This window comes from Emydura macquarii, unplaced genomic scaffold (assembly GCF_026122565.2).
Source record: "Emydura macquarii macquarii isolate MOO-44397 ecotype Brisbane River unplaced genomic scaffold, CSIRO-AGI_Emac_v2 contig_2768, whole genome shotgun sequence".
NCBI classification, from domain to species: domain Eukaryota; kingdom Metazoa; phylum Chordata; order Testudines; family Chelidae; genus Emydura; species Emydura macquarii.
Genome location: NW_027132905.1, coordinates 41,870,553 through 42,012,193, shown reverse-complemented (window position 1 = coordinate 42,012,193; position 141,641 = coordinate 41,870,553). Strand labels below are relative to the sequence as shown.

At 48.6% G+C, this 141,641-nt stretch overlaps 3 protein-coding genes and 1 long non-coding RNA gene across 4 annotated transcripts; 3 read left to right on the top strand and 1 right to left on the bottom strand.

Annotated features, from left to right (window-relative positions):
- The first annotated feature begins 13,663 nt into the window (after positions 1–13,663).
- On the top strand, positions 13,664–15,029 carry LOC137165695 (uncharacterized). The gene is made up of 2 exons (XR_010923460.1): positions 13,664–13,738; positions 14,455–15,029. It is a non-coding gene; the product is annotated as an uncharacterized lncRNA (long non-coding RNA).
- A 23,749-nt stretch (positions 15,030–38,778) lies between these two features.
- VWA1 (von Willebrand factor A domain containing 1) lies at positions 38,779–64,477 on the top strand. The gene is made up of 6 exons (XM_067567234.1): positions 38,779–39,100; positions 49,778–50,341; positions 57,466–57,744; positions 58,654–58,926; positions 60,281–60,550; positions 62,189–64,477. The coding sequence occupies exons 1-6, from the start codon at positions 39,028–39,030 to the stop codon at positions 62,227–62,229; spliced, it is 1,500 nt and encodes a 499-aa protein (XP_067423335.1). The 5' UTR covers positions 38,779–39,027; the 3' UTR covers positions 62,230–64,477.
- A 2,793-nt stretch (positions 64,478–67,270) lies between these two features.
- LOC137165483 (uncharacterized) lies at positions 67,271–76,237 on the bottom strand. Its single transcript, XM_067566773.1, has 5 exons — positions 76,125–76,237; positions 74,390–74,523; positions 72,348–73,248; positions 71,175–71,348; positions 67,271–69,988 (listed from the first exon to the last, which is right to left on the bottom strand). Exons 1-5 carry the CDS (start codon positions 76,169–76,171, stop codon positions 69,823–69,825), a joined length of 1,422 nt encoding a protein of 473 aa, XP_067422874.1. The 5' UTR covers positions 76,172–76,237; the 3' UTR covers positions 67,271–69,822.
- A 278-nt stretch (positions 76,238–76,515) lies between these two features.
- On the top strand, positions 76,516–136,443 carry LOC137165786 (ATPase family AAA domain-containing protein 3-like). The gene is made up of 16 exons (XM_067567233.1): positions 76,516–76,827; positions 78,105–78,181; positions 79,110–79,211; positions 80,192–80,251; positions 80,731–80,800; positions 82,969–83,134; positions 83,947–84,016; positions 99,431–99,586; positions 99,925–99,981; positions 101,005–101,130; positions 104,938–105,062; positions 107,983–108,034; positions 109,001–109,071; positions 112,917–113,084; positions 115,020–115,128; positions 135,155–136,443. The coding sequence occupies exons 1-16, from the start codon at positions 76,620–76,622 to the stop codon at positions 135,332–135,334; spliced, it is 1,797 nt and encodes a 598-aa protein (XP_067423334.1). The 5' UTR covers positions 76,516–76,619; the 3' UTR covers positions 135,335–136,443.
- Positions 136,444–141,641: the final 5,198 nt, after the last annotated feature.

Genomic DNA, 141,641 nt, shown 5'->3' with positions numbered 1-141,641 from the left:
TGGACACTTGGCACTGTTTCTGCTTCCTGATTGGAGAAGGGTGGCTCGTAGAATCAGGTGTCTGGTTATAGTGACAAGCTCTGCATTCTCGGAGAAATTCCCCTCCCCACCTTATGTTCTATTTGTGCCTCGCACAATGGGGTCCTGATCCATGACTGGGACTCCTAGGCGCTATCACAATGTAAAGAAATATTCATATATTTAATAATAATATTCATATATCCCACGTGTCAGCCCTATATTGAGGTTCTAAGAGGCACGAGGGTGAATTTCACCTTGGAAACAAGCACAACAAGGGAACAACAGAAAGCAGAGAGATTTCATTTACAACATGCCCAGTTATTCCTGGAATATATTTTTCAGTGTTCGCCCAACTCTATCCATTACGGGATGTTGGTGAATCCGTGTGAGATCTTGGGCTGGAAGGTGTTATCGAAGTGCAAAGTATAAATATTCTTTCTGTCTCTCTTTTGATCCTGTCTGAACATGACTCCCAGAGTTTCTTAGTCTGTTTTTAACAAGGGAGGAGCAAACATGTTCAGATAAAATAAGAACCAACCTGCAACTTCACCCGAAACTTGATTCCAAATCTGGTTTTGAAATTCAAAAAAGTTTAGTTCATTTTTAACGATTTTTGTGCGTGTGTGTGTGATGATTTTCCATTTTTTTTTACTTTTCTTCCAAACTTCTGAGTTCCAGCCAGAAGCAGAAGTGCTAAACTACATGCAACCGGCATTTTCTGGTTGCATCTGGGTCTCTGTTGCTCAGATACCAAGAAGAGAAAGCTTTTATAATTCAATTAGGTCAGATGGAAACGTGGGAAGGTGGAAGCTGATATGTTGTCAGCAATGTGAACCGCCTAAACTACTGGTGAAATGCCTAACACCTCCATCAGTTTCTGTAATTATGCTGACAGTGCTTTTATCTTGTCTGAACCATCTTCCACGCCTGCTCACAGAGACCCATTGTCAGCAGTGGGTCAGGTTCCTAGCGTCTGGGGGACTAAACGCCGAGTTTGGCTGGTCGACGAGAAAGCGGGAAGTGCAGAAGTTATTCTGAAAATGTCACATGGCCTTTTTTTGTATCCCCAGAAAGAGGGTTCGTATGTCAAATTGGCACCCACCCCCCAAGCTCAGGTGTAGATGGGGATAGTCGGGGGCAGCTGGAAGTGGATCCTGTAGTATCATCATTAAAAGCTGGAGAAACCAAACCAGTAACTGGTGCTGACAATGAAAATGAAACCTCCTTCCCAGCTGACAGATGAGATTTGACTTCATTCACCTGAGCCGTTGTCACGCCACCGTCTCCTCCTGCCAGTTAATCCCGGGAGCCTGCTGAAACTCTGCTAAGGTTCTAGACAAGCCCTGGCAACACTTTATCGCAAATGCAGCTTGTCTCTCTGCCTCCTGTGATCTGCCTAAGCGTTGACCAATCCCAGCCTCTGTCCTGCTTAAACCCCTGTAGCCATGTGATGGTTCCCGGGCAGGAACGGCCTCGGTTTTTAAAATACTCCTAATAATAATCACAACATGGCTCGTTATCTGCCTTGAAGAGCTGGTGTTCTCCTCCGGGCCCCCTCCTCGTGGGGTTTTGGGGGGCCGATGCTGGGACACCAAGCAGAACTGTGATGTGTTTAGCCCGGCACTAGAGAGCATGTCAGACATTCATCCTGGCTACTGGTGCTGAGCCATGCATAGGATGGCACTGGTGGTGCAGTTAAGGCTGCTCCGAATTAGGTTTAAGGAGAGATCCAGCTAGTCCGCCCAGTTCTATATCCAGCCACAAAGCCGAGTGACTCAGTGGAAGCTGCACTGAGGGGCTGACCTGGCTCAGCTTTAAGTCTGGAGCCTCGGACCAGCTGCCGGGGCTCAGATTCTCTATCAGTGGGGCCTTCAGCTGCACAGGGGAGCGAGGCGAGGGGCCTTGCTGTGGGAATCTTTTTGGCTGCTGTTTTACAGTCATGAAGCCTGAAAGTTAGTTAAAGAACAGTGCTGGGAGAGGCCTGAGCATTACTAGACCTGCGTCATCCCTGCCCTGGCTGCTCGTATGCAAATCAGCCCTCCTCTTGGTTCATCTCATCACCATATTCAGGAGGGACCCTAGGACCTGGCTCTGTTGCTCAGGGGGCTAGAGCAGCTGGCTCAGAAACCAGGGGTCACAGGTTTGAATCTCGCTGCAGCCTGTGTAGCTGCCTTTGCCTCAGACTCTCCTTGCTTGTCACTCCTTCCTCAATTGCTACTAGCCCCATGCCATGCTGACCCTGGTACGTATGGCCCCTCCTGCCATTATACTTCCCTTTCTGGTGGCTTCTCAACAGAAGGTCTATCTCACCCCCTATCACTGAGATGCTCTGAGCCGTGCCCCTCTTGATTCCACATTGCTCGGCTTGAGATCAAAGCATCTGGTTGTAGGGTCGGCTTGGCCAACGTGGTCCTGGTGAGGTGTCAGGGAGGGAGAGTTCGGTGCAGCAGCCTGCAGGCAGGCAGGTTGTCTAGCTTGACAGGCAGTTGGCATGTGTCTCAGGACACACCTTTGCACAGTGTCTTGCACACTGGGGTCCTGGGCCATGACTGCTGGGCCCCGAGGAATCATGAGAGGAGCAGAGGGAGTGAGGGATGCTTCCCTGGCAAAGATGGCAGAGGCTGTGGGGGTTCCCGCTGGGAGAAAGCGGGGTTGAACTCTACTTGGAAAGGCTGGGGTGGCTGTCCTGGTACAAGGAAAGCAAAGGACAGACAGAGCATGGGTGTGGGTGAAGGTACAGACAGAGCATGGGTGCGGGTGAAGGTACCGGTGCATGCCACATGGGGCACTGAGGGATGAGATGTCTTGAGTTTTAATGACTGCTTGCACTGGGGTGAGAAATGGACTCTTTATTATGGAGTGTTTTGAATGTTCTGGTAATGAACCATGGTGGTGGACTAGATGATAAGCCTTTCACAGAGCTATTAGGTTACCTGAAAGGGGAAACTGAGGCAAGCATGCCTGTCCTGCTGCGGCCTGCCTCAGGAGGGTGCTCCAGTGGGGCTGCGCTGTGACAGAGCTCTTGTCCACCAGGAAGTGGCTGGAGATCACAAATTCATTCTGCCTGGTCCACCAACGAGCCAGGCCCGTTGGCCATGACTGACCAAGTGTGGAGCACGGAAGCTCATGGAGAAATGCTCTGTGGCTCCCTGCCAGTCTCAGGAGCCAGACCCATGGAGAAATACTGAGCCCATGTGCTGCACCATCTCATCCTGCAGCCGGATGCGTCGTGTGATGCTACGCTCAGCTCAGAGGCATTGTGTCCTGCAGAGTCTTATTTTGTTTTTCTAAATATCTGCACGCCCGCTGAGCCGCTCAGCAAATCTCCGGCTCCTTCAGGGCAGGAAACGTGTGAGCAGATTACAAGTGAAACCTGTCGAGAATGTCCCACCGGCTCTGGCCGGCCTGTCTCCTACACTGAAGGTGCCTTTTTGTGACAGGCAGCTTAGAGGTTTTTTCTTCGTGTTGTCTCAGCACACACACAGTGACCACGGGGAAGGAAACCTGGGGCTTTCGAACCAGAGCTAACCACGTGCTCTGGTGGCACCAGCTATTTAAAGGGGAATTCAAAAGCTGTGAGATCTGGACCACCTGTATCTGTGTTCAGGCTCCGTCCCAGCAGCCAGCCCTAGCTAGGCACTGGAGATGGTCTACGTATCCCTCATTTGTTCCATTCACTGTGTTAGACCCTTATTTCTAGTCCAGCCCATCCGGACACAGTGCATTGACCGCCACTTTTTGGGTCTGTCTGCTCTGCAAGTGAAGGTGTGACCGTAGCACAGCTAGGCATGCCCGTGAGAGCTGTCAGCTGGCTAGCACTGGTAACCAGGGCAGGGTAGATGTGGTGGTAGGGGCTTTAGCATGGGCTAGCAACCAGCGTACAAGTCGGCTGGGGACACTCAGTACGCACATGGGCTGCTAGCCTGTGTTACCCCTTCCCTTGCCTTGTCGGCACCCCGGAGTGACAACCCAGCACACGCTGCTGGGTCTTTAAGTGTAAAGGGCGAGCCAGACTATACAGTGAGAACAAGAGATGGGTGAAACCAGGAAGTGCTTGCTTGAATCTGCCTGGAGAGCCAGGGTGGGCAGTGTGTATCCGCGGCTCCGCAGACAAGCCGGAGGCAGGATGGGCAGGGTCCGCGGGGGTTTTCAGTGGGCCGCCTAAACCTCAGCGTGAGATGAGAAGCCAAACAACAGCAGAGACTGACTCAGGCCACAGGAAATAGGAATGCTGCCTGGTTGTGCCTTCCAACTGTCAGATGTCGCCACTTACATTGTTTCCCAAGCACATGCTGTCTAGCCAAGGAAATCAAATCCTGGCCACCGAACAAATAAGCCGGGGGTAAAAATAGAAAGGGGGAAATACACACGAGCCTGCTTCTGTTGAAAGCCAAAAACCCCCTTTCCCTGCTGGCTCTCCCATCCTCCCACATCCTCTTCCTTCTCCGTCTGGGTGAGCCAATCCCATCAGGGTGAAGGCGATGTCCTTCCTTTATCCACTTACTCGAACTTTGGCTTTTGTTAATTATATAAGGGAGTTTTCACTCACGTAGTGAAGAGCTCTCGTGCATCGGTTGGTGTGTTACGGTGCCCTGGTATTGTATTACATGCATCCGGTATTCTGGGTGGCATTGGATTCCAGTAATGTCTATAGGTCCCAACTGAGATCAGCGCCCCATTGTGCTAGGTACTGTAAACACACCTAGTAAGAGACAGTCCCTGCCCCAAAGAGCTTACAAGTTAAATAAACAAGACAGACAAAGGATGGGAGGGGGAACAGAGGCAGAAAGTGACATGCCCAAGGTCCCACAGCAATAGCAGAGCCAGGACTAGAACATCAGCCTCCTGGTTCCCAGACTGGTGCCCTATCTGCTAGACAAGGCTGTCTCAAGCTGATGGTGAGGACTCAGGATTAATGCTAAGGCCAGGGGAGGGGAGGCGGAGTGTTCCCTTCAGGGTAGCGCATTTTGCAAGATGTACTGGGCCAAATGCCTTCCCGGTCCATTTCCACTGGCATCAGTGGAGTTCCAGTGGGGAAGATTCTAGCCCATTGTATTATCCAGCTGAGAACTCCTCCGCCCTTTCCTTGCTCTGTTACTTTATTTTACACGCTGTGCCAGATGTCTCGCAGCCACTGAACGGTGCGTCTAGAGGCCCCCTCTCTCACTGCCAGCTGCTCCTGTGGCCGTCTAGTTCTCTCCAAAAGCTTATCCTGGGCTGAATTCACTACCATGCAAAAGAGCCTCTGGGCCCAAAGGAAGCCAAATGACATCAGCTTGTGCTCTGGCCTGCTGGCTCGAAACACAGCTCCCCACCAGTCTGCCGTGTTCAGCCGAACGGACCCTCGCTGGGGCGCTCCTTCTGGCTCCCAATGGCCTGGATCCAGCAGGCAGAGTTTGAAGGAGAAAGCGACTGAGTCACATGCCTCCCGAGGAGCAGCACAACGATGATGCCAGGGTGATCAGGGCTATAGAAAAACCACAGGCAGAGAGAGAGGGGGCTGGGAAACAAAAGGCATCTGTCAGGCGGTCCAATGCGCTGCCATGCCTGCATCTGAAACTGGCTACAACCCTCCTCAGCCTGGGCTAGTGTCTAATTCTGACACCAGTCGCCCCTTAAAAAAGCTGTAGCTGATGTCTGAGGCCTTGTTAGTTGGCTTCCCAGTGGAGGATAAGTCAATGACATGTAGTCTGGGGATATTCTAGGAGTAACTTGATTTAGGCACATGTATGCACCAGCCCTGGAACAGAGGTGGTCAAACAGCATGCAAGGCAATCCCTGCTTCTAGGGATTGCAGCCCGACACCAGTGCCCCATTCCCAGACACTTACTTCGCCTGATGCATTGACTCTACTCAGAGCCCAAGGCAAGGAGCCAGATCACCTACTGCGGCTGCTTGCACAGCTCCCCCTCTCCCCAAGCTTCCCCAGCACTAAAACCTTGCTCACCCCCAAACTAACAGTAACCCAGCATGTCTCCCGCAGATCAAAACATGCTTCCACACTGAGAAAAAGAACTTGAACGACTATGTGCCACAGTGCCTCCTGGTGATGCCCGCCATACCGCAAGCAAGGACCAGGTGATGCACAGGTAAGGGGCTCTGCTCTTTGGATGAGATGGGAGCACTTGGTTTTGCTCTGCAACAACGTAGGCCTGGATACAGCCAGCCCTTAGCCTGATGTTATGACCAGAACATTTAGGGGCAGAGGGGAGACACATCCACATGCCCAATATCCCACTCTGAGGGACCAGGCCCAGCACCGCCATACTGACAGTACAGTACAGGTGTGGCTAGCTAAGGCAAGCACATCGTGGTGAACGATAAGCTTCTCAAGACAGGGGTCATATCTTGCTCTAAGCCTTGGAAAGTGTTTTCTATGTGTACAGTGTAGCCTGCCCGAAGGGCTGCAGGGATGGAGGGGAGAGCTCACACGGGGTCCCTGATGGTGCTTTGCATTTCTCTACCTCCTTTCATCCAAGGATCTCACAGCCGATTGCAAACAGCAATTAACCCACCTGGCACTCCATTTTACTGCTGAGTAAGCTGGGAGCACAGAGAGGTTAAGCTGATTTGCCCAACGTCCATTGCGGGAGGCAGTGGCTGAGCTGGGAATTGTTACGGCTGGTTAGAAAAGGATCCATATTTTCCATGAAAAATTCAGAAGAAACAAAAATCTTTTTTTCCCCCCCCACAGACATTTTCTGAGGTTTTTGTTTTCATTTTGGTTTGTTTTAAGGTTTTTTTTGACTGAAATAATTAAAACGGAAAAAGTTGCTCTTGGTTAAGCTGTTCAGGTTTTTGTTGTTGAAAAATTTCAGACAAAAGTAACGTTTCCAACCCCCAAAAGCAATTTTTCTTCCAAAAAAACCCATTTTTGACTAGTTCTGGTGGGACAAGAACCCAGAAGTTCTGCTCTTAGTCCCTGGACAGTGCTTTCCAGAGACCTGGCTGCTGTTTCTCAGGGAGGCCAGATTTAGCTGTGATCACCTGCAGCATAGTATCTTCCATATTGTCACCTGGAACTTTTCATGGGCAGGTGGTTATATGCAGGAAAATGGGACCAAATCTGCAATTCAAATGCATGTTTGGCGGTGTACTCAGGCTTGTTTGTCTGAGATGTGCGTGAAGGGCAGATGGTAGCAAGCGAGCAGGGGAAAAGGCAGATGATAAGCAGAGTGAGAGAGAAAATGGAGACAGGTGGCTGGAACAGACTCAAGTGTTAAATATCCCGTAGGCCCTGTGTAAAGTCAGGTTTGGCAGCAAATGGGCATTTTTTTCTTTCCAGCAATTCTTGTTCATGGAAAACTTCTTACCCACTTCAGTTTGTCTGGTCTTGGATCCCGTCCCACGTTGCAAGTGTTTGTTCCAGAACTTGCATCAGGGCTCAAATGCCCAGACTGTCCAGCCTCTCTCTGGTGCCCTGGAGGCGCAGCAGGTGGCTCTGTTCTTCCTGGTACACTCGTGTAAGAACACCCCCTGCCACGGTTTGGTTTGGGCCTCTGCTGGTTCCTAGGAGCGCAGAGGAATGAGACTGCATTGGAGGCAGCTATTTCAGGCGATTTTTGATGCCTCCCGATGTGGTGCCCCTGTATCGTGCCCCAGCTGTTTGTCTTTTTCAAATAGGGCAACGTTTCAATGGCGAAATCCTGTGTTTTTCCCCTGCATGGCTTCCCCCAACTCCACTAAGCTCTCAGGCTGTTGGGTTGCCCTTATCTCTTCTTTCCATTCAATTCTGAATGTCACAGAGCCGGATACAGCTCTCATTTACCCCACCGGTCACTGGGAACGACTGGCAAAGCCAGTGGTCTGAAACTGGCATAAGAAAAGAATCAGGCCCCAGATTTTCGATTCACTTTGGCTGCTGAATTCTGCTGGGGCCTTGACACTTTCACTCACATTAGAGTGTGTGGAGCGGATTCTGCTCTCACATATACCAATGTAGATCAGGCGTGAATCCAGTGGCCTCAATGGTGACACATTGCATGACTGTGAAACCAGCGACAGCCCCAGGAAGAGTCTACACCATTCTGTACTAGACATCCACACTGTTCTCCACTACGCAACTAAGGAGATTTCCTCGGCTTGCGTTAGCCAGACAAAGAGATCATTCCACACAACCTTTCAGTCAGTGCACTGCCAGGTTAAGAGCCGTTAACGATTAGCACTTGTTGCTGGCTTACGCACCGTGCTGCCTGTGATTTGGGATCTTCCAATTAGACACTTTCTCTTTGTCTTTCCTTAATAGCAGCCAATAAATACACACACTATGACTGGAGCAACATGGGATGGTGAAGTTAATTGTGAAATGAGAGTTGTCCTTAAGAGAATGCGGAAACCGCGTTCAGCCATTGGGCCAAATGCTCGCCTGGTGTAAATTGGTGCAGGTCCCCTGAAGTCAGTTGAAGAACAGCTGAGTTCATTGGAGCTGTTCCCCACATCAACATTTGGCCCTTTCTATCTGTGCCAATCCCCCACTGGTCCTCCTTAGTTTAAAGCTCTATTTAATTTTGTTTGGCAGCCGGAGATGGGGATCAGCATGTGGTATCAATCAGAGACGATGGGATATATAATTGCAGTGCAGTCTCAGAAGCAACTGCAACCTGTAGAGAACGAATCAATGTCATTAACTCGTGCACGTTCAGGGAGGCATCTTCATCCCTTCAGCACTGGACGTCTTCATGAAACAGGTGACCCCAGCATGACCAGATGGTCCAGCACATCCAGTTGTCCTGTGCAAAACTGTAGGACTAGCCTGTAGAGAAAGGGTTACGGAGGCTAGGAATGCGTTTTTCCTACTGTGGTCATGGAAGATATGGGCAGCAGGAAGGGCTCCAAGAATGACATCATGAAGCGTCTTGTGCCAAGGAAATTCATGGCAGCCATTTGGGAGAATAATAAACCTCCAGAAGAGTTTGGGGTCTTGCTGAAGGACCGTATCCAGCAGCCTTGACGGCACGATGATGCATCTGTCGTGAGCAGCAACTGCTCTGGAGTGCAGTCAATAGTGCATGAGAAAAGCGTCTCTTCTCCATGCACAGTGCTCAGGGCTAATTTCTTTTAACAATCTCCCATTCGCCCGCAAGGGGATGTTTCTGGCACGGCACGAATGATCCTATCAACGTCTGTAGAGCTGGGAAATGTCATGCTACAGACTGGAACAGACAATGGATGGAATGAAGGGGAATCATTTACTGTAGTTGGGCAGCCAGCTTTCAACTGAGCACGTCTCCCACTTCACCTTAATGCTACCCCTCGACCCGCTATTGCAGCACTGAGCTTTTCCTGGGCAGAGACTGCAAACAGGGGAGAATCGTAGGTGATGTCTTCGCAATGTGCACAAGCAGCCCCTAAGGAGCAGGTTGAGGGCACTACGTTCATTTCACTTGTGACCTGACCTTTATCTGGACCCGGATATCAAGAAGCAAAAGGCCTCTTTTGCCACCAAATCTAATGCTTCCACGCCATTTGCAAACACTAGTGCATCATGGCTGACCTCCCACCATCATCCAAGCTGGCTGGCTGGAAGCACTCACTTTAATAGACTCTGGGGTTACTGTCGACCTTTGAAATGTTGTGTGCTCAGAAATTCTGAGCTATGTTCTTCCAGCTACCGAGTAATAACTAGTTCTGTTCACAACTGTTGCCATCTTGGCATAAAATCCCAGATGGCGGCACGGTGAAGACGAGGCGCTGACAAACTCCGTTGTCTCCCTTGTTATTTGAGAGATTGGGATGAATTCCAGCCTGCAGCCCATGCAGGGTCGTAGCTGACATCAGCTGAGCTGTGCATGAAATGCATACGGCTACAGAGCTAAGTATCCATCGTTAGTCTTACTCCACCTTTACCCTTACTTGCCATCGGCTGCAGTGAAATAGAGTGGTGGTGTTTTAAATGCCTACTTACCACTGAGTGGCACTTCACAGAGGGCAAGTTATAGGAGGTAGCACCAGCATTTTACCCTTCGTGCCATGGCACTGAAGTAGTTAAGATGCACAAAGTGTCCCTGAGTTGCAACCCTAGAAGGATGACAAGGAAACAAGAAATCAAGGTACTGGGACCAGCCCCCAAAACCCACCAGCAGATAAACCCAGAAGCTAAACCCAGATAAACCCAGAAGCTAAACAACAACTTGTCCGTGTCATAACTGAAAACCTGCTAACAGCAACCTGCTTGCATGTTTCTCTCAGGTAGCTTGTATAGGCTGAGCTGTGGAGACAGGGATGCTACAGGAATACTATAAAACCACACCTAGCTAGTGGGAATAGTCTAACCACAGGGAAAGAACATGGTTCTCAGAAACAAAAAAATCCCCATTGATCAGTGAAACTGTGTTAGGTTTCTAATACTTGCAACAACTATATATCTGGCTATCCATCTGTCATGGTTGTAGACTGCACATGATTGCTAGGATGAGGCAAACCACGTCAGATACCGTCAGGTGAACTGTTTGCCTATAACTTGAACCAAAACCTTTGACAGGCCTAAAGAAGTCGGATTGCCTGACTTCCCCTCCCCAGTCCCATTATTTCTCATGTCTGTGGATGCGTCTGCACAGCTGGATTCCAGCTGAAACTGGAAATAGAGGTGCCAAAATATCACAAAACAGGATGTTTTCCTGGAGCTTCCAGCTTGAAAGGAAACATCAGGAATCCCAAAAGAGCCTGTCCTACTCATGAGTTCAGGGTCTCTGGGAGGCTCAGATGGCTCTCGGAAGCAGCCGTTGGCTTTTGAGGAGGAACCTGGGCTCCAAACACTTAGAAGTTCCCCCATCACCGATTAAAGATGCCAAGGGGGAAAAAGAAATGAGGAAAGGGGGACCCCATTTTCAAGAGAAATCACAGACACCCAAGACTTGTTTGTGGAAAGCAGCTTGGAGCTTTTCCCCAGCTCCTATGCACTGCTAAGCTGAAATGTGCCCCCTACCTCCTGCACTCTGATTTGGCACGAAGGCGCCTCACTGCACATACAGCCTGTGAAAGCTATTTGTGGGAGATAAGGATGTTTATTTCCCAGCCAGGCTAGACTCGTGCGCTGACTGCCAGTAAGCTGGGAGGATGCAGGACTGCACCATGCGATACCACCAGGCTCCGTGTTTACAGCTCCCGGAGTTTGCAGATGACTCAGCTGGGTCACGGAGAGGAATGCAAGATGCCAGGAGGGTTGCGGGTGTGAGGGAAGGTCTGGCAGCCTTGAGGCGACATGGAAACCCAAGGGACAAAGGTCAAAAGTTCCCAAAAAAGAAACTTGAAGGATGAGCAGCTGTAGCTTCAGATGCTGACTCTGGAGGGGACACTGCAAAGACTCTGACTGCTGGGGAGGCGAGGCTGCAGCAGGCAGCTGGGGAAAGCCCTCTGTGGGGTGTGAATCCTAGAAAATGTTGACATGGGGCGCCACAGAAGAGGGCTTATGAAGGGACCGGACGGCAGGGCAGAGGGCAGGTTTGCTTCAGGCAGAGCTGGTGGGATGAGAGTGGGAGAAGGGGGTGACACAGTAAAGAGAGAAGAAGGCAGGCAGGGAGCTCAGGGGGCAAGATGGGGCGGAGGTGGAAATGAGTGGAGGGCGTGGGCGGGCGTGCGATACCAGGAGAGTCCTGGAATTCCATGATCAAATCCACTTTGACAAAGCCCCGAATAGCGGGACTGTCCCTATAAAATCAGGACATCCGGTCACCCTAAGTCTACCCCTGAGAGCATGCTAGCTGGCCTGGGTGACGTGCTTTCTGCATTGCTTTCCAATTAGCTCTCCTTGGGTTGGAGTGTGCACTCCTGTTAGCCAGAGACAAGCCCCGCTGCAGAGACGCTATGGTCTGCTCCCCAGATGGGAGGAGGCGGCGGCGGGAGCCGGCCCGGAGATCGTTCGCAACACATTTACTCTGCCGGCCGGTGGAAACCTGAGCCTGATTCTCCCTTCGCCCAGCCCAGTGTGCACCGGCCGGCGTAGTTCACTGAATTCAACAGAGAGTGGCCACCCGAATAGAGCTGGGGAAGAGAACCAAGCCCAGTGTCTCTTACAGAGCAGCTACTGACTGGGTACTAATATAAATGTGAGGAACCACTTACGACCCCAGCAACGTAGTTAGTGAGGGAAGAGTGAGTTTGCTGTAACACATCCACTCCTCATGCATTGGCTTGAGGTCAGGGGCTGCCTTGCTGGCCACTTCAACAGCTTTGAGTTTCCCCCGGCTCGGTGATCTATGGCTCAGGGAGTGGAGTTGGCCTAACGCGATCCACGAGGGCTGTAAATGTTTGATCGGGCCTGGATAGGCACCATCCATCAGTGGCCGGGAGGTGCTTTGCACGTCTCCCCCGACGCTTGGCCGAGGCTTTCCTGCTGCCGCGGCCAGATGGAACAGATCCATTCTGGAGACGAGCACTGCACGGAAAGGTCGCCAGGGAGTCTCATTGCGGGCTAGCCAATTGTTCTGATTGCCATGGTTGGTTATTGAACGACGTCGCGTGGCGAGCAATGCGGTCGAATCAGCTGGGGGCTCAGCCAGGCCATAACTTGTTTGTTCTTCTGAGACACCAGCAGCTGTTCATCCAAGGGCCTGGACTCCCCCAGATTTCCTAAAGGTCTGTGTTTGTGATACATATTTTTATCTTTCATAAGGCCCCTTGAAGAACTGAGGTGGGCGAAGGTCAGGGGAGCTTCACTGCAAACACCTGCATTTGCCGGAGCTGAGAACATCACCCCAAATACTAGAGGTGTGCACGGAGCTGTACAGACATAAAGAGGCGAGGTCTGTTTTGTGTATTTGCTCTCAGGGAAAGCCGCGGTACCAATTATTTGTGTTATGGCAGCGGCTAGAGGTCATGTGCAGAGTGAGAGATCAGCCTTGCTCCAAAGAACTTAGTCACACTAGACAAGACAAAGTGCATTTTGGACAGGGAAACTGAGGCACAAAGCAATAACATGGCTTGCCCCAGATCTCAAACAAGCCCAGAATGCTATACAGCCATTTTATAGCCCCCCCCCCCCCCAGCCAAAGTCCTGCAAGCCCGAGTCGTAAGACCTGGGCCAGCCGTGGTTGTTCCAGGGGCCTTTGGTCGTCCCCCGGTAAGATATCTATTCTGCCTCAATGCTGGAGCCTTTCCAGGAAGGAATTTTTGCATCCCTATACACATAACCAGCCTTGCGCTGCTGGCCTGGTGCATGGTGGGTGTGAGCCTTGCTAGTGGCATGTGTTCTGAGTGCTGAGCGTCCTGCATTCGCTTGCCACACTGAGCGGTTCGGATGCCACCAGGGAATGCAGCTTGAACGCGGCGAGGCCTTGCTACCACCCGCCACGCTGTTAGCCATTCGCCCCTTTTATCGCATCCTGCCTCACAGATCACACACGCTGGAGGGTTCAAGTAACTCATTTCTGCCAGGGACTTGAAGCAGAAGAGTGCAAACTGTCATTGTTAACTCTGCAGCATCACAGCTGATGGAATCCGGTTATCATTACCCAGAACTACAGAGCAATTAGCGAGGGCAGGCCCCTGTAATTAACAGTCAATGGGTGTTTCACAGCAATTAGCTCCCTCTGTTATTATGGTGAAGATTTTGTCAGGGCACCTCTCTTTGTGCTGTTCAGGGGGTTAGAGAGAAGCCATCAAAACAACACCAGCTAAGCAGCACGGTCTCTTCTCATTGTACGTGCTGGAGTCCTGTCTGATCTGACCCCAGCTCTGGGCCCAGGAGGGGAAGAACACAGCCCGGGGCCTGGCAGCAAAGGTAGGGTCTGATGCCTCCTGCATTAATCAGTCCCATTTGCTGCAGTAGACCCCCAAGTTGTGACCCAAGGCGACTCAGGCCTTCAGCCCCCTCAGTCCAAGGCCCGAGGTGTGTTCTGTGAAAGAGAGAAGTTTGGGGGGTTACGTTAGAGAAGGACCTGAAGCGCCCCCCCCCCCCCCAATCTAGCCGCCACACAACATTACATCGCATTTGGAAGCCAAACCCAGATCCAGCTCTGAATTTCACAGTTGGTCACTCTCTTTATAAGGGGCTCGACCAAACCCCACCACATCCCTCCTTCCCTCCCCAGACGCTGGGTTGTTTGAAATCCAGACATCCAGCCGAGGCTTCTTGATGTGAGCCCATGCTGGTGGGCACTGAACGAGTTAATGCCCTGAGTCCCAGGGCAGCAGGGACGCTCCATCACTCGCATGGTTAATTGCCAATAAACCTTCACCCCAGGCAAAGCCGTCAAGGATACATGGAGCCTGACCCTCTGGAGATGAGACAATAAACTCCGCCCTTCTAATCTTTGCTGCTTGTTGAAAATATCTCTGCCTGGCCTAGATACGGAAATAAAATCATTTCCCCGGGGGCTGGGGGAGGAAGCAGACATCACTTCTACTACATCACCTGTTCAGTGACCTGCTGCATTCCTTGCGTGCTCGGGGCTGGCTCTGCAGATGCAGGGGTCTGAGCGTCTCTCTTTTACACAGGTGTGACTCCATTAGCATCCACTGCGTCGCCCACTGAGCCTCTGTCCGTGACGCTGGTGAGAGCCTGGCAATTGCTTTTGCCATGAACGCAGGGTCGTGTCCTAAGCGAGACAAGAATCACTGCGTCTCTGAGCCACTTCCCAGGCCAAGGTGCTAATGCAAGCGTCAATAGCGTTCCAGAGGGAGCCATCTCTCTGCCCAGATTCCCCATCCGGAAGCACCTTCGGCTGCTCCATCTGTTCCCTTTGCTGCCACGCGATCAATCAAGGAATGTCTCTTTTTATGGCTCTCTCTCCCGGGGCAGGCTGAGCTGCCCTTTTGTTCCCAATCTTTCTTGCAAGGGGCAGCCAGTGGCCTTGAGTTGTGCACTTGCAGCCGGAGCTACTGTCCATGGGGAGCTGCACCTGGGTGGAGATCTCTGGTCTCACGCTCTCGTGCGTGTCCTTGTGCTGAGCTCTGCGTGCAGGGAGGAGACGCAGAACCCATCTGCTCCTTTGGTCGGCTTTCCGCAGGCTGGGGCCCCATTTAACTATTGCGCTAAACCAGGAAGTGTTTTGAAATGCTACAAAACTTGTCCCGAAACTGATTTTCAAACAGCTTGCCTCTGTCACTGCACCAAGGAGCTGCTGGGAATCTCAGGGTGGGAGGGGATGGAGCAATGAGTATTCAACTGTCTTTTTTTTTTACAAGGTTTCATGCAATCCCCTAAATTGCCCACTCCTCCAACCCCCCAATAGGCAATTTTTGCAGCTAAAAAGGACAACTGGATGGGCAGGAGTTAGAACAAAATAACAGCCAACAGACGAGGCTTAAAAATAAACAATTAGAGTTAATGGTGCAGGTTTAAAAAAGGCAACAGGCAAGACAGGAATCTGCTGTTGCCTCATATGTTTGACCGGGCTTCTGTCTGACGATCGTCTTGGCTCCAAACCCCCTGCATATGCTTGCAGACACGCTATAGCACGTGCAGGATCAGGGCAGACAAGCGCTAATAAGCATGTGAGTTTCCCCATGGATTTTGCCATGACAACTCATGTGCCTAAAGCTAAGCCTGCACGTAACTGTTTGCAGGATCGAAGCCACCAGTGATCAGTTCCTAGGGGCAGGGACATGTCGCCCCCTATGTTTGTACGGTGCCCAGGACAATAAGCCCCGATCCGGGCCTTTCGTGCAGTACCTCCCGCTAAAGAACAATTACAGATTCCCTCTCAAGCTGAACCCGGGTCCCCTGCAAAGACTGATGAATCTTCATGACCCATAGCTGGTCTGAGCAGGGAATGATCCGCTCCTGGCGTTCAGTTGCTTCCAGAGTGAGCTCTCGGGCTTGAGCCGACAGGAACTCGTGAGAGTAAGTTCCATTGCCCAGCACCCCCATCCCTTCCTCTCTACCCAGTGCATGGTGCTGCAGAGCCAGGGAGACCGTCAAAGTCTCCACTCTCTCCGTACCACTCCCCACTGATCGGGAACGCGCGGTCGCTCCTGGCGTGAGCTTGCCTGGAATGGCTCCAAGGCTCCAAGGAGCCAGTTCTGCAGCCAGGCTCCTTGCGCACACGTGCTGCTGCCGGCCTGGGATTCTCTGTCAATGCTACAGGCCAGTGCATGGGTATTGATATCAGGCTTACACAGTCTGAATTCAGGCCCGCTGTGAGATGAGGCTGTTGCTCTGGGAGCCTCTTCCATCCCATTCCAGAGGAAGGGCGGGTTAGGGACTGCAGAGAAGGGGTAAACGCTTACCTACTTCATAAGGACGCATGAGAGAGAATGAACAGAGGTGGGGTTGGGATGGGGGGGCGCGTCTCGTCCTGTGAATGTTTACGAGAGCTTGAAATTTTTCCCACCTCAAATCGAATCGAAAGGAAAAGCTGAATCTCTTTGCGACCTGTCCTGACCTCCTGGTGTTTTATCTATTCCTTGTCATTTGAAGTCAATCGAAACATTTCATTTTGATTCTGGCCTCGTTCTTGTCACCTTTTCTACTCTAAGGAGCTGAAATTTCCAAACGAAAAGTCCCTTTGCACGGGAAAACCAGGATTTTGTTTGCTGTTGAGAAATTTGGAAATGAAACAGCTTGATCATTTCAACCCCTTTTTTTTCTTTTCCCCCTGCGCTCTTTTTTGAACTGGGAGATTGGGGCAAACCCGCCCCGGGAAGTGACGTTTCGGTTGTGACAAATCGGCACTTGACAGCAGTCGTAAAACTCCCACCGCCGTCTCTGGGAGCAGGACTTCGGAAAGTCCCAGCCCGTGGGCCCAGTTCATCATTGTGCGGTGGCCGCTTTGTAGCAGTTTGGCCAGAGGGCAGCCAGAGGCCCTGGCACGGATGCCCCTCCAGCAGGATTACAGTCAGCGCCAACTGCAGCAAGGTCCGGGCCCAGAGGGGAGCCCAGGGCAGGCTGCCTGGAATGGAGAGGTCAGATCTGGCGTTTGAGGCGGTATGGCCAGGCCAGACCTATGCTCTGAGCAAGTCTGCAGCCCTGCAGGGCCCCAGCCTTTGCTCCCAGGGAAAGCTGCAGTACTAATTATTTGTGTTATGGCAGCAGCTAGAGGTCCGACGGGGACTGAGGCCCCTGGGTGTTGCACATGTGCAGCGTGAGAGATGACTCTTGCTCCAAAGAACTTAGTCACACTAAACAAGATGAAGGGCTTGTATCGCCATTTTAGACAGGGAAACTGAGGCACAAAGCAATAACATGACTTGTCCCAGATCTCAAATGAGCCCAGAATGCTTAAAGCCATTTTATAGCTCCCCTCCCCCAGCTGAAGCCCTGCAAGCTTGAGTCATCTGACCTGGGCCAGTTGTGGCACCAAAGCAGGGTCACAACTTATGGCAGCCCTCGGGAAGGGGAGGGCATCAGCTCCGGTAGCGCCTGAATGGGGAAGGCAAAACCAGCCTCTCCTCCACCCTTTCACTGGTGCCTGCACAAGGGTGAATCTGCCCCTGTGTATTATGACCTGACTCGTGACCCTCCTTCATTCCCTCCGCCCCGACCCACCGGCAGGAGGAACGGCTGCCTCCCAGGTAGCTGAAGCGTGATGGACGTCGGCCCCTGCCGGTTTTGGGGAAACGTGGAGCTTTGCAGACGCAGTTTGGGCTTGATACAGAAAATAAACAGGCTTCCAGTCGGTGACCTGCTTGCATCCCCCTTCCCAGGCAGGTCCCTGGGCGTTCATCACCCACGCTTTGCTCCCTTTTTGTTTGACCAAACGGACACAAACCCCCTTTCACTTGCTGGGTCTCCGTGGAAGGAGCACACGTGTCAGGGTGCTCTGCAGTCAGTTTTCTCCCCAGCTGCATCACTTGTTTGCGGGGCATTTTTTTTGTTGTTGTTGTTGTTGCTGGTGCTGTCACTCTTTTCATTTCAGGCCAAACATTACGACACCGAGCTGCAGAACAAACGTCCCTTCTTTTCCGAATAGACGGGAATTGTTCGGCTTTTCTTCTTATGCACCAAGCCTCTTTCTCTCTGTCTGAACCAAAGGAATTGCAACTATTTCCCTACCGCAGCGTGGTGTGTGGGGGGGAATGAAGGTGTCAGGAGCTGAGATGACTGCAGCATAGCCCCCAGCGATAACGCTAGCCCCCAATACCTCCCATACAGTCGGTTTTGTAACAGAATTTCCTAGATGTGATCCTGAATTTCTCAACTTCACCTCCTCCTCTCCGTCAACATCCTCCCCAGCCTAATTTCTGCCCATGCTGGGAAGAATAACTCCTGTGCTATTGACTAGCCCCAGGCCCTTAAGGAAATTTGGATCCACCTCCAGATCTGAGTTGTGCAGCTTGTTCTCATCTGTAGAAAGAACGACCCTTTAATAATAACACTTCGGTCTTGCTGTAGCTCTGACTAGTTTAACAGGCACATCCATACAGCCACCATAGGATCGGTATCAAGCCAGCAGATTACAGCACCAGAACGGCACATCCCACTTGGGCAAAAGGAATAACTCCATTAGCTGTTAGCAAAGTGCAGGTTCTTGTTAACTGTGGGGCCAGCCACTAGAGGGCGACACTACCACATCTCAATGCATTGCACAACAGTTAATGCATCCTTTGTCTCCTAAGCAGCATTGATTATGCCCATTTTACAGGTAGAGACATTCGGCAGCTATGTCATGACTTGCCCAGACTGTGCCAGAGATGAAAATGGCCTCCACATCTCCTAACGCCCAATCCTGACCCTCTCTGTCAACAGTCCCACGCTCTTAGCCGGGTAACGCTCTGCGCTAATGCGGGGTGCCTGGATTAACATGACTCACAGAGCTTTGCCCGCTTCGCTGACCTAGCTCTGAAAGCTTGGCCGTCTCCCCAGCTATAGAGTTTCACTCATCGTGCCAGTTGGGCTGAGCTCCCAGCAGCTCCAGGAGCAACACGATCCCAGTGTGGTGAATTTAGCAGCCACAAGCCAGGCTGGGTCGGCACCGCCAAGACCCAGAGCCAAACGCTCTGGGCGGGGAAGGAGGTGGGCTTGGGTCTAGCAACCTGGTCCAAGCCAATCTCTGCTCATGTTCCGCCTGCCCCAGAGTCTGCTGGGACAAAGAAATTCAAGAGCATTGGCTTAGATCCCATGGCAGATGAAAGTCTGTTCGTTCCAAGTCAGGTTCCCAAAGTCCCCTGCTGCATCCGGGGCTTGCTTGAGATTGACGATTGCCCAGCCTGTCCCGGCCCTGCATGCAGAAGAAGGAGACCACAGTGCTCTAAAGGGGCTTCCCTGATTTTTTTCCCAGGACCAACCTCCCCCATAGATTTTGTTTTCCGTCTGCCCTTTCAGCTCAGGGCCCCAGAGAGCGGTAGGCGAGCCCTGCCTTCTTGATGAGCTAAGGGCATGTTTCACTTTAGCTGCAGCCTGTCCGCGACAGCCAGGCTTTGCCACGGCTCCCCCCCAGGTCACACCCAGAAGCTGCGTCTTCAAAGTGCTGTGCTTCCACCCTCCACTGTGCCCCCATCTGGGGCTTTGACGCTCACCCAGACAGAGCCGTGGGTGGCACGCTGCGGCGTCTCCCTGCACGAACATGGCATGGGGCCAGTGCAAGGAGTGGAGGAGTGATGGAGCAGTGAGTCCCTGGGCCGGGGGAGAAGGGCAGCCCTCCCGACCCCAATCGGCCTGGGAAAAAAGATCAGAAACCTCAGAAATGCTTTCACCGGGGCCTCGGCGACCTTGACTGGATACGGAGCCTGGTGCCAACGCGAGGATTCTTCTCCCCTGTTCCCTCCCACTCGCTGCCCGGAGCCGGCGCCTTGCTGGGATTGAAATCGAATGAGTGCTTTGTTCCTGGTCTGCGGTTTTGTGCCCACTCACGCACGGCACCCTGTAGGGCCTCGTGGGGGTGGGGAGGGATGCCCAGCCGGGGCCTGGGCCACATGCATGTGAACAAACCCCCCAACACAGGTGAAATTCGTTCCAAAGCTAAAACCAGGGCCAGGTTTGCCCCCGGCTTTGTGAGGCTGGACTGAGATTGCCGGCAGATGCGGGCTCAGTTCCAAAGGGACCCTGAGACTGACTTTCCAGGGCCCACGGCAAAACCTGGTGGCTTTGGGCGGAGTTGTGTTTCGAGTTTCTGGGACTGTTCGTGGTGCCCCAATATTCCAGGGGAAGGTTGCAGGGCCGAGGGCCCCGGACAGAGCGAGCAGAGAAAAGGTGAGGAGCAAGGGTTGCCGCCAGGCCAGGTTTCCCCAGGATTGTCCCTTTTTTGAGGTAGCTGCCCCGGGAAATCTGTCCTGGGGGGCTCAGTACAGGCTGCCAGCTCACCAGTTCACGGGCCCCAGGTGTTTGTACCTCGGAGGTGGGAGCCGGCGCTGGTTCTCAGCAGCTGTCAGAACCCCTTCCACCGTGGTACATCTGCTTCAAAGCCATATTCCCATCCCCCGAACCAGGCTGCCTTTATGGCTCCACGAGCACCCCTGGGGAGGGTGAAACCCGTCCGTGATCCCGTGCCGGCCAGGAGAGATGGCGAGCGGAGTGTAGGGCACAGCTGTCCCAGCAGTCACTTGCCTTGCTATGGCTGATCCTGCTCCCAGACTCCCGTCAGCCTTTCCCCTTGGGATTCAAGGCCACGGATGGGGAGTCCAGCTCAGCCAATGCGGCCCAGCTGCTGCCTGTTCTCCCCACCTGTCCAGCACAGGACGGGACCGTGCAGCCTGGCCTGGGGGGAACACGCGAGCTGAATGAGCCATTTGTCCTTCCTGTTTCCACTGGACGGATGTTTGATGATTGTTTCCTCTCCCCCCAGGGCCGGGCCGGTCGGGAGCCCAGCTGAGCAGGGCAGGAGTCATACGAGTGTCTAAAAACACAGCACACCTGGCAAGGCAGGCGCCTTTCCCGCCGGCTCCTTTGTGAGCACGACCGTTCCTGTGTTGTGCAGCATCGCCTGCTTCCTAAGCAGAACGAACCGCAACTCAGCCCCTGGCAGTTTAGACACCAGGCCTGGATGGCAACGGAGCAGGGGAAGAACTAAAAGATATTTAGTAGAGCTGAGCTTCCCAAGGAGCCTAAGGGAGTTAGGCACCTATTGCATTTCACCGGCGTGCACATCCCAGCCTAGAACTCACGTTGTGAGAACAATGCAGCAGCTGAGAACAGCCTATTCCAGCTCCAGGGAGCTCCTTTCTGGTTCGCCTGGTAGGAAGAGGTCTTGAGGCACAGCAGGTTCCCCGGCCATGCTGGAGTGGCCGCCCACCGGTGGACATGGTGGGCCAATTCGCCGGCCTTGTCACCGCAGAAGCTGAGGGCCTGCCAGGCTTCACAAGACCTCTCGGGGGCAGGGGATCGGCCCCAGCTCCCAGCTTGGGGACCAAATCCCCGGGGCAGATGAATTGACTTGCTCAAGGTCGCACAGGCGAGAGTGTGGCTGAGCTGGGACTTTAGACCCAAGTCTGCTGGGTCCAAGACCTGCGTCCTAGCCACTGAACCTGCCCCATGGTGGGGCCCAGGCATGGAAATTGGGCCCCCGCCTCAAAACACGTTGCAGAGCGAAGTAATAGCCACGAGTCAAAGGAATGAGAAGCAACAATGTGCAGGCCAGGGAGAGGAGAGGAGAGGGGATGCCTGCTGGACATTGGGACCCCAGCTGGCATGAGACCAAGGGGTCCTGCCAGGCACCTGCAGACTGCGGGAAGTGCGGAGGAGAAGGGTCTTGCAGGGGCTGTGTGAAAGGAGCGGACCCTCACTAGAGACTCTCACATCTTCTCCCCAAGTGGGAATCCTGGTGGTTCAGGCTCAGGCAGGAGGCGGATGCCCTTTCTCTGATGCTGCACCTCATCTTGCTGCTTCGTATTGTCACATGCCAGGCCAGCCTGGTTGCCCTAGATTGTGCAGCCACCTGGTTGGATCCTGCTTGTGGAAAATGCACGGTGCACTCCAAGCCATTTCCCGTGCGAGTGGCTGCCTGCTTTTCCACTGCAGTCACCTGAACTATTTGATCTCTCCCCTCATTTCTCCACCCCCCCATCTTGCTAGAAAACAAAGAGAGGAACAATAAACACAAAGCCCCAGCATGGGAAGAGCACAATCACCCTGTAGTGCTGCCCAGCCCTTTGGACTCTGCGAAGAATAAAGCAAAATAAAAACCACAAAGGAGCAGGGCTGGGATCAAAGAGACGCACTTGGCTCACCCATCCCCAGCCATGTCCTGCGTTTGTCTCCCAGCCTGGATGTTGCGGGTGGGGGCAGATCGCTGCCTGGGGCTGCTTGCTGTTTTTGCAAAAAGCAAAAGATGCTGGAACGCCTCCTGGGCCGGGAGATTCTAACCTGTGCATCTGGCCCCGTCCTAGCCAGGCGCTGTCTGAGCTCTTGGGCAAATATTGAATTTGGCTGAAGGTTCCAAACATCCAGGGGGAGATTTCAAAGGTATCTTTTGTTGACGTGGTTACACTGGATTAAGGCCATTTGAGAGCAGATTAAGAGCGCTCTAGTTCTCCGCACAGCAAACCGCCTCCAACCCTGCCCCGCCCTGGTGTTGTGCTGCTGCCTTCCCCTGGAGGGACGATTGAATCACGGACCCACGGGGTGAGAAAGGACCACAGGGGTCCTGCCGAGCTGCGACACGTTCTGTTGCTTCTAAAAACCCAGGAGCGCTGCTCCACGGTGCGGGGCGCGGTTTGTCATCAACGATTAACTAACTACTGACATATCCAGGAACGCCAAGGCTCTGTCTCCACTTGGAGCTGCAGGTGTAAATTCCTGCTTGAGGAGACAGCCCCGCATTGGCATGATCAGAGCTGGCGTGCTAAAGAACAGAGTGCAACCACAGCAGCACAGGTGAGCTGCCCCGAGACCCTGCCTAGCATCTCGGATAGGGACCGACTCAGGGCAACTAGCTCCTCCCACCGCAGCGACGCTCTGTTCTTAGTACGCTAACTCTGAGCCAACTCCTCAAGCCGGCCTCCATACCTCTACCTTGAGGTGCGGACATACCCTAGGCATGACAAGCTGGCGCTCTCTCCACGGTCCATGCAGGTTTTGGCCTCTTTCATGAGCCTGCCGGCAAAAGGTGCCAATCTGTGCTCATCGCGATGATCCCAACCACCCACAGCCATGGATTGAAGCCATCAGGCTCCTTCGCCAGGGACTTCCAGACAGCCATCCGGCTGGCGATGACATCCCTTCAGTGCAGGCCAACAACGGGCTTTGAACCAACGACTTAGAGCCAAAGGGCCGCATGGTCCAATTCCAGCCCCCTGAGCCGTGCTCCTTCACCCAAAGCCACCTGCCCGTGCCCGTATCCCCGTGCTGGCCGGGTGTAGAAGAAGGAAATGCGGTGGTAAATAGACCTTCCAACATGTACGGAGATTTTCTTTCCAATGTCCCTCCCGCAGGGCCACGCGGCACACAGGCTCTCTGGCTATGGTGCTACCAAATGGGAGTTTTACACACGATTCAAAGGACAATGTGCAGACCCCAGAATGGGCAAAGTCCATGACAGTCCCTGTGTCCAAGAAAAAAAATCTGCTAATTTCTCCCCTTCCAAACCTCATTTCTCCATGGGTCCCTTCTCAGAGACGCCCCGTCCTTTTATCGAGGCTGGTGGCAAACCAAAGCTCAGATGTCAGTGAAATGACCACAGAATCACAGACGTTAGAGAAAGTGCAGCATGGTTGCTTGTGTGGTAGCCTTTGCTTTGTCCAGTCCAGTTTTAAAGGACCAGAGCAAGGGGTGAAATAGACCAGGGAGAGGGGCTGACTGACTGGCCAGGTGGGTGTGTGGTCGGGCTAGTTTCTCAGTAATTCCAGGACTCAGGAAGCTGACATAAGGCTCTTCCACGTCACTGCACCAGGTGTTTTTGCTGCTGGGCTCATGCATTGTTCTCTTTCATGGACATCACGATAGCAAGTGACTCAGGCGTGTCGGGAAATGACATTGCACCAGATAATAAACAGTTGGGGCCCGAATCTGGTACGTGGCAAAGCAGCCCAGAGAGCAGGTCAGAGTGTGAGTGTGCCAAGGTGGCTCGAAGCTCTTGTCTGCGCCGCACCGGTCAGACTGCTGCGGGCACGGGCCATTCCCCGTGTTGCACTTCACCAAAATGGATGCACCAGACCTGAGAATCGGGCCCTTAATCCTCATCCTTAAGCCTCATCCAGGGCTAGATCCTGCTCCCACTGCCCTCAGTGGTGAAACTGCCACTGTAGTCAGCGGTGTAGGCTTGTGCCACCAGAGATCAAAAACTTCAGCCCACAGGTAACAGGCTGGCACTGGTTCCCTGCAACACACCTTCCTCTGAGCAGCTGTTGAGTGGATTCTCCTGACTTATGGAGGCACCTGGCTCGTTATCCCAACTGAATAGGAGCGGGGGCTCTTGCTGAGAGATGATGCAGGGCGTGGACTGGTCAGTCATGAGCAAGGAGTCCTAGGAACAGCTGAGCCTGGAGAGAAAGTTTGAGATTCATTTTATGGGCCAGAGTCTCATTTGTCCTGCACTTTGTGCAGTTTACACCTGTGCAAAGTGAGTGTGGAACATCACCATTCTGAGCCGGCTGATTTTTGATGCACTTTGCATTGTTGTAAATAGCAGCCCAAGACATAGGGCAACTGCGAGCCAGGCCCTATGTTGTTATAGTGTTAATTTCTGTGTTACTGGAACTAAACCCTAGCAAGGGGGAAAGTTTGGATTCTTCCTAGAATGGGGAATGTGTGTGAGAGCCGATTGGGAATGTCACACAACCGCAGCTCTGCACACCCTACTACACACTGTGTGCACAGTCTGCAAATGTAACACAACTGTATAGATGCACGTCTCTCTCTCAGAGCCAAACAATTGCATATCACACACAAACACACTCACTGTCATGCACGCACGCTGCTCTCTCACCCACTAACAATTGTTTGTCTCACACATGCATTCGCACACACACCCAGTGCTTCCTCTCAGCATGTCATGAGGCAACCAACCTTGAACTGAGCGAGACTTCATTGTTCAAAGGGACATTTCAGTTGCTCCGATAACCGTGACTTGCTCAGGAAATCAAATGCTGATGAGGTTTGTCTTAATCTGGCCTTTCCAAATGGTTACATTCTGTTTTTTTCCCAACAGAGCAGAACAGGGTGATAAGGAGAAGCCAAATTTTCCAAAGAAGAGCTCCCAGCTCTCATTTTACACCATGGAAAGCCAGATTCGGATTGCAGTTAATGTCAGAGCAGCTACTGCAGATTTACACTGTTATAACTAACAAATTTAATTTCTGCAGGCATAAGCTTCCGTGGGCTGTAACCCACTTTGTTACAGCCCACGAAAGCTTATGTCTGCAGAAATTAAATTTGTTAGTCTTTAAAGTGCTACAGGACTCTCTTTGTTTTTGCTGTATACAGACTAACACGGCGACCCCTCTGGAACTGTTATAACTGAGACCCGAATCTGGTCCTACATCAGGAGGCTGTAAAACGGAGGAAATGGGGGCCTAGGTGATCATTTCTGGCACTGATGTTACTGAGGCTTGATTTCACGTGGGAAACACTGCATAGCCACCAGCGACCAGATGCTGCTGTCTGTTATACTGCTGTAAAACCGCGAGATACCAGAGTCAGTCTGGATCTCTGCACATGTGACGATCTAAGTGTAACGAAACCAAATTCTGCACGATGAATTGTAATGGCTGAGATGCTGCGCTGGCCTTCCTCTAAGGCTGCAGCGCAATTTTGCTGGGGAGAAAGCGCATTTCAAGATAAACATGTAGTGCACTGTGTTCTTTCAGAGACCTTTTCCCTTCAACAGCCCCAAATAATTGTTCCCTGGGACCGTGTCCAAATCCTGAAACTGGAACGATGCCTCCCCAGAGCTCCTTGCTGAAACCATGGTACCCAACATGCCTGAAAAGGAATGCTGCTGTTCTTGTGTAGGAGGAGTATTGAAGTTAAAACTGGATTAGATTTACTGAGCAAAAGCCAATCTTCAGTGGAGCAAAGGAAATGCATAGTGCGGGCAGGCTTCGCAGATATCTGGGGAAATCTTTTTGTGAGAGGTGTGTGTGAATCTTTTTGTGAGAGGGTCTGCTAATATCTTTGCTATGGGGCAATTGGGAGACTGAGTAAGAGGGTGGACAAAAGAGAGCCGTGCTGCCTGGTCGATTAGATGAGGGGACAGGGAGTCCTGAGTTCTATTCCCACCTGTGCCCCGGATTAGTTGTGTGATCACCTCCCTCTCTGTGCCTCAGTTTCCCATCTGTCAAATGAGTATAGTAACATTGCCCTGTGTCACTGGGGCTGGAATGAGCCTTTAACGAATGCATATAAAATGCTCTAAGGTCCTTTAAGGATCGCCACTCCAGACGTGTGCGGTGTTCTTCTGAAGGGAGCCCGCCTTGGGGGAAGCCGCACATTAACCATTCCTCTGTGTTTCTGGAGCAGGGGTTTGCTTCCATCTCGGTGACACGGCGAGGTGACGACCCGCAGTGCCGCAGTTCTGCCTGGGGCCTGGCTCAGAACCCAGCTTCGGTTGCGAAATGGTTCTCTCCCCCTCCCGTGTCAGTGCTCTCTGCCCAGACACCAGCCTCAGAGCGTGGAATAACTAGGCAGTTTAGCTTGGGGCGAGGTCACAATCTCTTCCGTGTCCAGCAACGGTTTCTCTGCAAGGATTTCCCGCCTTCTTTCCAACGGTCAAAGTCCCAGGTCCTCCGGGAGAAGAGGAACGGCCCCCATCACTTGGAACTGAGGGTGAAAGATGAGGTGTGCAAAGGGGCCCAGCTCTCATTGACTTCAGAAGCAGCTGGCTGCCCGGCTCCCTGAATAATCCCAGCCTAAATGTGCTGGGTGCATTGTGCCAACACGGGCTAGTTCAGCAAGAGCATCACCTTCTACCCAGTTTGGCTCAGGCCTGCTCTGTGCTACGTGAGCAGCGGTGGCAGCTCTTGAGAGGCGGCCATGACCCTTGCCGTATCTGGCCCCGGTGGAGTCAGTGGGAGACATGTGACTCCCCGATGATCTCTGCTCTCCTGTCAATGAAAAAGTAACTGTCTGGCCCGTGCAGCTGCGGAGATAAGCTGGCGAACGTGATCTCTAAAGGCTCAACACCCAGAATTCAAATAAAAAGAACCCCTCCTCCCATTTATTATTATCATCTCTCGTGAGCTTGGAGCCAGTCTCATGATTTGAGGGGGGGCCTGGCTCACGATTTCCGAATGGTGGGGGGTGGCCAGGTGTCCTGCCCATTAATTCAGGGGGTTGAAACGACTTCCTCATTCCAGGAGAGCGGGGCTGACCCACTGCGGTACTGGCCTCGGTTTCCCTGGCATAAACTAATTTGCAGAGAGAACTGCTAGCATCTCCCCTGGGGAGACGGAGGCTTCAGAGCTGCAGTGACAACTCAGATTAACTCAGTGCGCAGAGGAGAGGCAGTCGTGGCCCTAATGGGAAACGATGGCTGTCAGCCAGGTGGGCCTATGCTTGACCCCCCCCTGAGGAGAGGCAGAAAACAGGCACCCTTTGAAGGCGCGATGACTCCTTGGCGCAGTGTTATTCCCACGGGTTAGCCCCTATTGGTGCAAAACGCCCTCCGGTGCCACTCCCTGCGCCTGGTGTATCAAACGTGCCGCTGGAATAAATGGATGCAGCTCCGTTAGCTGCTGTAGATCCTGCCCTATTTCCACCCGCAGATTATTTGGCCCGACAGGATTTTGGTTCTGTTATTTGTATTGCAGCTGCAGCTCGGAGCCGCAGTGATGGCCAGCACCCCGGGGCGCTTGGGGCTGTACAAACACAGATCAAAGGAGGGTCCCTGCCCAGTGCTACATCCCAGCGGCAGTGCAGCGGCAGGGCTCAGGAGAATGCTGTCCCCTACGACTACCCAGAGCAGCTGCAGCAGCACTGCACAGAGCGAATACTCTGATGCCAGCGCAAAAGGCCGGTCAATGCTTCTGCTCTAAGAGATGGTCCCCAAGTGCCATTGGAGGCCGGAGGACTTAGGCTCCTAAGGCACGGAGGGTACATCTACGCAGCGGCTGGGAGCCGAGCTCACCGCCAGCGTCGCCAGATTCATGCCAGCAGGGCCCAGGCTAGCGTCTAAGAACAGCAGTGGGGCCGTCCCGGCGGAGGCTGCAATTCGGGCTCTGAAGCCTAGCGAGAGGCGTTTTCTTCAGACTCTGGCCTCCAGCCTGAGCCGGATCGTCACAGCAACGGCCACACAGCTATAAAAATGGCGTGGGCCCCATGGCGTTCCAGAATGTGCCCTGGATGTGCCCGCCTGGGCCTGGGGCCGAGCGCCCGGGTGCCAGAGGAAATGGAGGGCAGTGTGCAGAAAGCAATGGAGTTACCCCCCGGCCTACGACCAGGCTAAGCACGTGGCGATTCTGCGACTGCTTATCCCCGGCTTTGCAGCATCCGCAGCTATTTCCACCTGCACAGCAATGGCTGTAGGATGCCGCCAAATCGGAATTCCCGGCTCGCTTCCACCAGCCGTGGCATTTGACACGCACTTTGCACCGCTGTACATGGAGACACAAGGGGCAAGGCCAGGGGGCACCTGACCTGCTCTTGTAGAGATGTTGGCAGTGCAACCACGGGGGGTGTTTGCCACTTGTGTGGACATACTGAGCAGATCCCGGAACAGTGAAGCCCACCCAGGGCCCTGGATATTTCCTTGGCCAGTAGCCCACGCTGGACCCCAAGTTGTCACTGCTTTGGTTCCCAAGCTAGCCAGAGGAAAGCTAGCACAGTCATGTCTACACATGCTGCAACCACGCCCCAGGACTGCAGTGCAGATGGACCCTTCGAGATGGACCTGCCCCAGAACACTAGCTCTGAAGTCCCCAGGATGATCAGCTCAGTTTTGGCGACGACCCTGTGTTTATGATGAGACATACCCAAAAGCTTGGCTCAAACTGCTCACGGACATTGCGGTGATCAGTGTCCAGGGCCACGCTGTGTGGCTTGAATCCATCTCCTCTGCGGTATCCGGTTCTATTCAGAATGCATCCGTCTTTCAAGCAGCCCTGCCCTGTAATGCTCCCAAACACTTTATCTGAAACCCACCGGCCAGGCAGAAGGGAGATCCAGGCATCCGTGTGCATTCAAAAAATGTCTCGTCCCCGCTGGAGTTCAGAAGGTCAGGGGCCTGATTAGCGGCGCAGACGCAGGATTACGTTGGCTGACACAGAGCGTCACTGCATTCAGAGATCTGTTTTTCTTTACACATGGCCTTGTCACCCCTTCCCGAAATCATATGTCACGAGCCTTTAACAACAGCCAAGAAAGCATTTTTCGCTGGAGGGGATCATAAATAATCCAAGGCTGCTCCATGCTGGCCCATGCCAAAGGGCCACGCTGGGGAGTCTTTTTAAAGGGATGCAAATGCCTTTTGCAAATGTAAAGGAAAAACAGGGGCTTCCAGTGGCAGTGGGCCAGGCGGCTTGAGCACAATAGAGACATTATAGCTTTAAAACATGGCTCCCCCTCCCCCGCAGCCCACAGTCTCCTGTCCTGATGCATGGTCTGCACTGGACATAGAGGGCTGCGCTAGGCATCCGGGGAGCAGTCTCTGTGCGTTGGTCAGATTTTCCCAGGACTGATCCTATTTTACTGGCTGGTGACTGGGGCTGGCTTGTAGATAGATGTCTTGACACCAGGGGCTTTGCTGAACAGGCGGTAGCTGTCTATGTTGGGATGACTTCACCTCCTGCAGGGGAAGAGTTTGCAAAAGGATGAAATAAGCAGTGTGTGATGCACTGGGGAACGTTAAGCAAAGGACCAGGTGTTCCATTGGACGAGCCAGATTCTCGGCTACTGGAAACGTCCATAGCTCCATAGTTCCTGCTGTGGAACAATGCCAGTTTATACCAGCCGAGGATCTGGCCTCATCTATTTTTCTTTCAGTTTTGATTCTATCCAGCTAATGTAATCAGTGGGATGTCCATAGACTAATGACCAAACAAATGCAATGATGGGGAAAATAGGGCCTGCCCCGTGCGAGGGTATTCAGCATGCGACAACTTCGCCAGCTGCGAACAAGCTGCCAGGTGTGTGCTGTGTGAAACGGGGATGCACTCAGGGATTTGTCGACAAAAGCGGATTTTTGTCGACAAAACTCTCCAGCGTAGACCAGTCCTGACACAAAGCCGGTATTCCTCTCGCTTCCCGCTCTGGGTAAATGGGAGCCAGCTCCAGCCCTTGTTCTGGTTTTGGAATCCGAGAGGTTTGAGAGAACCCAAAGTCACCTCCGGTTCTGTTTGTGTCTCCAGCGAATGGGCTGACTGTACCTGAGCAGAGCTGCAGCTCATGGGAGGATGAATTCTAGGAGGGGGTAGTAACATCCCATGACTTTTTACTCCCCGGTTGATGGGGTTGAGATTACAGAGGCCCAGCACACCGTGGTTGGGGTGAATGCTAAATTACCCCCAAGTCTGGGTCTAGGACTTGTGCATTTCTTCTCCCAAACACTCCCCTGTTTTTTTTCAATGGGATTCCACTTGTGGGCCTGAAGGATGATGCTGAGAGGCTGGGTCCCTTTAGCCAGAGACCTCTGCATGTCCCCTTCCCCTGGAATGCAGTCCTGGGAACTCTGTGCTTCATGGCAGAGGCTGAGGCTGAAGGACGCACTGCGCTAAGGAAGGCAGGCCGGACTTTCAGACAGCTGAGCACAGCTGGCTGCATCTGCTGAGAAGGGCAGCGATAACGTCAGCCCCAAATACACCCCAAAGCTCCCGGACGTGGCAGGATGAAGCTCGTCTATCAGAGTGACACGTTTTCTCGTACTCCTGGCTCAGAGCAGCTGACGGCCAATAAAATAGACTCGGAATTGGCCTGCTGGAGCACCCCAGGCAAAAGGAGGGTGAGAAGCTGGCAGCGCAGCGACGGCACAGAAGCATTGTCAGCAAAATCTCATGCAAGGACTTGGACTTTAGAACCTCCCCTGGGGCCAGACTGCGGCAGTAAATTGGGGGCAGCGCAGAGCTGCGTGACTCCTGGCACGGCGCCTCCTAGAGTTCCCTGGCATCCATTGCATGAGACCGCAGGCCACAAAGGGACCTCAGAACACCGGGGCCGCATAAGGCTGGTGAAGGCCACCCTCTGGGAAAGGACATGCTGGTCAGGACAGAGGGATTGGCTATTTCAGGGCCTTGGGACCTTGCCCTTCCCCCCGCCCAGCAAAGACGGGTTGATGGGAGCTAGGATCAGGGTTCTGTGGGGAACCCCTAAGGAAGCACGTTCCTGGCTTACTGCACCTCTCCTGCCAGCGCTAAAGACCAGCTGAACCCGGAGTGCTTTCTCTGCACACGTGCACCCTAGACTTCTGGGCTTCATGGAGACGGGAGCAGGATCCAAGCCGCTCTCAACGTTGAAAGACCAGCTGCCCAGCCAGCGAGGTGTAGGCAACCCAAACACAGCCTTGCCTCTGCCTGACTCGCTCTGATGGGTCAAATTTGCCAAACCCCAGTGAACTCTGCGGCAGGTCTGGGTAAAGGGAGGCCCTTCTCTGAACTTGACACCCCCAAATCTTCAGATGCAGAGATCAGTGGACCCTGAAGAGAGGCTGCTGAGCTGTATGTCCTGGGAAGAGCGAGGGGCTGGAGTAGAGGCAGATGAGTCACACGCCAACACTCTAATACCTTTTGGAAGCTATTTTTTGCCCTCTGCAATTTGCTGATCTCGTTAGCAGCCCCATGATTTGCTCTAGCCGCAATCAGAGGTTCCTTTCATTGAATTGCCCCTAAGTAGCTTGCTCACATGTTCCGACTCTAGCTGCAAAATTCTAACCTCATTAAAAAAAAAAAATGAAAGCAAGAAACCGCCCTTTTATGTAGGAAAATGGACTGAGCTAGATCTTCTATCCCTGAAATGAAACTTTACAGCTTGAACCGATGTGTACATTTTCCATTCCTCTCTCGGGGATGCTATTTCCATCCTAATGACTTTGGAAAATACGATCGCTCTTTATCCGGGGGTCTGAGTGAGGTTCTTTCTGTAGGAACTGGAAGCGGCAGATTCACAGATAGAAATCTCTTTCTTCTTCCTAGAAAAGCAAAGGCACTTCTGGACGGACACAGCAATAACTGAGCTCAAGCACAATACAGGGCATTACAAAGAGCTAGTTAGCTGGTCAGACTGGCTGAAATACCCACAGCGCTGGAAGAATAGATCAAAACGTGTCTTTAAAATGAGACAGTCCAGTGTACTAGACTCAGGCCAGACCTGACCACTGGGAGAGGTGAGGCTAGATCCTCACCTGAGTACATTGGCAGTGCCCCGTGGACCTCAGTGAACTCTGCTAATTCCACACCAACTGAGGAGCTTCCCGCTGGATTCTAAATCTAGCTCCGCCATTCACGGCCCTTGTCCCTGTGCGCCAGTCCACCCGCCTGCCACGGCCCCTCCTGCTAACCCCGGACCCGCTGCCATTAGCCTTTCCTTGGTTTCCGATTTGATTCCATTAGGAGGAGTTGGCTGGCAGTGGCGGTTCCTGGTGGGGACCAGCAGCTGAAAGGATGCATGGCTGAGATGAGTCAGGGGTCTCGGCCCAGTGGGCAGATGTCCAGATCCCCCATTCTTCTAGGCCAGCTCTGAGTGGGCCACTTAACCCTCGCACTGCTGGAAGGAATCCCTCAGGGTTGACGCTTGCTGGCAAGGCACCATGGGGGAAGATTGCTCAGCACCTGCATGTGTGGTCCCAGTTCCGTGGGGAGGGGCCATCAGAGCAGCCAGCCTCCTCCACGCTCCCTAACTCATTGCGCTCTGAATGCAGACCACGGAGAGGAGAAGGGACATTCTGGCCGAGCTGGGTTCCCTCCCTCCCCCTGCACCACGCCCAGCCTTCGAACCCAGCCTCTCATCACGCTGGACAGGGGCCCTGCTGGAGGGTGCTTGGCACCCAGGAGTTTACCCAGAAAAGTTGGACCAAGGCCCCGCCGCCCAGCTTCTCCAGCCTGCCTCTGGTGCGGGGGGTTGCAGGGACTTTCAGCCACCGGGGCAGTCCTAGCACTCCAGAGCCTGGCGTGGCCTGCGTTGGACAGCTCTAACTTACACTGTGATACCCTGGCTCCCTAGAGACCGTGGAAAACAGAGAACGGCCACTCCAGCTTCCTGCCCCCCCCTTCACTGACCCACTCCTACACTGGGGACTGCGGCAGCTCTATGTTGACAGAGTGACCCCATTTTGCAAGGACTCCGTTTCCTCCCCCTCTGAGGCCCTTAACCCACAAGGGTGGTGAACTGGGCATGAGCAAATGGGAGAATTGGCCCTCGGGTGTTGTTCGCCAGCAACCTTTGGTAGAGCCCTGTCTGAGACCACACGGAGATGCCCATTGCGGGTCCCTTCCCCCCCAGCTGGCAGGCTCCCTTCGCCCAGCATATTCTTCCTCACACCCGGCAAGGGCAGTGAAACTGTAATGCCATTGTCATGCCCCGTGCTTTCAGGCCAGCGTAAGGGAACATTGTTGCGAGGCAGGAGAACAAAGGGGACCCTTGTTTCCGTTCTTTCCCAGCTCATCAGCGTCCCAAGAGCCACAAGTCACTTTGGTTTGCACGATTAACCTGACTGTCGATGCTACGTGACAGCTGGCTCCCCTGGGGCGTCGTCAAGTGGTGAACGCTGGGATCCAGGCTGATTTGAATATCAGGCTATGCAACCACTGGGCACCCCGGGGGGAGAAGGAGCCCGTAACCAATGCATGTCTTTGCTTCTTCAGACCCACGCCACTCAAAGCAAATTACACGTCTGGCATCCCATGTCTAGCTGCGTGACCTTCAATAAAACTCTCTCCCTTCAACTCCAAAGTGGCTGTATGCCATGTGAGCTCCCGTTAGAGGAGGAAATGGAAGAGGAGGCCATATCCTGCCGAGCTGCTGTGCCGCAGGGAGTGGCGTTGGTGAGTCAATAGGAGGCACTGTTCCTGCAGCAGCAGGGCCGCCCAGGATGGCATTCAGTGCCACTTTTTTCAGACAGTCCCTTGGCATTTATTGTTGAAGTCCGGACGTTTGTCCCGTTGTCCTGGCCCTATTCCAGTGAGTGTAATCCCATTCTCCTGGCCTAAATTATCCCAGCCATTTTTTTCACTCTGTGCCCTAAACTTTTGTGGAATGTTGTAGTGTGCTATTGAACTGCTGCCACGCTCCACCCCAGAGTGGCTGCATTCCAGTGCTGGAGGAAGCAATTCCTGTATATAATTTGTAGGGATCCTTCAGGCTGACAGACACTCTGTAAACGTAAGACGTTGTTTGGCTAGGTATACATGCCAATCGTCAGACACCTTTGGTAAACTACAGGGAGCCAAACTTACTATTTTTGTATGTTGTCTTTAATGCCAAATAAAAATACAAGATGATTTGAGCCCTGGGCTGGCAGGAATTGGACAGGCAATTAATTGAGAACTAGAGCCATAGGACCGGCTATTCACCTGGCATAAATCTGTGTAGCTCCTTATACGTCAATGGAACTTTGCCGCTTTCCACCAGCCAGGGACCTAGCCCACTTTAATTAACTAGGTGTGATCTGAAGGAGAGGACTGTGCTGGCAGATCAGCAAGCACGGGGCAGGGGCAGGTCTGGCTAGTGGATGGAAGCTCTCTAAGGAGAACCCAGAAGCTGCAGTATATAGTGCTGGTAGGTCACTGACTGCTGCCTTCCCTCTGAGTCAGGGTCCAATTAACACCCCAGCATGAGCTGTCAGAGTTGTCACCTTTCAGCCCAATGTCCCCAGCATCCGTGGTCATTAAAGACCCATTGGCACTTTTCATCAGAGTCAGGTAGCTAGCTCCATGATCCTGGCTATGTGCCCTCTTGGGTGACTGCCTTGTGCCGAACTAAACTCCCCCTGCAGTTTCACTAGGGGAGACTGACTTCACGTCAGAGAAACAGTGTTGTGTAGTGTGGCTAGGGCAGAGAAGCTGCTGCATTTCCTCTCCAGATGATGGATTTCCGGTGTATAGCTCCCCAAAAGAGCTTCGATATCCTTCGGCTAGAGGGTGCTTATAGCAAAGAACGCCAGTAATAATAGACACTCATGCAAAGAACTTTCCAGTGTATGGTCCCAATGCTGATGTAGGACTTCTCATGTACCCAGGGTTATGCACGTGTGTATGAGTTTGCAGGGTGGGGCCTGATATATGTAGGAGTTGCTTCATGAAGCACTGAAATGCAGCCACCTCTGGGGTGGAGCAGCTTTTAACAGCACTCAATACCACCACATTAAAAAGAGACATTTTTAGATTGCTAGTCCTTCCTGAATGGTCTTATAATTTCAGTGTAAGAGAGTTTAACAGGCTGAGTGAAAACCTGACAGTAATTGGGACATGAATTCAACAGGATTATCACTCTTCTCAGAGCTAAGACTAACCCTCCAGGTCTGGTTTGTTCCATATTCAGAGATCTTCAACCTGATTCTGATCTCATTTAAATCTGGAGTAACTCCACTGACTTCACCAGGGTACTTCAGAGCAGAATATAGCCTTAATTCCTTTGACACTAGTGGAGTTATTCTGGAATCACACCGGTTTTAGTGAGGTCAGAATCTGGGCCCTGCTGCCGGATTTTAAAATAAAACAAAACTGTGTCAAAGCTAATTATTTCCCAATCTGCTTTTTCCTGCTTCCCCAGAGCAGAACTCATGGCCAGACGAGGGTTGAAACCTTTCCTGGCTGGGTGGTGCAGGGACGAGTGGCATTGCCATTGATAATTTTGTCCTAAAAAGGAAATGACTCCAAAATGAGCAACCACGCCATGGGAAGGCTTGCTGGGGGAATGAGAGATGGAAGGAAATGATCCTCTCCTTGACCTTGGCTTGGCCAGATCGAGCCAGGTGGCTGGCTGGGATCCTGAATTGGTGAGTGCTGGGAAGAACATTGCTGGACGTGGAGTGGCCATAGTGGTAAACCCAGAGCCAGTCCCAGCACATACCTGCGCTTGTGGGGACTTCTAAGTCAGCATTCCTGCTCAGCAAACCTCAACAGCCTCCAGCACCTGCTGGCTTGCATGGACCCCCACCCCGGCCACCTGGAACAAACACCTTGGGTACCCGACCCCCTTGACCTCTCCACGAGATAAGCACCCACAATTTCCCCAGCTCCCCTGTAGTGAAAAGCTTCTCCACCCCAAACTGTGCAATAGATGGATGGGCTGATTGTCAGAGGTGCTGAGCCCCAGCAGCTCCCTGTAAGGAGCGGAGGAATATTGTGACGTGAGGGTAGATAAGTGACAAGGATAGGCCTGAGTTAGCATAAGTAATAATAGCTAGGCCTTATGAGCAAAAACAGGCCTCCCGAGCAAAGCTAGGTGCCTCATGACCTGGGCATAAACTCAGGACGAAATGCAGAGGTAGGCTAACCGCAGAAAACTAGGTCAACTGTAGAGAATAGATTAACCACAGAATCAGCGTAAACCAGCTAGAAGCCAGCAGAAGTTGTAAACCAGTAACTGCAGCTTATAGTGGATTGGTCCCTAGCTAAGTGCCAATAGCAGAGAGAATAACAAGTGTTAGGACCCAATCCCCAAGTGGATTGAGACATAACCAATGAGCTTATTGCTAGAAGTTGGGGGAAGGAGTATATTGGGACCCCCAGGTGCCGCCCTGCCTTGGAAGTCTCCGTAGGCCGGTGGAGGTACCAGCAGTGCTACATGGCAGGTCTGTTCCTGGTGCTGTCCACTTACGGGGAAAGATAGGCTTCCCCTCCCTTGTTGTGGTAAGCGCCTGACTTCCTGACTGGTATTGCTGTTGGCTTGAATGAACAGCTTTTGCAGTCAGAGGCTTGTCTGTCTGCCTTTTTCTCACTACTGAGATCTCAAAGCACGAACCCTCCGTTTCGGCGGAGCACACTCCAATTGACTTCACTGGGAGTTACAGGCACCTCCTGTCCTGGGTTATCTCCAGCACAGCTCTGTACCATGGCGATGGAGCCAAAGCACATTGAAGTCAATGGAAAGGCTGATATTGACTTCACTGGGCATTGGATAAGACCCAGAGCTTCTAACCTAGGACTCAGCCTTTGTTCAGGCAAGCAGTCCCATTGATCTTACCATGTTCTCAGATTAAAAATCCCTGCTCACATCGGCCAGGGAAACCAGCTAGCAACAATCACATTTGACCATGCTGCCCCCTCCACAGCAGGGCTCAGATACCACCACGATGGACAGGGCCATAAAAACCACAGATGATAGGAGTGAGAGCAGCTGTTTTAGAGCTTTCCCGTTCCCCAGCTCTGGGACACTGATTATTCCTGCCCATGTGAATCAATCAGGGCATAAGACTGACTCCTTTATAGTGTTACCAGACAGACGACAGAGCATCAGACAAGCACGGATGCAAAACTCTTCCACTCTGCAGTCTGGTAGCAAGCTCACCCTCTCATAGCATTGCAATGGTGTGCGTAGGGTGGGGTCAAACGTGTGCCACTAAGCCCCAAAGTTAAAACCAGCTGCTTGACTCCATGTGTCTCCCCATTAACCCAAATTTGTGGGGGCCCTCCCATCTTTCCATTTGATTGGGGGAGTTGGGATCCAAATGTCTTTCCATCCTGCACAGCTTTTCATTCCTGTTACTTTCCTGAGATTCCTCAAAGGGGAGACACAAAATCAGTTTGAGAGAAATTTTGCTCACAACTTTCAGAAATCCCACAGGCTCAAAAGTTTCCTCTTCTGCTATATTTGTCCTCGCTCATTCCAGTTACTCCCCTTCTACAATGGAAGGACAATCCACTGGTATTTAGCTATCAAGTGTGATTTTCCACTTTTTCTCCATTAGTAACTTTTTGGCTCATGTCTGCTGTAGCAGATGCCATGGGTTTTTCACCTTCTGGGCCAGAGGAATTTTATTTCACTGAGCACTCCCTTCTCTTTGCATCCCGTGCTTTACATTTTGATTGCACTGAAAAATGTGTCATCCCTTTGCAAAAGGACAAAACCATGCAAGAAGCACAGAGCGGTTCTCACTATTATTATTTATTTGTGTTCCAATAGCACAAAGGGGCTGCAGATGAGATCAGGGCCCATTGCGCTCGGTTCTGCATATACACGTAAGAGAAAGTCCCTGCCTCAAAGAGGTTACAGTGTAAATAGACAAGATGGATACAAAGGAAGGGTTGTTATCTCCATTTTACTGGTAGGGAACTGAGGCACGGACAGATGATGTGATGTGTCCAAAGTCACAAAGGAAATCCATGGAAAGGCCAGAAATGTAACCCAGATCTCCTGAGTGGCCGGTGAACCAAAATTCTCCTTCCTTCCAGTAGGACAAAGTAAGGCTGTCTTCATTAGGCATCGCAGTCACCGCTGGGGAGTGATCAAACCCCTGGCTACAGGAGGCAAAGGATAAACTCTTTTATGCCCACCCCAGCAAAGTACTTAAACGCCCGCTGAACTTTAAACAGGTGAGTGCTTGAAGTTCAAAGCGTGCTCAGGTGCATCACTGGATGGAGGCGCAGAGGTAGGTATGCAGCAGGCTGGCACCCGGACCAGACACACTTGGGGAAACAGGACTTGCTGCACGGCCCACCTGGCTGCCACCCCAGAGGTGGCTGCTTTTCCCCTGCACTTGGACAAGCCAGGTTATTGGGTGCCATGGCGATGCACTGTATTCCTTCGTCTAGGGGCGCCTGGCCTTGGGATCCGGGTCAGGTTAGGGGCCAGCCAGACCAGAGTAGCACTAAGACCAGGTGGGATCCTTGTCCTGCCTGCTCCCCAGGGATTGGCCAATTTCTTTTCACCGGTATAGGCTTGCATGGGGGGGGGGGGGGGGGTGCCCGGTTCCCCCTGCCCCCCTTCTTCCCCTGGCCCGGCTCCGGGGAGAGAGTCGCCCACTCTTGGCTTTTCATTATTGCAGAACTGGAAGGGACCAGCTCAGAGCCCCCGCGTGGGAACCCTCCCCCAGCTGCAGCCCCATCCCGCCTGCAAACAAGTCCAAGCGGCGGAGGCAAGTTTAACTTAGCAGCGGCAGAGGCGGCGGGGGGGTGTTACTTGTGCTGCTCCTCCAGCCCGGCCCCTCCCGTCGGGCGGGCTCTGGGACTCGGGAAGGGAGGGAGCGGCTGTCTCCGGGAGCCAGGGTGCGCGGCGCAGAGGAGAGGCTGGGACCCGCGCGGGACCCTTCGCTGTAATATGCCCGCGCTCCAGCCACGCATCTGCCTGCGCAGCTCCCAGCTTTTGGATTTAAGGTAGTTCCCTCGCTTGCCATGTTGGCCCGGACGGCTCTCCAGCTGGCGCTGTGGCTGCAGGTGGCTCTGGGGCAGAGCATACCTAAGAAAGGTGAGCGCTCGCCAATCCTTGGGTTAGCCTTTGGGGGTTTCCTTAGACCTGCGAACATGGGCCTGGCAAAGTCAGGGGGTGACCGGGGTTTGTGCAGCCCTGTTATTATACGGGGGGGGGGACAAACTTCCTGAAAGCGCCACATCAGAGAGAAAACTTGCCTGGTTTATTATCTGTTTAAGCAAATCAAATGCAGCTTGCCCTGGGAACTTGCAGATCTCAGTGGGATCCTAAGGAAGGAGATGTGGGATTCTTCATGAAGCAGTTACCAGGGCCCTGGAATGGAAAAGATCTACTTAAATTAAAAAAAAAAAAAAAAAAAAGTAATTTCAGGTGCTACTGCTGCCCTGGAGTCCCCCTGCTAATTAGTGGGGTTTAACAACTATGTTCCCCCCCACCCCTAAAATGTTTTTTCTCTGTCCATGTGTTGTGTGAAGATCCCTTGCAAACAGGGGAGCTGACAGAGTGAAACTGACAACAGGTAAAATGCTGTCACAAGCACAAAGTAAATTGGAAAATTAAAGGGGGGGGGGATTATTAATCAGTTTCCTCTATAGTAACTTGTCACTTGAGACAGTAATGGATGAAAACCATTCTCAGACAACAGAGTGATGTTTAAGTTGACAGTGTCCGGTTAATTCTTCCTTTGTTTATAGGTAGAAAAAATTCTAGGCATTGAATGTTCTAATAACAGTAGGTGTAGGTGGATTTCACTGGGATAATAGGATAATATCCACACCTGGGGCATAATGCTGTGTGAAAGGAGGTGCGAACTTTCAGTCCGGTTTGGATAACAGATTCTCAGCCTCTCCTGCTGGGGGAGCAGGCCAGGGATTGAAAGAGAGCTGGGGGGAAACCGTTTTCCCGTCCTGGGGAAATGTTTGATGATTCCAAAAAATGTCCAGTCCCAAAATCCGGACAAAAGGTCAAAATCTTGAACACCTTCGCAAACTGACTCCAGAAAAAAACAATCAGTCTGGCTCCATCCAAAACCAACATTTTGATGATTTTGAAATGTTTTGTTTTGATCATGACTCTTCATAGATTTTTTTTAAAATTAGAATTAGTTTATATTTTGAAACAAAAAGGCATTTTGAACCCAAACAACTGATGGTTTTTTTTTTGTTTTTTTTTTAAATGACAAATGTCAATGTGGAAGCTTTTTTGCTTTTTTTTTTTCTTTACCCTAAATGAGCAATTTGTCAGATTTGACCCTTGCCCACACACGTTCCAGCTGTGGCGAATTCGCATCTCGTGACAAAAAATAGTTAGGTCCAAAAATTCCTATCCAGCTCTAGTTAGAAGACTTACGGGGCAGATTTTGTGACCTTCAACTGGAGGAAAGGTCGCAGAATCTGCCCCATAAGTCTTCTAACTAGAGCTGGGCAGGAATTTTTGGACCTAACTATTGAGTGGTTGAGTGGTACTTTGCTATGGACTTCAGCAGCACTCCTTGCAGAGTAAAGCAGTGCTCAGTGTATGCTGGAATCTAGCTCTAGGCAACATAATTTTCCAAGCTATATTCTGATGCCCGGGCAGGCATTGATGCATCATTGCACCTGGTGCTGTGCCAGGATTTTCTGATTCCTAGGCAGAAATTATTATTCTTGTTCATGTAAACGGCCCTAGTACTGTAGTACATGGCACTAGTCTTGCCTGACCTAAGAGAAAGACGTTGCCTGGAAGAGGAAATTAAAGAGCGAGCGTTACCTTTGCAAAAAGAACGTGGCTGACACAAGAAGCCAAGTTTTACAAGCTGCAATCTTGGTTTCTTTGCTTTGACTTCCCAGTGAAATGCAACTGCTGGCTGGCTCTGTCTGAGACTCTTCCAACTCAGACTGCTTTGCTCTTCGGTGTTGTATACCTCCCAGCCTGGGCTCAGCACAGGTTCCTCTAAATTTTTCCTTAAAGTGCTCTGGAGAAAACCATCTGGATAGACCATCATTCGTGGCTTATTTTGGTTTGATTACAGTGTGTGGTGGGCTGGACTGGCAGGCCCAGAAGACTAAGTGGAAGGCAGAAAGTGAGTCTGTGTGTCCCGGGCTCTTCCTGGTGCTCAAACTTAATGCACACGTGTGTGGCTTCATTTTTAATTGCCGCAAACAATGCAGGGACATTACTGGGTGGCCAGTGGCATTGCCTCGGTGCATTAATTCAATCACTATCGTTATTGGAGAGCTGCAGCTAAAATAGTGGAGTAGCCTTTCAGGGCCAGATTCTGATCTCCGTTCCCTCCTATGCCAATCCAGAGTTTCTTACTTTGGGTTTACATGGGTGTAACTGAGATCAGCATTAGCTGGTTATTCTAGATTTACACCAGTGGAAATCAACACCCAGCCTATAGAAAGGAGAACAGTTCATCATTGCCCCGTACTGCATGCCACCATTTACCCCCATGCAAAACCCTTGTGCAGTGGTTGATTCGCACCCGCACAATGTACGGCAGAGAGCACCACTGAGTCGTGCTGTTGGGGGTTTACAGATCGCTGTCTTTCTCCCGGCAGTTGTGCTGCATTGAAAGTGCAGCTCTGTCGGTGAGTGGCAAGCAGGAAACAGCAGCCAAAGCGAGGCTGAACCTGGGATTTAGGAGCAATTTGAACAAAAACTCCTGGAGGAGAAGAGTGCTTGGCTGGGGTGAAAGCCATGAAGTTCAGAGCTTTGATGCTGCTTTGATGCCCTGCTTGCTTCGCCCTCTCTGTCTTGGTGGGAGCATGTGAGCTTATTCCTGAGATGCAGGGAAGTGAGGCTTCTTCATTGGAAAGTGAGCTGGCCATCTTATGCAGCTAGCTCTGGGGGAGTGTGAGGGCAGTATTGGGGTGCTTATTGGGTGAAATTCATCCCCCAAAGTCGGAGTGCTGGGCACTCGAGTCACATTTTCAAGCTCTCCTCCGCTACCTTGAGGGCTAGAAACTGACTTTTATTATTATCATTATTTATTATTGGAGACTGAGATTCTCTCCTAATCTCAGGACTCCAAGAGCTGGGGCTTTATGCAAAGCACCAAGTATCACAGGACAATCAGGAGATGTGGCAACAAATGAACTGGGCTGAAGAGCTATTTCTCAGTCAGTGGCCTGTATTTGGTGCACACTGACCGTCCATGGCTTACCCTGCAGAACAGGACTGGTCTTTTGTTTGTGTGAGTGTCCCTCATTTGCAGAGACCTGTGCTTTGCCCCCTAAATACTCTCCATTTCCCAAGCAGTGTGGTCTCTCTCGTTTGTAGTACAGACTCTCCTCTCTCTAACCCGCAGGGCACTCCAGAGTAACACCCCCGCTTGGGATGATAGTAAAGGTCCCCTCCTGGGAGATTTTGATGCCTTTGCCCAGGGCGAGTTCTTTTCCCTCCCATCTGTTCTGACTGGGGTTGCACTGAGTACGGAGCCTGCTTTCTTCAGCAACCAAACTCCAGCTCTGTTTCTGATGATGCTGGGTTCCCCCCCGCTCCACCCTAAAGCAAAAGTGAGGGCGGGGCATCAGGGCAGGAGGTTAAAGCTTAATTAAGAGATGAGACTTGCCGATGTCACTTGGCTTCTGAGTCCACTATGTTCTTCCTACCGGTTCTGAGTGCCGTGTAAATCAAGCGGCACAGGGTACAGTGGGGTGACAGCTGAAAGGGAGCAGAGGTTTTGGCCAGCATCACCCTTAGATCTCTCAGTGCGGCAGGAGGAAAGCTTTGGCTGGCTACTTTCGCCCAGATAAAGCCAAGGGTGAAACTAGGCAACTCCATGGTCCCTTGACAGCTTTGTGATCTCCCTGTGGTTCGCTTCTAATCACATAGCCAATACCTCGCTAGGCTGGCATGCACATTGCAATAACAAAAAGCCATCGACCAGCCCTGCCTAGTGGGAGAGAAGGGCTGCCCACCTCTGTCTTTTGTTTCCAAAGACCTGGATTCCAGCACAGCCAAAGACCACCCGGGATACGAGTTTCCCACAGTCAGTCCCCAGGTTAGGAGATTTTCTGGCTTAGAATAAGGGGCATGAGGTGCATCGGCAGAGCTGCTGAAGGTGCTCTGCGGCGGTAGAACGGATGGAGCTGCAGAACTCTGAGCCCGATAGGATCTGCTGCGCCAGCGCTGGAGCTAGTCCCAGGAAGCACATTTTAATGAAGTCGCTTTACAGAAGTTGCCAAGAAAACAGAGATGGGTTTTAAAAACCAAGCCCAACCCAGGTGGGGGGGTAGCCTGTGGATGTTTGTCAGTGGGCTGGGAAGGGCTAATGAGGCTGAGGCAGGTTCTTTGTCTTAAACATCCCACTGGAGGTGAGAAATCTCAGTTTTCCATTTCGCCGGACCACCATGATTAATGACATTTCAGGACTGCTTGGAACAGTGGCTGAGTGCAAAGCACAAGGGGATTAAGCAGCAGTTTGAATCCCAAGGTGGTGGATGAAGGGGAGGGAAGAATTGTAACGTACAAGGAAATTAAAAAAGAAAATGCAAAGGGAAGGGCCTTAAAGCATTCTTCTAGCGTGTTGTACTCCTGTTCCCTGCTTTATGTGATACATCTCTAGTCTAATGACAGCTGTGACCAGAAAGAGAGGGGGGGGGCAATTTATTTATATTTTATTGGGGTTAAGTGTTGGGGAAGCCGACCCTGATGTAGCTTTTTTGTTTGTTTGTTTGTTTGTTTGTTTGAATATAGGAGCAAACGTGTGTGTCTCTGTCCTACAGGCCCAGGGGAGGGAACCAGTCCGTCTCTAGTATCCATAAATGGCTGCAAAATGTATGCCTGCCTGCACAGGTTTTCCAAACAATAAAATCTAAGCACCTTTCCAGTTCTGTCTCCAAAATATGGTACTTCCTGGGGTGCCAGTTAATCAACATGCCCATTTCTAGCAAGGCATCTATCACCTTTCACCTTTCAGGATAGGTCTTTCAGTGAGTGGTGGCATCATCTGAGGCTTGGCAGGATGCTGGCTCGTATCCCTCCTTTGATAGCTTCCTCTTGGCAGTGGTTGCTCTGTGGGTTGTTGTTTTTTTGGGGTTTTTTTGGTCTGTGTCATTCCCGACTGCGAAGTCACTCACTGACTATGGCAGGCAGGGCAGGGCTTTTACTGGAGCCTTCTCCCTCGTGGTGCATTTGTTGCTGTCCCCAGGGAGTTCAAGAGCACGTGATCTTGTTCACCACTTACGGGCGGACTCCTTTGTCCACCTCCAGTCTCAAGCCATCCAGATCCTGCCAGGGCCGAGAGAACTTGCAGCTGCTTGTTTCGACGTTCAGAAAACAAGTGACACCCCTGGGCCGGATGAGGGTGGGAAAAGAGACCGGGAAACAGATGACTTCATGCCAGGAGATTGGCCACTGTAGTGCCAAGTACTCTGGCCCTGGCCTGCCAGCCAAGTGGCTGGCCCTGCCATCTGACTCAGTCATACAGCAGCACGGGTGACCCAGAAAGGGGAAGCACAGAGCGGTGGCAGCGTGATCTGCGTGTCTTGCTCCAGGAATCCAAATCCATCAACCGGCCGACGTGGGTTCCTCTGACTGAATGGACTGAAGTTAGGGGCCGGGATGTTTCTATCCCCCTGAAGGGCGCCGGTTTGAATCCGGCTTGGGCTAGTATTGGCTGAAAGTCTCCTCTAAGGTGTCCCCTTCTCCAGAATCACCGTTGGGTGCAGCCTTGCTGGCAGACTAAGGAGAGAGGCCAAGGACTGAATGGGTCCTGGAGAATAGGTTTTCCCCTCAGTGCTGAGGTCAGGATTGACGCTGGTGCTGCTGCTGCCCATGCTGTGCCAGTTTTGTGAATAAACAGCCGACCCTCTGAGTGGTTTGTGTGTCCAATTCCTGTTATGGGCACTCCTGTTGCTGTCAGGCTGTGTGGTCCGGTAAGCTGAAAGCTAGACACTTGGACCTTTGAGACCTGGCTTCTATCCCTTGACCTGATGCGTGATCTCAGGAAAGTCTCTGCCTTAGTTTCCCTCTCTGTAAAATGGAGACACTACTACCCCATCTGCAGAGCACTCTGAGAGCTCAGGATGGGAAATGGTGTATCCGAGCTAGGCATTGTAATGAATTGTTGCCCTGCCGCAGGTCTGCTCCCAACTCTTGCTGTTAAATGCCAGAGAAAGTAACTCTGCGGTTTTGTTGGTTCTGTAACCGGGTCTGTAATGCTGCGGTGCTGGGGGGCAGGTTTCTGCATGGTGCTGGGTCACGCTGAGGCGGCTGTAATGAATCTAAGCTCCGTTAATGCATCTTCTAGGCATCTACCACGTAGTCGTCACCCTCTGACTTCGATGCGCTCCTTTTCGGGTGGAGTCACAACAAGGAGGATTCGCGTGATGTCTGCCGCCGGTTCACGGCGCGTTGGAATGGCTATGTCCTCCTCTCAGCCCGCACACACTGCACAAGACGGGTTCGTTAACTAGTCAGCCGCTGGGCCTTCTGGAACCGAAGGACAGCACGGGGGGGATGCTTCCCAGGGAGGCCGTGCAGACAGCAGGGGGAAGGGCCACCAGGGCATCAGCTGTCTAGATCGCAGAGCTAACAAACACAATCACACCCATGCTTCCTGCCATCTCTCTCTCACACACACACACACACGTGCACTGCGCCAGGCCCCACGCTCTCACACCCAGGCGCATTCTTGACCTGCACTGTGCCCCTGCTACACTGTGCCCCTGCTACACACCCCTGAAACACACACACTCCTAGACACCCTCTGCCACCGCACGCTCGCTCTCTGACACGCCAACACATGCACACACACCGGACACATTCAGACACAATGGCTGGGGCTAGCGTGGGGCAGGATTTCTGCCTCTCCATGAATTAGTGGGACCTGAGGATGATCCCTTGTTCTCTTTGGCCAGACAAGGGGTACAGGACATTCCCTGGAAAGGTGAAGGCATTTGGGTGACTACGTAGCAAGTGTGAAAAATCGGGACAGGGGGTGGGAGGTAATAGGCACCTATATAAGAAAAGGCCCTGAATATCGGGACTATCCGTATGAAATCAGGACAACCGGTCACCCTACATGCACCCCCCCCCCCCTCGCTTCCTACTTTTCCATTCCTGGCCCCATATCCCTCACTCCTGTCCCCCAGGACCCACATTCCAGTCCTGGACCCACACACACTGCTCTGTCAAAGCCTTTCAACCCCACCCTGCAGCATGGCCTGGTGTTCTAGTCCTGGCTTGCCCACGCAGCTCTGACAATGCCCCCTCCTCTTCCAGGGCAGTTCTTCCAATGCTCCTCCTCCGGGCCGTGCAGAACCCCCGCAATCCCAGTGACTGCTCTCCTTGGCGGGCTGACTGCCAGTCGTCTTGAACAGTACCCCAAGTCAGTGTTGCCAGCTGTTGTGATCTTATGCCTCTCAGCTTGCATTTGTGGAAGGGGAGAAGTAGGTTTCCAGCCCTCACGGTTAGAGAGAAAAGCTGGAAAATGTGAACCCTTCACTCCCTCGGCTCAGAACTCAGAAAGACAATAAAAAGACCTGAAAACTTCCTACCTTAATAAAACATCTTCTCTCTAAGCCAGTCTTCTGGCTTTTGGAAGCCTAGCTATGCTGTTTGAACGCTTGTGCTGACAATGCTGCTAGGGAATGGACTACGGCCCCATTTCTCTTCTGACCTGCAGCTGAGGGTCCCGGTGTTCGGAAAAGAAAGGCTAGCGCACTGTAATGCGGGGTGTTTCCACACTGGCAACCTAAAGCATTTTCAGTGCATCTTCCACCTGTTTGGCATTTTCTGTCCCCTAAGGATTCGTGCCGCACATACAGCATTTTTTGTAATAAAAGGTATAAAGAATGTATGAATTTCTGAGCCCAGTCCCGCAGCCATGAACAAATGAGCCAGACAGAAATGCTGCTATCACAGCAGATTTTCCATCATCTTTTCTGTCCTCCTCCGCTTCCCCTGCGTACTCCGATTAACTAAGCTGCAAATGGCAATAACGTGCCTTTCTTCTCGGAGGCTCTCACAGTGCGATGTGGGTTGTTTTCACACGGCTCACCCCCCACCCCCCCGCGAGCATTGAAATGTAGACACCTTTTGGGTGCGGAATGCAGCAAGACCACACAGCAGTTTTTAGAAGAAGCGAATAATTGGCGTAGCTGCAAGTTTCAGGGGAATTTAGGTTTGCTGGGTTGAACTATGCTGGAGCTTCGCCTAGCCATCATGTCTAAAACGTTAGGCTCAAGCACGGACGATGGAAGATTTAGCTAGTCAAGGATTGTGCATAGTTCTGAGAGACTCCTGCATGATCCTTGCTCTTTTGGGATTTCAATTGGACATCTACAGATTCAAGCCCTCCACCTTCTGGAGAATGAACTGAGGCCCAGGGAGGCCTGCCTCCATCTCTGCCCCCAGGAGCAGACTTTGCTGTTTACACCTGTGCTAGTCAGATAGCTCTGATGCCCACTGGGGATGGATTCTGGCAGCAACATTGGAACCAAGCCAAGAGCTCCCTGCCAGCTCCGAGATCCTGCTGCTCCTCCTGGGAATCTAGAAGTAGCAGCGTCTCCTACCACATTACTTTACGGTCTATATTGTGTTCCAAACCGGGCTTGTTTTAATTCCGGCCAAACTCAGCGCCAGGAAATTGAAGAAACATCCTCTTGTTTGCCCCCTTCCCTTGACAGTGACTCCGCCTGTTTTTTACCAGCTGTTTGCTTCTGGTGCTGGAACTTGCTCTGCATTAGGCTAAGACAGTAGGTCTGGCTGGCATGGATGTTTCACAGCCTCTAGGGTCTGAACAATGCGCCGGTCAGGCCGGCTGGGAATGTTGAAAGCGCAGTAACAGCTAGAACACTTCCAGCCTCTGGCAGCTTGTGAGAACATGCCAGAAAATGCGTTGCACAACAGAGACGAGTGACTGAGCAAATAGATTGTATAGCTCTCAGGGAGAGATCAGGAGAGCGCGTCTGTAAAGTGCTTTGAGATCCCCGGGTGGAAGGTGCTGTGCAAGTGGAAGGTGTTCCTTATTACCTGCTGAGGAACCACAGTGACTACCTTCCCCACTGGAACAGCTGCAGAAGTGCCCCTAACTGGCATAGGCAGATCACTCCCACAAACACCATGTGCTTCGTGTGGGACACACGGATGTGGCCCTCCTTTTCTCGCTGTCCCCCTGTGCATGGGTGAAGGTTGACATTCCCACCTCGCTCCTCTGAGAGGTCAGCAGCTGTTTCAGCCAGCCAGTGGCTGTATGGAGCGGATCTCTTGGAAGATGAATGTTGAGCAAGGGGCAGTGTGGTCCAGTGGGTAGGGCTCCGGCCTGGGAGCTTAGCGCTCTATTCCTGGCTCTGCCAGTGATCTAGGGTGTGACTTTTACAAGGTCTCTGTGCTCCTTTCTTCTCCCGCCCTGTGTCTGTTTCTACAACACTGTGAGCTTTCTGACACCAGGACAGTCTCTCCCTACGTGTCTGTGCAGTGCCTCGCCCAGTGGGGCTTCTAGGTGCCGGTGTGAGAACGATAACGCTCATTTTCTCCTGCCCTCCCCCCTCCTTTGTGTTTCATTGCCAAACGTGACTTTAAAAGGAACTTGGCCAGGAACTTCTGAGTGCAGAAAACCCGCATCTGCAGCGCGAGCGCTTGCCTGGCTTGTCAGCCCCTGGAGTTGCACTGTGCCTCCTGGATCTGGCCATTGTGGGCTGATTGTTGGCCTGGATGCTGTGCAGCACATGCCCGTAGAAGGACTGAGCTTGCAGAGGCCAGATCTGACTGCAGGGCCGCGCGGGCCTTTGCCAAGAGCGGGAGGGCAGGAGGTGCTCTGCAGCGCTGAGATTCGTCGGCTGTGTTTGGGTGGCCCAGGATCCTGTTTATGGCAGCTGCCTGCTTGATTTAACTCTTCTGTGGAAGGTGTGGGTCACCGGAGCAGTGCTACAGTGCAGCTCGGCACACACTCTGACGCTCCACCTTCTTTCACCGCGCCGGTCGAAGCTTGCCTTACAGCATGCACGTCACACGGGGGGCCTTCTGATTTGTCCCTGGCATAAGCGAGAGAGCATCTCCTGCTCCCCTCCCATTTGTGATCCTGCAAACCGCCTTGAGCCCCATCCTTCAGCACACAGGGGCTCCAAGCCACCAAAGCTGTGTGAGTGATTGCAACCCAAGCATGCGCAGGCTGTCAGGCCGTGTGCCCTAACCCGCTGACGTCCGTCTTACGATTTCAGTGGGCTTTGGATTAGATCCTCCGTTCACTCCCGTTTCTGGGTTAAGTGATTCCAAATATCGCCAGGAGAAAGGTCTTTAGAGAGCCAAATTCTCTCCTTAAGTTGTCATTCCATGGAGCCCTGGACCGTATTAAAAGGTACAAGCCTTTATCTGCGTCTGTGTGTGTCTCTGCTTTGCATTTCTCGTCCGAGGGTCTCAAATTGCTCTGCAGAAATAAAGCTCTAGTCCACAGCCAGCTGACGAGGCAGAGCAGTACAACGAAGACCACTGTGCAGGCAGGGAAAGGGGGGGTGCAGAGAGGCGATGTGACTTGCCCGGGCAGGCACTGTGAGTCAATGGCAGTGCCTAGAATAGACACCACGACTCTTTATACCAAGTCATAACATGTGTAAACAAAGGGGCCAGTCCTGAGGTTCTTACTGCAGCAAATTCCCATTGAACTGCCTGCATGTGGACCTCGGAATTTGGCCAAAGATAAGCACATTAACTGCTACCAGACTGCTGTGGGTTGGATTGGGTCCCACCATCTCAATAACCTCCTCCCCCTCTCTCTGTCTCTGCCAGGTCTCCAGCCCTTCGTTCCAGAATCAGAAGGGGACCTCCTCTTCCTGCTGGACAGCTCTGGCAGTGTCTCCTACTACGAGTTCTCCAGGGTGAAGGAGTTCATTCGGGACCTCCTGCGACCCTTCACCTTTGGCCCCAGCGACGTCCAGACCAGCATCATCCACATCAGCACTCTGCCCACCATGGAGTTCCCCTTCGACCGGTACCTGTCCACGGGGGCGGTGCAGCAGGCTGTCCGGGACACGCAGCAGCTGATGGGGGACACCAACACTGGCAAAGCCCTCTCCTACGCCAAGGAGAAGTTCTTCACAGAAGAAGCTGGCGCCCGGGCAGATGTGCCCAAGGTGCTGGTGTGGGTGACAGATGGCTTCTCTACAGATGACATCTCCCAGCCCATGCAGCTGCTGAAGGACATGGGGGTCACGGTCTTCATTGTCAGTACTGGGCGGGGGAACTATCTGGGGCTTTCGGCAGCTGCCAGCCAGCCTCCTGAGAAGCACCTGCACTTTGTGGATGTGGATGACCTGCCCATCATCACCAAGGAGCTGAGGGATGCCATCATAGGTACCATGCGCGGGCGAGCCTGGGCAGAGCTGTTCCAGTGGGCAATGCCCCTTCTGGGTGGTGGTTGGTGAATGCCAGAAAGTCCCTAGGTTTGGGGAAGTACCCAAGAGTTCTGAGACTTCTCTGAATCTTCTGTGGAGGTCTCTGGCCTGCAAAGCCAGGGCTGGAGGTTCCCAGTGTTTCCTCCATGCCCACCACGAGAACCGCTCCTCCAGTCCCACAAAGAGTGCGGAGGGCCTACACCCATCTGACTGAAATGCAGCAGGTGGCCAGACTTTGCAGAGCTTCTGAGAACACTCAGTTCTAGGGACCGGGGACCGTTGGGGTCAACTCCTATTTTACCTTCACTAGCTGGTCCTGTTGCGATCCAGCCCACCTGGGGTACCTCAGACGTGTGTGGTGAGGGGTGATGGAGCGCAGCACCCCGGGTGGGCTCAGCGGCAGCAGGGAGTGAATCAGGAGCCTCCAGATCTTAAAACAGGAGCCTCTACTGCCTGAGGTAGCAGATCCAGCTCTGCTATTCGAGGCTATAGCTGGCTCCAACCTCTCCATGAGGCCCAGCCCTCACTAGCGGGGGCCAGAGCGCTGTGACAATGGCCAGATACTCAAAGGTATTTAGGCACCTAACCGCTCAGTGAGGGGCTGAGTGGGATTTTCTAGCATGCCTAAACTGGCTAGGCACCAAACTGATGGGAGTTAGGGGCTTAACCGGCTTAGGAAATCCCACCCTAAATACCTTTGAGAATCTTGCCCAGTGCTCAGTGCTGCTTCATGTGTGAAGACAACAAGGCCCCTGCTGTGAGGAGCTGGCAGTGTAAGGATCTCCTAGAGTGACACGCTGCATCGCTGCTGTGCAAGGTATATGGGATTTCTCGTCCTTTGCCAGCAGAGATTGGGACCGCAGTGTGGGTTGGTGGGGAGACCTCCTATTGACCAAGAACAGCTGCCCCAGCAGTGGTGTTGACCTTGCTTTGTCCGGAAGTGATCCCAGGCCTTGATGCGGTTGGGGGAAGAGTGGGGACAAATTCTTGTGCCCCTTCGGGGAAGGGGCCCCAAGGTCTTGCAGCTGTAACACCAGCCTTACGTGCTACAAAGGGAACAAGCCAGGATTCGTTCCCTTCCGTAGACTGGTGGCAATTATCTGTGTTTGCATCGCAACGACTTGCGCAGCGGCGGAGATAGTCAGACAGCAAGTTGTCTGGATTCCTTTGAAACCCACAAGACTTGGAAATGAGTCATTGTGGATGCAGGTCATTGGCTTCCCTGCAATTCAAGCCAGGCATGAAAACGTACCAAAGCCAAGAACGTTCCTTCTGTCTCCACAGATTAATGGTTACCCAGGGAACTCGCAGCAGAGCAGGAGGTTTAGCAGCAGAAAATAAAGATTAGGATTTTCCAGCATTAGGTGCTCAAATCCCTTTGAAACCTAGGGGGAGATGGGTGCCTAATTCTCTTAGGCACACTAGTAAATTTCAGGAAAAAAGATTACCTGGTTGCCCAGTAATCTGGATGTAACAATTTGCTCTTTAATATGTAAACACCCCATCCAGGTTTCAATAGTGACAGGCACTGTGGGACACATCTAGGTGGTGATGTGGGCTCTTGAGTGGCAGGTGTTAGTGGGAGCTAGGATTTTTTAAGTTGTATCCTCTAGGCCACTTCCTCTAGGACACTCGGTAAGTCACTTAACTTCCCTGACTCAGTTTCTCCCTCTGTAAGACGGGACTAACTTTGACCGGCCTTAGAAGATTGCTTGGTTGATGTCCGTCAAGCAGCTGGAAGCCACGAAGAACCAAGTGACTCTGTAGACCTCAACACTATGGCTGTAAATTACCTTGGCCTCACTTGCTTTCTGAACGGACTGAAAGTTTTCAACCAACATTTCCCAATTGTTCAGTGGCTCCAAGCTGTCCCATAAACACGGGTGCATGACCCTGAGACCCCTGCGGCATGCGCAGAATAAAACCAGCGCTGATAGAAACGTTGGCAGCGTCGGATCACCTCCTGCGTACCATGTAGAAAAGAGCAAACCTAGCCTGGCAGTGTGTATACATGGAGGCTGGCAGTCACGAAGGATCAAAGTCCTGCCTTTAGGCCACCTGGCATGCTGCTGGTGTTCTCTAAATAATAATTATTAAACGTGGTTGCTAGCAGGATTCCAGCTATGGAAATTGTGACCAGGAGTTTTGCATTTCCAGTGCTGTGTTGTAACGAGCTATAGGACTTAGTCAAGGGGTCTGATCTATAGCACAATTTGGCTTGTACAGTCCTCAGAAGAAAATCCTGGCCAGGCTTGTCAGAGTTAGCGTGCTGGCAGCGAGCCTGTTTGCTGCAAGCATGACTGTGGCTGCGGGATTGGAGCGAGTGTAAGATCCAAAGGTGGGTTAGACTTTCACAGCTGGACTTTGCAAAGCATCCAGGAGAGAGACCCGGGCAGCCAAAAGCCACACGCGCGGTGCTGGAGACAGACTTTCCAAAACACAGGGGAACACCTGGTGCTTGTCTGCATGTCGTTACCTACGACTCACATCCTCCACACAGCTCTCCAAGGACTGTTGCTCTGGGTGTTGCCTGCAGTTGCAAAGCTGGGGCCTTGTCTAAGCCTCCTAGTATTCTAGGATCTAGGATTTCTTTGGAAAGCTGAGCAAGGTACTTTGGCCCTGCAACGTTTTTCCATTTGCTTTCTGGAGATTGCTTCTCCATTGGAAAGGATGTTTAAATTCCCTGCCCGGCTCCTGCGGAGTGGAGAGGTATGAAGTATCCAATTAACCCTTTCCACAGTCACGTATCGACACAGCAATTTCGTCATTAAAGTAAAACACTATTTACACTATTTACAAAACCAAGCACAAAAAATTGATAAAAGAGAAAAGAAAACCAACTGCACCTGCCAAGTTGCTGTGTGGGAAGCAGGGGCCTCCACCACCCCTCCAGTTGGGGAATAAGGGAGCACGTACCGTGTCGTCACAGCAGTGGCCGGAATGTGCAAGGTGCTGTAGAAACCCCTGTTTGTAAATGGGCCACTTCAGCTCAAGCAGCAGCCCAGAAGTGGGGCAGTGTCATCGCCAACTCCAAGCACACGCACAGTGTGAGTCAGGCCCCTCCAAGATCTGGCGTGAAGATCATGAGATGTCTCAACCATAATAAATGCTGTGTTCTTTTTTTTTTTTTCTTTGCCTTCTGGCTTTTAAGCCTCTCCGAGTTGCAAGCTTTACTCTGCACCCGTGACTTTTTCTAGATTTTTTTTCTTTTTTAAAGGACATCTGAGATTCTTCCTTATGCCCATGACTCCAGGAGCTGGGGCTTTAAGGGAAAAAATACCAAATGGCTCAATAAAATTGTGAGCGCTGGCAAGTGCGGGCCTGCTGAAGACCCCTTTGCCTCCCTTTCCCCAGAGCCACAGGTTCTGTGTTGTGCTGCCACGATGTGCCTATGCCATGGGAGAGAAGGAAGGCCAGCTGGCATGCGGGGCAGGGAGACCATTCCAAGTGAGTGGGCAGCATGGGAAAAGGCCTGGAGCTGGCATTATTATGGTCATTATCCTGTCCACATCTCTTGCAACAAGACAGTGAGTTAAAAGGCCTTTTGTAGATGTACAAATAAGCTTTGTAATGAAACGGTCCCATCTCCTCCCTCCAGCCCTGCCCAGGAAGGGGTTGGGTTTCATCCCCACTCATTGCGCCATGGACCTGGCTGCCGTTCAGCAGTGGCCTCAGGTGCGAACGTGAGCATGGGAGCAACCCAGAAAGGGAGTAAATTATAGGGGCCACGTCTCTTCTACAAGATTCATTAGCCTTTATCTAATCGTGGCTCCCTTAAGAAACATCTCCTTTGCTTTTAAAGACTTGCTCAGAGATCTAAGCAGGCAACTAATAAACCAAAGCTGTTTGCTCTTTGGGATTCATGCCAGAGTTTTAGATCCAAGCCAACATGAAAGGCACTACTTAGAGTGAGTGAGTGAGAGAAGGGGAATAGGCTCATATTTTGGGCACAGGGGAGCACCCACCTCTTGGTTTCTAATCCTGCCTCTGCTGTGGCCTCCCTCTGTGACCAAGTGACATCAGCTCCCTGCCTCAGTTTCCCCCTCGTGTACAGTAAGTATGATAATATCAGCTGCCCTGCGGTGAGGGGTGCTGGGAAAGTTAGTGAATGTAAATGGCTCGACAGACTGTCAGCCGGGTTCTGATCTGGCTTGCTGTGGTGTCAGTCAGGAATAGCCCTCTTGAAGTCAGTGGAGCTGTGACAGTGTGAAACTCTTTTAAGCGAGAGGAGACTCAGGCTGTGCTAGGAGACTGACCCGGACAACTCTTGTCTCCTCCGTAGTTACTTGATTCCACCCCCACCTGCCTGGCCACACGTGCAGTGTTGGAGGCAGACCAGCAGGCTGTTGGGCATCCCCTCTAAACTTTTGCTGTTGCATTAAATCCACACAGACAATCACTTGCATTCCCTTTCCTCTTTGAATTGATAGACCTAAATCTGTCACCCCGTAGGCACCGTGCCACCCTTCTCCGGCCAACAGACAGCTCGTGTGTAGGATGCTCTCCATGCTGCCCTTCCTCAGTGAAGATCTAGAAGGCTGAAGTTGACTAGCCTGCTGATCCCGCTCCTTTCGCCAGCCCTAACCATCAGGATCCGCCACAACGGGCGCCAGGGAAATACCTGGATTAGACTGACAGATACAGGGAAAACAAATCAGATCTTGGGGAAATGGCTGAGTAATGCAATGCACGCGCTGAGCCTGCTTCTTAGAGACAGTGGGGGTTAAAATATGCTGGACCAGATGGGCCAGAGCTCTCATCTGTTATGGCAATGCCTCGTTCTACAGTGTAACCTTCCTGACCTCCCGCGGGTAACTAGAGACTCCACTGCAGTGCAAATGACAAGAGCGGCCCAGGATTAAGCTGCTAGTGTCCTCTTAAAGTGGTGCATACTTCTCACCTAGTATCAAGTTAGCCAGGGGAGGGAATCTGGCTTTCTTCTCCGGGGGCCGGACCTGTGATGCAATGAAAGAATTCCGTTGGGGGCCGGGTGGGTTTACGTTAGCGAGGGGTGTCTCCTTGCTCACGGCTGCTGACTGTGCTCTGGAGAAACTGACGTCTCGCTTTGGCACATTGCCCACTGCAGGATCCTACATGCACAGAAGCAGTGGAAACTGCAGTCAGTGAGCGCACAGGCCCAGGTAACGCATCTCTGAGCTCTGGCAGCCCCTGGAGAAGGCTCCGTGTGCGGGGACAGGGTACAGCGTGGAGTCCAGGAACATAATTTCCCAGTCCGATAAGGAATATCGTCCACCGTGCTTAGCAGATGTGAGGACCTGCCCTGGAGGGATAGAATTCAGTCTGGTCTAACCCGCTTGTGTTTGTTAAAATGGCCATTCTGTCTGAAATCAAACTTTGGAAGCCTAATCCTATTAACAGTGGGTGATAAGTGGGACTAGAGCTCATGGGCTCTGTTCCTGACTCTGTGAGCCGGGGCGAGGCTTTCACAGCCAGGAGTCAGTGGGGGCGGGGGTGGGACGCCTGATAACCAGCGCATTCCCCTCTCGGCCTCAGTTTCCCTCTTCGTTGAAATGGGGACAATGGCGCTGCCTCTCAGGTGGCTTGTGAGGCTTCCATCAGCACTCGTGGAGCGTCCTTCCCGCCCCCGGCGTGAGCTAAGGGGAGCGTCCCGAGGGAAGTGGTTGTGGCCAGGTGCGAGCCCCTTGCCATGGCGTTGGGCGAGGAACACAGCCAGTTTCCCTGGGAACATCCCACCACGGTGTCTCGGGCAGGGCCGGGGTGGCCAGAGCAGACTGGGTGAGTGCCGGCTCATGGCATTAGCAGGACAGTGTCTCCATCCCAACAGGGGGAAGGTGGGAGAGTTGAGCATAGGGGGGAGACATGAACGATGCAGAGCAGCCTGGGGCACTGTGGCAGGCCGGGGTGGAGGCTGCCCTGTCCTGTCCGAGCTGCCGCTGTCCTGTGCAGCTTCAGTTTGCCCAGTCTGAAGGGCACCAGAGCAATGTGTGCTGTTGGCCGAGGGTTCTTTGGAGCTGAGGGGCCAGTCTTGCCATCCCAGGCATGATTTAGTGGGCATCAGGGGTAGAACCGCCAGCCCTCACGCCCAGACGCGCGCACAGCTGTGCAGTTCTGAGCCATGTGCCAGCCTTTTGGATGGGATTTCCGCTGCCGTCTGGTGGACGTAGGAGAGACACGTGCTGGCTTTAAAGCACAACCCGATACTCTGTGGATGATAACGGACAAAAGGGGGTGGTATTTAGACTCAGAAGTGACTAAAATGATCCACTAGTGTCCCCCCCACCCATATCCCAATACCCAGACCTCCTTGCTCCTGTTTACACTAGCTTCCTGGCTTTGAGGCAAAGGCTCATGGCATTTTTGTGCTCCGGAATCTTAAAATAAGGGACCGATTCATGGCAGCCCAGCTCCGCTCAGGTGACCTGTTGCTATGAGCTGCTAAGCTGCTGCCCTGATCCACCCCAGAAGTGGCTGCATTGCAATGAGGTGTGGTCTGAGCCATGTAGCGTTTTTTTCTAATGTGTTTAGAGTCCCTCGCATGAGAGGCAAAATCCAGCCATCTAGGGCAGGGGTGTCAAACTCGCTGATGGTGACGAGCCAAATTCACATAACATGCCCTTCACGGGAGCCATGCAACACCCGCCGTCGAAAAATTCGGGCTATCTTCCATTTTCGGCGGCGCAGCATGGGCCCTTTTTGGCGGCGGGATTTCGCAGGGGACCCTGTTGCCGCTTTTAGGGATTTCTGTGGAGGATGGTATTGCCGCTTTAAGACTCTCTTAAAGTGGGCCCTCCGCCAACAAATCTCTTAGAGGGACAATGCCATACGCAGAGAAACTTTCGGCGGCAGCACGACTCACTGAAACACTGGCCGAACGCGGGCCAGATCAAAAAGGTTCGCGGGCCAAATGTGGCCTGCGGGCCGTATGTTTGACACCCCTGATCTAGGGGATGCAAAATGATCACTTGCATTTTCTGTGCCTAAGGAGGCTACTGCTGCTGTTGTGATGGAGGCGGGTGTTTTCACTGGCCCCGGGGAGCCAGTGGGACTTCTCTGCTCGCAACTGGATCCGCCACTGACTTCTTATTGCTGTTTCTCCCCCAGATGTTATCCGAGCAAAGCGGCTTCGCGCTGTGGACATCACCTCCATCAGCTTCCGTCTGACGTGGCCCAGGCTCCTCTCCGGTGACACCGGTTATTACACGGTGGAATATGCCCCTACGGACGACCCTAGGAGGAAGCTGGCGAAGCAAGTGTCCGGGGATCACACCAGCCTTTTCCTGAGCAATCTCTCACCAGAAACCACCTACGAGGTGGTGCTCATTCCGGAGTCCAACGTGCACTACATCCCGCCACAGACCACCAGAGTCACCACGCTGGAAGGTAGGACTAGCACCTATGTGACGGTAGCACCAGTCAAGGATCAGGGCTTCATCCTGCGGGGTGCCATGCAGACACACAACGAGGATGGTCTGTGGCCCAGCTGAGGTGTCTAGACTCCGTGTGGAGGAAGATGAGTCTGGGTTTGAGAGAGCTTTTCTAAGACCCTGGAGCTCGCTCCCCCATAAGCTGTAGTGCAGGCCACCATCGGAGACAGGATATTGGGCTAGACGGACTGTTGGGCCGACTCAGTATGGCAGCTCTTATGAATCTATAGAAAACATAGGCAGAATTTAATTGGAAACTGGAAGTTTTGGCTCTCCGCTGGCTTAACCGGTGCCGATCGGTGGATCCCATCGGGGTAAAGGGAAGCAAAGCAGAAGCAGGTGTAAAGAGCTCCATGACCTGCACACCCTGTGTGCACCTTCTCGCTGGCGCAGTGTGACGACCCATGTGTAACCGGGGTGGGTCGTCATCAGCTGGGAAGGAACCTGGGACCACTCGGTCTAAAGCCCGAAGCCGCTTCTGCCTGAGCTGAAAGACCCAGGTGTCTTAGCCGAGGCGGTGGCAGGCTTCCCATCCTCTGTAGGTGACCACTAAAGGGTGACATGGAGCAGACGACCAGTAGAGGGTGACATCAACTGGATTGCGCACATAGGGAAGCCGTGAGCAGATGCTGGACCCTTTTGAGGCAGAAGGGCTGGCTGTGCAGAAAGCAAGTAGCCATGGGGAGCCTTTTTATTTAGAGCAGGATTGAGCTATGTTGACGTGTCTGATGGAGGAACAACCCCCAGTGGGTCGATTTTGCTTCCGCCTCCATGACGGCAAATCGGCTTACGCTGCTCTGGAGGGAGAAAGCTCTGCTGCCGTGAATCACGCAGACGCTTGTCTTCCTTTCCCTCTTCCCCGCAGAGGAAATCAGCCCAGCTCGGGTTCTCATCTCAGAGTCCAAGCCGCACAGCTTCCGCGTCAGCTGGTCTCCCACGCCGGACAGCGTGGTGAGCTATCAGGTCCTATATGGGCCGCTGCCTGGCAATTCGGCGAAGCTGCTGGAAGTGGATGGGGGACACAACAACACCATAGTGGAGAACCTGGCACCCAACACCACCTACTTGGTGACAGTGGCGGCTCTCTATAAATCGGGGATGGAGAAAGCCCTGTCAGCCAAAGCTTGCACTCAGGAAGGTGAGTGAGAGGTGCCCTCTGCTGACAGGACACCGCCATTCCAGCTGTGGCCACATCTTTGGCCAGACCAGGCACTGAGGGGGAATCCCTTCTCCCTCTCTCTTGTGTCTCCTGCCCCTGACATTTGCAAGCAAAGCCAATATCCTAGTATAAGGTAGCGCCAGGCCTCAGTGAAAGAACGGGCCAGCCAACCCACCTACAGCAGTGGTTCTCAAACTTTTTAAATGGAGCCCCCCCCGTGGACTTTTGTCTAACAATCACGCTTCCCCTGAATCGCGCCCCCCCCCTTCCCCTTCTGAAAAGGGGCGGGGGGCCTTTCAGAAGAAAAACACGCGAGAAGCATGCCGGACAGCGGCAGGAGGCTGCTGCAGGAGGGTGGCGGCAACGGCTGCTTCCGTCTCCGTGGAGCTGGACCAGCTCTGTCCCCTGCTCCGTGCCCCCCATGATCCATCTTTCACGCCCCCCCTCTATGAGAACCACTGACCTAGAGGGGACCCAGGGTGCAATGCAGCTTTCAGAGAACAGAAAGTGAGTATCGTCGAAATGTGGCAGAGCGACAAAGCATAGGCCTGATGAAGATTTGACAGTAGGTGCGCAACGTGTCTCCAACACAGCCTCCCATGGAGTCTGTCCTCCTGAGCCACCGGGAGCATCACAAGCAGAGCCGGCTTGTGGATGCCGGACTCCCCCGGGGAAGAAAGGTCGGCGCTGTTGTCCTCTCCTTCCCTGGAGGCCTGTGTCTTGGCACCTCTGAGGGATGGAGGGTGCTGGGATGAAGAGGTGGGCATAAGCTCTCCTTGGGCATCTGGCCAAAACTCCCCCACCAGTGTGGTTGGGGAAGCTCAGGAATGGGGGTGTCGCGTGTTGGGGGGGCTCCCACAAAGTGAAGTCCCTGGAACTTAGCTCGTCACAGCAGGCTTTGGTTTAGTCCGAATGACTCAAGTGTGAGCAACGGCAGAGATTGGAAGGGAGCTGGGGGCGCAGTGTGTGTGTGTGTGTGTGTGTGTGTGTGTGTGGGGGGGGGGGGGGGGGGGGGGGGGGGAGAGACAGACATCACAGTGCAGTTGACATGGCCAGGTGTCTGTGTCACCTAAACCACTTTTTGTCAGCTTCAGCAGAACTATCCCCTCCAGCCTGGAGCGGCCCTTCCAGGGCAGGGGGGAGCCAAACAGAGGGAGTCCTGTTATGGCCCAAGCTGTCCCTGTTCTGTGGCTAAACAGGGGCCTGCAGAGCTCTTAACCCTGCCCTCTTCCCAGCCCCAGAGTCACTAATGGAGGGAAATGGGGCCCTGAAGGAGGGATGACCCCAAAGGAAGGGCCCCAGTAACTTGCTCTTCTCCCCATCCCCCGGCTAGAGAGCTCCAAGGTGAGACACCTGCGCTTCGAGGACATGGGCCCCAACACCCTGAAGGCCTCCTGGGACTCTGCTGACGGGCCAGTCCTCGGTTACCGGGTGAGGTGCCGGCGGCAGACGGGCCCCTCGTCGCTCCTCAGTGTCTCGCCGCAGATCCACAGCGTGCTCCTGACCGACCTGGCCTCGGGCACCGCCAACCAAGTGTGCGTGAAGCCCGTGTACAAGAACTGGCCGGGGAAGAGGCTCTGCCGCCTGGTGCACATGCAGCACGGTGAGTCGGGGACGGGAGCTCCCCCTGGAGAGGCCGATGTACCAGCGCCTTCGTGCTGGGCGATGGGATGCAGGGGTGCCAGAATCCCTTTGGCCCAGTAGCCACGGGTGTCGCTACAAGCTGAACCCCATAGGGCAGAGCAATCCCAAAGGCCAGTGCCCACCCCCACGCGCAGTGGCACAGGCTGCTCTTACACCACAGCGTATATTGTACAGCCAGGGGCATGGGGCAGGACAGAAGTGACCTGATTGTCAGAGATGTTCAGTCCCTGCTGCCCCCATTGACTTCAGTGAGAGCTGTGGATGCTCAGCACCTGTGGAAATCAGACCCTCCGTCCCAAGGGGCTGGGTTGGTAGGATTCGGGCTCGTGATGTTCAGTAGAGGGACCTGGAGGATTTCTCCCTTTTAAATCCCGTGTTTTAAACTGATCCCGTCTGAGAAGCACTGCTGTCTGGTTTAACGAGGAGCCTTGTTACCCCGCCTGGGTTCTTGGCACGCTAAGACAGGGGCTGAGAGCGGCCGAAGTAACGTGTCGTGCTGGGTGTCGCGCTTGAGGCCACGGCAGGCTAGCCTGGGTCTCACAAGTCCCGTGCCCAGCCCTGTCGGCAAACTGGGGTCCTTTGAGGCGCCTCAAGTCAGTCACGTAAAAATGGAGGTGCCCCGATGAGAGGCCGCTGGTGCTTTGACATTGAAATCCTCTCTCCATTCTTCGAGGGCCTGATCTGGAGCCCACTGACGTCAGTGGGATCTTTCCACCCACTTCAGTGAGCGTTGGCTCAGGCTCCAGCTGCCATTACAAGGCCCTTGTGCTCAGGGGCCGGGATGCTGAGAGATCCCCCCGCATCCCAGGTTGCTGATGAGTTGCCCAAGGCTGTGATGCATTTAGCTGGTCACACGTTTTTAGTAAGAGCACTTGCCCTTGTCTGCATGGCCCTGTTGTTTGGACTAGGGGTTTGTGAATCACAGCTTTGCAGGACCTGGAAATGTACCAACTGCAAAAGGCGCCCTGCAGGCACTTGGAGTTAGCAGGAGAAGAGCGGGGCACCTGGGTGGAGGAACTGCTGTGTGAAAACCCTTTCTGTGGTTTCCAGTGCTGCTTTGACATCGCCCCTCTGCTTGTCATCCTCCATCTTGAAGGAGGAGAAGCCCGTGGCCTGAGAGATTAGCTCAGGGAGGGGCATCCCATGCATGGGGGACAGGACAGGAGAAAGCGCCGGGGGCTGTTTGTGGGAGAAGCAGGTGGGTGCGGTGGTGTTGCTGGCGCCGTGGGTGATGGTGGCGATTGGAATTTGACGCGGGCAGGCCACAGCAGGATTCAAAGAGGAGGTGATACCATCAAAGTGATGGGAAAGGAAGAGGATCCAAGCATGAATGAACCGGGGGGAGTGGGCATCCAGGAGGAGGTTGCAGTAGCCGAGAGAGGGGGAGGGGAGTTTCCCTGTGTGGACAGAGAGGAAAGGTCAGCGTTTGGACATGGCCTGGCTAGGCAAGGCCCAGGAGAGGGTGGAGTCATAGATGCCCCCTGGATAAAGGCCTGAGCAGCGGGTGGAGCTGTGTCTTGGGGAGCGAGATCTCTCAGACTTCCCCAGGAGGTTCGGATGGGCAAAGCTGACCATTTGTTCTTTGTCTCCTTTCCAGTGACAGCAGCACAAGGATATAAGCCCAGACGGACAGCTTGAGAGACATTGGACTGAGCTGTTCCTATCCAGGGCGAGGGGAAAGGATCGGACAAGAATGAATGGGGGGACTTCACAGATCAGCTCTCCTGCATTAGCCCTTGAGGTGTGTGGTTCCCCCTACCTGTTGTCAAGCCCACAGGCTCCTGAAACTGTAAAGTGCGACCCCAGCTTATAAAATGACTTGGCAGACTGGAGTAGCGGACTGGGTGATGGATTCCAGCCATGCAGTGGTGCAGGTTAAAAATTGTGCTAGCCTCCTCATTACCCTTTCTTATGTTACTATGCCTGAAAAAGAGTGCTGGAAAGACAAAGTAGGAAATCGGAACCGTTGTTTGCTTCCTGTGTTTTATTTATTTTCTGTCTTGTTTTGGTTTTTGCAGAGTATAAATACGTTCCAGGTGCCAGAGATTAATGCGCCGGCTTTGCACTGATCACAAGTGGTTGGGAATCAAATTTATCCCTGGTGTATAACTCCACTGAAGCTGTTGGAGTTGGACCAGGGGGGAGTTGTGCCCTTAGAGTTAAGTGGGCTTGGGAGGCAGAGCTATGTCTTGTACCGGGAATAGGGTAAGAACACAAAGAATAGATTCAGCCAATGAACAGCAGCTTCCATCCAAACACCCCAGTGTTCAACACGCATCACAACAGGGCTAACATCGTCCATCCCTGAAATGCAGCCCCCTCTAATGTGGAAGGACAAAACCCTTGAAGGAACTTAGACTATGCAGGGATAATCCAGCTCAAAATATTATTTGGGGAGAGGAGGGAAGAGGAAATGCGAGAACCTGTCTGGAGTTTGGCCAGGACACAGTGGTTAACTCCCTGACTCTTTTATAAAGTGCCCCGGGATATTTAATAATCACGAACAGTCAAGACCTTGGTTTTTGTCTCCCTCAAATGACTGGTAGTCTTCGCTTGATAAACTCCCAGGAATGGAGCAGCGGGGTTGTTCCAGGTGAAGGTTGATGTGCATTGGCAGAACTGTGGGAAGGAAGCTTGTACAGGGCTTGCCTCAATAATCTTTGCCTCATCAACACTGCTTCAATCTCTTTTTTTCATGGATGCTAAATTCCCTCCAACCACCAAGTCTGCTCAGAAATGAAGGGATTTCAGGAAATCCTGCTCTTTTCCCCCCACCACAGGTACCAGATTATAATCTTATCTGCCTTCCATTGGGATCAGAAGCAGTGTGTCATGGGCAGTTTGACAGTGGCCCTTTTCCTCTCTCTCACACACACCACAAGCTACTACCATAGCTGGTGTTAGTTTGGCCCAGCAGGTGGAAGACCCAGGACCGCTTGGATCAGGGAGATTAATTGACTGTTGTACCCCTAGACATGCTGCAGTGGTAGGTCAATACAGAGGAAGCTCGTCCTGCCACTACCTGATCTCAGTCTCTAGAGCAGTCATTCAGGAACCTTTCCCCACCACTAAAAGCATCAAAAACTGTTTCAAATAGCTGCCTGTTCCCAGGCTGCTGCCCTGCCTCAAAGCCTGCCCTGCATTTAAAAAGGATATCACTGTGGGAGGAACCAAGCCTAGCTGTTCTCTCTGCCTCCTGCTGCCTTTTCAGGATGGGATGGTGGGTGTGGAAAATGAGGCTGATGATCATTTTAGTACCGAGTGAAAATGCCGTTTTAGACGCATAGTTCCACACAGCAGGGCGTAGGGTCCTAAGGAGATGTACATTCTTCTTTGCGCCCAAGGACGCAGCACCAATGTGCATGTATTCCCCTAGAAATGTTAGGTGTTCGTTGCTTATTTATCCTGCACGTGAAGCATTTTAATAGCTACCCTGTACATTTGGGAAGCCATGTGCTAGATCCTGCAAGCCGTCTGGGGGCCTGATTTTGCACCATTGGAGTCAATGGGACTTTGCCATTGACTTGTGTTGAACTCCAATTGGGTGGCTTACCCAGGGCGTAGACCTTGGGCTGGCCCTTTGCACAGAGCTGACTGTCACCCATTGATCCCAGCGGGAGAGCTTACAGGACCCGTGTTCTCTTTTGGGAGGCCTGTGAGTAACTCTGACTAACATTAACAGACCTTACACTTGCAGCAAGAGGAAGATACAGCCTCCTGAATCTTTCATGCAATAAGCTGTAAAAACATCTTATTCGTTCTTGCTGTAAGATGATCGTTTTAATTTTGCACAATTCCCCTGCGTAACTTACTGTGCATTAACATTGCCTTCCCTCTATTGTAATGTGTCCTTTGGAAGACAGTAAATTAAATGTACAACACAAGATCTGTTGAGTTGGAACGATTCTTTCCTTCTGGATTAGGTGGCAAATAAGTTAAAGGTGAGAGAGGTGTGTGGAAAACCTGTTATTTCTTTTAATTATAAGCGACTCAATATAATTGTTCGCCTACACCTTCATGGTAGGTAGATGTTGCAAGAACGTATGAAGGAAACGCTCAAAATCTACAGTACTAGGGAGACCCTCTTTCTCGACATTGATTGAGGTATGTATTTAACTGAATAAAAAGTGATGTTAAAATACGTCTGTCAGATACGCAGTGTAAACAAACTAAGGTTACTGTAGAATTCTCAGCTGCTCAACTGGTGGAAGGCCCACACGCAAAATAACATCAATGGAGTTACACTGATTTACACCAGCTGATGATCTGGCTCCTTAACTTTACAACTGTATGATTTGTGTGTGTGTGTGTGTGATATTCCCAAGCTGACTGTTTCATTAATAGGCTTTTTGGCATGGTACACACATACCACAAGGATGGGCGTGTCAGAAATACCTAGATAAGATTTACAACAATGTTGACTATTTCTGTCAATGTCAAAAGGGCGGGTGATAAGGAAGGCAACTTACTAGTATTTTTTTCCTGTGTCCTGTGTAAATATCTTTTGATATATTTTAACTTCTGTGATGTACCCTGTATACAGTTCATGTGTAGATTTAAAAGAGAAAAGAGGCAATGATTTAAAAGAGAAAAGAGAAGGGGAATGATCCAGTGTTCCATTGATTGGAATGACACCTCAGGTTTAAACAGAAATGAAAATGGCTTTAAAAGGTGCAGGAAAGTAAATGTCATTTAGGCCGTAAAAAATAGGCTTGAGCATATAGGTTTGTGACTGCAGTGCCCATGAACCTAAAAATTCAGCCACATTGGGTGGAATTCAGTAGTTGAAACTCACAATGCTTGAACTAAATCCTTATCTTTTAGATAGAGCAAACTTATGAGGAGGTTAGAACAGAGCTTCTGCTATGAGCAGGCTATTCTATAATTGTCCACTTTGGGTCCTTCCACCTTTCTCTGAAGCACCTGGTGCTGGCCAGTTGCAGACTGAAGTAGCTGGGACAACTGGTGGGATCTGGTGCAGGGCCTCCTATGTTCTTGTGCAAGGCAGGCTTCCCCAGCCTACCTCTGTTGAGGTCTCATGGGTCTTTGGAGTGATTGCCTGCCAATCAAGTGCTGCTCCATTAGGAAATGGAATGAAACCTTCCAGTTTAGTTAACTTGTTACCTACCCAAGGATATGCCCTTAGCAGTTTTCTACAGGAAAAGTCAGTGTATTTGGCCCCAGCTCCAGAGTTTAGCTTTTGTGTTTTTTGTTTTCTTAACTCATACCAAACACTGCTGGTCCTGGATGAATTCTGCAGCTTCTCCCTGCAACATCCCAGTCTCAAGCCTACGTCAAAGTGAATCTGTGCTCTGGCTTACATGCTTGAGCGATTGTCTCCAAGCAGCAGGGAGGTCCTGTTTCCTCAGAGCTACTGGCACCAGAGGGCTACTGAAGCAGGTATTCAGCTGGCATAAATCAGTGAAGTCAATAGAGAGATGCTGGAGCTACGCTGCTTTCCCCCATTTACTGGAAGGAGGGGTGGGGGAAGGGTCTGCGGGAGGAAGCACTTGTCATTGGTCAGAAGAAAATGGTTCTGTGGGGTATGAAAGCTGGGTCAGTTCCTACAGGCCAAGGGGAAGCCTCCAGCCTGCCAGGAAAATGCTCTTACAGTCATGCCTGGGATGAAAGGCTCCCAAGAGCAATGGTGTTTGTTCAAGGCTTACCTTTTTCCCTCTGTGCTCTCTCCTGTACCACTGTGAGTCTCTACCATAAGCAGCTGCTGCAGCTATTGCTTCTGCATGCTCTGTGCTACAGCCAAACGGGAATGGATGGCTTCCTTCCAGCACTCTCCCATGAAGGATGTTCTTAACTCCCAGCCTTTAAAATCTTCAGAGGAACCAGACCGGCAGGTACCAAATGTTTGCAGGTGCCCTGAAAATGAGCGCACTGCCCAACTTACTGGCCTCTGCCTTTGTCACTCCCAAATTGCATGGCTGTGGGGAGCACTGCCTTCAAATGGACACTACAGCTCTGGGGAGGATATGGGCTCAATTCAATGCAAATGCAGCATCTGCATGGGAAAACTAGGAGGGAAAATCTGTAATGGCTCATCTCCTAAAGCCTGAGGAGGAGACTTAGGTTCAGCAGAACATATGAGAAAAGAATCTTCTTTAATTCAATGCACGTTATAACAGCATCTTCTCTAGTAGTAACTATGACACCCGTTTGACCCTGCATGTAAATTATAATCCACAACCACTTGCCTAAAAAAGGCGCCTTTCCGTCCCCCTTCTGATGTCACAACTTTTATACACAAAAGCAGAAAGGACACAGCTTGATTTTTTTTTTTTTCCAAGTACTGAGTTCAGTTTCCAGTGCTGGTAGGAAGAAAATTCTGGCTTTGAGTTCCAAGCTGAGCAAGTCGGATTTGGAACATCAGTGCCGATGATGGCTTAGTATTGGTCACTGCTGACCATAACCGCATGTTAGGTGGTTTAGTGCAATCCATAAATGTTATGACGCTTTGGAAGAGAGAACAGTGTATGGATGTTGGATGGGATTGCAAAGATGTCAAAAGGACATGAGCACCCATATCTTATGGAAATTCAATGGGAGTGGAGGATCTACGTCCCCTATGCTCTTTTAAAAATCCCAGTGATTTTCACTTGGGCTGTTCTCTGCCTCACTTCATTCATCTTTCAAGAACAAGCAAAGTCCAGACCCTTGGAATGTTGGTTATTCATGAGGTAGAATCTGCAATATTTTATTAATCATCCAGGTTTCTCATTTATACAGACTTTCTATAAAACAGTCATCCCAAGAGAAAACAAGGATCACTTGAAAGGGATGACCAGGCTTACAAGCTAGTGAGATGAAAGAGAACCACTTCTGAACAACAATGTAAAGAGCCACATTTTCAAACATAGATACCTAAAGTTAAGCTCCTAAGTCCCTCGTTAGGCATCTAAATTGGCCAATGTGTACTATGGAAAATACGCTAACAATGATCATTTTCTCCTGCTACCAAAACACATGGGTGAAATCCTGGGTTCACTGAAATCAGTGCGAGTTTTGCCATTCACTTCAGTGGGGCCAAGATTTCACCCATCTTTAAGTCCAAAAATCTTATATGTACAGTGTGAATCCCTATAGCTTCAATTCTAAGTGACAAATCCATTGCCCAACCAAGCAACAATAATAACTAGGCCCCTATATAGTCCTCTTAATCCACAGATCTCAAAGCACTTTACAAAAGAGGATAAGTAGCATTATCCCCATTTTACAAATAAGGAGGTACTGAAAAGCCAAATGACGTATCCATACTCTCAGAGCCAGTCTGTGGCAGACCTGGGAAAAGAAACAAATTCTCTCAATGCCCAGTTCTATGTTCTAGCCACTGCACTATGCTGCCTCCCGTGTAAGGGTGTTCACTTTCTATGTACTGGGTCTGAGAGGCTATGGGGGTCAGGAAGCATACCCTGGTGTTTAGGTTTTGTGGGGGTTTTATAGTGGGGGTTGAAGGGGAAAGATTAAAAAAACTAATACAATTGTTTGGAGTTTCATTTAAATTAAAGTTTTATTTTTTAAACTCTAACCGCCCAATGATATTTGCAACCCAAGCACAGCAGCACTGTGCTAGTGCATCGGAAGTAGAAAGTGATACTGACAGGGGTAGCTTCATGCCCCACAGAAATGCAAAAACTAAACCAGGATAAACAGTGAAAAGAAAATTTAATTTTTAAAGTCTCAATTTATCTAAGGGTAATATTGGAAAAAAGGATGTAATTTGTAGCCTAATATGGCATCTTTCTGTATTGTACACTGCAGAACAATGCAGCTGTAAATGTACTGGAATGGGTTTTAACACAGTAATAATAGCCTCAATAGTTCTGTCACTGTCCCACAGTGTGTGACTGGCAGGTTAAAACACTAGCTTCCCCAGAAGAAGTAAACAATAATAGCAATTATTGATATCTCCAGTAGAGGGTAATGCCAATTTGTTGGAGCAAAATGAGCTAGGGAGAATGATCTCATTTTTTATTTTCTTCTTTATTCAGGTCCTTCTGGGTTTGCGAAATTAGTTCCTGTTCCCACTCCCCTCTGGAATAGTTCAGAATATTTTGCTTTCAATGTAGCAAATAGATGATCTGTGTTGGATAGCTGAAGTGCTCCAAATCAAGGCCTACTAAACCCCCCCCTCCTCCCGCCCGTGATTGCTACCAAAGATCACTGGTAATAAAGTTTTATTAAAACAATCACTATAGTCTAAGGTCTCTGACAAAAAATTAAAAATCTTATTTAGAAAGTTGTTGTTAAAATAGAAATAATTATATTGTTTAGGGAACAGAGATGGATTGTCCCTGGGCTGTTTGCTCATAAATTGTGGAAATAATGGACACTGCAGACTAAAATCTTCAAAACAAACCAACCCACGAGCCTCTCATGGTTTTGGTTTCCAGAACTGTTTGCATTGCACCTTGAGATCAGGCAGCACAGAAATGCTAAGTAGCTGCAGGAAACAGTGTGCCTTTTGTTTACAGCTGAATGTGGACAGCTTGCTTTTTTAGAATATTTTACTTGGCAACGGTTAACTAGAGAATGGATTAAAGAAAAAATGAAGGAAACTGCAAAAAAGAGCAGGAAGTCCCCCTAAAACTGCACTTTGATGGAAGCAAATGTTAAAAGAAAGGACACCATATGTGGAAAGGCTGAACAAATGCCATTATGGTATTTATCAACAAATCAGAGCCAAGCAATGCTTTGTCCGAGCTTTTCATCAGCTCAGGCTGCAGGAACTGACAAATGAGGCTTTAGGTGTGTTTCTGATATCCACATTATAGATCAACCTTTCCACAGATTTGGTCCCTTAACTTTTCCTTTGCCTCAATCTTTTCCCTTCCAATTCAGTAAAAGGCTCTTCCATACTGCAAGTAAGTTGATGAGGGATCATTCCTCATAAAGTAAAACTCACTCCTGTGCAGAGGGCCAGCACGTAGATTTCCTGCTGGCCCTTAGCACAGAGGTGAATAAGAGCATGAGTGATTTAGTTTGCTATTATTTACGATAACAAGCCAACTTCAGAATCAGCACTGAAGGCCATGAAGATACACTGATGTGAAACTGGCCCATTGGCTACTGGGTCTAAAGAATTCCCATCTCTGCACCATATTGTTTCCTCTTCATTAAGCACAGCACATGGGCCTCCCAGAATTAACAGGCTGGAGGCTCTGATTGCATCTCCTACCAGCAGAGATTAGTTAGAGCTCTTCTCAGGCATCTTTGTCATTATTAGAGAGAGTGCAGGTGGGCAGGTTTCGAATGCTGTTGGAATTCCTTGGACATTGATGCCAGTTCCTGTCTATAGTTATATACAGACTGAAAGTCCTGGCTGTTCCTCAGCAACTCGTTATTCTTGTGGGCTTCATAATGAAACTGGGAGTTTTTCATCTCATACCTAGAAAGCAGAAGCAGTAGTACTGGACAATCTCCAAGAAGGGAATAAAAAAAGCCACAGGGGGCAGGCACCACATCAATAGTTCTTTCCCAATCATCCCTTGTCATCTGGACTCTTTCTTCTATCCCCAAATCTTCCAGGCTCTGATCTCAACTGGGCCAGGGTGGAATTTATGAAAAAGTAGCATTACCTTTGTATTTGTGATTCTCTGCCTAACACACAAACCTATCTTATACCTGGGCCCAAAAAAGACCTAACCTCGACCCCAAATATCTGTGTTCTGAGAATCTTGCCTCTCTAGTGCCCTACCTTTCTCTCTTAGATGCCCTATGATTCCCTGGTGGAATGACTCCATGGTGGGACCCGTTGTATCATCTCAGCTGATGATGAGACAGAGCTGTACATGTCACTGGATTAAAGGAAGTTTATTAAATCCACAGGCAGCGTTCCTCCTGGGAGGCAGGACACAAGTCACTAACTGACATGCAGGACCAAGTGACCCTCACTCTGGGAAATTCTTTGAGAGGCTCAAATAATAAAATACCTCCCACTATCTATCCAGGTACTTATAAGACCATCAAGGCTGAGGTCCTGGAATATACCTCCCATGACTTTAAAAATGACAATACAATGTCTCCTGCTTTACTGACCCCAAGACTGGACCTTTACCATTTAGCAAACAGATTTCCTCCTCCCATGAGCACCCATGCGCATTTTCTCTGGCGCATAGGAGGAGACGGGTACTTCCTTGACTGTGTCATCAGTGCTTCAGATTCATAAGTTTATTAATTAGCTTGTGCTCCCTCTGCTGGTTGAAGAGCTGCTCTTACAGCAGCAGAGCACAAAACATTGTGAGTTACATTTTCAGATCCCAGCGCCAATCTGCACCCACAAAATGTGTGTGCATGCACATGTCCATTTTGGCTCACAACACTGGGCCCTGCAGAGGCCAAGGTTTGAAAGCTTAATCCTGAGGAGATTGGCTTGATTTTAGGGATATGACAGAACGAAGAATTTTTGAAGCACTATAGTGAATTGAGAAGTTTTTTCCGCACCAGAATATATATGTAATAGCACCCAAAGAGCTTTAAGTTGACCGAGGTCCAACCACCCTTTCTCCCTTGTTGAAACACAGCATGCAGCCTGGCTACTTCAGCTGCCCATAAGGTTGAGGATTTGCACTTACCACTTCAGTTTGGGACCCCGAGTTCGCTCCAATTCTTGCTGCCTCTTTAGTTCTAATAACCATTCCTCCTCCACACGCAGGCGCTCCAGCCTGAGACGAGCCAGCTCCTTCTGATATGGGGACATTTCTATCAGGGACCTCCCAACGGCACCTTCTGCAAGAGTCTGCAAAAACCTGATCAACCAGCAAGAACAAGCTCTTGCATTTCTAGAACATCTCTGAACTGGGGAATTCAAAACATTTTACAAACTGTGGCCTAAAGTGACTAGTGAGTTTAGTTGTTACAAATTTTGGGTGCTGAAACTGAGCCACCTCATTTTCAGAGGACAGGTGCTCAGGGTTTTCTGAAAATTGGCCCCTTCAGACAGCTGGGCACCCAAACTCACTAAACCATTCCCCCTCCAACCCCAACATGAATAAGTGTGATTTTTCCAGATAGTAGGGTAGGGGACATCTGGCTGTTTACAGTGATCGGGAGTTTGGGGTAAAGGGGGTATTGGAAGACTGACATCCCTACTGGGACAGAGTTAAAGGTGTGTAGTGTTGTATGCTGTTTCTTCTAGCAGGGAGGTATGTCCCTTGAGTGAAGGAGTAAAAAATGTCATGTTAGCCTTAACTTTTCATATCCATGGTTTTGTGTAAGTCTGTTATGCATGAGAGCAAGTTTAACTCACATACACCATAGGGTTGTTGTGCACTAATACAGCTCTAAAGCACAAGACATCATGAGAATGATTGCCTTATAATGTAAGTGATCCTTCACTAACCACTCCTTTTAAAACAACAATTAGCACCTCCAAAGACATTGGTGACAGTATCAGAGAGGTGATCTTACATTAAAAGCTAAAGTAAAATCCTGACTTCAGGATGGTTGGCTTGTTTGTTGTTGTTTTTAAACTATGCACTCCTAGGCCTGATCCAAAACCCATTTTAAGTCAACTGGAAAGGCTCCCAGTGACTTTGGATAAAGCCCTAAGGTACAAATTAAAAACCGAATTATGATGTAGCCTGGGAATATGATGTACTTTCTTTGTGTGTTACACTATTTGTACAAATCAATGTGGAATGTGGTGCAAAATTACATTTGATAGTTAATCTAGTCAGATGTTCTGGACTCACACTGACAGGAAGAACTCATGGAAAGCTTGAATTTCCCCACAAGCTGCTTCTTACCGTTCATTAATCTCCTGAGCTGTTGGTGAGGATATAGCAGTGGAAGGCAGACTGTAGGGGCTCCAAGAATAGCTCAGTGTTCCCCTTGCATTCGTCCTGGCTGGAGTACAGGACCTGGCTGCCAGGGCTCCTGGTTTGTATGTTCTGGATCGTGATTGTCTGGTTGAAGCTGTTTTCTTTCTGCTGTACCTGCACCTGCCAAAGTGCGGTGGAGGCTGGGCGCAGGCATTTGCCTTAGCAGAATTTGGTCTCCAGATGGGTCTAGGTGACTGTGAGCGAGATCTTAGCCACCGAGTTCTTTTGGGAGCCGGAGAGAATGAACGGGATCGGTTGGTCCCAGAACGATCAAGAGAGAGGGACCTGCCTCTGTCTAAGGGAGAAGTGACCCTTTCAGGAGAGCGATCCCGCACTGGGATTTTAGGCGGTAATAATGACCTGACTCCAATAACATGAGGAGCACCAAACTTCATTGGAAAAGATTCTGTATGTGCAAGATCCAGTGATGGCAGATAGTTCCTACTTGCAATCTCACTCCCCAGGAGTCCTGGCACACGGTTGACAGGTGATGTGGAGAACGTCGAAAGGCCTAAGCTTGTTAGTGTTGGATACTCTCCCAGAGGTTTGATTAGATGTCTTGGGTTCAGAAACCACTCTGACTCTGCAGGTTGCTTTGGTGAATCTCCAATGTCTGCCTCCGCACAGGTCCCATTATGAACTCTTGGCCATTTAGAATTAAAGGTACTCGAGCTGACTGTAGTGCCAGAATCCAGGGAATAATCTTGATCGAGGTCAAAACTCAGACTCGAAGCCAAGCTGTCCACCTCAACTTTAAGTTTCCGCAAACTTTCTTCTAAATCATCAATGCTGGGATTCTTCTCGATATATGGAGATAAGCTCGCTTCTATGTGGTAAGAAAATGCGTGTATTTAGGAAATGCTATTAATTATACTTGTTGACTGCTCTACATGATCAGTAGCTATTGTTAGGACAGTGCAGAAATAACAATGATAATGCTCTGTACCTACATAAGTACTTCTGCCATCACAGTACTTTACAAACTAAGCTCCACAGCACCACTGGGATAAAAGAATTAATCTATATGTTATATGTCCTGTGGCACACAGCTCTACCCTTAAGAGGTGGATGTAATACAATGTGTTATAAATAAGGCACTCAGGGATAAGTACTGGACATAGGAGAACTGACCATAGAAAATATCTGGATGAGAAGTAGTCGTTTTGAGGATAACTATTGATGGTTTGGGATTATTCCCATTTTAAACAACAATCTCTGTCATAATAATAGTAGCAGAGCATATGGCCCAATAATTTCACATTTCTTATGGATTTTCATTCCAAAGGATCTCAAAGCACTTCATATGCTATGGGATGAATCCTGAACATGTTAACTACTGTACTGACTAGTGTTTACTATTGTGAGTGGTGCTGTGATCTCCATGGGAGTACTTATGGTAGCAAGCACAGTAGTAAGCATTTGCAGGATCAGGCCTTATATACATACAGTGTTGATTAAAGATTGCCAAGGTTGAGTCTGCCTTTATTGGATTTGAACCCATATTTCCAGAGAATCTAGGTTTGTCAGACCACTATCCACAACCCTCTTTCCTGTTTAAAAAAAAACAACAATCCCCCGCCAAACCTATTATTCTCCTAGATAAAAAAAAAAAATACAGACATTGAGTTAACACTTAAACTCAATTTTTAAAACCTTTGATAAAATACATTTGCTTTCATTTTGGATTAGAGATCTATATTTTGTATATGTTTATGATAAATGCACAAAAATATGACCGATGCCCTTTGAACATCAGTTTTCTATAGCTTAAATAAAGTGGTCCTTATCCTGATGTCATTCACACTAGTTGGCTCCATTGGCTTCAATGCACTTATTCCTGATTTACACTAACTTGACATCTGAATAGGGCCCAGAGTCTTTTTCAGCTGATAAGATGATACTATATAAAAGAGAGCATCCACTGTCAAAACACTGACTTTATCGTGATAATTTATATCATATCCTACCAATTTCTTCTTTAAATAATGAAGTCCTTTCCCAGTTGCTGTGCAGCATCTGGCTCTTTTCTCGTCCTTTGAGGCTCAGATGGTGAGTAGTATTGGTTTTCTGGGTGCTGCTAAGGAATTTGTTTGGCTTCTCTCTTTAAAGAAAAAAGACAAAACATTTTAGTGTTGTGTTTTTATTAAATGGAATAGGTTTTGTGTGTGTTTGTGTTAGTCTTGAAACAGGTGGAAAGTGAGCACTGTATATAAATATGCAAAATAATCTATATTCAGAGGTGAACTATGACCAACACAGGCTCTGGGGTTGGCAGCCTCCAGTGGTATCTCAGCTCAGAAGTAGGTGGTTATTGTGGAAACCAAGAGACAGAAACAGACCTGAATTGCTTCCTCTCACTTATACCAATGCAAATTACTTAGGAACTTCATTTAAGTCAGTGGAGTTGGAATGGTGAAAAGCTGGTTATTTGAGGGTAGATTCCAGAGCAATGTGAACCTAGCATGCTCCTTTTCTTTCATTGTCTTAGTTTCTATGTTCTGTAAATATTTTTACTCATTCCAAAGTTGATCTATGCCATTCAGTTATCATTTATGCTGCTTTATCTAGGATATCTTTGTAAAAGTGTTGTTAAAATGCACATAAACAGGAATAGCACCTCTAGTGAAACAGGCTAAAATAAATATTCTGAAGACTTTCAAGCCTCAAGCTTACAGATATGAGTTGATCAGCAGATGGTTTGCTAGGGATTTTTTCATTCCTCTGAAATATTCCCTTTGGCCACTGGTTTTTAACTGTCTTTTCCAGTGCTGCAGGAACTGGGACACTGAAGTAAACACACCATTGGTCCATCTGGCAATGGCAGGAGGCTGGATTCCAGACACTAGAAGGAACCCTGATAATTATTAATATATATTTCTCTTTATCTTATTCTTTGTTGTCATAAAGGAACAGAAATTCTGCAGAACCATTTATTTCTTTTTACAAGAGGTTGACTATTTCACAGTAAATTAATTTTATATTCCCCACTTTCTGTTGCTGGAAACAATCACACATAAATTGCAAATCAATTTTCATTAATACCGCAGGAGTGTGAATATGATCAAATTAATTTACGGCAAATCCTCCCATTTCTACAATATAAGGTGTGTAAGGGTCAGAGCAGAAGCTGGGAAAACCAGATTCCTAGATTCAAGGCCTGGCGTTGCCACTGAACTGCTCTGTGATCTTGGCCAAGTCACCTTTCCTCTCTGCGCTAGTTTCATCACCTGTATCTAGGAACTACTTACCTACTTCCCTGTGATGCGCGTGCAAGGCTTAATTCATTCACGTGTGCAGAGCACTGTGAGCACCTCGCTTGGAAGGAGCTAGAGGAGGGCAAAATCTTACAATAAAGTAGGAGAGCCCCAGGGCTCACACCAGGCACATTTCAATTTGAGGTTCACATCCTCCCCCCGTAGGGGTCATTCCCTTGGGGCTGATACCCCCTCACCTCCCGTGATCGCTCCCCTGGGGATTCCTACCCCCCACCCCCTGCAGGGGTCACTCCCCTGGGGTCCCTCCCCTCATTCCCCCACGGGGGGACATTCCCTTGGGGGGTCCTACCCCGTAGAGGGTCACTCCCTTGGGCCTCCTACCCCACGGGGGGTCACTACCCTGGGGTCCCTCCCCCACGGGGTGGGTCACTCGCACGGAGTTCACAGCCCTGCCCTCATCTGTTTGACTCCTCCCCCGCTCCCGTACCTGATCCGGGCCCCGCGGCCCCGCACCCCCAGCGCTTGCTCCGCCATGGCCGGAACCGGCAGCTTGCTTCCCCTCCTTAGCGACGCCCCCAACACTCTCGTTGCTAGGCGGAAGCACCGCCCTGTTCCTTTCCGCTTGTCCCTTCCCACATCCCGTCCTGACCTCAAAGTCCCGCCCCCTCAGCGGTCTCGCTAACCAATTGAATTACTCTTCCGAGCCGGCTCCTGGCGTAGTACTCCAGAATCGAGCCAATCGGAAGGAGGGGAATGGACCACGTGATCAAGGACACATGTCGCCGAGGCACGTGTTGACGTCATCCCCAACGCAACCAATCAGATCTCCCGAGGACTTTCACGAGTTGGTGACGCCCTTCTGTTCTCCTCCAATGGGCGCAGCGAGGGCGGGGCTGCGCCTGCGCGGTGGGACCGACGGTCGCTCCGCGTGTGTGCCTGCACAGGCTGTCTCCTGCCGGCGGCGTGGTGTGGGGTGGGCACCATGTCGTGGCTGTTCGGGCTGAACCGTGGGTCTCCCCCCATGGCGGGGGACGGAGGCCCGGGCGGGGCAGGCCTGGCCCTGCCGCCCCCTCCCTCCGCCGGGGGCTCCGCAGGGGGGGATGGCGCCCAGCCCAAGGACAAATGGAGCAACTTCGACCCCACCGGGCTGGAGCGAGCGGCCCAGGCGGCCCGGGAGCTGGAGGCCTCCCGTGAGTGGAGGGCGGGGGGCCCCTGAGTCTGCTTGGGACTGGGGAAGCGGGGTGAGAGGCTGGGAGACCCTGGGGCTGGGGGGGCTGAGTGGCCAGGCCGGTGGTAGAGTGGGTGGACGGACGCTGATGACTGGCCCTGTGGGTGCTGCACGGCAGGTACGCGGCGGGGCGATCCCTGCCTGGGGGTGGTGCTGGGCCCCTTGCCGCTGCCATGAGTTTAGTGCTGGTGAAAGGTGCCGCGTGGAGCCGGTTGAATGTAATCGCCTTTCCCCAAAGGCCGGGCCGTCTCTAGTCCTGCACTACAATCTAGCCCGCTGGCACTGGGGAGGGGGAGGTGTCATGACACACGTCACTACCTGGCTGTGCGACAGCCTTGTCCTGGGGGACACGGCCTAAAATTGCAACTCTGGAGACTGAGTCTGGTCCCACAACAGGGACTGCCCGGGAAGCAGCCCTGGGAGTTGTTTGGTTAATGTGCCTCGTCCTTGCTTTGAAGAGACCCCTTCTGTGAAGTGAAAGGAGTTTTGTCTCGGTGACCCTATCAATTCTTTGTGCATCAGCAGAGATTGGTGGCAGTAATGATTTGTTCAGTTGATGGGAACTAAAAGCTGGGCTGAGCCCCCCCCAGTTGAATTTATACAGGCTAACCAGCTGCCATTCGCTACTAATGACCTTGCGTGACTCCTGACAAGCATCACATTCAGATCTATGACCTAGAAGTGACAAACGCTATATCCTGTGCCCAGTCCCCCTATTTCCATTCATGCATTTGGTTCAGCACCTCATTATGGTAAAGCGTAAATTAACAACTTATAAAGGATACACATTTGAGCCCTGAAACATTCCTTTTTTGAGGAATAAAATAGCCAGGAAATGTTTCTGATCTTCCTTACTGTAAGAGTTGGGGGCATGTGAGGATTGTGAAGGTTCCTGGCCAGAGGTGAGGGGGCTCAACAAATTTTCACAACATAACACACACAACACCTTTTTTAAAGCCTTCAACACTAGTTTCTTTAAATGAAAGGAAAATAGTTGGCAGCAGCTTTCAGGCAGCTCTTGCACATGGTTGCATCAAGCAATCCATTGCTCAGTGCCTTTTTGACTTGTGGTCATCATGTGACTAATGTGTTTAAAAGGCTTAGACTGTAATAGTTTTATGGATAGCAGACTTCAGTCTTTAGAGCTGTAAGTGATATTTTTCACCAGTACCAAATTTGCTAGAAAAATAGGATCTAATACTAGAGAAACAAGTTGTTGAACAACATTATTAATTTCAGGCCATGCAAAAGAGGCTCTTAGTCTTGCTCAGCTGCAGGAACAGACTTTACAACTGGAGCAGCAGTCCAAAATTAAGGTATGTTAAACCTCAGGATTAATTTCATACTTATGGCTTCTCTGCTGACTTCATTGGATGGATTTGGCCCTCACTGTCCAATGATCTGCCTAGAATATTTTGAACTTCTCTGTGCAAGAAGAAATCACTTTTAGCACACTGCCTTTCCCTGCAGTTTTATCACTTTAAAAAAAAAGTCTGTAAATGCAGACTTGCAGTTGAACTAATTTCTACTCTTTTACAGGGTTTATCAGTGCTAAAGAACTTGGGGTATTTTGTGGGTTGGTATTAGAATTGTATCCTCCAGAATACTATTTTAGCTACAATGGCAAAGGATTTTTATTCAGGGCTAGATTTCCAATTAGGCACGTGCCTAGGGGCGCCTAAGCAGTAGTGGATTACTGCACTGGCCAATGGGGCCCTGACCAGTTTGGGGGCTTGACATGAGCACCAGAACTCTGCGCCCCCCCCCCCCCCCCCCCGGCCTCTGCTATTCCTCTTCCCCTGAGGCCTTGCCCCGTGACCAGGCCAGAAGCTGGAGGCCAGGTGTGAGCATATTATCCCCCACCTGGCTGAACCAGTTGCCCCAGCCTCTCTCCATCTCCCCTCACCCCCCATAGCTGGCCTGGCCAGGACAAAGCAACCCCCCCCCCGGGTCGCTCCTCCCCCACCATGTGTGGAAAACATGAAGGTCATCTGTAAGGAGGGAGTGGGAGGGCACTGAAGATGCTGTGCCTAGGGGTGTGTAAGGTGTAAATCCAGACTTATTTGTGTACGTGGCTCTTTGCAAAACACAGAACCAGATATGATCCCTGCTCTGAAGCACTTCATTTACCCCACCGAGTTAGACAGAAACCTACTAGAGATTATTTTGAAGGTCATTATTGTCATTTGTAGCCCTCTGGAGGCTTTTGTATTGAGTTGATCTATGCTGACCTTTCTTTCATAGGAATATGAGGCCGCCATTGAACAGCTGAAGAATGAACAAATCCGTGTACAAGCAGATGAGAGAAGAAAGACGCTAAGTGAAGAAACCAAACAGCATCAAGCGGTAAGGAAACTTGGGGAAGCCAGCAGACATGATGGCTGACTGGAATGGGAAACGCACCATGATAGGCTTATTTCAATTGCACCAGTTATTCTCCACTGGGGGTTGCTCTTCCTAAGGGGAGGGCATCCCCAGTTGAGCCTGCCTCATTCTCCAGCTCTGGCATTCCGTTCACGCTGATTTGCAGAGCCACTTCTAGTAGACCCTCAGACATCCTGGAGAATCCTGTAAATTGGATCAATTCCTGGGGCTCTGCCTTTGAATCTTCTTTGAAGTGCTGCAGAGAATTGGTGCATTCTGGGGTGCATCCTTGCTGGTATAAATCATTGTAGTGAAAGATTTGAAAACTACTGGCTTAAATAGCATGTGTGTTGGCTTGACGAAGTACTTCATAAACTATTTGGAATGCAACCTCAGTTTGCCTCTAAATTTCCCTGTTTCTCTTAAGTCTTTTGGTAGCTAATCCTTTGGGAAGGAATCTCAGGAAATTATCATCTTAAAAAGAAAAATCAGTTTATCAAATTCTGGGTTATTAGTTGGCTTTTGAAAAGGGTTGCTGTGCTTTTAGATGGGGTGTACCGGTGGGTTCTAACAGCTCTTGGGACAGCGATGCTAAAGTTGGGGAAATGCAGTTCAGCTTTCATTCTGATTAACAGACTGATTTTTAAGGTACAGCATCCTTGCTATTTGCTGAAAATGTGGTTTACCCCAGGAGAATGCGGAAATTCCCAGATGCTGTGAAGCATTTATCACTGACCCTGTTTTCTCATGCATCAAATCTTAAAACCCCCTCTCCCCTACACTTTCAGCATAGCAGAGGGTTTTTTTGGCATTGGTCTAGTACTGATTGCCTCACATCTTGACAGTGTTATCTTTCAGGTGCTGATCTTTTTTGCTCCACTTACTCCAAGCCTTGTTGCTGATTAGAGCAGGGTTTTTCTTGTATACTCCATGTTCATGCATTTCCTCTTTTCTTTTTGAAGAGAGCCCAATATCAGGACAGGCTGGCAAGACAACGTTACGAAGATCAGTTGCAACAGCAGGTAAAATATCCCATCTTCTAAAACTGCAGAGAACCTATCCAATCTGTGTTAACTTCACTAGGAGCAATGATGCTAATTTATGCTCCACCTCATGACCCAGTGACTAATGCTATGCACCACTATGATGGGACAGCTTAGATTTTTTTGCACAGCTTCAGGGTTTCTGTATTTGCAGCCTAGCAGGGCTGAGTATGTTGCAGAAGCAACTGACTGCAAATAGGACAAAGGAGCAAGAAATAACTGGGAGAACATGAGATCCTGAATTTGAGTCTTAGAGGGTTTTTGGATGAAGAACATACTTAATTCTTAAGTGTTGTTTTTTTGAGAGCATTTGTAATGTTTAGGTCTGCATGTATATTTATTGGGTTGACTGAAGATCTTAAAACAGTTATTTCATGTGAAAACTACAGTTTTCCATCTTCCTGTTTTGTCTTTTCTCCCAACCTAACTCATTCTCTGATGTGATCTCTTTTCTTCAGCAATTAATGAATGAAGAGAACTTGAGGAAGCAGGAGGCATCTGTGCAGAAGCAGGAAGCAATGAGGCGTGGTAATGTCAAATTTCAGTTTCCCCTTTTGGTTGTGGATTAAGCAGATATGCAGAGCAGTCTCTGAACAGTATATGGAGTGCTGGTCTATAGTGGCTTCTCCAGGGGCACACAAGGCAGTATCTGCAAGCAGCAGCTAAATCACAGCTAGTTTTAGGATTGATCTATGCGAATGTTTAGTGCATGACAAACTGAGATGTGAATTTACCTTCGCCAGCCTGTTGCTAACTAATTGTCCTTTTGGACCTTGCTCACACACACTAATAGTTCCCTAGTGCCCTTTGATCAACTCCTCTTTCAGAGCGGAGTAGATCAAAGTGCAGTATGGAACTGTTAGGGCACATCAGCAGTGTCCACCCAGACAGTTAGTCTATTTGCAAACCAGGAAGTGCTGCTAAAGGCCCCTCCCCTAGCCTAAGGGGGGGAGACACTAAGCCTGGCACGCAACTGAGTGCTTGGGACAACTAATGAAAAAACAGGAAGGGATGTGAGGGTGCAGGGTAGATTTACAGCCCAGCTTGCTGTGAACTATGTATTCCTGTAGACAAGCCCTTAGAGTTGATGGTGCCTGCAGCTCATCTCTGGGAAAGGCTCAACTTCTATAGAACCTTTGTTAAAATGAAACCACTCAACTATGGCATCTAGTGGCTGAATACTGCAATACACCAACCTTTCTTTGTCCAGTAATACTATGGTAATGCAGCACTCCTGCATTTCCTGCCCTCAGGATTTAATCAGGAACAATTGGGATCAATAAGATGTATGGTTAGGACTTCACTAGAAAATTAACACTTGAAATCCAGTGCTGATTTTAAATGTCTTAGACATAAGCTATCTTGGGGTTGTTAGCCTGTCCTGTTTGTGACCTGGCTTTTTCTGTAGGCCTGTCGAAATTAGAGTTGGAAAAGATCTGTAAAGTCATCCAGATCCCTGTGCTGCAGTCCAGCGCAGTACTGTCCCCTCGAATGCATCCTCTAGCGTTTGTCTCTAATTTTACGTATCTCAAATGATGTATATCCCTGTTGGGAGATTGTTCCATAGTCAGGCTTGGCAGGATTTGATCTAAATTGATAACGGTAAATGTTGATTTCAGCTTACATGCTGAAATCAATGAAAAAATATCAGTTGGTGACAGTTGTGGGGTGTGCAGCCTCCCCCCTCCCGCATGCAGGGATTGGATGTCATTGGCCCTGCAGCAGCTCTGAGAGAACTTCTGCAGAACCGCTGGCACAGGCTGCTCCCTCACTCCCTGACGACAGAGGGCTCCCAGCTGGGGACAGAGCCATTCACCATCCAGGTGCCCTCTCTCACATCCACAGCTTGTCATCCTCACAGTCTGGCCAGGATCTCTGCTCCACCCTGCCAGGACCGCCGCCTTCCCTGCACCTTGCGCCTGGATGTCTTGGGCTCCTCTACCGTGCATGGAGACCCCTGTAGCCTTGCTGTCAGTGCTGCCCTAAAATACCTCAACCCTACCCCCTCCTCCTTCAGTTCCTTATTTCTGTAAAAAAAAAAAAATAATAATAATAAAAAATTGAAAAAAAATTATTAAAAATAAAAATATAGATTAAACTTTAAAATTAGAAAAAAATAAAAATGGAGTTCTGCCAGCCCTATCCACAGTTTAGTAGATTTCACTCTTCGGGTTGTTTTTCTTTATACTGCGCACACACTGACCCTTTCACTTTCATCCCATTACTCCTAGTTACATATCCTAGATGTGTACATCCTTAGATTTGCGGAATGTTACTCTGTCCCCCTTGACGTTGTTTAGCCAACCTATACCAGTCTAGATTCAGTTTTCTTGTTTTATTCTCTGATGTCACACTCGCCCTAATTATATTCGTTGCTCTTCTCTGAACAAATTTATTCCCAGTGTTCTGTTGGTAGCATGTTCCCAGAACTGACTGATGATTATTGGTGCAGTCTGGCCTGAATCTTACAAAGATGACCATCTACTTGTTCTAAGAGGGAAGATTCCTGGGCTTGGCTTTCATGCTGTTGCATTGATTTGCTTCCTTTTGTGTGGGAGGCCAATCACTACCAAAATCTGTGATTGGGTCATGAGCATCTGACATGAAGTACAGCTGATAGTATTTATCCCTCTCCCCAAAACTGAGTTTTGAGGTAAAGCCTAGAGTAAAATCCCACCCCTTTGTTTCTTTTAAAGCCACTTTGGAGCAGGAGATGGAGCTGCGGCACAAGAATGAGATGTTGCGTATCGAAGCGGAGGTGCGAGCCCGTGCGAAGGCTGAGCGTGAAAACGCAGACCTCATTCGGGAGCAGATCCGCCTGAAAGCTGCTGAGCATCGCCAGACGGTGTTAGATTCCCTCAAGTACGTACAAACCATCTGAGGGGAGTTGGTCACCTTGCTACTATCTCAAACTACCCCATCAAACGGGGGCTGTATAGAAAGCCTTTTTGGTTTGTTCCCACAAGCTTAAAGGAAAAGAGTTATTGCTGGTGTTCCCTCATACACTACTCTGGGGCAGGGAATTTAAAACAGCTGTTTCCCCATCTCTAGGTGTGATTAGAGTGAATAATGGAAAGGAAAATTACTGTCCAGTGGTTAGAGCCATGTATTGGGTACCTGGACACTTGCATTCTAGTCCGACAGACTGCGTGTCCTTAACCTGGTCATTTTGGGTGAAATCCTGGCTCTGTTGAAATCTTTGGCAACATGTCTGTTGTCTCCAGTGAAACAAGGTTTCACCCTTAATCTCTGAGATTCCGTTTCCCCACCTGCAAAACAAAGATAAAATTTACCTACTTCACAAGGGGGTTGTGAGCTTTAATTCATTGATTTTTATAAAGTCCTTTCAGATCCTTGGCTGGAAAGTGTCTAGAATGCAAAAAACTATGAAATTTTATTACCATTCAACACTGTTTATTTTTTACACATACTAGCTTTGGTCCAGAAACTCTTCTGGATTTAATCCCAGACAATTATAAATATATTTGCCCTGCCTGTGCATGTTTGGATTCCCAGGGAGCTCTATTTTGACTGGTTCTCAAGGAAGTCATCAGGAAAACTGGAGTATTCTTGTAAATTGCTTGTAATTCTGTCCTTAGAACTTAAAAAATCTTTCCCCCTTTCCTGCCATAGGATCCAGTGTCTCCGCTTACATTGTTGCTCTTTTCCTGCAGGACAGCGGGTACCTTGTTTGGAGAAGGATTTCGTGCCTTTGTAACAGACTGGGATAAAGTTACAGCCACGGTAAGCTGGGGACATATCTTTTGGAAGATAGACAACAATGTTATTTGCAAACCTGCATTTTATTTTTTCTCCTTGTCCTTGGTATTGTTAAAAATTCTGGGTTAGAGGCTAAGCTGACAATCCAAGCTAGAGACACAGTCAACTTAAAACCATACTTCTGTCTACAAGCCTGCCTTCAATTAATGTGTAAGGTTGCTATTACAAGAATAGACAAAAATGAAATCTTTTCCCATTTACTTTGCACATTTTACAGCACTTTGTGTATAGTCAGTTTCACTGTTTCTCCTGTATTCAGTTTCCCCTGTTGGTTTTTGTGGGTCTTTCATCCAGCAACAGCAGAGAGGAGAAATGATTTTAAAAATGAGAACATTGTGTTTAAGCCAAGACCTTGACAGAGGGTCACAAGACCAGAAGAGCATCTGATATTACTAAACTCACTTTCTGAAATTGACTAGATTTTTGTTAGCTTTTTCCTCAGTAGTAGAAAACACTGACAGTTCCATCTTTCAGTAAAAACTCAATCCTTGTTTTATTCTCTTATGATGGAAGCACAGGTATCTCTACTTATTTTGCTCCTTTTATTTTGTTTGCAGAACATTGCAATTCATTTAATATTGTTGATTTAAGAACTCCAGGCCATTCTTGCTGTGCTGTTCTCCTAAATGGAAAAGAAAAGAATCTGTGTTGGTGTCTTGTTGGTAGCACTGTAATAAAATTGGAAGTGACTTTTTAGGGTGTGATGGAAAGAGTATCATCAATTTATTAAGGTGTACCTGCAAAGAGGAAGGAACAAATTGATCTTATGCCCTTTTTACTCTAGGATGGACAACAAAGGTCCAAAAGGAGTTTTTGGAGTGAAGGGAGTTTCTGCTTGTTTTTTATGTTCAAAATATAAGCCGGGTCTAGTGTGGAAAACTAAGATGATAGAGGGAAATAATGCCTGGTTCTGGCTGTCAGTGACTTGAACAGCAGGGCTTCCCTTTCAACCAGATCTGTGTTCGGAATCATTCTGATTCAACTTAAATGTTTTTTTCCTTCATTTTCTTTCCATTAACTGAAGTTCATACAGCACTGAAGTTCATACAACATATTTATATCAATTGATCACTAGAGGTGTAGTGGGTTTTATCATTTGACCTGGTGGTGAGAGTCATGTGAAGCCTGGGTAACTAAGCAGTTTATTAGGAAGGGTTTCTTTTCTGTTCATTGTACAGTACAAATACAAATTATGCTGTTAAACACCTGCTAATGGTTAATCTTTCTCTTTTCCTGCTTATCTTGGCTCCATTATTTTTGCTATCAATCTCTCCTTACGAAAGAATACATACTAATTTTGCACTGCCTTCCAGGTTTTTCCTGCCAGCTTCTCACCTCTCCCTGTTAATTTTATAAAATCAGGTGTAGAGTGAAACTGAATAGGGGCCTAATTCAAAAACTTATTGGAGTCTTTGGTTCAGGACCCACAGACCCAGTTGGGTAATGTGTCTAATGCTCACTGGAGAATACTATGGGAAACCTTGGCTTTTACAGTTGACAGGTTTTTTTGGCTTTCCCCCAATGTATTTTTGGTTCTGAAAAACACTCTTGCTGGATGTACAGCTTGATTTGATAGAAAACCCATGTGAATTATCACACAGTACGTGCACTGTGCAGGCACCAAAAGAAATCTGCAGAAACTTGTCTCCCTTAGACACCAGTGAGTGTAGCGTTTCCACCCGTCTGTGTTTCTTGCACCTTCTGTGTGCATTTGGTATCTAGCAATCCAGGCTCTTAGCAGCAAGACCTTGAGGATAGAATGTAGATGGTGAAGTGTGCAACCAGGTTTTGATAGCTTTCTGAACAGATTTAGATAATCACCGTTTTGTTGCTGCAGCAACTTGGTTGGGTCTGAACATGTTGCTTTCATCTGCAACAGTTCACTGGGGCAGAAGAAAGTTCTGATGTCAGGCTGCAAGTACCTGCTTTGATTTGCAAAAGGAGAATCAGAAGAAACTTAAGTTTTCCTCCCTACAAATTAACTGAAGAGGCAGTTTTTTATTTTCCCAGTATAGTCTGCTGGCAGCGCAGTATTGCACTTGTAACATCAGGCTGTACAATAGCTAGGGCTAGTTATATATTTGTAACACTAGGTGGCATTACTGGCAATGGTAGAGAACCTGTAAATGCAGTGATGTTTATTCGGAAATAGCTTTATTCCAGCGGTGCTGTTGTCAGAACAATAATGAAGTGTCACCGTTTCCATTATAGTGCAATCTAATTGCAGTGGTTTTATTACATTTTTCTGTAAATCTCTACCGAGGATTTAACAGTTTCAGATGTTTGTTCTTTAACTCAAATGATTCTTTAATTTTAAAAATAAAAGGAGAACTTGAGGCTTTTGTTGATCTGCCATTCAGAGTCATGCTGTTGTGCCTAGATATTGCTGTGTGTGTGTGTGTGTGTGTGTGTGTGTGTGTGTGTGTGTGTGTGTGTGTGTGTGTGTGTGTGTGTGTGTGTGTGTGTGTGTGTGTGTGTGTGTGTGTGTGTGTGTGTGTGAGATAATAACTTCACTAAATGAACTTGCAGTTTCTACAATTTCAAGAAAAAGCTGCTAGGGTCTGGTCCAAAGTCCCTTGAAATTGATGGAAAGACTCCTATTTACTTCATTTGGGGTTTGGATCAGTCCTGAAGTATTTAGCGAATTCCTCTTCCAAGTCTGTTGATATTAGCATTAAAAACCCTTTCAGACTAACAGTCTTGTAAGATGTCCTTTACTATGGTCACAATTACTTTATTAAAGCAGAAACAATTTTAGAAGCTGACTTAATCGTCAGCTATTCATTCTGTTAACTCTTCGCATGTAACCCAGCTTGCACTGTAAGACGAGTGGTCAGTGTCTCTCTGGGTTTCCTGCACTAGCGCCGTGTCACGGTTGGGGTTACAGCACTATCTCAGGGGATTGGTTAAATCCAAAAAAATTGTTTTTACTGAAATCTTTAAAAATTGTGGGAACAGTTTAAAAAGCACAATAACAAAACCTTTTACTCTTAGAATTTTGACTCTAATTTACTCAAACACTCCTTTAAACCTGGTTTGTGTATTTTAATGCATTGTGAACTTTGTGAAAAGCTCACATTGAACACTTTCAGCTTTTGCCTCACCTAACATAGAGTCTAATGCATCTTACTTTGTATTAGCTAAGATTTGGAAGATACCAGCACTTAGAGTCTGTAAATGAGGTCCAGCTACTGAGGCCCTATTAGGCCGGGCTGAAAACTTGCTATTGTGTACTTACCTTCCTGTGTTTTTTCCCATTTTCACTGGAGGTTTTCAAAATATGATACCCATTTATAATAAATGTTTATGCGTTGGGCACAGGTACAATTTTATATTAACTCACCAGTTAGATAGGACTGCTGTCCATCAAAAATTCTTCCTCACCTAGCCTATCAGGCCTCAACTCTCATCTACGTCACCCCTTGTTAATTCATACCCTCCTCGGAGGGTTAGGGCAAACAAAAGGTCTGTCTGCACTGCAAATGAAGGCGTGATCATAGTACGGCTAGGTGTTAGCAGTGTAGATGGGGCGGTAAGGCAACCAGCGTACAAGGCAGCGGGGATTGTGTACATATATGGGTTGCTGAACTTTGGCTACCCCATCTAAACTGCTATTGTTACCAGTGCTAGCTAAACAACCACTAGCCTGGATATGCTTACCCATGCTGTGGTAACATCTTCACTTGCAGTGTAGACCTACCCTTCTTTTGTATGGCGAGCGTGGAACAGTGAAAGCAATGGTGTGACAAACGCTGCATCCTAAGGTCTCTAATCGACTCCAGAGCAGAGAGGGTAGCCATGTTAATGGCTGCAGCGCCTCCAAGATGAGCATAGATTGGGCAGCCAGCCGTGATGTCTGACAGTTGGCACCAAGCCACAGTCACAGTTCAGTGATTCCCTCACTTTCTATCTATGGAATAAGTATGTGCATCTTCCAAGTCGGGGGCGGATACGATTTAGAACTGTCCATATGCGTGATGGGGAGGAGAAGCCGGGCACTTGCACAATTGGTTCGTCAATTAGATTTTTGTTTGGTACGTCAGCAGCTTCCTGTGCTTCAAATCATCTTCTGCAAATGTCCTTCTGTCCTGCCAGGAGGGCTGTGGTGTGAGACCAGAAGGGTTTTCTTGGTTTGAGTTTTAGAGGGAGGTGTTTTAGGTCATGGTGGAGCAGTAGTATGGTATTTGCCATGGTCTTTACGTACTCCCTAACTGGCAGACATATCCTAAAGGTCATCGAACTCTGCCTCTGTAGTGCTGAGTTCCAGAGTCAAGAGCTCTTCATTCCTTCCCTTGTTCCAAAGTGCAGGTTTGCAAACTACCCGGCAGCCAGATGGAGTGAGTCAAGTCACTGACCTAGTTCCATAATGAACTGAAAAGACATTAGTAACCCATTTTTCTGCCTTGCTTCTTGCTAGCTGAGGAGGAGCGAGGCTGCTCGATGAAGATACTGCCTCCTTTCTAGTTTCTTTCTTGGGGGGTAGGCTGTGCCCTCTAGGGACTCTCAGCGTCTCTGGGAATAACAGGAGATGCAGCATAAAAGCTGATTTAAATGTGCTATTTTAAGCTACAGGTTTTTAAGGCTGCTGCGAGACAGACTTCATTCTCCCTTACAGCGCTGATGTCCTGCCTCCCTTACACTGCTTATTCCCCCTGCATGCTGTCACGAGCTTGCGTCTGCCCTCATTCTTTCAGCTGAAGATCACTGGCTGGGACTGTTTTGTACCACTCTTAAACTGTCCAGAGAGGTCACTGTAGAGCAGTTGTTCTCAAACTTTTTAAATTGAGCCTCCCCTGTCCTGTGGACTTGTCTAACAATCACGCCCTTCTGAAAGGGGAGCATTCAGGGGAAGAGGGGACATGATTGTTAGGGGGGCACTTCCCACACTGTAGGCCCTAACAGTCGGGTTCCCCCGAACCTCCCCTTTTGGAAAAAACAGGGTCTACAGCGCGGGAAGTGGGGAGTGCAGCATCAGCAGCGTGGGGAGCAGCGAGCACTGGCAGAAGCGCAAGGGCGGCAGCAGCACGAGGAGCGTGCCTGGCAGTGGCAGGGGGCTGCTGCTGCTGCAGGAGGTAGGTGGCAGCTGCTTCCATCTCCGGGGAACGTGGAGCTGGACCAGCTCCGTCCCCTGCTCCGTGCCCCCCCTCAGGGGTACACCCCCCTCTTTGAAAACCACTGCTGTAGATGGCCATTCCATACCCCATGGGGATATGCTCAGTCCCTAACAGCTTGGAAGTGAGTCAAGACTTAACCATATTTGAAAATGTTCTTGTTTCTGTTCCAATAATGGAGACTGTAAGCTTCCCATCTTACTGCTGTGTACTGGTCTTGCTGTCTCTCTTGTAAATGCGGTGTCAGGGCTGGGTCAGCAGGTCCTGCTTTTTGTTTTATACAGTTATGGAGAACAATGCTCAACCATTTTACTATCTCCCTGGAAGTCCTCGCAGCAGCATAGGATAGCTTTAGGACAAAGCCATTGGGAGGGCGATGCGTACAGGGGACACTTTCTGTTTATGTGGGAACTGGTGGAGGTGTCTGGAAGACCATCAGGACTCAAGCCCCAGGACTCTTCTGTTCAATGCCCATATATGGTCCTATCTATGTTTATTGCTGCTCAGGATTTTGTTCTTGCTGCAGTTTTTCTTGCAACAAAATCTGTGGAGTCACCTGTTGAGGAAGTTCCTAGTTAAAATTTATTGTGACCTCTTGAGTGGATCTTTACAGAAACTTCTTTGAGGCCATATTTTCCTGTCCATCAACTTAGGTTTGGACAGAGCCACTGTCAAGTGCTTGAAGTCCCATTGCATTTGCTGAAATAAAAGCTGCACAATCCCATTTACGCAGTATGAATGCAGGGCAGCCTATTCCTTTTGCCGTGAAGTTTTCCTCTTAGTATGTAATGAACAGAGAACACGTCCCTATTTGTATTTTTGAGAAGACATTTTTAATAGCCCAGCTTGTTAAAATGGATCCCTTGCTTGAAAGCCATTGCCACCATCTGTTCCACCCTCCAGTTTTATACACAGAGGATCCTGCGTGGGCTGGTACAAAGGACACATTGCACGATCACCCCAGTGAAAGCGAGACATGCTTTGAGTGAATCCCTTTGTAGAATGCAGGCTGCATCTGGAGCCTTCAGATCATTTTTTAACTTGCTGGTTGGTGCTTTCAGCTCCACAAATTCCTGATCCAGATATCTCTACTTTATTGCAATCTTTGTGCAAACATAACAAGCTCTTGTGTTATTTTTATTTCCTCTCAAGCACTCACACCTGTATTTTCTGCCACTTGGATTTGGAGAGTTGGGGTGAATTGGGGAAGAGAATTAGCTTACTTTCTGTCTCAGGATTTCCCTGACCTAGCTTTGTTTTGAATCCTCCTGGCTACCTGCCCCCTCCTTATGTGCAGTCCCAATGGTTCTATTCAGCTGGATGATGCAGGCTATTGTCCGAGGGTTCTCTGTTCTGGAATTCATTTTCCTTGCAGGTCCAAGAGAGCAAGACTTGTTTTTTGATTGTCACTTACTCAGGCATTTGTGAAGCATTTGGATACCATGGTGATAGACACATTATAAGAACTTGAATAGAATTGGAGGGATGTGTTCAGTGAGTGAGAGAGTGACTAATGGTTTGAGATTTTTGTGTGTTTGTTTTTTAATTTTATCTGTCCATCCCAAAGCTGTGGCTGTGCATATCTTATATTGCAGCTGTGTAACAGTGAAATTTGAATCTGGTATCTCTCTGGAAGTTCTTATTTTAAATTTGGAGCCTGAAATAGAAACTTAACCCAGTTCTACAATACATTAACTGCCATGTATCAGAGTAGGAGATCTGTGCATGAGGTCACATGATATGGTCAAGATATTGGTTATAGGTAGAATCTCTTTACAAAGGGGTTGCTGGAAAAGGCAAAGGGTTTCTCATCTTTCTTTGTGGATTCCTTCCAGTTTCCCTTCCAACACATCTGTAAATTGAGATAAATTGAATGCTGAGATCTCCCTGCTATTTTATGAAGGAGGTTATTTTGAGTCATCCGGGCCTGTTACCGCACACTTAAAATGAGCAAAATTAAGTGGTGTCCATATTCTATTTGCCCGTGAACCTTTGATTTGACCGTGTCTTTCAGTTTGAGAGAAGTAGTCTGTTTTCTGGTTCTAAAAGCAATTGCTGCATCCTGCTTTTTTTCCTCTCCAGTGGGAGCTGCTTTGGTTTGAATCGCCAGCGTCTAGCTGTAAGTTAAACATTAAGCTAATTACTCTCTAAACTAACTGTGCTGTTGGGTACTGGGGCACAGAGCTTGTTAAGTCTTTCTGGTGTTTCGCAGAACTGTCCTTCTCCCGCCTATTCTCCAAACATCTTTTTTTTCTAAACTCAAGGCAGTAACCTTTTAAGAACATAAGAATGGCCATGCTGGGTCAGACCCATGGTCCATCTAGCCCAGTATCCTGTCTTCCAACAGTGGCTAGTGCCAGGTGCTTCAGAGGGAATGAACATAACAGAGCAATTTATTGAGTGATCCATCCCCCTGTCATCCAGTCCCAGCTTCTGGCAGTCAGAGGTTTAGAGACACTCAAGAGCATAGGGTTGCGTCCCTGGCCATCTTGGCTAATAGCTGTTAATGGACCTTTCCTCCATGAACTTATCTAATTCTTTTTTTGAACCCAGTTATACTTTTGGCCTTCACAGCATCCCTTGGCAATGAGTTCCATGGCTGACTGTGCATTGCGTGAAATATTTCCTTGTGTTTGTTTTAAACCAGCTGCCTGTTAATTTCATTGGGTACCCCTGGTTTGTGTGTTATGTGAAAGGGTAAATAACACTTCCTTATTCACTTTCTCCACACCATTCATGATTTTATAGATGTCTGTCATGTCCCCCCTTAGTCATTTCTTTTCTAAGCTAAACAGTCCTAGTCTTTGTAATCTCTCCTCATACAGAAGCTGTTCCATACCCCTAATCATTTTTATTACCCTTCTCTGTACTTTTTCCAGTTCTAATATCTTTTTTAGGATGGGGCAACCAGAATTGCATGCATTACTCCAGGTGTTGGCATTATGTAACTAAGTTAATACTTCTACAGTTTCGTATCTGAGTTCCTTCAGAATTTTTGGGCGAATACCATCTGGTGCTTGTGGCTTATTATTGTTCATTTTATCCCAATTGCTCCTCTATTGACACCTCAATCTGGGACATTTCCTCATCTCTCTCATCTAAAAAGAATGGATCAGGTGTGGGAATCTCCCTCACATCCTCTGCAGCGAAGACCGATGCACATAATTCATTTAGCTTTTCTGCAACGGCTTTGTTTTCCTTGAGCACTTTATCAGCACCTCGATCGTCCAGTGGCCCCACTCATTGTTTACAGGCTTCCTATTTCTGATGTACTTAAAAAAAAAAAAAAAATGCTGTTAGTTTGTGTGCCTTTTGTTCTAAAGTGAGCTGATCCTAAAATACACAATGTAATTGTGATTAATCTTCTGTGTTCATTTTACCTTCCACCCCCAAAGTACTTCACAGATTATATGCATAGGCAGGTGGCAACCCCTAGTTCACAGTGTACTATGTAACTATGACAGGGGAGGGGTATTCTGGCAAAGCACACTGAGCCAAACCGTAGCTCTTGCAAAAGGGCCATGGAACCATTACAATCTAGCCACGTGTGCGTGCATGCTCTCTCTCTCTCCCTCCCTCCCCTCATTGGCACTCAGTATATGTACCTCAACAAGATGAAGGGTAGTCAACCCTTCAGAAATCTGAACCGTCACGGTCTCTTTTAACCAGGAGTACAGTGCAGTGGTGTAAAAGAAAAAAGACAGATCCAAGATGCAACATAACAGTGTCGTCTAGTGCATAGATTGGGAAACTGTGAGACTTGGTTTCTATTTCTGACTCTGCCACTGACTGCATGTTGACACCTATTTCCATGAAATAGGGACAGTATCCATCTTTGCAGAGGGCTTTGCAGTTTGAAAGGTGATGGGAATGCCAAGCAGTAATAATCTGGCGGAGACTTCTTAGTTCATCTTCAAAATTAACTCTTAATAAGTTGGTGACCTTTAGATGCCTTGGAATGATTCCTGTTCAAGGCTCAGCATTGGCAGCGCAAAACGTCGCCGTGTGAAATGTGGCAGAATTGTCATTTGTTGTAATTAACAGTGAATCTGATTTTCAGTGGAGAAGAACTTGCACATGTCATGGCAGATGGAACTTGGGGGCAGAGCAGCTGTTGGGGCTGACATGACAAGGGAATAGCGAACAACATGGTCTAAATAAAAGGTTTTTAGGAGTCACCAAGTGCTCTCTGTCTCTGAGAACCAGAATAAAGGAGAAAGCCCAGACACGTTTAAGATTTGTTTGAAGTCTTGTTGTCCTAATCCTTCCCACTTTGAAGCATTCTTCGTGGTGACTTACCAGAATGCCCTTCGTGTTGTCTGAAAGGCAGCTTGCCTTGCTCTGACAGTCAGCTCGTGCAAAGAACCTGCCAGCAGGATTGCTTCGTTTAGTACAAGCTAACCTCAGGACTGTTGATTTGGGCACCAGCTGTAACCAAAGGGGAAGTCTCAGGTCTTCCTGCTTCACTTGCTTATTGCTGGGGAGATTTTGTGCCCTGTGTTTTCTGAGAACTATGGTTTTTAACATGGGGAGCATAATTTCCAAGGTGGTTTCAGTTTTGAAGCTAGTCTTGGGTTTGAGTGGCTGCCTTCTCTCTGCTGTGCTTGATCTGGTCTGCTCATCCCCTACCTCTGGCCAGTTTATAGTCTCTGCGGATCCCTATCTGCAGCTGGAGGCTCAGCCTTTGTTGTCACCGTATCAGTTACCTGCTCATCTTCCACTCCCTAGCTCAACACTTCTTGTTAACATGCAGCTCACAACCAATCTCTGTTGCAGTTCCCTGCACTGAGATACGATTCCCAGGGCCACCTGTATCTTCAGACCCACCTACTCATGACTAATTGTAACACTTCCATGTTCTGATGCTGTGCACTTTGAAACAGTTGTGTCCATGATGCATTATGATGACACATTCTCTAATGCTGTGCACTGCTTCAGCTGATCACGTTTGCTGATTTCATGCCCTTTTCAGAGAAGGGAGGGTGGATATATTTGAACTGTTACCATGCAAAAATCCCCTCCTCCCCCCTATTTTGATGCTTGCTTCTGCCAAGCCTGCTCTTTTGAATCAGAGCTTAGTATTAAATATGGGCATAGTCAGCAGAAGCTTCTGCTCCACGTGCATGATCATGAACACTTTATTCCATGCCACCACCACCCCCTCGATACACCCTACACACACATCCTCTGCAGTCTGGGTGCTGTCATGGCCACGTTCTAGTAAGGGTCTGTGTAGGTTCAGTGTAGAACTACATTCTATTCAATCTCAATCTCAGCCTTTCTTATTTCAACCAAACAAACACTGAAGTCAACCTGTGGGTCACCCAGCAAGAATAGGCAGCTAATCTGAATCAGGCCTTACGTAAACTGGGCCTGTGATGCTGAAATGAATACGATGCAGAGAACACAATTGAAAACTACAATTTCAATTATATAACTGGGCTGTTAGAGGAGACCTCCTGATGGACCACTCCACAGCTGTGACCTTTCTTCTGCTGATTTTGAAATGGTATCCTGGCAGATTCCTGTTGGGTTGAGCTGCAAGATCCCTGAGCTTTCCAGTATAGAGAGAGCACACCCAATATTTACAGACGGTTACCCAAGGTAGCATAGTTAGTTTTGGGTATGTCTCTTGTCTAGAACTGAGAGAGAGGCTCTTTGATCTAAGAGCGTTGCAAAGGGAACGTGTAGCCTTGAGATGCTGGTTAAACAGAGCTCAGACACTGTACTGGGACCTGAACCAAAATTTGTCTGGATGGAATGCCTCTGCTGAAGCACATTCAGACCAACCATCCAATTTCCCTGTACCTCTAAGCAACAAGAGAGACAGTGCTAACAGGTCTAATGTTCATTTTAGATGCTGTTTCCCAGAAATCTTAGATGCCAAAGATAAGTGAAGTATAACAGGGCTCCCTATATTATTCATTTACAGTCTTTGATACGAAGAAGTGACCAGTCAGCTAGGAATAATGCTTAGAGCTTCTCTTTTGAAATAAGAGCAGTATTAGAATTGTAAGTAAACAACCCTGTAATCCCAAAAGTTCCCAATGTCCAATAATCACAGTGGAAATTGTCTTGATTATCTGAAACTCCCATCCCAGATAATTCAGTTCCTTCTCCCCACACACATTCAGGTGGTGCTTTTTGGGTTTTCAGCTCTCTTCCTCTAAGTATTAAACCTTCCTAAAAATACTGTGCTAATACCACTTCAGTGAGCATGGTATTACTGTAGTGTATGTATAACAGATTATGTTTATACGGGTCTATTAGACTGAACAGCTCCAAGGGTTAGCATAATCTCAGTTTACTGATATACAGTACTGCACGGTAATGTTGATGTAGGTCCATGGTACTGAACAATAACGCCAGTAGATGAGTGTGTCTTGCAGTTTAGTATTGGGAGCTCTACTATGTTGAGTGTGATAGGACTAGAGGGCTGCATAGCTGGTGCAAATCTAAAGGGCTGTCACTGAATGAATCGATGTAGTTAGGTAACCGTGAGGCTTCAGTTTTGGGCTTAAAAAGTTCTCTGATCATTGGGTCAATACAAGAACAACAGGGCAAGATCAGATTTCTCCTCTCCCTATCCACAGTGGCACTCGCTTCCTCTATCTCAGCCGCCTCCAAATCCTATGGTTCTCTTCAAAGGGATGCTGCTTGTCATGCACACAAGACACCTGCTTGTTTTACCATTTCTCTGAGTACCTACGTCCCTTTGTTTTTAGAACATCTCTTTATTGGCCTGTCTGTTCAGATACCATTAATAATCTGATTAGGAACAGTGATACCCAAAGGGCTCTGAGCCACCATTGGTTGGTAACCCTCAAGGTGCCTTTTACTGACATGGCATTTACAGTCCAGTTAGTGTAAAAGTTCTAGCTGGCATGAGCGAGGGGCTTTAGCCCCAACCAGATTTATATGTACTCTAGAGATGAGGAGTCTGGTAGTGCTGGCAAGGAAGTTTTAAACAGAACAGTCGTAAGAAGTACATGCAGTTAATATGTAACTTTCTATTTCCTTGTCTTTTTCCCTTGCACCTCTTTTTCCTGAGTTGATGGTATCTCCCATCATATTTTATGTGCTATCTCTGCCCTCATTTTGACAGGTGATGAATTTCTTGTGTATGTTCATCTGAAACATCTGCCCTTAGACCTCTGTAGCAAGCAGAATTCAGACATTTGTCTTAGCATCTTCATCCCAACAAGTAGTTTCTTGAGGGGAGAGCCACCTATACAGCACAAGGTTAAATGTTTGTACCGAGGAGGCTTACAAAATAACTCACCCCATGGTATAGTAATGCTGCCATATTCTAGAGTGCTGGAAGCCAAAGCTTGTCCTTAAGGGAAGAACTCATTTACCAGGTTTGTTTTGAAGAGGTTCAGCCCTGAAATTATAGGAATGCAGGAGAATTACTGATCTTGTGCTTATATGATGTTGGTTATTTCTGCCTTCCTGAAATTCCCGTGTAGTTTTGGTTGGATACACTATTCACCTCTTATGCTCTTGTTTCATGTCACTATGTGCTGATATACACCTGCCAAGTTCCACCTCGAGGTGGCTGCATTTCAATGGTGGGTGAAGTGATTTGTGTAATTGGGTCAAGAGTTTCAGAAATGGCTTGGATTTTGGGTGCCCAATTTGAGTCACTTCAAAGGGCCAGATTTTCAGACTGTGAGTGCTCAGTGTTTCCTGAAAGTCAGGTCCTTTAAGGTGGCTCATACAGGATGCTCAAAACCGTAATTTGTTAAAATGGCCAAGGATTCCGCTGGCTGGAAGAAGGTTATGCCCTTATGCTCCAGGAACACCATGGGGCCTCCCCTTTGTGCCACATTGACGCCTGTGGCATTTGGAATTTGGTGTTTTTCCTATTCAAAGCATTTTGCTGCACAGTGACTAGCAGGGATTTTCTCTGCACTCAATTCATGTAGTAGTTATTGGTTTTAAGAGTTCAGCTAGACACTGGAAAGGCTGTTGAAGGAAATCTGTTTACAGGCTGCTTGTCAAAGCAGGTGCTGATGGTGTTTAAACGGCCTATGGGTAGCTCACCTTATTGAGTGCAGCTTTCTTCTGGGCAGCTTTCCTGGTGGGCCAGTTGAATCCTAATTAAAGCTGGCTTCATTTAGAGCAAATAAAGCCAAGTTGGTTGGAAGAGAACTTGGTTGGCAGAGATGGGGAGGATGAATCAGGCACCATTTCTCCAACCTGTTTGCCTGCTCATGCCAAAGGAGGTTGAGGTTAAACATAAGATGCCAGACCCTTCAGTGTTCTGTCACTAAGAGCTGTGTGCCTTTGGCACAGTAGTTTGCTGATTGTTGTAAAGCCTGGGGTTAAAGATTTTTATAGCAAACTCAGAAGAATCCATAAATTAGCTGTTGGTTCCAGCAGCTTGAATGCAGAAGCAGAGAACCTCTGCAGCTAAGGATAAAGGAGATTCCTCCTCCCCATCCCCCCCTTCTTCCATTCCCTTCTTTCAAAGGGAGGAAGGATTTTTGTGACCATCCCAAAAGTAATTTTACAGGGCCCATGCGGGAGAGGTGCACGACCTAACCCGGCAACCATAGTCTGCAGCTGTACCTTGACTGAGTTCAGCATGCAATGATTCAGAACTGGGGCTGTGGTAAAGTGACATTAAATTTGGCAGGTTCATGTTTACCTGCTTTCCGTGTGATTTCAATCCCTATCTGCTTGCTTCACTGACAACTCTCCTGGCAACTGCTATGGGTAATCCTGTTCACACGAGGGAACAGCATGATGTCTGATGGCCCATGCATAGCTGTGGGGCTGCTAAGTGGCAGAGAAGATTGGGAGCACGTGAGCTTTTCCCCTCGCTTCTTTTTCTTAATTTGAAAATTGGGAGCCTCTCCCACATCTCCAATATGCCTTTTGGAAAGTTCAGTCTGAGCTTGTGGGGACTGTCCTCTTAGACCATATAGCTCTCCAATTGCCACCAAAGCAGTGCCAGTCAAAGACCAACAGCAGAGTATGGTGTGTGGATGTGACATGGCCTTCATGGGATACTTGCAGAGTATGTTTATCTTACAGTATTTTAGCTAAAGTGCTGAAAAAAATAAAGCATCTTCCATTCCTGAGAGATCTGTTAGGAATAACACAAATCAAGGATTTTTTTTCCAGGTGACTAAGCTGCCCTCCTGCCACTAGCAAATATTCACTCATCTTTAATCTTTTTTGCGTTTCCTTTAACCAGATTTTCTGCCATTGGTCCCTTTCCCTGTGAAAGAGCAAAGCTTTGCAGCTGGCCTCAACTGCCCCTTTGGTCAAGGAAAGTTACTGCTGGTGTGAACCTCAGTCATTCTTGGATTGACTCTGATTTCACAGCTATGCTCAGAGTTTCTCATATATGGAAATCAGTCTAAAGTATTTAAAGGGATATGCTCAGATTTTTTAAAATCCTCTTGTGTTACAAGTAGTGTTCTAAATTATTGAAGCTGGGTGCTGTAACATTTTCAGAAGTGTGTTAGGTGCTTCATGGAACAAATGAAGGGCACATTCACCGGCCTGAAGAGTTTACAGTCCAGTGCATTCTTAGGTTGGACAGTGAAGAGAGGTGGGTCTGCTTCATTTCCGTTTATAGTGGGTTTCTAACACTGCTGCTGCATGTGCATATTCTAAGAGAATATCAGAGCCACTTTTATGGAAACAGTTCTGTTGATCTTGAGGTTTTGTAGATGTTTATTTTTCAATTAAACCTACATGTGGGGCCAGATTTTACATGGATTATTAATTTGTGCCTTTCTGATGGTCAAGGATACCTTGTCCATTAACTCAAAGGAGGGGCCAGAAAGATACATTACTGCTGAAAAGTCTCTTCTTAATACATAGCAATCACATATTGGTATTTATTCAAGGTATGCTTTACTTTCTCTACACTAGCATGTAAATATGAATCTGATCACCACTGCCATTCATAGAATACACAAAGACAAACAATTAGCAACTAATGCAGCTTGAGAATGCATTTAATTTTCAGTTTCATTCTTCAGAACTTTGAATAACCTAGTAGGAAACAAAATAGACTAATTTGCATCTTCCTCTGTTATAACACTGTTCCATTTACACTGTGAGATGATAAAGATCTGTGCTTTATTACCTTTCCACCAGGAAGTAGGTGGACAAGCCATCCATACAGCCTAAATCTTTTGTGCCTTGAGTGTGACCTGCCAATAAGAGAGTGCTTCAGACTCCAGCATGTCATTCTTCTAGCTTTGTCTTGCAAAGGAAGTTGATCAGAATCCTTCGTCTTCTCCAGGTTGCAGGTCTGTCCCTGCTGGCAGTGGGGATTTACACTGCCAAGAATGCTACTGGAGTTGCTGGGCGATACATAGAAGCTCGTCTGGGCAAGCCCTCCCTGGTGAGAGAGACCTCGCGCATTACTGTGCTGGAGGCACTCAAGCATCCCATCAAGGTAAATACCTTCTTTCCTTTGGCTCTCTGTTAGCTGGGACACAGCTTGTGCTAGTCCTGCTCTAGGGATCAGGCAGTGTGATGTCGGTAACCCCCCACTGAGGAGTGCTCATATTTTACAATATGTTTTTATCAATTGCCACCTAAACTGGCAGTTTCCAGTCCATACTGTGGAGAGTGACAGGTCTGGACTGCTTGGACATATTGATATTTCCCTGCCCATTATTTTTATCATTTATGAGCTGAGCTGGCACCTTTTGCCCTGCTGAGAAGTTCTGTGACTGGATTCTAAAAGCAGGTGACTGAATTTATAACTCCTCTTGGATTTCTCCTTCTCAGGTTGGCAAGCGTCTTACCAGCAAGGCTCAAGATGCTCTTGAAGGAGTTGTTCTCAGCGTGAGTACCTGCTTTCGCTAATGCAAACCTCTCAGGGTCGTAAGTGACTTTCTTGGTGTCTGAATATCAAAGGTTTTCTTCTTGCTTTCATTTTAAATGTGTTACAGTTCAGTAATCTTGGAAATGTAGCACTCTTGTGGCAACCGGAAAGTAAATAAGCTTCCATGTTCAGCATGGAACATATTAAACACCCTGCTAACCTTTGATCCCTCAGTACAGAGCAGTTGGAAGTCTTAGTTCAGCACTTCTTTCAATGTGATTTTTCTCCTTAGTCAGCATGTTATTGTGGCACTATATTCTGTCAGCTCTACATCTCATCTCTAATCTGTGAACTGTTACTGCTCTGATATCAACAGTTAGGTCAGAGAACACATGCCTTTGACTTTAAACACCTTCTGAATGGCTATCAATCCATTCATCAGGACTGATTTTGCATATTTGTTTCTGAATTTCATTCCTTAATATCAGGTGAATTAAAGGGCTTTTTTTAGGGACTTGCACAAAAAAAGTTTCTGTAGGAATATCTGCTCTGTATTTCTGAGAATATAAGAATATATGTAAGAAATGCGTTCACCCCCATTTACTTGGAAGATTTATTACAACCAGTAGATTTGCTTCTAATTTGTTACATATCTTCCCCCTCTCGTCCCTTCTTGTAGGTAGTTCATGGAAAATAAGCTCCTAGAGCATCTATGGTAGGGTGGATTCCAAAATGTTCGTATCCATTATGGCTCCAAAAAATTATCCTTTTTAGCTAAAGCTTTGCTCATTTGCTGTGGCTTGAGTTTGAAGTCATTATAACTTGAAATACAATAAATCCTGAATCAGAAGGAGAAATTACTCAAGTCCAAGCCAATAAGCTGCAGGAATTCAGGCTAAAAACTCATCAGACCTGAGTCTCCAACCCTGCTCTCTGCAGACAGCACTGATAGCCATCTGCCTATATTAATGCATGAAGCGTAGACAGCTCTGGGTATCTAATATATTGGGAGTTTCCTAAACTTAACTCCCCTTCTCTTGCAGCCCAAGTTGGAGGAGCGTGTAAGAGACATCGCCATAGCAACAAGAAATACTAAAAAGAACAAAAGTTTATACAGGAATATCCTTATGTACGGCCCTCCTGGTACTGGGAAGACGCTCTTTGCCAAGGTAAGACCATGCCAAGATTCTGACAGCCCAGCTGTTGTGGTTTTCAAGGAGTATCCTGCAATATAACAACCATACTTCTCTGGGCTGCAAACAACTGCTGTGGCATTGCCGAGCCTGGATGTGTTTGTGTATGTGTGGTGGAGATCTGAGGGTGCTGAGGGAGGAAGAAGGGGCATCCATATAATAGCGCTTTGCTCTGTGCTCCAGGTTAGACTGTCCAGTGACTTGGATTCTAGTGTTCAGCCTAGAGAGAGAAATTGTTCCCTCTGGATTGGCTGATGGCATGAAACAGCTTGTGTGTGCCACTTGGCAAACGTCACTTGTGAAATGCCAACGCCAGCTCTGGTATCTCATTTCCGCCTCTGTTAAACTCATATTTGACTTATAAACAGGGGCTATCCTGTTGCTTATTAACTCGTGGAGGAGGGAGCAGGAGGGCTGGATAAGTAGGAATTGTTCTATGTTCCCTGTCAGTGTTCTTCTGTCTGAGTTAGTCTGGATCTGACTCTGACAAACAGCACACAACGCTCACGCAACAGTTCTGAGAGGCAGAAAGGCCTCGTTTAACTTTAGATAATGGATTTGACTTTTTCTCTCGGAGCTCTAGAGAAAAGTTCCTCCCAATTCTGATAGCTGTTAGCGTATATCCTGCTGCAAGAGGGTTTAGATACCTTCCAAACTCTCTTTTTGTAATGTGTTGTTCTAATTCAGGGTATTTTTATCCATCTAAACATCCAGTCCTTCCTGAATCCTGCTATGCTCTTGGCCTCAGTGATCTCTTGTGGCAGTGAGTTCCATGGGCCAGTCATGGTGTGGAAAAATCATTCCTTTTCAGTCTTGAATTTGCCACCTTTCTGTTTCATTGTGTTTTTGCATGAAGAGCATCCAAGTCATCAAAAGCATTGTATGGGTCATGGAGACTGAAGTAGCATCTTGTCTCTCGAGGCCAGCCCTCAGGTCTGGAGTTGACACACTGATGGAAAGATGGTAGGGCTCACGCCGTCTCCACCCTTGCTGGATGGGTGTTTTATAAATAAAAGCTTTCAAGGATTCCTGAGGTGTTACCTTTCACAAGCATTCAATTTAGTCACAAGGAGAGAAGGCATTATCATAGCTGGAGCCGTGCTTTCCTTAGCTTGTTGCACCACCAGGCAGTCCATCATACCTGTTTGGATTGTCCGTCTCTCTTGAATAACAGTGATGGTGGTACACGAGTATGTTGTATGGCCACTGAATCCACAGCCAGCTGCCAGCCAGAATTTCCCAGCACCTTGATGCAGAAACCCAGTGCACTTAGACTCATTCTTTGGTCTTTGGCAGTGGTGCTGAGCTCAGCTAATGTTCAGGTCTTGCACAGGAGTGCTACAACTGAAATACAGGTGAATAACTGCTGAGTTGGGAGTGGGGGTTATAAACCTTCCCAAACTGCCAGTGCCATAGGAAACTAGCTACTGCAAGCTACTGTTAGAATGCATCTGCTTATCTGGACATCATTGATGCAAAATCTAGATACAGATCAGCTGACTGGACTTCTGAGAAGGAACTAGTAGACCAAATATGACTCTAGCGTAAAAGGGCGTAGGCCTACAGACATCATTATTTAACAATTTGATTTGAGGAAAGCATCCATTTCTTGTGATCTGCTTTAAGGAAATATGTCCTGCTCGTGTAGGTCTCTTGCCATCTCACGCTCCTATTATCCCTTGAATGGGAGGTGGGCAGAGAAGTCTGCATGCCACCTGGATGTTCACATCCCCATTACACCCTCCTGCATATTTTTGTTGAGCAAGTGTGTAGGACAGTGTGCACTCTCATCCAGCGCTTGCCCTCTGGGAGGCACCATCCAGGGGAACTCAATGACCCTTTTGTGCTTTCCAGTACTTAAAAAACTGATGGACAAATAAGGAAAGTCAGAGGTCTCTACAAACGACTGATCAGGGCTGTTCCTTCGGTTGTAGAAATGTACTCTGCAAACCAGGTCTGGTGTCAGTGTGTGATCATGCCTCTGGAAGTCGTTGAAAATACTGAAATATGCACGTTTTTCCCTGTTCGCATACAATTCTTAAAGTATTAAATGAGTCTTCTAGTTTGTGTCCTGTAACTTTGGTCACTTTATTCTCCCCAACAATAGTGCAAGGCACTGGTCAGTTAAGATGGCTGCTCTTTCCAACATGAAAAGAGCGAGGTAATTAGCACTGGACACAGAAGTCAGCTCTCCGCAGAACAGATACGGCCACAGCAGTAGCAGTGAAAGTTTGCCCACACTGCCTTATTGATCTCCTTCAGGCTTGCCCTCTGGGGCCACAGGATTTCCATTCCCATAGCTCATCTGATCATTGACCAGTTGTGGTGGCATGGGAGGCTTTGGAGATGTGACTCCATTGGGAAAGAGCTTGAAAACCACAAACTCGTATCCCAGCATCAACGTTCAGATAGGCTTTGTTAATGGCAAACAAAGCAGCTACGTGGACTCGCTCTTCAGCAAGGAATAAAAGATGGCAGCATGGAGCAATGTGACAGGGTTCTGCCTCCTGCAGCGTAGGGCCCCACAGATCAGCAGTGTGTTAAGTGGCTGTGCTGGGTGGCAGGATGTGAACACCGTGGATATGGCGCTCAGAGCTCCCAGCACTATCCGCTTGATTCAGAACATTTTAACATAAGCAGCAGGAGCTGGGTGATTTTAATGGACAAAGAAAAGCTTTTTTTCCCTGCCATCTGCTGCCCAGCAATTAATTGATCAGGTTCAGCTAAGCATGTTTCACTGGAGATGGGAAGGTGTTAATGGCGTAAGTAGCTGGGGCTGTCATTTCCCTGGCTTGTTCATTTTGACCTTCCAATGACTTCCTTTGAGCTGACTCAGCAGAATGGAGTGGCAAGGAAGTGCGCAGGCTCTTTGAGTTCTTTTGTTAATCCAGCCTGCAGGCTGTGGCAGGGCTGGATCAAGCTGCTCTGTGCCACCACCTCCTGATATGGGGCGTGGGGAAAGAAGAGGCTCTCTCCTAGTCTACTCATTTCCTACATTCACCTGAGCGCAGAGGTCTGTGTGGAACAGACGGTAGCTCATTCTTACGCCTCCCTCTAGATGCATATTGTGACAAAGTTCCTGTGTGTTGGGACAGATTGAACCATCAACCAAGCCCTTTGTTATTATCAGGCATGGGCGGTTGCAGGCTAATTCCCCATTGGCATCCTACAGTCAGGTAGAGGGGATGTTTAAATTATGAGTTAATGTCATTGTCTTTAAATCATGATTTGAGGACTTCAGTAACTCAGTAATAGTGGTCAGTGACACTTTTTTGTATTTTTATGTCTGATATTTTAAGCAGGTAGTTTTTAAGTGAGGTGAAACGTGGAGGTATGCAAGACAAATCAGACTCCTGAAAGGGTACAGTAGTCTGGAAAGGTTGAGGGCCACTGAACTAGGTGATCATGATGGCCCCTTCTGGCCTTAAAATCTATAGTTCCAAAGCTGGGGGAACAGAGGGAGATTCTGCTGGTGCTATAATTCCAGCCTGGGTCCCTCTCAGTGATTTGAGAACGTGGTTTAATACTACTTGTACTTTCATTTTTCATCTGCAAAGTAATTCACAAGCGTTCATACTCAACTTCTTCCAGGTGAGGGGGGGTATATTCCTGGGATTTTACAACTGGATAAATGGGGTGGAGAGGCTCTGATGTGTCCCAAGCCTCAGAAGATGTCAGTAATTTACTACCACCTTGCCACTCCTCGCTCTGTGATCTCTAATAGTGAATAAGAATATTTTAATCACCACTCACCCTCTTTTCTCTTCCCTCTTTGTTTTCCAGAAATTAGCCATGCATTCAGGCATGGATTATGCCATCATGACAGGTGGTGATGTCGCCCCCATGGGGCGGGAAGGAGTTACTGCCATGCACAAGGTCTTTGACTGGGCACACATGAGTAGGAGAGGGTAAGTAGAAGTTCCTCTGGTGTCTGAGCTTTGCGTAGATCCTTTACCTTGCGTGGGGGAGACGGTGGAATGGGAGCATGGACTGACTAGGCGTTTGTGAATCATAGGGTATGTCTGTACTGCAGTCCCCAGGTGTGATTGTGACTTGAATGGACATACCCAAGCAAGCTTTAATCTAGCTAGCTTGGGTCCCAGGCCAGTAAAGCTACAGCAGCATGAGTTTCAGGGAGGACTGTACAAGGCTGCCTGGGATCCTGGGTAATTACTCATGTGCTGGGGCTGCGCTGCTCCGGGACCTGCGCTGTCTTGATTAAAACTAGCTCATGCACGTCTACTTGAGCTGCAGTCACCCCCCCCGTGATTGCTGTATAGATACACCCAGAGATGCTGCTGGGTAGAAACTATAATGGAACTGGTGTTACATTACATTATCCATCCCTATCATATCCTTAAATAGGGACCTGCAATGAGGTGCCGCTTTCTTCTGCTGCTCAGTGATGTATAAAGGGCTGAAAAAGTTCTCCCCTCCCAATCCCCCCACTCATAAAAAACAATGTTCTGCTTGCTCTTTGCCTGAGACTTCTCGGGGATGTCAGCGCTTACCTTTCCTGTTCCTCTCTGGAGGCCTTCATAGAGGAACAGAGAACTGGAATGGGAGCTCTCTCAGCTCCCAGTCGAAGAGGTGGGAGTGGTGAATCCCTGAGAGCTTTTCTGATAATGGTGTCAGTGGTTGGAATTAAATAAATGTTAACAAAAATTGAGACATGACCAGGTTTTAAAGAGTCTGTCTAACCCCTTCCCTTCCTCTTGCTCAGATTCCAGGCTGTTGTGGTGTCGTGTCATGATTCCCCTGCTTGTCTAATTAGTTCTCCAGTGAGCCTCCAGCAAAAACAGGGAATTCTGTTCTTGATATTTGTAACAAGCAGGGGGGTGAAAAACCATTTAAACAGGTTGAAATTCCTCAAGAAGCAAAGCATAAACACACACTCTGCCTTTCCAAGACACCTTTAAAACAAACACCCTGGAGTGGTTCCTTCATTCAAACTAAATCCCCACTCTTGAGTCTTGAGAGAGTACCTAGCTAGGCTGTTGGGTGGTGTGAATTGCTTCCTGCAGCTCAAAGGAAGGAATGAAGTTGGTTGTAGAGCTGGTATCACACTCCCGTGTGTTCCCTCGTCCACTCCCAGGCATATTAAAATCCAACAGAGGGCCAGGAGCAGTCTCATTTTGCTCCTGTGCTTTTTTGCAGGATGTAAGCCTTGCATGGAGAGGTCTAACTGATGATTTACCTGCGCTTTGATTGGTTCAGACAGACATTCTCTTGCAGTGTCCATATTGATACTCTGCTGCGTTCATCACCAGAATGTTTTAATTTTTCTTCTAAAAGTTTATATTTAAAGCTTGCAAAATAAACTTTCTTTGGAAGAGTTTACAGCCTACATCTTGAGACGCTGGAAGGCAGAAAGCATAGAATTTTTCTAAAAATGGAGTGGCCTAGATGTTAAGGTATTCTACTGCATACAGTGTGCTGGAAAACTGGCCAGCTGTGAGAGAGTGCTGTAGGCATCCCAGGCTGCTTTCCATAGGTTTGGATCATTTTCCTACCCTAGACAGGGTGTCTTCAGTTGGCAGATACTATTCTGGAAAGGGGTGGAAGGGGTGGGGGACCGATTTCAGGGAAAGGGGCAGGGGAAAAGGAGAGATGAGGTTTCCTCTTCTCAAACAGACTCCCTGGCAGAACACCACATTTCACAGCACCAGTTGGTCTGGAATTTGAACTTACACACTTCATGTATCTCCAGCCTGCATCCCGGAAATAGTAAATGGCAAAAATTAGGGATATGCCTCAGTGCCTGTTTTAGGAGCAGGGGACACAAGCTTTTAAACAGCTTCCCCCAGGACAGGTTGTGTCTCAGTGTTGTAGTTAAGCTGTTGCCTGCTGAGTTGCTGATATTTGGGGGCAGGGGAGAAGCAACGCTTGAGAAATTGTTTTGTTGGGAAAGAGCAGCTGAGAATATTTCCAGGCACGCTAGAGCTGAGTAAAATACTTTTTTTTTAAAAAAGGTACTTGGATCACTTGGAAGCAGCATCTATTGTGTTAGAAAGGAACGTAATACATTGGCTTCTTCTCTTTACCCTGTGTCCTGAGGGGAGCAGAAGCTTTGGGTTACCAAGGCTTTTATTTTTCTGAATTATTCATTATTTTTACCTGGAGAAACAAATGAATAAATAATAAAACTATTATTTCAAGAGTGTGTTTCAAAAAAAATTATACTAATAGAGAGGATGGGGAAAACGCCACCAGTTAGTAATGGAAATTTTTATTCCATGGCTATCATCCAAATGTCAGATCCATGAAATAACAGCAGCTGTAGCCATGGGATTTGTATATGGAATATACTGTCACCAGAGCCTGTTGTGTGCTTGGATTTCTGCCTATTGCCCTCAGCTGTGCATATATTAAATGTGTACAGATGCTAAAAGAGCACCTACCCATACATGGTAGGAGCCCATGATAGAACTTAATTACTTGAACATAACTTGAGTGCAGCAGTACAGTTTAGGATTATCCATTCCCAGTAAACTATGAAACTGAAGGGCTCAGACCACCTACCAGCTGTTCCCCGCACCCTGCTGTTTTCAGCCATCTGGAGAAAAAAGATGAGCTTTGCAGTGTGCCCTGAAAGTTCTCATATTCAGGCTATTTCTGAGCAGTGGGGGACAAATTCCAAAGCCCTGGGACACAGCCATTAGCCCCTCCCAGTATACACCAGTAGAGCCTCAGCTTAGACACCTTTATTGATCAGGTATAGGGAGAGAAGAGTCCTAAGCCAGTTTGGGTGCTCTAGGTCATTTGCCTTCTTCCCTTGCTGTACCTGTCTCCCTGTGTCTCTACATGTTTTGTTTTTTCCCTTCACAGCCTCTTGCTGTTTGTGGATGAAGCAGATGCGTTCCTACGAAAGAGGGCTACAGTAAGTGTTCTCCGTGCAGCCCCCCTCTGTGTGTGGTGCAGGCTGGTCACTCAGCCAGCAGCCTTCTCCGTTAATCTGACTAGTTAGCCTTGACAGGCAAGAGATGCCCTACTGCTTACATAATTAAGTAACCTGTAGAGGAGAAATTGCCCTCTTGCAGCTGTGTGGGGCAAACGCCACTCAAGATTGACTTGGGAATTTGGTCTTTCCTCCAACAAGAGTGGTAGGGAGTGGGTAGTGTGAATTGTGTGTTAGAGGGCTTGCAGGTGCCTGGGGGATAGAAGAGAAAATGAGGAATTAAAATAACAGAAGACAGAGGAAATGTGGTCCCACATTTCACTGCTGTGCACCTGCAGATGTGTTTTGCCCTGGCAAATGGCTGGCTTGGACTCATGCTTTCCACAGCACTAAGGAAGTTGCAGCAGAAAAAGCCACAAATTCCTTTTTGCCTGTTTCAGACCAAATCCCTGTGCTGTGCATTGAAGGTGAATCTCATCTTGCTCCTAGGCGCAGCACTCAGAATCCACGTCAGTTTAAAGAGTTCTCATGTCCAGCCCTGGAGAACTCCTATTAATATGCATGCAAGTTTCAAGTACCGAGATAGAAGGCGAAAGCTTCCCTAAGAGACATTATTCAACCAGAGGCTGCATATGCCATTGGATAGTGCACTGTACTGGGAGTCAGGAGATCTGAGTTCTATTCCTGACTCTGCCACTGGGTTGCTGGGTGACCTTGGGCAAGTCACTTCACCTCTCTGTTTGTTTCCCTTCCCACTCTTTGTCTTGAATGTGTAGATTGTAAGCTCTTCAGGGCAGGCCCTCTCATTGTGTGTGTACAGTGCTGATTTCTGGCAGGGCCGCTAGGCACTATCGTAATACCAGAGAAATCACCATTAATAATTGCAAAGGTCGCAGCCCATTCTTGACCCTCAGGAGCCTGATCATCCTCTGAAATGTTTATTTGCAGGAGAAAATCAGTGAAGACCTAAGAGCAACATTGAATGCGTTTCTGCACAGGACAGGACAACACAGCAACAAGTAAGAACCCAGTCTCTGCAGTGCAATAACTTGCATTCGATTAAAGCGGACAGAAGTCTCTAAAGCATTTCTTGCCTGCTGACGGTGTACAAGTTCAGAGGATCATTGGAAGTTAAGTCTTTGATCTCTTCCATCAAGGGATCCAAAAATTTGTACTGAGCAAACTGAGGGACTTGCTGCCTCTCAAAAATAATATTAAAAATTCCGCTTTGCTTGCTTCTCTCTTTCTTGGAGCCAGGAAAATAAGCTCAGAAGTGCAGTGCATGGGTGGAGACTCCAGTTTGTCAAGCTTAGGGGCTCTTTGAGTGTCCCAGGAAGTGTTTGAAAGAAGCTTGTACCAACCTCACTCTTTAATATATAGTGCAAGAGACTGAGCAGTCCTTCAGCATGCAGATACTGCCCATGGCTCTATTCTAGCACTTGAGGTGCATTGTGCAGCCTTCACTGAATGGTAGGGGCAGTATATGGGTCTGTAGATCACGTTGGAGGCAGGATAAGCGCAGACTTTCCCTTTCTTGGGCAGTTAGCATTTCTGCTAAACCCGTGCAGTCTGGATTCATGGACTTCAGTGTCACTAAAGAAGGCGGTAAGCGTGCCATGGCGTTGAGTGGTATTGGGTGTGTTTGAACCCCTGTAAGAGGACTTCCTGGTGCTTATTTGACCTTCAGCTCTTTCACTGTTCTAAGTGCCCTTTGACCATGTGCACTAGGAGTGAGCCGTCTCTCTGGTGTGCCTGCTCTCACTGCTGAGCAAGCAGTCAAGTGCATTCAGTATATTAGTATCTTAGAAGACCCAGAGCTGTTCTCTCTGAGCCTGTCACATACATCCACAAACACAGATTATTGTTGGATGTTCTTGTCAAATGTGTGTGTACGTAAGTTAGATTGGCTGCTATTCATCTTGTGCCCAGTTTCTGTACAGTCAGCATTTCCTGCCCCAAGAACTGCTTAGCCTAATGGGAATCCTTTCCCTGTGATCATAATGGTCACATAAAGGTGGCCTTTTCCTCCCTTAAAGACATTTTTACTTGGTTCTTTGCCAGCTCTGCCTGATAATTAAATTTCTCCTTTTATAAAGGAGCCAAGTCAAAAATAGCCATCTCCTTTTCAAGTGCACAGAGGTCAATGCCTGGTGATTAAAAGGTAATGAAGAACAGATAATGAAGTGCATGTTGTTATGGTAACCTTGTGTGATTGGTTCAGGACAGTAGCTGGGGGTTTTTTCCTCAAAGCCTCCCATGGGACTCTTATTAGTACTGATGGGAGCTGTAACCTGCAAAGTTTATTGTTGATGTACATTGTTCACACTTAAACTTTTCAGTTGCCTTAAAAGGGTAGGAGTGCGGCCCACCGCATAGGTCACTGGAGTACAAGACATGAAAGCTGGATTCTGTTCCTGGGGTCTCTGTGGAGATCTAGACAATTCCTGTGCGTTGGTTCCCCAACTGTCTTGCTTTCCTTTTCTGAAGCACTTTGAAAAGCTCTGTAAACGCAGTGAATTAAGCACAATTAGTCATAAGAATTAACCAGTGCTACCTCAGTATTTCCCAGGGTATGGCAGTAAAATGAATGCTGCACATACTGAGAGGATAATGTTATTTTAAGGCAAAACTGCAAAGATTTAAAGGGTGATAACTCTATTGAAGTCCTTAATAAACCATCAAGTAACTTACAGGACTGTCTTTTGCCATATGCCCTGCCAACGCAGTTGAGACCAGCTAGGCAGCTGTGCCCAGAAGAAGCCCCAGCCTTCTTAATACAGTGTGTTGCAACTCAAGACTTAAAGTAGTTATTTCTCATCTTTCCTCCCAAGAAGTAGAGAGCTTTGCAAACCTTAGGGCTCCCAATTCTGAGGGTAAACTGAAGCCACTGCAATCCAGTGACAGGCTGGGAAGGGTGCATGCCAGTCCCTTGCTGTAGTGCCCTTTTTGAAGTGCCTTGGGCAGAGCTCTGCAACAGCTTGTTCCAGTGCTTGCTCGTCCCGTGCTCCAGTCCAAATGATCAGCTCTTAATTTTGATGAGTACTTAATTCACCCACAGCTCCTGCAGTGAGCCATTCTAGGAAAACTAACCTCTCCCGTGGATTTTGTGCACTGCTTAATTTTAAGAGATTCTCACTGCAGCTTTTTTAGATGGTCAGTCCTTCCTGCTAGCGATATATGGGAATTTTGTAAGGTAACTCTAATAGCCCATGTAAATATACCAGCATCAGTGGGACCCCAAGGAATTCTGTTACTTAGCAGTAACTGCCTTCAGTGAGTGCTAGGTTTTATATAGCTGATCTTAGCTTCCCCAAAGGACATGCCAGGGAATCTAAGTGTTTGGTTCCTATTACTAACATCTCCAAGAGACTTCCTCAGCTCCTTTCTCTCGAGCTGTCTCACATAATCCTCCCCCTCGCCACGGAAAGACTTGTCTAGGAGGGCATGGCTGTGCTTCCACAGTGGCTCAGGAGAAAGATCTCTTCAGCAGAAGAAATATGTTTGTGCTAATGCGACTTTCAGGCCAGAGAAATTATCTTTGCAAATGAATGCAAGGAACGGGGGCCCCAGTAGGTCTGATTTTAAACAAATGGCAAGAGGGTCGATATTCCAACAGCAGCTGTTAAAAGCCAATTTCAAATTATAATGCACCATTAAGCCAGTAGCATCAATTAATGCATTAAAGCGAAATCGGCATGGAGAAAGAGCATCATTACAAATGAAGAAGCAGGTGCTCTGTTTCCAAAATGCAAATTGGGAAGCCACCAGAAAGGAAGTGAGAGGGCAACTCTGGGTAGCTGGAGCAAGAGGAGGTCAGGTGTGCCTCCCTATGCCTGTCCATTCTTGGACCCCTTTTTCCCTTAGTGGCCCTTGCTGACGTGCTTGAAAGGCTGGGCTCTCACAGCATGTTCACACTGAAGGAAACACACCTAGTGTTACCCAGCTTTAAATCAAAAGCAATTTCCCTGCCACTTGCAGTCTCCCTGCTGTTAAATGTTTCCAGGTTCGAAGAGGAATTAGTGCGCCTGCAAACTGCTGGATTATGAGCCCTAGAGACCCAAGTCGTCCTGTCATAAAACAGGTGCAGCCACAGCTGCGCAAGCATCCCTACGTGGCATCCCTAGTGTCTCTCCCCTGCTGCAAGGGGTCACTCCTAGAGGCCAAACTGGCTCTGTTCAGTCCTGGGTGTTTCCACTAAGTGCCAGCAAGGGATCTAGTTGTGTGGCTGGCTTTTTGTGAGATGGACACGTGTGCACCGGGAATAGGACGGAGGCTGCCCCACCTCCAGCTTGTTTCATTTAAGCCACCAGACTGCTGCTAGGGGTAACAATTTTCATCCAGCTCTCTGGGGTGGGTTTGAGCAAGTGATCTGTCCCTGTGCCAGCACCTGGGCCACTCTTTTGTTTTGGCTAGCATGGGAGATACCAGTGGTGCTGTGTGTGGTTTCACGCTCCAGCCAGCTGCTTCTGCACAGATGTTACAAGCCTCTTTCCAGCCCACGTCTATCACCATAGAAGCGATTTCAATGCCACTTTCTGCATGGCAAATAGATCTTCACTGGAGGATCGGATAGTGGGAGAAGATGGGTTTTGGGGAGCTGAGGAGGGAAAGATATTGATGTCATGTGTCACATGCGCTTGGTTGAACTGTTCTAACTCATGTATGGTGTCATGCTGCAATAGGATCTGTTCAAGTTTTGCCACTATTACAAAGCCGTAGGAAGTATTTTAGGACCAAGCAGCATGTGGGGGCTGTGTGGTGTGCAGATCTCTGGACCACAGCAGTCGTGAGTCGTCATTGCATCTGCATCCATGGGTGTCTTTCTCACTGATCTCACCTCCTCTCTCCCCACCACCTACACCAGGTTTATGCTTGTTTTAGCGAGTAACCAGCCAGAGCAGTTTGACTGGGCCATCAACGACCGAATAGACGAAATGGTGAATTTTGACCTACCACAGCTAGAAGAGCGGGAGCGGCTGGTGAGGATGTATTTTGATAAGCACGTCTTGAAGCCTGCGACAGAGGGGAAACAGTAAGTATCCCATCCTCACAGCAGTGGGCTCATTGAGGTTTTTGTCCTTGGTTCACAGAAAAGTTTATCCTCACTGGAGACCAAAGCCCTCTTTCCAGCCAACTGTGCCTATTGGTCTGATGCTGGATTTCTGTGAGCTTCATTAGTGCTTGTGCTGTGTGTTGACCATCAGGCTTCCTTCTCCATCATTCGAGAATGTCCCCTGCTCTTCAGCAGAATTGGGGGAAGGGTAATATGCCCTCGTGACTGGGCCCTGGGTGGACAAAACTTGACAGTGGTTAGGCTGCTACTGTGCAGGGACCACTGGGGATCATGCTGACTAATACTGTCTTGCCATTTCTTTGTACTCCATCTGTCTGTATCCATCTGTTGTCTCTTGCCTTCTTAGATTGTAAGGTCCTTGGGACAGGGACCATCATTTTGTTCTGTTTGTACAGCACCTAGCACAATGGGGGTCCATGACTGGGACGTATAGGTGCTTTGGTAATAATGGATGCATAGCTATGTATTAGGCTCCCCAAGTCTCTCTCTTGTTGGGTTCATTGTAAGGCAGTATCTCTGGCTTTTAGTGACAACCTGTGCAATGCATGTTGAAATGAGGCTGAGAATATGCAGCCTCTTCAAGTTTTGGGGCATATCCCAGTCTGTCAGAGTTCTCCTCCCTATTTTCCTCCCACAATAAGCATCTCTTGATAGTGACTACAATCAGGAGATAACTAGAGAAGGGAGATGGGGCAAAAGTGAAGGAAGAAGGAATATTTTCTAAACACAGACTTATTTCAAGTGTGCTATCTGCTATGTTAAGAGATTGGGCCCAGTCCTCATTTGCTAACCAAATATTTATACTTCATTAAACTGTGGATTTTGTGTGTTTGTCCCCTTGTCTGAGTTGCAGGGGGAATAGTGAGCTCCAGCCTCTAATTTGAAATATCCATATTGCAGTTGCAAGCCTGGCTCCTAGAAAAAATAACTTGCATCCAGAACATTCCTCGTTAAGTGTCTGATGCAGTTACACAATGCCTCATTCCTAGCAGCTTATCTGAGACTCTCCCCACTCACCCATCTTCCCCCCCTCCTGAGCTAGGAGTCGCCATGCTACAGACTGTGTTAAACTGGGGCCCAGAGAAAGGCACTCTCACAGGATGCCAGTGGCAGAGTTTTGGGGGGATAGAACTCAGGTCTCTTGATTCTCAGTCTTCTGGTCACGCTACTTCGAGGCTGTGCACTTTGTATTCATCTGTCTTGTCCTTCAGGCCCCCAGCCCATAAATGAGCTAGAGAGATGCACAGCGCAGCCTCCTTTTTTTTTCTCATTGCTTATGAAACTCTGGAACATTTGGCGAAGGCCTCATGAAGAGAAGTGGAAATTTTGCCAGCAAGAGGGTGGACACTAATTAATGAGAGAAGAGCTGATGACCAACTGTGATAATCAAGAGTTCACTAGGGGGCCAGTTTGATCCTTTGTTTCCTAATTTCCAAAATAGAGCTGCTGCTGAGAGATAAAATTGCTCGAATATTGATTGTTGACCAGTGCAGCAGCCACCTCTCCATTATTTTCAGCCAGTTCCTCACACCTTTGCCGGAACTCCACTGACTGAATTCAAGATGCCAGTGGCCTAATTACCATTCTCGGCAGGAATCTAAATCAGGCCAGGAGTTGCATGTTGCTTTTGGAAGCCCAAGGCAGAGTGCTGTGGCTAGCATTTGTCCATGTGCTAGTCCTGATACATTCATGTACAGAAGTCTGAAGCTCCTTTTTGGACACGCAAGCACCCCCATGCTTGCATTCAAGTGCACTAGCCTGCACTAGCTTGTTACTTACTCTGTTTCCATTGACTTAAATGGATGCAAGAGCACTGTTCAAAATCCCACCTTTTTTTTTTTTTTCTCATGATGTTACTGCCTGGAAACTAACCCTTGTGCTTCTGACCTCTAGGCGTCTAAAGCTGGCCCAGTTTGACTATGGGAAAAAGTGTTCTGAGATTGCCAAATTGACAGAGGGCATGTCTGGCCGAGAGATCTCCCAGCTCGCCGTGGCGTGGCAGGTAAGCTAGAAGTTGATAACTGGTGTTCTTGGGTGGTTTTTCTTTTTTAAGGAAGAGCTAAACCAAGTTCTGTGCTCAAGCGGTTAGCTGATGGCAACTTTAAACTTGGGCTAGTGAAATCTCAAATCCTGCCTTTCACAGAGAATGTCACAAACAACACTCAGATAGCGTGTCTGAAATGCAGCTGGCTCTGGGGTGGATGGCATCAGTCAGCCAGCACACTGCGCAGCAGTAGCAGAGGGGACACTCACAATAAGCCATTCACACCTCTATAGGAAGTCAGCTTTTGCATTTCCCTGTGACATTTTAATCCCTCTTTCTGTGCTTTGAGTGTCCTGAGTTGGTTTATCAATAGCTGACTTGGAGAAAACTGACTCAGTAATGAGGGCTACCAGAGCATGGTGGTAAATGGTCAGTGAGCTGACAGGAGCTGTGCCCAGTCTTGTTCACACTTCGATGAGAGGCAAGGCAAGGAGCAAAATGGGGAGATCTACAGAGCAGAGACAGGTCCTGAAGATGCAGGTCTGCTGAGATATTGGCCTGAATAGAGATGGGTGAAGAGGTTTGTCAGGAATGATAAAACGGGCCCAATCATTAATGGGCTGGATTCAGATCTGGTGGAAGCAGCTGCAGAGACTTCATTGGAATTACACTGCTTATGCCAGGTCTGAATTTTGCCCTGTATCTTAGATGGTCACCTGCCAGGCACACCGGTCAGGAAACAGGTCCCCCAGGCAGAGCAGGCAGCGTCTGAAAACGATCAGCCTAATGTTTGGTAGCTGTTCGGAAAGCAAAGCAAATGCTGTGGCATGCAGGCAGCTAGAGCCCAAATACGAGGTTGTTGTGATGCTCTACGAAGAACTGGTGGTTATCGAGGATCTGCAGTGTCAGCACAAGAAGTACGTTGAACAGCGTGGGAAGACAGGTGATGGGGAGACAGCGTTAGTCTTAGCTAGTGCATTTCTAAGTCCTGGTTGAAAATCTGAAAATGTCTGGTTCGTAAGTAACTATCAGGCAAGTGGTGGTGGCGGCAGCTTGTTCTGACGTTCTCGCCTCAGAGCAGGAAGGCCCAGCGTAGTGGAGGTGGTAGGGGTTGTGCCTGGATTTATACAGTGTAAAAGTAGCTTTGCTGCTGGTGTTCTGTTGCTCACAAAGACCGTGAAGTGCTTGATTCGACAAAACCAGGCTTTGAAGTGCTTTGGGGATTGTGGCTTCTCCCTCAGAACCCAGTTGTGCTTCCTGGCATCCAACAGAGCACTCCTTTCCTGATCAGCTCCACTTAGGGGAGTTGGGATCCCTCCAAAGCACTTACAGAAAGATAGCACCTTCTGAAGCGGTCTCGTATAATGTGGCTATGCTCTGTCACACGGCAGGCTACAGCCAAGGATTAGCTAGCGTTTGTCTCTACTTCAGTCAAACAGGAAAATCAGGACTCTGACGTTGCATCCTGCAGGATGTATAGGAGTGCTTGGTCTTGTGGCGAGGCACTGCAGATGCATTTTTAATCAGTGCTCCCTATGGATGTGGGCTGGAATTCAAGTCTTGATCAGTGTTTCTGGAAGGGGGGGTACTTGAGACCCACGTACAATTCCATCTGTAAGTGCTAGATTTTTGGTACTCCGGTGAGATCTCTTTGCATTATGGTGGCTTCTTCATTTAGTCTGGAATAAAATGCCTCATTTTACCTTCTTCATAGCACTTTTCAGCCTGGAACCAGAGCTGTTCCTGAGACACACTTGGAATATAGACACACACAGAGCACGCTTGCCAGCCACATTACCTTCTCCCCTTTCCCTCCATCTGAGCTATGACATGGGTTACAGTTGTGGCTCATGAAAAGAACAATCCCACAGCGGCTTGACTTCAGCTTGATTCCCTCTTCTCACTTTGCATTCATGAAAGGAGGCCTTGCAGAATTGCTTTTTTCATTAAAACTTAATTCTTCAGCAGCCACAGTGGCATAGGCCAGATTGATGCAGAGAGCCTGTTGCACATAAGTGCTCTGAATTCAGCTCCCCTGACCTTCTGTTGGGTTGGGTCAGAGCAGAAAATCTGTGGCTTATTTCCAGCAGGTGCCCCAAAGCAGAGTGCAAAATTCACACCTGTTGGTTTCTGCATAAATAAATGTTACTGAGCTGCTAGAATAGAGATTGGGACTGGGTATTTTCCTTGGTAGTGTTGGTCTGTTGCTGACAGTCAGTATTACTTTGGCTGTTGCTGATAAGAAGCCTGTGATGCCTCGGGATTGGTTAGATACCCTGAAGTATAGAAGATGGAACACACTCCTAGCTATATTCTGCACAGTAACTAAGATGTAAATCCATCATGACTTCAGTACAGCTACTCAGGATTTACAGTTTTATGGCAGAGAGCAAAGTTTGGCCTTTCAAATTTGTACCTGGCACATTGACTATTAAAGTTACTAAAGATGAGTTATACAACTTCTCTGAAAGTTACAGCAGAGCCTGCTAATACCACATAAACAGGTGTTCACATAGATTGTAAGGTTACAGGTACATTTAATGTGTCTGTAAAGCAAATGCGCGCTTATGGCCTGGTGGAAATTAATCATATGCATCAGAAACAATTCCATTTACATAGCTTCTATGGTCTATCTTTTTTTTTTTCTGTTGCTAAAGACATCCTTATGTGACAACAGAATCTTCGCTCATAAGTATATCTTCTTATGCTGAAGTCATAATCTTCTGGTATTGCACGGTATGCAAGTTGGGAAGTTAACAAAAGCGATTATGACTTTGGGTTGAGAATAAGCATTAGGGAAGATAAACCAGTTACACCCACACTCCTGTCCTCCCTGCATATATTTAAAGCACAAGGAAAGGAAATATAATAAATATTTAAGCAGAATTGTTTCCAAATAGACTATTTGTCGGTTTCGCAAGAACTGCATGAAATTTAATTTCTAAAGGTATTTTAAGTTAAGGGGAAATTTTGGTACAAAATTACTCTTAAAAGATGTTCAAGCAGGCTATAAATCATTTTATTAATCTATGTGTCTCAGGACACAGATGAAAATGAAAGCCCTAAGCTGAGCTATTACAAAATGGCCTTATTTCTTTTAGTGCTGGAATACAAGTAAAAATTAGTTTTTATTTTCTATTAGGATATTTGTATTCCCTGCCATGTACAAAGTATCTAGAGGTGTGTTGATTGAATTGTATATTGGGATAAGCTCACAATAGCCTGATCTGTCTTCTTGTTGGTTTAAAATGAACCCAGAAGATCTGATGTTTGCTGACAGTTCTTCTTGAATAAAATGCGGTGGACCTAAAACCCATTTTAATTGTATGGCAAGAGGAAATGCTCTAATTTTAAATTAGAGAAATTAGTCAAAAGGCACCCTTTCCAATAAAGGTGGGTAGTGTGAGCCTGCGCTCACTATAAAAATGTGGGGGCCCTAATACAGGAGTAACTCCTAAGGAGAGAAGGGGTTTGTTTGTTTTTTACACTTTCCAGGCCAAATTTATAGCTTTCAGGTGTGTCACTGCTTAGCTAATTTGCATACAGTTAGTATTTGCAGCCACAAACTAGGTAATAGGCAAGTATTGTGCTCATTGTACAGACGGAGGAACTGAGGCACAAAGACAGTGACTTGCCCAGGTCTTCTAACTCCCAGACCCTTCCTCTCTAACTGCGTGCACAGTGCAGTCCTGTTGGTGAAACTGCTCTGAAAGAGGGTTGGGATTTGTGGTGAAGCAGCCAGAGCACTGAACTTGGACTTGAGTCCTGGGTTCTAGTCCCCATTCTGTTGCTAGGTGACCTGTGGCAAGTCACTTCCCTTCTCTGTCTGTTTTGCCATCTGTGAAGTGGAGATGATGATACTGACCTCCATTGTAAATTCCTCTGAGATCTACTAATGAAAAAAGCTGCATAAACTCTCGGTATTTATTATTGAACTTGAGGAATCAGGTGTGAAACCTAATCTTGGGAGTCAGGAAATAAATCGCTTTTCTCACTTAACCCTTCGTTCCATCCTTCACACAGTCTGTGTCCTGCAGTCCTACTGGGTTTTCCTGCATCTCTGTAGTTTGGAGGTAGAGATCAAACCTTTGCTCGGCCTAATGGGCTTTTGACCACCTCCTGGGAAATCTTCCCAGAATCCTCTGCCTCCACAAGCTGATAGTGTATCAGGAGCTTATTCTTTCCAATATATTAACTGCATCTCAGAACACATTCTAACCCCAAAATAGCTTACATTCACAGATAAGGCAGTCTGCCTGCAAAAGCTCATGTTCCGGAATTACTTTTCTAACAGCAGGATTTAGTGGAGGGCTCAGGCAGGGTTGCCCAGCTCAAGCGAGATTCCACTACACAAATGATATTGTGGTGGCGGTGATGGAAATTCAGAGGAGCGAACTGTCCGCAAGCGGGACAGTTCCACAGAGCATTGTGTCAGGAACAAAGGTTTTAATATGTATGCCCAGGGGTTTGGGAGCGTACGAGAGAACACACAAAATATCTCATGGACAACATCACTTGGGGCATTCTCCTTTCCAGTGGCAGTGTTTTGCATTTTCACATTTTGATCGGCTACAGACCTCAGCTGTGCTGCCCAGTCCCCGTTATGGGTGACTGTGCGCACAGAGGTGAGCCCGCTCGCACTATGTTCAGTAGAATCCAAAACCTGTCACCTCCTGCTGCTCGGGGGGCTAGCAAAGCTGCAAGTTGGGGATGTCGTTGCACTTGAAAGGGACAATACCCATCTCCCTCTAAACATGCGAGTCAATTAGCATCGACTCCCTCCGTCGCAAATGACCAAACATGACTTTGTACAGAAATGGCTGCATGCTTGGTTCTGCTGAGTGAATAAAGATTTGCAGTAAACTGGCAATTTACTTAATAAGAGCCTGCTGATTGACCTGATGCTGCCATTCTAATGGAAGCTATTTTGTCTCCCCAGCACCTGGATGTGGGCACATGGCTGACTGGTACAAACTATTAGCTCTAGCTTCACTGCTCCTATGTCATTGTCCATTCTCTTTGGGAGTTCCCAAAGCTGGCTGATTGGCTCACTTTAGGAGCTGCAAGCCAGTGGTGTAACTAAGTTAATTTGTCAGTAATTGGCTGCTGCTATGATTTCACATCACTGTACACTTTTTCCCTTTAAATGTGATAAAGCTTGGCTCCTAATTAATCCATGCAGATGTAGCTAATCTGAATGGTGTTAGCCCTGTGTGTCTCATCGCTGTCCCTATATCACCTTCACAATCGCCTGGGTCCTACAGCTGTTGATTTCTGCATATTCCCAAGCCCTGAGTCTTGTTCTGCAGCAATCAGAGCAGTTACATTCTCTGTTCTTTCTGTTGGAAGTGCTACTTCTTCAGTTCCCTAGTTTAATCTTTTAAAATGTCAGATGAAGCATCTTCTTTCTCTTTAGCAGAGCTCCTTGCAATTCCACCATGGGAAGTTTCCAGAAGACGTGTTACCCATGATATTGTTGTATGGACCTAATACTGTGTGTTACGGTTGCTCCCAGGAAACATCTGGTAGTTCAACTACGAAGTCAGATTTGGAATTAATTTTCCTTTCAGCAGTGTGTTCCTTAGAAATTAGCTGGAATGTGTAACTCTGTGTGTTACGGCTTAGTGCTAATGAGCTCAGTGGTGATTATGGGGAGCCTGATTTTTCAGAAGTGCACATAATTACACGTTTAGTGTGGCACTCTCACTTCCTCCAGTTGTACATATAAATTGCATATTCACATGCACAGCTGCTGTCCATTTTCATGCCCAAATACCCAATTTGTGGTGGCAAATGCAGTAATTGTAACTGGCAGTTGTGCACCCAGCATGTATATACATGGGACAGTTGGGCAGGTCAGTGAAAGCTTATGGCTGATTCTATGTCCTGAACAAAAACAAGTCAGTAGGATTTTTGCCTTTACTTTTTGACGACATGCCTTAGCTGTAATTTCACAAGATGTTAGAAAAAGAATTTCATGCTATACCTGCAACAGATTCTTTCCAGAATAAGGAATTGGAACAGTGAGAAATTCACTGGTTTAAAATGCATTGGTTTGACCCATGTAAACTTAAAAATGTGTCTTAACACGTTCCATCAAGAGTCTGTGTGACTGACTGCAAAATATTGTACATCCCAGTGGGACTTATTTCAAGGCCAGAGTTCTTGGCTTTTGTGGCATGTATAAAGTACAACAAAAGGAGGTGGTTTCTTTGGTTCAGTTTAAGCCATGGGATGTGTGGGTTTTCCTTATAAAACTCAGGCATTGTGAACAGACCAAATGAAATAAAAAAACTCCTTTTGGTGGTAAATTGTTCTGCCATCAGAAACCATTGGTTAAAAATTCAGATATATCCCACTTGGGTACAGTAAGTTTTCTAACATATACACAACTCTTCTAGATATCCCTGTCTTGCACTAGAAAGTGCAGCTTTGAGTTTAAGAAGGGTAACTTCTGAACTTTCCCTTTCCCATAAAGAGGGAGGTAAGGTTCCAGAATGATGTTGCAACTCAGTGAATGGTTTTAAAAACCAGAGGAGTATTGTAAAACCAGATTAAATCTAGTTTGTCAGTTGTCTTGCTCAGCAAAATAGGTCTATTTGAGAGACAGGGGCAGTGGAATTACATGGTTTATTCTTCCAAAGGGTTTGATTCTTATCTCGCTGGTTGGCAGTTTTGGATAAGGGTCCAGATCATGTACTTCATGACAAACTAGGCCCAAGTTTTGTAGTGAGGATCCTGGATTTTGTAGCACTCTGCAAAAGGCTGAACCTGTGTCAGCTATGTTTGAATGAAGTATTGAGATTTTGAAGGCCTTAAGTATGAAGATAAATAATACTGCCTGTGCAGTATCCTGGTTCTGTTGTGATAGTAAATCAATTTATTTTTTGCTGTCCCTGCACTTGCGGTTTTTGATCTTCCTGGAGACTTTTGTACTGACAGTGCAGAACTGCTTTGGAAACATTTGGGGTAGAAGCAGAGAGGAAGCTAGAAGTGGTTTGGCAATTGAGTAGAGGATGGGCTGGGACTTTTGGCACCTAAAAAGGCATAGGAATTGATCTAAGTTTGTGGGACCAGCACATCAGCTGGATATTTCTGCAAAGGTAATGTCATCATTAGGCTTCAGAAGTAAAGCCATATTGAGATGAACAGGGCAATTCACACCACCCTGAGCTATTGTTTCAGGATGTCTAGAGAGTTATGCACTGGTTTTTAGGGCTGGCTTCTCCAGCCATCAGGGCTTGAAATGCTTTTTTTTTTTTTAAATAAAGCTGAGATCGTGAAGCCCAGTTGCAGCAAGAGGTTGCAGAACTACTAACTGTGGTATGTAACCTATCATTTAATCAGCTTCTGTACCAGGTGACTGGGGAATAGCTAATGTGACACCAGTTTTTTTAAAAAGGCTCCAGAGGCGATCCTGGCAATTAAAGCCTAACTTCAGTACCAAGTAAATTGGTTGAAACGATAGTAAAGACAGAATTATCAGACACAGAGATAGACACAATTTGTTGGGGAAGAGTCCAGATGGTTTTTGTAAAGGAAAAATCATGCCTCGCCAATCTACTTGAATTCTTTGAGGGGGTCAACACGCATATGGACGAGGGTGATCCAGTGGATATAATGTACTTAGATTTTCAGAAAGCCTTTGACAAGGTCCCTCACCAAAGGCAGCTGTCGTGGGATAAGAGGGAAGGTCTTCTCTTGGATCAGGAACTGGTTAAAGGATAAGAAACAAAGGGTAAGAATAAATGGTCAATTTTCAGAATGGAGAGAGGTAAATAGTGGTGTCCTCAAAGGGTCTGTACTGGGACCAGTACTGTTCAACATATTCATAAATGATCTGGAAAAAGGGGTACACAGTGAGGTGGCAAAATTTGCAGATGATGCAAAACTACTCGATATAGTTAAGTCCAAAGCAGACTGTGAAGAGTTACAAAAGGATCTCTTAAAACCGGGTGACTGAGCAATAAAATGGCAGATGAAATTCAATGTTGATAAATACACAATTATGCACATTGGAAAACATAATCCCAATTTTTTATATATGATGGGGTCTAAGTTATCTGTTACCACTCAAGAAAAATCTTGGAGTCATTATGGATAGTTCTCTGGAAACATCCACTCACTTGGCAGCGGCAGTCAAAAAAAGCTAATGTTGGGAATCTTTACGAAAGGGATAGATAATAAGACAGAAAATATCATATTGCCTCTATATAAATCCATGGTATGCCCACATCTTGAATACTGCATGCAGATCTGGTCACCCCATCTCAAAAAAATGTATCAGAATTGGAAAAGGTACAGAAAAGAGCAACAAAAATGATTGGGAGTATGGAAAAGCAGCTATATGAAGAGAGACTAGTAAGACTGGGACTTTTCAGCTTGGAAAAGAGATGACTAAGGGAGGGTAGGATAGAGGTCTATAAAATCATGACTGGTGTGGAGAAAGTAAATAAGGAAGTGTTGTTTACTCCTCCTCATAACACAAGAACTAGGGGTCACCAAGTGAAATTAATAGGCAGCAGGTTAAAACAAACAAAAGGAAATATTTCTTCACACAATGCACAGTCAACCTGTGGAACTTCTTTACAGAGGATGTTGTGAAGGCCAAGACTATACCGGGGTTCAAAAAAGAACTAGATCAGTTCATGGAGGATAGGTCCATCAATGGCTATTAGCCAGAAGGGCAGGGATTGCTGTTTGCCAGAAGCTGGGAATGGGCGACGGGATGGATCACTTGATGATTACCTGTTCTGTTCATTCCCTCTTATGCACCTGGCATTGGCCACTGTCGGAAGACAGGATACTAGGCTAGATGGACCATTGGTCTGACCCAGTATGACTGTTTTTATGATTCAGCAGCCAGTTCCAGGGTCCTAACACTGCAGAGTATATAGAGCCCAGGTTATGGACCAGTTGGTGGAGAGACTGAAAATGATTTGTAGAGAGATCAGTTAGCCAGAGAATGGTAATGCTTGCTTGCTTTATTGCATATTGCCTCACATCATCTTCAACCAGCCACGTAGGGGAAGGCATAATTGAGATCACCATCACTTTCCTACACACATCACCATAACTGCACTGTATTGGTGATTGGTTTCAACTCAGATCAGACATAGTGCTAAATAATAAATCATATGTGGAAGCTGGGTGCTGGGATTATTTCATTAGCTGCCAAGCAGCTTTCTTCATACCTAGTAACTTCTAAATCACTGAAGAATTTCTTCCTTCTCCCCTAAAAAGTGGGTGATCAATACTATAGTTGGTCATTCAATTAAAAAATTGTGTGGTGTGCTCTTAGGAGCTCTTTAAGAAGCCTGATGTGGTGCCTAAGCTAGGTTTTCTTTACGAGTGGAAAGGCTGAAATATAGTAGCAGCAATTACATCCTTCTCCTTTCCCCCTTGGCAGTAAATCAGCTCCTCTAGTAGAATTTCACACTCTTTTCTTCACTGTCAGCTAAGTGAATTAAAGGTCATTGTTTTAGGTCAGCTGCCTGTGCTCAACTTTAAAAGTACTTGCACAACAGCTTTGGAAGCATCTCGTGAACCGAAGAGCTTTGCCGTGCAATGTACTTGCCTGCCCTTAACGTAATGAAGAAGTGAATGGTATTTTATTCACCTAGCAAACACTTGCTTACTCTGGGAGTTAAATTTTATAAAGCTGCTGTAACTGGGATATTAGGACTTTTATAAGCCAGCTAAGTGTTTAGTGAAAGGGGAAAGGGCTTGTACTGGAACTGGGGTTATGGTTTCCATAATAGTTTGTACTAGAGGAAGAGATGGCAAGTCCATTTGGCTAGTCTGCTTATAAATCCAAAAAAACCTTGGTTCTTTCTATGAACAGCCAGCAGCATCTCCCGCTGGAAGCATTGTTTGTGCAGATAGAGGAGGAAGGAGCCAGAGCACTGTTCATAAGTGAAACCGTACCAGGAAGCAGCTAGTCTAATCATAGTGGAGGACTGTCATGTTTCAGAAATCCTTGCACCAAATTGACATCATTCAGCACAAGTGTCCGTTTTTGCTCAGGAGGCATAATAGTGCAATGTCTGGAGCATTGCATCTGGTTGGAATTGTCCGGTGACGCTCCCACAGCCTCATGTTACACTGAGTCAAGACAAGGACTTCAGCCTCCTCCTGAACACTCAAAATCACCCCTCTGCTAAGAATCATAGAAGATGAGGGTTGGAAGGAACCTCAGGAGGTCATCCAGTTCCATCCCCTGCTCAGAGCAGGACCAACCCCAGCTAAATCATCCCAGCCAGGGTTCTGTCAAGCTGGGCCTTAAAAACCTCTAAGGATGGAGATTCCACCACCTCTCTAGGTAACCAGTTCCAGTGCTTCACCACCCTCCTAGTGAAAAAGCTTTTCCTACTATCCAACCTAGACCTCCCGCACTGCAACTTGAGACCATTGCTGCTTCTTCTGTCATCTGCCATCATTCAGAACAGCCTAACTCCATCCTCCGTGGAACCCCCTTCAGATAGTTGAAGGCCACTATCAAATCTCCCTCACTCTCCTCCTCTGCAGACTAAACAAGCCTAGTTCCCTCAGCCTCTCCTCATAATTCATGTGCTCCAGCCCCCTAATAATTTTCGTTGCCCTCCACTGATCTCACCAATTTATCCCCACCCTTCCTGTAGTGGGGGGCCCAAAACTGGACACAATACTCCAGATGTGGCTTACCAGTGCCGAATAGAGGGGAATAATCACTTCCCTCGATCTGCTGGCAATGCTCCTACTAATGCAGCCCAATATGCCGTTAGCCTTCTTGGTGATAAGGGCACACTGTTGACTCATATCCATCTGCTTGTCCACTGTAACCCACAGATCCTTTTCTGCAGAGCTGCTGCCTAGACAGTTGGTCCCCGGTCTGTAGCAGTGCATGTTATTCTTCCATCCTAATGCAGGACTCTGCACTTGTCCTTGTTGATCCTCATCAGATTTATTTTATCCCAATCCTCTAATTTGTCTAGTTCACTCTGAATTCTATTCCTACCCTCCAGGGCACCTACCACTCCCTACAGCTTAATGTCATCTGCAAACTTGCTGAGGGTGCAATCACTCCATCCTCCAGACCATTAATGAAGATGTTGAACAAAGACCCAAAGCTAAAGAAAGGAAACCTCTTTACTTTCACACGTCTCTGTATGCATGAGGAAAAATAAATACAATCACTGTACTGGTTGTAATTGTCCAGAGCTGTATTGTATTTATTGTATTTACCCTGTCATGCTAGGTAGATGACTTCATTTTTCCCTGCTCCAGTGTAATTGATGAGAGCACTTTTACTCTCACCAATTTAACTTTTTTTAAAAAGAAAGCTAGTAATGTCAACTTCACAACCATTTGTACAGCATCTAGCACATTGGTGACCTGATCCTTAGGGCTCATAAGCGCAATGGTAATACAAATTCCTCACAATGCTCCAAATCCTATAAGTCAGTTGCAGCCTACTAAAGTCAACTTTCTCTACACTGTTGCAACAAATTGATTTTAGAATCTACCTTTTAGCAACTGCACAGACACTTACAAGCTCATGTGCAATTCACTCCTGCTGAGATCCACTTGTTCCTGTTGCCTTTCAACCTGTGGATAGCATTTCTACCTTCTGATCCACTTGAATTGCTGTACACATTATTTGGGCTCAAAGGCAACTGTTCTTGAGTGCTGTTGACAGTCTCCTTACTTCCATTTTTGTCTGTATGTTGGGAGTCAGTAAATCAGTTTGCTGGGTAAATTTTTCGTTCCTGTTGTGTGCCCGCTCTCACGCGGTTGCAGAGTTCAGTGAAAGCTGAGACCTTGACTATTATGACAATGCTTTTCTAATAAAGAAGGAGTGAGTGCAAAACTAGAGATGGTTGCCTTATTATTTGAAGGGCCAGAAACCAATCCAGCAATCTTAAATGGTTTGGATTATGGCTGCTGCTTTCCTGATCAGGAGGTTTATTATGGTCAGTCCATTAGTCTCATCTGTAGTTGGGATTTTGCAACTGGTGGACAGCAGCCAATGAGTTTTTAGTTATATTACAGTGGTGCCTAGCTGAAATTGGAGTCCCCATTGTGCTGGGTGCTGTACATAGACAGTTCCTGAGGAATTTACAATCTACATAGACAAAAGATAGGAGGAGACGGTCCCAGCCTGGCAGTGGCAGAGCTGGGAATAGATCCCATGTTTTCCGGGTCCCAGATCAGTGCCATATCTGCTAGACCACATTCCCTCTGCCTGAAAGCCAGGTAAGATCATCTAGTAAATGGTAAGTTTCCTTTTTTCCACTTTGTTTTCCTGGTGCAGCTACACTGGCTGCTGCCACTGATTGTGAAATCCCAAGTACAGACTTAGAACACTTGTCTTGAGCTGTCTTGGAGAGAGCCATAATGTTATGGAGAGACAAAGTCAACCTGTCATGGTGTAGGGTTTCTTCATTTATTTGATTTAAAAAAAAAAAATCTTAAAACCAGATGAAGGGGCTTGGTAGCAGGCATTTCCTGTAATGAATGGTTTCAGTTAATGGCCCTCAGCTTTTCATCAAGCCATCAACTCTCCCAGTCTTCATTAATCCCCAGGAATGACCTCCACCTCCATCATTTATTCCTTAAGTGATCTTGAACTAGCGTACCAAGGGAAGGAAGGTACAGTACCTTGATTTCTTTAGTGCCATTACCCTAATTGCTTTTTTAAAATGTACGTCACAAAATAGCTCTAATAAACAAAACAAGCAGTTATGCAAAATGACAGCAGTTAGGGCGCAAGAGGTTGAATTCATATCTGCAGATTTCACAGTGTCCAAGGCATCTGGAAAATCTGAGGATGGAGAGATTCTAGGGGAGGAGAAATAAGCAGGATGTAAACTATTTGGGTAAAAATGTTTCATGGCATATAGAGAAATTTGGTCAAAACAGTTCTATGGATAAGAGGTTGCATGACCTTTCTGGTGAAGATGGTGATCACGGCATGGATTGGGTCACTAGTTCAGTTGTATCCCAATACACATCGCGAAATCTCTGCCCAGTTGACCAGACATACGTTTCTCTTGAGAAGAGAGATCTGGGTGTGGTGCATTGGCAGAGCTGTATAGAGGACTGGGATTCTTGGCACTGCACTTTGGTTTTGTGCTAGATTCAAAGCTGGTATTATTGAGTATCCATTTCAGGAGCTTAAAACTCACTTTTTTGTGTGCTGGTGAGAGTGGAGGGTGAGGTTGTGTGTAAAAAATGGTTTTCATGAAGCAGTTTATCGTAGCAGAGAGTTGTGCCTTACAAATGCCTGTGTTTATTTCTGGCTCTGCCATTGATTTACCTTGGCAAGTTGTTCTTTCCCACAAGTGAAGGATTTAGCTTTGTGTATTGGCACACAATAATAAACCAAGTTTCAGTCATGCAGATAAAATTACCTAACCCCCGAACCACTGCGCCTAGGTAAGATGTCAGCCACAACTCTCTCTTGCCTGCTGGGTGTGGCCAAGTAGTCTGTTCCTTGATTCCCTTTCCCTTGTGGTTCAACCTGCAGTAGTAGAAATGAAATAACCTTAATCCTGACCGTATAGGGAGCTCTCTAGCACTGGGTGACATCGTTGCCACTCATTTTATCTGCCCTTTTCCCATATTGAAGCCCGTAATACTCCTGCCTAGTAGCTCATGCTAATCCCCTCGTCGCTGAATACTTTGTTACAAAATGTGCTCCATAGGCAAGGTTAAGGCAGAGATGCAGACCCTACTGTACTTAAAAAAGCAAACAACAAAAACCAAAAGTGACAAATGTGGGTATGATCAGAAAACAACCCCCCAGGAACAGCCTCTTTTTGAACACCAAACAAGCTGTTATTTTAGTCATCTGTTGTTAGCTTTATTCCTGAAGCTTATGGAACATAATTTTAATTTAACAGTCTGAGGTATTCGGTAGTGCACTAGCGTAATACCTAGAATGCAGCAAGCTTTATGCATCCACAGGATCCTGAAGTCCGGGATGCAGAATCTTTGGACATGGTGATGTACAAAGCAGGTGATGGCTCAATTTGCCACCCCCACGTCTCACCATCCCTCACACACACATACACCCTCGCCCCTCCTCCCCCCCCCCCCCCCCAAAAAAATGTTGAGTTCACAGTGCTAACAATTAGGGAAAACTTGTTTTGGTTTTTTCCCTTGATTTGTAAATGAAGCAAATGTGATGGGGAATTGATGCCCAGGTATCATCTTTACAGCCCTGGTTTTCTAATCATGGTTATGCCTTAAAGCTGGTGAACAGCAGATGCAGTAAGCCAAAGTGCTCTTTAAAAGTCCTCGAAGCAGCCGTCAAGCAATTGTGTCTTGAGGTACTTAAGCTTCTAGGTCTTCTCTAGATGGGCTCATCACGACAGCTCCCAAAATCTAATATGCCTAAGACTTTATTAAGTTAAAAAAGAGTGAAATTGACCTATTCCGGGGAAGAGTCTAACACAAAGCCCCCGGGGAAAACTGCCAGTTATGAATGCCAGAGCACAATGCTCAATGGGCGCCTTTCATCTGTCTTTTGTTTTGGGCTTTTTTGCATTATGCCCTCGATGTGACTCCAAGCTAATCCCCAAAGAGTAGGCTTAATTGCAACATGCCTGTCATTTAATTTGTCTCCGATTCATGTATCTATTTTCTTAATTAGCTTTTTCTCCAACAGTCGTTTGCAGTGTGGCTGTCTGTAATCATTAAACCTCCTTACATGTGTCTCAAACTGAACAAAGCCAGGGATAGTGTCTGTCAGGAGCACCGAATGCTGCAGGAGGGAAATGGCAGGCTGGAGCCACACAAAAATGTTGCTGCATTCCAGGAGATCTGTCCTCTGACTGCCCAAAGCAGGCCAGGGCCGTGTTGCATTGGATTTCTATTCTAATTTCCACCCAGTTAAACCTGATCAAATCACCCATGAAACACCAGGCAGCACTAGGCCTGGTGCTGTCAGCCGTCTGGTTTTTTTTCCCCTCTCAAATCAGCAGCAGCCCTGGGAGAAATGCAGGCAGAGAACACATCTATTAAAAAGCTGTCAAAAAGACCTATGACTTTGGGTGAAACGGATGTTCACAAGCGAAGGGTTTGAGCTGCTGGGTTACAGCTGGAGGGTGCTATGCAGGGTTTGTGCTACTGCGGCATAAATCACACCAGCCTGTGCTCTTCCTCCATACGTGTGCACTCCCTCATCCCTACATGCCCTCTTGTGCCGGTGCACCTCCATCGTGAATTGCAAAGTCCGTTGTCCCAGTGCCCCAGCTCTGCCAGTACACCATTGGTCCTGGAACCCAGCAGTTCTGCTGATGCACCTCGGTCTCAGCCTGCAACCCCCTGCTATTGCTGTGTCCTGATCCATCATTCGGGCTGTTAGGCCCTACAGTCACCATCATCTAGTCTTGGGGCTCCCAGTCATACCAAACTCTGGTGGTTCTATGATATTGATGAGCATCCAGCCGGGGATGCAGATAAGAAACTATCAAACTTTGTTTGCTCCTGTCCTAATAAAGAGGTGAACGAAGGTTTGCAGAAGTGAAAGACTCTTTCACAGACCCACTATGTCACTTAGCCTCCAGTAATTCACATTAATATGTATTCATGTGCTGTGTGAACAGCATTGCCGCTGACCCTAACATCCTGCCTAAATAAGGATCAGGATAGTTGTTACAGCGAATACTGTTTTAATCCCATTGTAAACTGGATTTAAAATTGATCTAATGTAACATTCGGGTCACAGTCAGTTAGTTTTAGTTTGGCTGTTTGCCAAGACTTTTCTGGTTTCACCCATAAAAATTAAGGTGCAGAAAGTCAGTGTTTCTAGTCTCTAGCACCAGAGCTGTATCTCTGTCCAATGAGCAGCTAACAGTCTGCATGATAGAAATCCATTTTAGGTGTGAGGGCTCTCCTTTTTTTTTAAAAAGATTATGTCTGACTTCCTCTTTGTCCTGGTAGCTTTCCATTCTCCATAGCTGACCCTTACGCATACGGCAGAAGATTAAATTTACTTCCACTGTTGATCTTCTTTTCTTCCAAGATGTTTCCAGTACTAGCCAAGCTCCTGACTTGCATCTTGAATTGAAACTTATTGATATGTTGCTGCTCTTACTGCTCTGGAATACCAGCAGAAGAAAGGAGTTTTCATTGTTACAGCCACCATCTGCTAACTTAGGGAAGATTCCCAGAACTTCACTGTAAGAGAACCCCAGGAATCATGGTTCTCTGTCCCAATGGTAGAATTGCCCCACAGTTAGAAATAGGGGACTTGTAGTCCGTATTCCTGCATTCTTTTCCCTTCTCTGACACAGACTTGTGAGACCTTACCCTGTCTGTGCCTCATCTGTAGAATACCTGCTTCTCAGGGGTGTCATGAGAATTAATGTTTCTAAAGTGCTTTGAGCTGAAGGGTGTTTGAGGTGAGATTGTTACAGGACAGACTGTCCTATGATGCGCCATCTCTGGTAAACACAACCTGGGGCGTACAGATCAGAGCTTGTCAGCTGAGTGTGAAAATCTCTCTCCTTGAAGAGGGGAGATTTGGAAGAATCGTGGAGGTTTATGCTGTGTTCCCTAACCAAGCTCCAAAAATATTTAATTTTGCCTTAGAATTGTTCCGTGTCTGGGTCAAAAGAGCTCAAGCTTGCAAAGTTGCATTTGAGAAAATGAGTTAAAATATGTCCGCACGGAAGACCGAAGTATGAATATAAATGAAGCGCGGGGCTGATTTTAGAGTGTAAGCTACTCCCAGAAGGGACAGCCGCTTCCCCATTTGCTTTCTTGATAGCTAGGGCCCTGGGCTTTCTATTTATAGAAAGTCATTGAGAAAATCAGCAGAGCGTGAACTGCACAGCATTGCTGAAGCTTTCACAATTGAATTTATGGGCTATGCAGTGGCAGAGCAGGAAAGAAGCAAATGCCGTCTGTCTGTTCACCGTAGGTGCATACACGCATTCCAAGGAAGCACTTTACCCCATTTTAAAATGCCAGATCTTCCCGACTACAGGCTTGCCCCACAGGAAAACAGGCAGATTTGGGGGCACAGCCTAGGCTGGCTAGCTGCATCCTCAGCAGGAATACACAGCAGTGAAGAAAGGGGCTGCAGAAGGGATGTTCAAACCGGACCAGGAGCCTTTTCACCACAGCAGGTGTGGGGGAAGAAGGGGCTGCCCAACTACCGTCACCTTATAATGAACATCCTGCAGGCAGGCTGGTCGTTAAGCGATGCCAGGGCTCCTTTGCCTACGTGCTGCAGGATGGGACGCTGCAACGTCGCTACGCCGCAAGAAACCTCCCTGTCTGGTTTAAATGCTTGAACGTGGACAAGTGTGTGGCACCCCTGGCACGTTGTCCTTTCAAAACCTTTTGCAGCCCTGAAGCGCTTCCCAGCCAAGGGCGTGGAGACTGTCTGCAAACTTTAAGATACACAAACACCCCTGTGAGGTGGGAATTTACCCCTGTTCCAAGGTGCAGATCTGTGACGCAGTGAGGTTGGGCAGGCTTATCCCACGGTGCATCAGCAGGGGGGCCAGGAATCTTCCTTCCAGAATAAATGACACCTGACCCAAGAGGTGACCCAGGAGTGAGCTGCACTGCTGTGCCAAGGGCCTCATCAGGCCCTTACGCTCAGCACCCAGCCTCCTGTAAACAATGGACCCTCTTGCCTGCCGTTACCGTGTGCTGATCTCTCTAGGAGGTTTTAAAGTAGTTACGGCTCGGGAGAAAGCTTGGGCTTGAGAGCTGGGATGCAAAGCAGCACCTGACAAGGGCTCAAACAGCTACTCAGGAGGAGGAAGGTCGGCAGGGAGGGAGGGTCCTGACCTCACTAAATCAGCTTCCCTGCCCAGGTCTGTGCCCTTGGCTCCATGAGGGGAAGCCTGTGATGAGCTGCCCATTGCAGCTAGAAAGCAACACATTCTACTCGCGGACCACCCTCTTTGCGCTGGGGAGGTTTGCCGTCTCCTGTGGATCTTGGCTTCCCCCAGGCATTAACTGCAGCAGCCGAGCAAAGCTGTCGTGCAGATTTCCCCGCTCCAGCCTACTCTACGTGCCCACCTTTGCAAAGGTGATGGCGATAAATTAACTTGTCTGCCACAAAATCTTTGCCTAGGGCAAGTGGGGGAGCAGAAATTTGCAAGATTAAACTCCAGGGGTGGAGGCATGAGGGGATGATTCACTCTTTGGGATTCAGACACAGCCGTCTGCATGTCCGGTGGAGCGCTGTGCTATGGCCAAAGAAGCCTTCCTCCCCTTGCTAGCTGGCCAGCTGTCTGAGGAAGAAGAGGGTCAGGGTGGATGGGAGGAGGGGCAAGGACCGAGTTGGGAACCTTGTGCTTCATGATTAGGAGAGAACTATTTCCGATTCCTCCCCCCTATTGGCCACCCCTTTACTCCACTGATACAGTGCTGCGCAGCATCTCCCTCCTGGATCTGGTTTCGGTCTGCCTGTATAACGACCTGCGGGAGCTAGGAGCCATTGCATTGCATAGGCTTCTGCATCTTCAATGCTGCAAACCTTGTTGCCTGGCAGCCTCTGCGTTAATGATGCATGGAGCCGGGTGCTTGTGCACGAGATGTGTTCTAAACGCCAGACGTGGTCTCTGCCTTTCGCTTCTACTCTAATTCAGCCGGACAAACGGGACAAAACTAGAGGTGATCCCAACTTGATAGCTGCTGGCGTATCGCTTTGTTGCTGATGGCTCTGCAGATGCCATCTTCCCTCTCCCCAATTCTCAAGGACTGGTAGGAAAAATTTGATTTACTTGGAACTTGGCCTCGAGGGGAGAGTCTCCCTCCTGACCACTGCAACTAGCAGACCCTGACTGGGATTCCTAGTAGAGATGACGAGAATTAAATGGACATGGGGCTTCACCACCTTTTTGGTCAGCATTTGAAGCACATTGATCAGGGGTGGGGGGATTGCTTTGCCTTGCCACACCTGATCTGTGGACAAACAAGTTTTCAGACTGCAGGGTGATCCGTCTAGCACCTTTCATTAGCGATAGACGAAGAGTAGCTCTTGCCTTGTGATAATTTAAACCTCTCAGTTCTGAGGCATAAGCTGTCTGGAGATCTCGGTTTTGCACTGGGGTGGGGAGATCGATGTGAATTCATAATCCGGCTTAAATTTTGTGCTAATCTTTTGTCTCAGGTTTTTTGTATCTAGCATTTTGTAAGAGGCTGTGTGTGTTTAGTTGGCTTCCGCCCCGTCCCGCCAAAAGAGGGACTCTCTCATTTGTTTTTCCCCCCTTGCAATGATTCCCAGTGGAAACACATTTCAAGTGAAGAGTGGCATTTGCAGGTAAACCAGTGTGTGTCTTTTTCTGCTGCTTTATGATGTGGATAGAAGCCCTAGAAGAGTTTTTTCTTTTACCACCAAAAAGCTACGGGCGTGTTGCTTTTACTATTTGCTGACATTAGAAGTTCAGGGCTTTGTCTGACCTCAGTTTTTCCGGAAGATCCTGCGGATAACTGGAGAATTACTAGGGTTACAATAGCATCAGTATGAAGCAAGTGAAACCTCAGCAATTAAAAAAAGGGAGGCTGCTCCAACGCTGGAGGCAAAGCGGGGGAAGGTCTGTATGTTAACTCCCATTTAATTCAAACGCCTGTCACAAAGGAAGGAAGATCTCTGTGAAAATGACTCCAGCCCTTCACATGAGGGCTGAGAGCTCTCAGGGCAGCTCCTTCACCCTCCAGGGGAGACCAGACTTGCTGCCTGATCGTTCTTAGGGGAAAAAACGGAAATTGTGCATGATGGAGACTTGCCCTAATTTCTGCCCCAACGGCAGCTACCTCAGAGCAAGCATCTAGTACAGACAGACAAAACTGCCTTTAGCCCCAGTGAATCTTACCCTCGTTTCGAGCATCCGTGCCCATAGCAACTTTGCCTGTTTGCACTGGGGCAGTTGCACTGGTGGCTAGCAGGATAGACAAGGCTCAGTGCCTGGTGCTTGGGAACCATGGTGATGAGTGTGGTATGAATGTCGGGCGGGAGGAGGCCAGCCCCAGCTTTCTTCAATGCCATCAAGGGCCTTCCATTCCTAACCAGCTGCTCTTCTCTTCCCCTCTGCAGGCTGCAGCCTATGCATCCGAGGACGGCGTCCTCACCGAGGCCATGATTGATGCCCGCGTGGCCGACGCCGTGCAGCAGCACAAGCAGAAAATGGAGTGGCTGAAAGCGGAGGGCACAGAACTGAGCCAGGAGGGTGGCAAGAGCCGACGGCTGCCTCTCCCCGTGGGCACGGCCGTATGAGAAGCTGCCTGTGGGCTCAGACTGGTGTGCGGGGGGAGGAGAGGGGGTTGCCGGAAGGGCTGTGAGCAGGCCATGTTGATGGAATCATGTTATGGAGACGGGCGCCCAGTGGTGCCAGCCGTGCGGAGCCGGGCACTGCCCAGGCCTGCCCTCTCGCTTTTATACTTTTAGGGAACATCAGAAATTAACGTGTCTTTTAAATCAGGCTGAAGCCACCACATTAAAGGAGCCCCCTTGCCGCAAAGCCATTGCCTCGCTGATCGTGTTTCAGAGTACCAAGTCAGCCCCCCCTGCAGCTGTGTGACGTTGGACCCCTCGTGAAAACCAGTAGCCAGGCCGTGGGGCACCGCTGGGAATAGCCGGGCCCTCCGGCTGAGACACACCTTGTATGCTGGGCCGAGGAGTGTTACCCAGCAGTGCTGATCCCTCAGCATGGGCCAGGGGAACCCCTGTTCTCATTCACTCACAGCCCTTCCCGTCCCCTGGTGCAAATGTACCTCCGGCCTCCCATCCTCTCCCTGTCCCCGTCTCTGGGGTGTGGGTGAAGCCGGGACGGGCCAGAGCAGACACCCGTAGGTTGTTGGTCCATGTCTCTGAGAGAAGAGCTAGCTCCTGCTAGCACTGCTGTTTTGCTGCCTGCCCCTAGGGGTGGCAGGGTGCTAGACAGGCCTGTGCAGGGGTGCTGGTGTTTGCAGGTAAAACAAATCCCTCATTGACTGAGTCTCACTTCCCAGGAGGGGAGTCACAGCGCTGCCTCCTTTGCACAAGCACAAGTAACAGAGGAAATCACTGGTGCCGGTGGCTTCCCTCCTCCTGTTCTACATGGGCACCTTTCCAAGGCTCTCACCAGCTGGCCAGCCTGGTTGCTTGACCACCGCGCCCCTCCCACCCCCCACGGGGCCGCTGCATGTCTCGGAGCATTGCTGGCCTTTGGTTTCCAAGATGCGCAGCAGCACAGCTGGCGGGCTAGGACCCATGGCACAGCAGCTACATCTTTGGGAAGACTCCCCACTGCTTGTCCCTTCTGCACACCAGCTGCTGCTTTGACAGCTCTTGCGTGGCTCACCTGGAAGCCCCAGCGCAGGGCTTGCCCCCTGCGCTCCGGAGAACAGCAGAACATTGCCGGGGGGAGAGAGACAGTGTGGTGACCCTGTGCTAAAGCTTAGTGCCTCTCGCAGGGAGGAAGGACTTCCTGTGCCAAGGGAATGCCTGGAGCACACGTTCCCAGAGCTCAGGCTCCCATGAGAGTCTGGGTTTGCTGCATCCAGCCGGCCTCTTGCTGCCCTGTTTGGTTAGGAAGCAGATAAGGATTTGATGTGCATTTTGCTTCCAGCTAATTCTGCCTCCGAGGAGATCCAGATTCGTAAACGCGTTGGGGGTGTCCAGCAGACAGGTGGCCACGGCATAAAAAGCAGCAGCCCCCCTGGCAAAGGATTGACCTGGCTCTAGAGAGATCTCCTCCTACCCTATGGCAGGGCCCTCCGGGGCTGGCTCGCTCTCCGCGTGGGGGTTAAGCTGGCCTGGCCGCTATCCGTGCTGCTTGGATGTCGGTCTCCAGGGCCGGCTGTCAGGCACCTGTCATGGTGCTTTTCAGTGGGCAGCTCAGATGCCGTTCTGTGCCATGGCATGGGGAGGAGGGAACAATGGGAGATGCCAGGGAGCCACTCCTGGCCTGCCGGGGGGCTACGTGACAAGCACGCCTGTGCCAGAAACCCGGAGCCCAGCCTCCCTGGATTGCTGCCATTTAAGATGTTGGTGAGCATGCAGCGGGCAGCTCAGAAGCAGCCTCCGATTTTGAGCTGAACTGGGTTTGAACTCCAGGTTCCCTGAGCAGCTTTGCTTTCTGAGGTCCCCTCCGTGCCCGTGCCACACAGATGTGTTTGCCTGACCTAACCCTGTGCCCTTGAGTCCCACCCGACCCCCCGACAGGCACTGACAGCGCTCTCGGCTGTGCCTTTCTCTGGGAGCCGGTTTGCTGCTTTGAGAAATGCGTGCTGACAAGGGCTGGGGGCGGCAGGGACTGTGCAGGACTGACCTGGTGACTTGAAACAAGCCGTTCCGCTGGGCACCACAAAGGCAGCAGCACTCCTGCCTGCACAGCCTGCCCCTGGTGCCATCCTCCACTCGCTACAGCGACTGGACTCTCCCCCCCACTCTCCCTGAATACGAGGTGGGGAAAGCAGGGCCGGAGAGAATCTGGAGGCCTGAGAAAAAAACCAGCTTCAGAAACTGCTGCTTGTCTGAGGCCGGTGTCTAGCTGCAGGGTCCCACAAAGGAGCGCATGGCTCATCTTGCTAAGGGCAGGGCAGTTAGCCAGCTGGCTCTCCCCGTTCGTGTCGCTAAGCACTGACATGGCTTTCGGCGGCTTCTGCAGGCTGCTTCCCTGGATCTCCCACGGGCAGCTGCCCAGTGAGTCCTCTGGGATGCAAACTGCCCATGGCAGGGCTGCTGTCCAACTCCCAGCACAATGGGCTAGTGGGGTAGGTGCTGCTCCGTCCTTGGAGCTGGTGGGAAGGGAGGGACACAGCGTTCACGCAGCTCTGAGCAGGTGACGGCGGTGGGGAGGGCATGTGGGCGCCCATCCTGCAGCTGCTGGCTTTTCTCATGGCACGAGGAGAGTGCTGGCCAGAGGTTTCAGGCTGAGAAGGAAGTGGACGAGCGCTGTCTGTCCATCCAGCCCAATCGCTGCCTTTGGAAGGGAAGTGGCCCTTCAGCTGGCATGAGGTGAAGAGGGGGAGTCGATGCCTTGCATTATAGCACTGGGTCCTCCCCTGCATCTCGGGCAGGGTCCCAGCAATTCGGTCTCGGTGTCAGAGACCGGTGGACATGTGGCTTTGTCAGCTTCAGGTGTCTGGGGAAGCTGAAGATCTCTGCCTTGGCCAGCTCCAGCCTTGAGACCGGTGTGATTACCCACAAAGAGGGGGCAGCCTCTGTTGCCTCTTCATGTGGCCAATTGTATTCCTGCAGCTGAGGGTCCCCCAGGCTGGTCTCCAGGTGAAGTGCAGGGCCCAGCTCATGGTGCCATGAGGGCAGAGCAAACACCAGGGGGGAGAGCTGAGCTGCCCGTCGAAGAGATGATGCCTGAGCTCAGAAAGGGGGTCGCTGCTTGTGGCACCACCTTAGTTGACATAGCTGCCCTGTGTGTGTCTGGGGCTTAGGAGCCGCAGCACGGCGCGTCAGGCTGGGTGCTCGGTGACCTGAGTTCTGTTCCAGGCTGTGCAGCTGACTTGCTTAGTGATTGCGGGCCAGTTCCTTGGGCCCTGCTGTCCTGGGCACTGAACATGGGCAGTTCCCGTTGGGTTTACTTGGCTTCTCTGCAAATCAGACTGTTAAGTGTCTCTGGTTTCCCTGTCTGTGACGTGGGGGGACATGCTTTGAGATCTACTGAGGGAAAAGCACTCAGTATTACCTGTCTCCTTCAGTGCCCCACCGAGTCTTTCCTCCTGTTAGCTCTGGCAGTGCTGGACCCCGCTCTGCCTGGTGCGTCATCGCAATCGTCTTCACCTTTGAAACTTTACAATGGGTGATGCTGTAAAACACTGCTTGGTGTTACAGCACTGGCAGCTGGGGGGAGGAGGGAAATCATCCTTTGTAAACTGGGCCCACTTTGTTTGGAATCACTGGAAATGAGCATGGGCCTTCATTCTTACTGCCCCTCAACCCTGACCATAACTGCCCAGCAAAAGGAATCTGTTGTTGTATTAGGAGAGCATCAGACAACTAGTCTCTTCCCACCCTAATTAGTCTTTTTCCCAAATCACATTTTTCTTCTATAAGCTGTAAGAAAGAAGAGCAAGACAATAGCTGGGTATTTCACTGGTTTGTTCCTGGTATGAGCTGCGTGGAGCCCACAGTTACTAGAAAGAGAGAAATGATATATTTCCTACCTTGCTCTTCATCCGTTAATGCCTTTCCTTTCTTGTCTTCCACTGGCATCAGTAAATAGAGAGAAAACACCACTTAAACTATGTAAAACAGCACAGCAGCTGCTGTGTCCATGCTTCCTACCACACCTCCCGCTGGCCCCCCTCCCTTCCTCGTTAAAAATCAAAGCTCTGGAGACGCAGTTACATTCCCCCGTTGCTGGTCATCTTTGCAGGGATGAGGATGAAGCCCATGTAAAAGCGGCGTGGTGGGGAAGGGAGGGTGGGTGGAATTCTCAGCACAGCTGATTGCCCATGCTGATGCTTTGCACTGATTTCTTTTTTCTTTGCTGCCACATCCGTGGATTTAGAAACTGCCTTTAAAATGATGGCTATTAATTGGAGGTGCCCTTAGCTTTCTCCTGGGATTGAATTGCACAGAATTTCCACGTAAAGGAGGAGGGTTTCATGCCTTGGAGAGCAACCTGTTGCTCTTGAATCACTACAAGGTCATAAGCAACAGTATCTATTGGTGCAATCACTGACTGTATGTGCTCACACATGGTGTGACAGTGAGCTGATGGCTTTTCTGCATGTCTTCCAGTGAGTTAAGTACAATGGCCAATTCTGGGACTGTGACTGTCCTGACTCGGTGTCTAACTTTTAGGTCTTGTGATCATTTATTTTTTAATTGCCCAAATAATTTAACTGGACATTGAACTGCCAAGAAAAGGGGAAAGAAAAAACCCTTTTATCAAGTTATAACCTTTGGTTTTTATTTTAATAAAACAATGTGAAATCTGATTCAGTTGTTGGTGTATCTCTGCCTTCTGCAAGACACTGTGCCTGGCTTTGTGTGTGTGGACGTTGAGGGCAGGTTGTGTTGAGGCTTTTCAAGGTAAACCGAAGAGAGAATGATGGTAGCCCGCTGTTTCCTTTTATTGTGTGTGGGGGGGGGGGCATGGATTATTAGACTTTGCCCTTCCCTAATGAAGTGATTTTTCACCTTGGTCTGAAATCCCTTTGTAAACAGTAAAGTCAGGTGATTTCTGTTGTGCAGTGAACCCTGAAGGGAACCCAGGAGTCTTGATAGGTGATGTTTTCACTACACAGAAGACGTGTGATTTGCATGGAGCCAGCTATCGACTTAACGGAGACATGCCACAGGTGGTTTTCACCTCCATGTAGCTATTTGAGGTCAACCTGGGATTGACCTTGACTAGCTATGTGAGGTGAAAACTGCAGAGCTGCACTAGGATTTTACAGCCAAACAGATAGCGATGTTGATGTAAAAACATAACTTCTGCAGGGAAGGTCACTTGCTGAAACCATTGGGAAGCACTGCCACTCCCAAGCTGGGCAAAGAACCCAGCAGTCCTGACCCTGTTTGCCTCTTTTAACCATGCTTTTGTGCTCTAGGTGTTACGATTATTGCTTACGCGAAAGAACTATCTGGGGCTTGTGCCCTGCACATCTCTTAACCTCCTGCAAAATTCCGACCTCCAGAACCTCACCTGAGAAATCCCGGGATGCCCCAATTGGCTTTGTTGTAGCTGTGCACATCTGTGCTTTTCACGCCTTGTTAACCAGCTGCTCCTGACTGTGCCTTGTGCTTCTGAAATCTCTGGAGCGGCCCACCTAGTTCTCACGTCCACCTCCCTCCCGCCCAGCCCTAGTTCTGTGGCAGAAAGATCAAATACAGCATCAAAGTCTGAAGTAGCTGGTGGCTCAGTGACTTTTCAGCCTCACCCAGATGAAGAGAAATCCTGACTTTAAAGGAAGTTGTTTGCAGTGTTGTTGTGGCCATGTTGGTCCCAGGATATGAGAGAGACAAGATGGGTGAGGTAGTATCTGTTATTGGACCAACTTCTGTTGGTGAGAGAGAGACATTTTCTCAGCTCTTCCTCGGGTCTGGAAAAGGTACTCGGAACGTCACAGCTAAATACAAGGTGGAACAGATAGTTCAGCACAAGGCGTTAAGACATGTTGCCCATTCAAGACACAGTGGGCAATTAACGCCCCTGACGTGACAGGACAAAGAAGGGTTAACGGATTACAGATTGTTGTAGTGAGATTTTGCCCAGTGTCTCCGTTGAGTCCATAACTGTTCGAGTCTAGCAAAGTCATGAATGTCAGCTTCCTGGCTCATCTTTCATAGGTGATGTGCATGGTTCCATGGAGGATGAGGACTGAGAGGTCAGCTATGGCAGACTAGTTTTGTGAACAGTGTTCACCCGCCAATGACGGGGTTTTGTGTTTTATCATTTTCCTGTGTGAGTTCATTCGAGAGCGCAGTGATTGTCTGGTTACAGCCACATCTTTCTTGGATACACTGGATGAGGTACACCACATATAGGCGTGTGTAGGACCCCTGAATCTTCAGAGGTGTCGTGGCAGGTATTGATCATCATGGCGGTGGAGATACGTCTGCAGGTTTTGCATCT

Bases quoted from the DNA above. Each gene is read 5' to 3' on its own strand.
- LOC137165786 (XM_067567233.1), top strand. From the start codon at position 76,620: ATGTCGTGGCTGTTCGGGCTGAACCGTGGGTCTCCCCCCATGGCGGGG. The intron at 78,182-79,109 runs GTATGTTAAACC...TTTCTTTCATAG, and splicing joins AGCAGCAGTCCAAAATTAAG to GAATATGAGGCCGCCATTGA. The intron at 99,982-101,004 runs GTGAGTACCTGC...CTTCTCTTGCAG, and splicing joins TTGAAGGAGTTGTTCTCAGC to CCCAAGTTGGAGGAGCGTGT.
- VWA1 (XM_067567234.1), top strand. From the start codon at position 39,028: ATGTTGGCCCGGACGGCTCTCCAGCTGGCGCTGTGGCTGCAGGTGGCT. The intron at 50,342-57,465 runs GTACCATGCGCG...TTTCTCCCCCAG, and splicing joins GCTGAGGGATGCCATCATAG to ATGTTATCCGAGCAAAGCGG. The intron at 58,927-60,280 runs GTGAGTGAGAGG...TCCCCCGGCTAG, and splicing joins CAAAGCTTGCACTCAGGAAG to AGAGCTCCAAGGTGAGACAC.
- LOC137165483 (XM_067566773.1), bottom strand. From the start codon at position 76,171: ATGGCGGAGCAAGCGCTGGGGGTGCGGGGCCGCGGGGCCCGGATCAG. The intron at 73,249-74,389 runs GTAGGATATGAT...CTTACCACATAG, and splicing joins ATTATTTAAAGAAGAAATTG to AAGCGAGCTTATCTCCATAT. The intron at 71,349-72,347 runs GTAAGAAGCAGC...CTGGTTGATCAG, and splicing joins GCTCAGGAGATTAATGAACG to GTTTTTGCAGACTCTTGCAG.